This window comes from Zonotrichia leucophrys, chromosome 8 (genome assembly GCF_028769735.1).
Source record: "Zonotrichia leucophrys gambelii isolate GWCS_2022_RI chromosome 8, RI_Zleu_2.0, whole genome shotgun sequence".
Lineage (NCBI taxonomy): Eukaryota > Metazoa > Chordata > Aves > Passeriformes > Passerellidae > Zonotrichia > Zonotrichia leucophrys.
Window position 1 is genome coordinate 19690161 of NC_088178.1, and position 102897 is coordinate 19793057.

Here is a 102897-nt window from a genome sequence, read left to right on the forward strand (position 1 = left end):
TCCATCACTGACAATGTATCCACAATATTTCACATAGATTTAATACTAAATGAAATATTAGCCTTTTCATCTTTAAGTTCTGTTTAGCATTTTATCTCAAATTGGCACCAACCCACCCCTGCCATACAACTGCGTAGATTTCAGTCCCTAAGTCCATGAAAGCTGTAGTTAAGTGAGTCACTGCACAAGATCATAATTAAAAGTTTATTTGCATTGCACATAATCACCAGTCTTACACTGAATTGTTTTGCAATTACAGAGGTACAGGAATTTTTTAAGAGTTATTAAAGGATTTGAACCTGCCTTATTGCTCTTACATAATCCATCAATAAATCAATTTATTGTCAATGACTGGACTTGCCTGGCATATTCTTCATAGCTGCCTATCCCAATAGTAAAACTCACTTTAGCATTCTGGGCATTTCAGGTCCCACACTTTAAAGTCCAATGCAACATAAATCCCTGATTATACTGCAGCATCTCATCTTTAAAAATCTACAAGAGTGCCAACTGAAACCAGCCCCCTGGCCAAGCACAAGCTTTGGGATTTGCTTCCATGTGCTCCAGCTCCACCTCCAGGTACTTCCATCCACTCCCCATCAAACTTCTTTGAAGAAACAATGTGCTGATACATTAAGGACCTCTCTGAATAATAGTCACACTTCTATCTTATACTACTGCTTCCTCCAAGACTCTACCTTCTGAAGCCCAGAAAAAAAAATCAAAACAAACAAAGAAACCCAAAAGAAAACAAAAAAATTACTTAAAAAATACATCTTGAAATCCTATTGAAGTCTGTTTTCTGTTATGTTAACCACTGGCTAGCCAACATCCTTTCCTGGCCTTAAGGAGAGCAGCTGCCAAGAAATGGCCTTCAATTTGTTTACACTGCAAAGGCTTTTTTAGAGAATTCCCCTGCAAGAGACAAGTTCCAGATGGATGTTATTTCACGCTATTCCCATATGTAAAACATTTTTAGAAATGCAAGTTACTTTGTATTTTAGCACTTTGCTTAAAGCTAAAGACCAAAGCTTCTCCTTTATTAAGAAGACAGTACATTAGTTCTGCTAATCTCTGCTTCTGCTGAAACTAGTGAAGTTACAGCACACTTCACCATTAGCCATTCCTCTATTGCACACTCAAGTTCCACCTTATTAGTCAGACATTTTTTCCAGGAGAAACTCCCATCTGAATGGGCCTCATGTGTTTAAACAAGAGGAGTCCCACCAGCGCTCATCTCCTCTGACCCCCTTCTTGCTCATGGGGTAATGAATCTTCACAGTTCTTATAGTTCCATAATTATGGGTATAAGATGTAGGACTTCCTCCTATTTTTAAATAGTGCCAGCTCATCTCAAAAGGTTAAGAAGAAAAATCACCTCATTGTATGCAACAGACTAATAAAAATGCTATTATCAGCATAACAGGCAATGTGCAACTCTTGACAGTTCTGCTTGTGGAAGAAGTTATGCAGACTCCTGGTGTCAGGCAGCAAGAACAGCTCTTCTCTTGCAGGCAAATCAAGTATTCCAGCTATTTAGCACTGCTTTCCCTTGTGTCAGCAGCTCCTGTGAGCAATCCATCCAAGCAAAGAGGACACACTTTCTGTCTCTCAACAGTGGTATACTTGAATAAAGGCACACAGGCCTCAGTCTATATGTGCAGATAATAAAATACAATTAGCAGGCAGGAGAGAATGGTAGGCGGGTCCCTCAGACAGGCTAAAACCGTAGAAATGTCCCTCAGGCACGTCCTTGTTCAGTCATTTTGTTTGCTGGAGTTGCATTTGTGACACAGGAGTACTCAGGGCTGGGGGCTCGGAGGAGTCTGCAGAAGCCTTCCAAATTCCAGAGATGTGAGACGGGGATAGTTCTACATATCCAGAGTCAGCTGAATGAACATCCAAAAAATCTCCTTTGACTTTGTGTTATCAAATATACACAGCAAGATTGCTGCATCTCAGCAGGCTGAGCTGACACCTCACAGAAACTAGAAGAGCATTCTCAGTTGTATTTCCAGTTCTCCTTCTCATCAGTATCTGAATAGGTGTGTAATGAATGCTTTGAGGAGAAAGAAAAAAAATACCAGAAATTTATTTTGTGCCCACTTCTCCTTAATTCCTTACTGCAAGAGGAGGATCAAAGGATCCCAACCCATCCTTTCACCCAAAGGACCAGGTAGTGTTACACAACCCCAACACTACAGGGGTATTTTGCCACCAAGAGCTGCCCTGCTACATGCCCTCCCTGCAGTTCCATCTCTCCTGTGAAGATGTTGATCTGGCTTAGGAAGAAAAACAAACATCTTGGTGCCCACCTCTCTCATCCTGGTGGCACAGGGCAGCTTTGCTGTGTGGGATTTTCCTTTACCTGGGCTGGAAGCTGGTGGTGCCTCAGGTGCCTGTAGAAGTGCAGCACAGCAGGGTCAGCTCTCACTGCTTTGGGGTCGAAATCCAGGACTCGGAGCCCCGCGAGGCTCCGGGCGCGGGACAGGGCCACGTAGGCCTGGCCGCTCTCAAAGACACGGGACAGGGAGATCTCCACACAGTCCAGAGACATGCCCTGCCAAAGGCACAGAGGGCTGGCTTACACAGCAAACAAGCAGCATTGGGATGCAGCAGCACTAACCTAACCTGGGAGTCTGTCCAAGGTATCGTCTTTGGGAAAAGGTTTTGATTTTAAAAAAAGAGTATCAGCAGAAAGCAAAGGCATTTTTCCACTGTCAGGAAATTTCTAGTAGACAGTAGGATCCATTAACTAACTCCAGTGAGTCTCTTGCTGTGTGAAACTCCATATATCTCATCTAATCAACATAGCAGGGACAGAAATCCTGCTGGTTTCACTCTTAGTAGTTGTCCCACGTGCAGCAGAATTCACAGCATGGCCTAGCTTAAACTGTGGCACAGGAATAAACTCAGGTCACAAGTCTCCAAGACCAGTCTTTATCAAGTATGAAGTCTTATGGAAAGAAACGAACTTTTAAAATATTACACTGTTACATTGAAAGTTATATTGAAAAAAATCCCCACTGCACACCACCAAAGGGTGAGTCCAGCCCAAAGAGCGCAGCTGTGGCTCCAGCAGCCTCCTCGGTGACACTGCAGAGCTCAGGTCCCCAGTGCTTTCAGGGGAGCACTATTCCCATCAGCCCACAGTGATAAATAATGCTGCTGTATAGCCCAGCTCCAATTCTGCAGATGGCAATGCCCTTAGGGAAACCCCAGCAGCACTGACAGCCCCACTTTCTGCAGCTAGACACATATTCTGGAGTTCCCCCCAGCAAGGGCCTTTCAGCTTTCCCTCCTGTTTCACCAGCAATACAAGCTCACCCAGGAAATAAGGTTTGTAATGGTGTAAAGGTCTATAGACAGCTGTACAACCACACCCACCTGACTCTTGTGAATGGAAATGGCCCATGCCAATTTTAAAGGTAATTGCTGACGACTCAGATGAACTCCTGATGGTCCTTTGATGACCCATTTCTCCATCTTTATGAGCTGTGTGACCCCACAGAGAAACCTCACCTTAGGCAGCCCTGTGGGAATGGGAGCAGGAAAAAAAACAGGGATGTATTCCTGACACTCAATAGCCAGGATGTCAGCACCTAAAGAACGCCTTTTTTTCTGCCTAAACCAAACCTAAATCCACAGACAGTTAACAGCATGTCCTGAAATGATGTTTGACATCTACTTAAGCAGATGAATTAAAGGCAGGTATTTTACCAGTTGAGGTGCAGAGAAAAATACATTTTGCAGGTAGCAGAACATTATTCTTTGAGAAAAACAAACAAAAATTAATAAAAACTTGCTTCAGCAGAACAAACAGGAAATTCAAATGAGCACACACATTTACATACAGAATACAGAACACAAGAGGCCTACAGATAGCTGTAGCTGATGCAGTGCATGACATCACAGCTTGTGAGAGACCCAAGCTTGCAGAGATCTCTCTGCTTTCCCTCAAATTATTACCAAGCTGTAAACAAATTAAGAAGTCATCAGCCACCAATTACACACTGTTTTGTTATTTTCCCACGTCCTTCAACAAAAGATCAAAAGGCTTACTCACCCCTCTGTTCACTTTCAAACCCTACAACAACACCTCGTGCCCCATTCACCAGCCCTTGAGACACATCAAGGTTCTTTGCTAACATCACCTACAGAGAAAAAGAAATATCTTCAATGCACTGCTTCTACAGACTGTTCAGCTACCTGCAGCTAAACCTCTTGCCAGGAAGCAGAAGCACATCAGGCTGATTTGGCCAAATCGTCCTATCCTGCCTATTGCAGCACCATCTCCCATTTGATTGGAATTATTTCATAGCCTTTCCTTCCTAGGATTCCTAACTACATCGTTTTACAGCACTGAACACTTTACTTGAGCTATTTCTATCCACAGCTGTGAGCTCAGATCCAGGGAACAGTTTCCCCTTCACCAGGCATTACCAGCCTATGCATGTAGAGATTCTGGGAACAGCAAAGGAACAAGTTTTCAAAGCCAACAGTGCTACTAAGTACAATCCCACATCCTTTCCATTCTGACAGCCCCAGCTCAGAGCTAGATGCCCAGTCCAGCAAATGTGGCCAGCTGTGCCCTACCTTTACAGGTGGGGAGGGCTGCTGTACCTGGAGCTGAGACTGCAGGCAAGGACTGCTTATGCTCTCTGTTACTGGAAAGCTTCTAAATTTGACTGGACCAAGTCACAGCATGTCATGTCTGTCCAAGTCACAGCAATCACCACTGTCCTCAGGACATGGACCTGAACTCATCTTCTGTCTGGATAAGACTCTAAGCAGAAAAGATACAGAGACTGGGACAGAGTCTTCTGTTGGCTTGGCATAGTCATTCTAGACTGAATTGCATTCTATATATTAATCTACTCTGTACATTTCTCTGATATTCCTCCATTTTTCTTATGCCATTTGTTCTGTTCTATCGCACATGTATGCACACACACTTACCTGAGCTCCAAGCTTTAGCTCAACTCTACCACCCACAGGACACTGAGCATCAATTAACTTCACCAGCATTGGGTCACTGTCCAAAGCCTCAAACACATGCACTTCTCCTGTTAAGGAAAGAAAGACAGAACTTACAACTGTTGAACATACTCTACACAGCATTTCAGGAGGTTCAGCATTTATTTCTAACAGCAATTCCTTTTTTAACATCCATTCTGCTCTGCTGCTAGGACATCCTCACACAAACCTAGCCACATCTAACAACAGAGAGATCACTATTGCCTCTCTTCCCTATCTAACTTCCAGAGCATGAAAAGGCACAGGAATGAAAGGTCAGCAGTGACTAAGAACTGAGAAGACAGCATTTTGAGCAGTCTCCCTCACTACAACAGCAGATCTCCAAAGCAGACTAAGGAAGAATCCAAGGGCCAGCAAGGGAGACAAAATTTAAATAGACTTTAATTCAAGCCATGGCTGGATAGAGCATGGCCTTTCTAAGATGCTATAGAAAGAAAAAGTAGGGGTGTGGAGGCAAGCAATGAGCTTGCTGTTTCTTACAAACCAGTGACATTGTGGCTTTTTAAACAAAAAACTGAATTTTTTTCCCTCAGACACCTCAACTCCAACACACAGAGCTTGGACTGGTGCTGCTGTGATGACAGAACACTGGTCCCACCCCAGTACCTCCACTGCAACCACACAGAGCTCAGCCCCAGAGCCAGCAGTTTCCTCCACCGAGTTCACCTGGGAGCTGTTGCAAGCGTCTCTCATTGGTTATTTCTACATCATCTTTATGGGTGCACAGCCTCGTAGCCAGGATTCCATCACGCTCAGACTTGTGAGCAGCTGTCTGCATCAGCTGTCTGGTAACCTCCTCTGTGCACCTGGTAGCCAGGAAAAGGGAATTCTTCTTTAAAGTGATCAGGGACAGGTTTGAGCAGCAGTAACCTCACACAGCTAGATCAGTCTGTGCAAGCCACAGGCCTCCAGAGAGGACAGAGAAGGACACCTGCATAAAGTGAGAGAGCAGAGCCAGTGTGTGCCCCAGCCCTGCCAGCTCAGGAGCCTTTGAATTAATTCACAGAAATTGCACAGGGACCCCAGGAAGTGTCCTTCCTTACTAGAGCAGCATATATGAAACCTATCTATGTTAACTAAAGCATTTATAGCTTTTGTCCACAGCCACACATTCCTGACAGGGTACAGAAAAGTGAAAAACTGCTTTTTCCTTTTTCTCCATCAGTGGGGAGCAAGGATTACAAAGAGAGATGAGTTTCTCCTCACCTGCCTAAACGGATTGCACTCAGGATTGAGACAAAGGTCTTGTCAGTCTGTCTCCGCACTTCAGTCAGCTCCATGTTTATGTGGATGCATTTCCTCCAACTTTTTGCCTGGAAAAATCATTCTCTTGTTAAGAAAGAGGCAGACTTGAAGTATGAGAATCAGTTTAGGAACAGTTTTGCACCTGGAAGCAGAACTTGGTTTCTTCATTTGCCTTGCGGACTGGGGGTAGCTGTAAGAAATCCCCACAGATAATTAGCTGAATTCCTCCAAAAGGCTCATCCCGTTTTCTGACGGCCCTAAAAGGGATAGAAGAGAAGTTTTGAATGTCCCTCAGAATCTGGATACAGTCAGTCCCAAAAACTACTTCTTAATCTGTCAGTATATTCAAACCTAGACAACCTGCAGTGAAAGATGTTTATCCCCAGCTGCCTCAGAAGAGCTCAAATAATTAAGCAGTGCTAGTACAAGACATTAAATTTTCTTTGCTTACCTAGCCCAGAGGTCAATACTGGTCTTGGTTCTTTAGTGGCTGTTATACTACAGCTACTTCTCTCTGCCAAGAGAGACCTTTTGGGACGGAGCTGTATATTCTGGACTCAGCTCAGGAGATGGAGAGAACAACCCAAACAGCCACAGCTATGAGTGAGGAGCGGACATGACCAAAACCTATCTCATGGTAAAGATCGACCCAGATGCTATGATTTCATGACTCCTTACAGTCCTGTACCAGCAGCTGCCTTGTGTCCATTCACAAAATGAAAGAATGGTAGCAGGCTGGAAGTTTAGAGAAATTAATTTCTGCTAGTTTGACCTGACAATTGCTCACCTTGCTACTGCTTCCAGCTTGTCAAAGAACTTGCCATCCACCATTGAGATCTCATCAATAATTAAGTGCTGGCAGGCCAGCCAGTGCTGGCGCACCCCTGGCCTCTCTGCCAGCTGAATGCACTGTTCCAGCGGTGCCTTCCCAGAGCCGATCCCTGCCACAGGACAAAAAAGCAAAGCTTTAGGATGCTCCCGATTCTTTGGGAAGGCAGTAAGAGCTCCCAGCCCCTCGCTGTCGGGCAGGCCATCACCTGCAAAGGCGTGTAGAGTAGTGCCACCGATGTGACAAGCCGCCACTCCCGTGCTGGCTGTAGCGTAGGTGATGTTGGGAGGGAGGGAGCCCAAGATCCTCTTCAGCAGGAACGATTTCCCAGTCCCTTCGAGAGAAAAGCAACAGGTCAATGGGCAGGACTTTCCCCGGGGAGCCGACGAGAGTGGCCGGGACGCTCACCTGCAGAGCCGGTGAAGAAGATGCTCTTGCCGCTCCGCACGGCGCCCAGCACCGCCTCCTGCTCCGCCGAGAGCCTCGCCGGGGGCCGCCTCTCCGCGCGGGGCACCTGCGGGACAGGGGGGGCGCGCTGTGAGGCTGGGCAGGCCCGCTCCCCGGGGCTGGCCCCGAGCCCCGGCACTCACCTCCGCCGGGCGCTGCCCCCGCTCTTGGCCGCGGCCGTGGCCGCCCAGCAGGTCCCGCTCCTGCACCGGGCTGATCACGGAGAAGGACGGCGGCGGCCGCTCCAGCAGGCGGGGGCGGCGCGGCGCGTCCCGCGGCCCGGCGGACACCTTGAGGCGCAGGAGGCGGAGGAAGCGGCGCAGCGCGTCCGGGGGGCAGTCGGACAGCAGCACCTGGGCGCCGTCCGGCCCCACCCGCACCGCCGCCCGCCCCTCGCCCGCGAACCGCGTGAAGAGCCTCACGGCGTCCCCGGCCAGCACGAAGCTCAGCACGGCCGCCGCCGCGCCGCTGCCGCCGGCCACGCGCAGCACGGGCTGGCGCAGCTCGTTGCGGCCCAGCAGCACGGTCGCGTTCCGCATCAGGCGGCGGCGCGGGGCGAGGCCCCCCGGCAGCGGCTGCTCCACGGCCGCCGTGCAGCGCAGCTCCGCCGCCTCCATCAGCCCCGCCGGCCGTTCAAACGCGCCGCGTGCACCGCCGCCAATCAGCGCCGGGGGCTTTAACTCGGCGGCCAATAGGAGGCGGGAAGGGCGGGGCGCGAGGCGGGGCGCCGCGCGGGCCAATCGGCGGCCTCGGCGGCAGCACGCGGCGTTGCCGGGGCAGCGGCGCGGGCATGGCCGCTCGCCGCGGAGAGCGGGACCCGCCGGACGCGCGGCAGAACCTCCTCCGGGCGGAGCGGGCCAAGAAGGAGCGCCGCTGGCAGCTGCTCTTTACCCAGTACACTGTGAACCCCGCGCATCCCGGTGAGGCCTCCCGGCCAGCCACAGGGAATCGGAGTAAAGCCCCGGGGGCAAAACAAGCGGTGAGGGGAGTGGGGAGCCGGGCAGGCCCGCAGCGCTCAGCTGCGCTCAGGGACAGGCAGCCACAGCCAGGCTGGCAGAGCGGCCAGCGAGAGGGTAAAGCTGGCAAGGGCAACTGGAGCACTTCCCTTTTGCACACTCAGAGACAGAACAGAGACATGACCCCCTTGCCTAAATGTTGCCTTCAGTAACCACGTACAAGTGAGGCAACTATTTAGGGTGTGGAATTTACAAATTCGGTGTAAATACAGAGCCAAGATGGGGTAGAGGGCCCCAACACTACACCCTGTTCCTTCAGGTCCTGATCACTTTCTACCTGCTAATTCACAGTCTATGCTAGCACAGGCAGGTGACGTAAGTAGATTCTTTCAGGTCCAAGTTTTTCAATAAATCAACAAAGAAAAATGATTTCCTGAAACTTGGCACTCTGCAGGCCATCTCTTGGCTGGGGTGGGACTCCGATATGGTAAGCATCCTATTGAAACTCCTTTAGTACAGTTAATGCTCTTCCCTTCCTAGAAGTTGCCATTAATCAGTATTTCTAACTCATTTTCTTCTATGCACAAGCAGTTCAATCATACATATTCTATACTTGGCTGTGATGCCAAATTCACATTAAAGTCATTCACCTGTCTCATTTCTCTGCAGTCCACATGGTCTCTAGGAAGCCAATGTCTTGGCACGAGAACATACAGGAGCCCATAGACGGTAAGAAGTCTCTGAAAAGCTTGTGGTAACTACATAAGAAAATTATTAACACATAAGATTTAGTAATTGTAACCAGTCTAAAATAGCATGTGTGTGGAAACACCTCTGTGACCATATAAGTTAAACTCATTTATAATTTTTGTTTGTAAAGCAGGTTTTTTTTCCACTTTAAGGCTCTTTCTCATTACTTTCCATTTTCAGCACATTTGCAATTATACTCTTATTTTTGTTTTTAATTAAAATATATATTAACTATAAAATAGATAAAATTCCTTATAGTCATACTATAAAATTTTGGTTGAGAATCTAAACCTCTCAGGAAAACAAAGAGACCTAGAAGCATGTTGCCTGCCATTGCAGATTCTACCCAACCACCATGCAAGTTAAACTGCTGAAATGACTGCCCAGTCTTACTTTAGAGTACTGGTAAGAGCCCTTATAGCAGCTGCTCCCTTATTTCCAACATGCTAATTGTGTCTAAAAACCTTAATGGTCAGGTAAGGTTGGCTGCTCTATTGAAGGACTGGGGAGGCTGGCCAACCAAACCAAAGAAAGGCTGTAGGTCTCAGGCAACTGAGAAAGTCAAGAGCTGTCATGCAGCACTCGTTTGTACAAGATGTGGTGTAGGAAAAGCAAGATGCTGCAGTACAGTAGGCAGGGATACAGAATTACAGGATAGTACTGTCAGGCAAATCTTGAAACTTCCTTGGGAAATATTTGAGTAAAAATGTCACCCTGCATTCTGACAGTATCATTCACAGAAGCACAGGGGCTGTTTTTAAACACACTTTCATTTGTATTTGTGTCTCGTTCTTTGAAACAACAGATGAATTCCTGAAACTTCTTCACCGTGCAGCAGTGGTGCCAAGAGAGAAATACTCAGAGCCACAAACTGAAAGCCAAGTAATTGGCTGGAATACAAAACCTTTGGTGAGTAGGATGCTTTAAAGACTCAGCCCTTTACAGAATTCAGAGATGTTAAGCCTGCCACACTGAAAAATACTCAAGCAGGAAAACAATTTGTGACAAACAAGGAAAACAAGAATTACAGGGAATGAGCAGAGCTGTTCACAAAAAATAACTTTTTAAAATTTACACCTAAGAGGACTCTTCACATTGGCAGCAACTCGTGAACAGAGAAGCAGTACACTTCCCCTGAGAAACCTGGCTGCAAAACATCTACAGAGACAGTGGCAGCACACTGCCAAGTGCCACAGGTGTACTCAGGGCTGTTTATTAAAGCACTCAGCCATGAGAAATGGCATAGTGAGCAATGCAGTGTGATGTACTGAAGTACTGTGAAATGAAACGTGCTGCTGCACAGCATCTTTCAAAGTAATTGCAAGCAGAACCAGAAAATTAATAATCATGTAAGTATACCCAAAGCAGATACACCAGTGAGGATTCATCTGGGGAAGTGTGAATAAACAGAAGGAGAAGAAATATGATTAACAAGCTGAGACATCAATCATATCTGGCAAACAGCTGTGATGATGACTGACTTTGCAATTAGCGTTTTGGGAAAGGCAAATTTTGGCCTGTTATAAAGAAAACTAAGATAAATAAGAAAATAAGACAGTCTTCATTGACTTTTCATATTATATATCAAGTAAAGTAGTTAGTAATGACAAGAGTGGAGACAGACATCCCAGCTGGGCTCTGTGGTATTAAGGAACTGCTGGTAGGATTAGTCTGGCAGGGTGGAGGCAACTAAACTTGTGTGTAGGGAAGCAAGTTTGATTCTTAGAGTCAGAACTGATGATGTTGTTTAATTTGTTGAGTTTTCCTTATTCGGCAGGTCTGACCATAACAAAGCAGAGAACAGTACAGTGGTACCCTGCTCTTCTGTCATTTGGACACTTCTCAGCAGTGGAACACCACACATCACTCGCCCAGGAGGGACTCCTACTACTGATTTTAGTAAAAGCCCATGACTGTTTGTGATTCTTGTTTGCCAGGTTCCTTTTGACCGCAGTGATACCAGATTCTACTTCCCACGCCAGACAACTGAGATTACCATCAATGGCTACCCTGCACCGCGGGGACAGATGCCTAAAGGCCAGGAGGAAAGCCAAAGATAGATGTTAACAACATCTAATGTCTTAGGTCCTGTTTGTTATCTAGCAAGTCTGGCAGATTTCTAGTGAGAGACAATAGAAAAGAGAACTTCAATCTGTCCAGATTTACAACCTGACAACAGTGTCACAAATAAACCTATCTGTAAGGCTCTGTATTTGTCTCATTGCTGTTCCAATACCCATCTACACAGATAATCTAAAAAACCACTCTAACATCTCAAAAAACTTCAGACTTCTTATTTTGACATTGGCAACATGAACCAGAACTCAAGGTCACCAACAGAATGAAGGGAACAAAGGGCAGACTTCAGCCACCATTCATTGAACAGCTAAACATGAGTTACATAGTTCTGTGCAAACCACTTAATGCATTCACACAAAACAGGTTTAAGTAGAAAACAATCCTTCAACAAAACAGACAATAAGAAAAAAATTAAGTGATAAGGCACTGTTTCCCCTGGCTTTTTTTCCTTGCCACTGCAAAGCATCCAGCTTGCTCCACAGTTAACTGCTAGATGACAGCAGAAACACATCTTGCAACACAAAGAAACACAGGAACCCCTCTGGGGAGCACAGTTCTCTTAGCGGGCTCGGTTCTTCATTTTCTGCCTTGCTCTCTTTCCAGGTCTCTTCTGCAAAAAAAAAAAGACAGATTCGGATTTTTTTTTTTATGTTCTCCATCTCTGTTTTAGGTCTATAGCTTGGGGAGGATACCAAAGAGAGGGTATTTGTCAGAACGTCTGGAGAGGAAGGTTTTGGCACACAGGTAGCAAATAACACTTTTTAACTCCCTTCCTGATTTTCCTGCTGATACCAAACCACTGTCCCCAACTCTGTTAGTAACTGAATTATGCTTAGCTCCCAAAGACAGGCATCACTTCCTGATGCTGGAGGCACATATCATGCACTCATCTCTCCCTGCCAGACATGGCCTGGCTTCCAAGCCAACCAGGATCGTTTTCATGCAACATTTTACTTACATTAAGAGCTTTTTTCCCTCCTTTTCCTCCTCTTCCTCCTTTTCCTGGGCCTTTGTTGTGAGCCACTTTTGCCTGGAAGCTGGATACGTCATTAAAACTCTCCTTTGTGTTCCACTTGGAGCCCTTCTTCTTCCCACCAAAACCAAACTTCTGATTTTTGTATCGTCTTTTGGCATTTGGCCTGAAAAACAAACAACCAGCATCACTGCCTACACTCCTTGTTCCAGAAAGCTCTCAAGACACACATATATATGCTCATGGTATCCCATCAACCATCATAAACCTTTCCCCTCTTAACAAAGATTGCAGAAATCACATTTCACTCTCTGCTCCATTTTGGCCATGGTTTTCTTCTCTTTAGAGACAGAAAACCACCTTGGACTTACTTTAACACTAAATAGAACAGTTTTGTTGTTCCCCAAAATTATCCCCTAAGAAATCAGACATTCTGTGTTTAACTCTCTCGTTTCTGGTCTCACCCCTTCTTTGGCCGTTGACTTGCAGTGCCTTTTTTATTCCCTTGAGATGATGTCTGCTCTTCATCCAGAAAGTCCAGCTTGTCAGACAGACCTGCAAGAGTGAAGACATCACAGCTGCATCTCAGGAAAGACAAATTTTCAGTCTAAGCATGTGATAGCAACAGGTCACCCTCACTGAAGAACAGCTGCTTGGGAGGTTTTTCACTGCCACAGGCACACAATTCTGCACAGCAGCAGCTTTCCAACCTCAAGGCCCAGAACTACAGACACAGTGACCACATCACACTGCCCTACACTGCTCACACACCACTATTGATTGCCCCTACACATTAGTGCTCTTAGACAGGTTGACTTTACCTTTCTGGTATTTCTTGACTGCATTCAACATATTTTTCTTCTCCTTCTGTCTCCTCTGCAGAACCTCAACTTGCACCTGAGATTAGAAGCAGAATGTTAGTGTTGTTCCTTGCAGTGTCCCATACTTTTTTTTAAGGTATCCTATCTTTTGTTCTTTTTCCTTCAGAGCAGCTAGACAGGAGACTAGACAGCTTCTGTGTGTTTTAGCCAGACTCTTGTGGCTGCATTTTTCCAGCCCCCCAGTCAGGTTCCAAATTCTTGTCCCAAATCCTTTTGCACATGTCCCTTTTGTAGCTACTCACCTTCTTGCCATATTTTCTCATTGCACGAAGTTGTTTGGCTTTCTCAGACCTTTCCATTGCTTCCTGTTTACTCTTAAGTTTCTGTCGAATCTAATTAGGGAATAGAAAAACAGAATTTATCAGTAACACAAAAGAAAAAAAAAGAATTTTATCATTTCTGTACTGATCTATAGCCAAATTCTGACTAAAAAAGACAAAACTCACACAAGAGAAAAGAAAAAGCCTTGCAATGGGCTCTAATGGAACTGAGGGTATCATGTGGGTGTATGAAAAAGACTTAATAGTTTCTTTCTTGTCATTATGAAAAGCAAAGCACTGAAGAGAAGACAACAATCCTGTAGAAAACATTTTTTCTGTTGCCTCCTTGTTCACAAACATTTTTATAAGGATGCTGCCTTATGAAGAATTACAGATTTCAACACAGATCTTAGTGATTCAGTCTAGTGACTCCAGTAGGAGATAAAAACTGTTCTTCAAATGAAGTCAGCAATAGAAGAGAACAGTAATGTGCAGGACTGACTTAAGCCTTAGTACCAGCTAATTATCATTCTTCAGCTTATCCAGAAAGGTTCCATCAGAAAGCAGAACAGTGACCCAATGATACATTAAATGTTCAACTAGACTCCAGCCCATGTTTCTTTAACTTATACAATGCAGACTTTTTTCCAAATCTAAACCAAAATACAGAGTTGAATTTTGAACAAAGGCTACAGTCAAAAGGGAAATGTGTGAAAGACTTATTTCCTACATCTATCTAATTTCCTATCCAAAACAGATTCATTCAATAACATACAATTTAAAATCATAGAAAACCAGAACACACTGACAATAAACAAAAGTTGATACTTAAATAGGAAAAAAAGGATTGCATTAAAGCCACAGTCAACTGCAAATTTTATGACAAAGTGGAAAAACACAGGTAACTTTACATCCACTAATACACATACTAAGAAAAATTCTCCCTTTTTAATATTGAACACATTCAGGACAAAGTATAAATCATGTTTTTCTACTTCATCATCCAACCTGTTATAAAAATCCCCACCTAAACAAAAAGAAATCTCCTGTCACAAAGTTTCATCTACCCTACCCCATGCTAAAACACGCATTACACTGGAAAGAAAACAATTCCCTGCACGTACCTTCTGCATCTGTTGGTCTGATTTGGCCATCTCTGCAAAGTAATCATCCGGCCTCCTTGTGGGAACTTGGAGCTTACGGAGCCGAGGGAGGGCCTCCAGGACAGCCGCCTGTGCCTGCCGGTAGCTGGGAGAGAGCACAGCACCACTCACTGCACCAGCTGTCACTGCCCCAGCTGCCACAGCACCAGCTGTCACTGCAGCAGCCCTGTCACTGCACTGGCTGTCACTGCCCCAGCCCTGTCACTGCCCCAGCCCTGCCACTGCACTGGCTCTGTCACTGCACCAGCTGTCACTGCCCAGCCCTCTCACTGCCCCAGCCCTGTCACTGCCTGTTGGGCACCTCACAGTGCTGACACAAACTGCTCACACAAGCAGGCTGACACTGGGATCTAGCAAGCATTGGTCTGGTCTAGCAAAACATTCAGTGCTACTGAAAGCAGCTTAGGTACAGTACAGCATTAACATTTATGTCTTGCGCATATACATTTATCTTATTTCCAGTTATAGGTTTTATGTTGGAATATAAAAGGCAAAGCAAAACAAGAGAACTGTAGGAGCACCAAAACAAACCCACAAAGAAAAATCAGTATCTTGTGTTAAAGCGTTAGTCCTGCCGTCAAGGAGCTTTTGAAACAAACTCAGCAAAGGATGAGGTCTGCTATGAAGAGAGAAATTATTCATTTTAAGTCACACAGGAGTTGAATATACTAGCACTAATTTGTAGTTGTTTTGGAAAACATTCAGAGCCATCGAATGTAAAATAACATGGCCGAGAGTATCACAGTGACAGCCAGTGTAGCAGTCTGCAGCAGTCTGTAGCACACTGGTGAAAGAAACATAACTCCAAAAACGCAGCAACACAATGAAATGTCTTTTTGACACTTACAAACTCATCTCTCTCTGAAAATCATTCTCAGGGTCAACAGCATCAGACGTAGAAGCATTCTGAGAAACGGGGTCTGCGACCGGGCCCAGAGTCACGTCCAGCCTTTCCACCCATGCGAGCTGCTGCCTGAATTCGGCCAGGCACTGCTTCAGGCCGTCCTGCGAAAGGAGCCCAGCTCAGCACAACCGCGCACCGACCGATCCGCACGGCTGGCCCGGCTCAGCTGCCGAGAGACACCGCGGGCTGCTCCTGGGGCCGCCGGGCACACCCGCAGCCCGCGCCGCAGCGCGGAGCGCCGGAACCCGCCCGGCCCCGGCCGCGGCCCCGCCGAGCCCCCCGCGCCCCGCTCCCGATGCCGAGGCCGCGGCCCTGGCCGGGCTTTTCCCGGTCCCCGCGTTCCCGCTCACCGTGTCATTGCGCCGCTTCGGCTGCTCCTCCAGCACAACGTTGAGCCCCGGCTTCAGCGCGCCCTTCGCGAAGGCCTCCTGGAGCTGTGAGAGGGTTCGGTCAGTCCGCGCCGCCGGCACCGGGCGGCCCTTCCCCACCGGGCTCGCCACGGCGGCCACGGGCTCACCTCTGAGTCCGAGAGCGAGGAATCCTCCGAGTCCGAGCCGGAGTCCGAGAAGGAGCCACGCCGCGCCACCGCCGCCGCCATCGCTGCCGTCCCCGCGCGCCGCTTCCGGCCGCGTGCGCCGCCGCTTCCGGGGCCGCCGGGGCCGCGGTCACCACGGCGACGGCGGCCGCGGCAGCATGGCGGAGGCGGAGGCGACGGCGGCGGCGGCGGCGGCGGCGGCGGCGGCCGTGCTGCCCGTGGCCGTGTTCGGCTGCCGGCCGCGGGTGGCCGGCGGTGTCTGCTTCCTGGAGGAGCGGGTGGTGCTGCACGCCGCGGGGGCGGGCTGCCTGCGGCTGCACATCGATCACAAGTGGCACAACTTCATCCCAGGTGGTCCCGACCCTAACCCCGGTGCCCGTCCCTACTGCGGCCCGCCCTGACCGCTCTGTTCCCCGCAGGCACGAAGAAGAGCCGGGGCGTGCAGGCGCTGGCCGTGAGCCCCGACCGGCGTTTCCTGGCGCTGTCGGAGGCGGCGGGGGAGCGGCCGGTGCTGACGGTCTATGAGCTGTCGGCGGAGCGGGCGCGGCGGCGCAAGGCGCTGGCCGCCGAGGAGCAGCCGGCGCGGCAGGTGGTGTCCCTCGCCTTCTCCCCCGACAGCCAGCTCCTGGCGGCCGCCACGGCCCCACCCGAGGGCCACCTCGCCTGCTGGCTCTGGGAGAAGCAGCAGCTGGTGGCGACTGTCCGCGTCCCGGCCGCGGGTGACGGCCCCTGCCAGGTAAGGGAGCGCTCCAGCCCCGCCGGCTCCCAGAGCTGCCGAGCCCGAGCTGTGCCAGCGGCCCTGCCCATCGCTATTAACACTCCCGTTCAGCTGACTGGTTCTTCGGGACCATACTCCACTTTTCAAAACTTTGGATAAAACGATCAAACTTTTGGACATGCGATCATCCTTCAGGACGTGTGCACAGTGCATTTTCCCGTGGCCACGTGGCTTTTTATCCATGGCAAGAGGAGAGGGCTCCACACTGTAGATTTCATACAGGTTCTCTGACCTTTCTTGACGTCTGCTGTTGACCTTACTCAGCAATAGGACACTAGGCTAAATAAAGTTTTGCACTGTGCCATAATAGACATTCCCATGTCTGTAGCTGTTGTATCACATGAGATTCTCTTACATCACATGAGATCTATGTTGCAGGGCCAGTACAACAGGCACTGAGTGTGCAATGTGTCCCTTGTGTCCCTGCAAAAGCGCACACTAAATAGATGGGCTGTGCCCAATAGTAGTAACACACTTTTGGGAAGCTCTCAGTGCACCTTTTCCTTCCTGCAGTTTTTTGTGTTCAGAGCGGAGGAGAAGAGTGGCTAGGAGCAGGCTGATGGCACACAAATGATTTCTGCATCCAGGTTTGGGTGCCCCTTTTTAGATTCATTCATGTAGGGAGGTCTGACACTTTCAGTCCATGTGTTGGTTGAACTTCAGCTGACATTTTTCCTGGGGTACAGCTACAAACAGAGGTTGGCTCAACTACTGAATTCCTGAGCTCAATTCCTAAAGAGAGGGGAGTGTAAAGACTCTGGCTGTGTAAAGTCCCATAAAGCATAAAAAACTCAAACTACCCTTCCTATCCAAGTTGAATATTGAGATGGCTATTCCATCATTTTCACAAATAAACACTTAATTATGTGAATTCATGTACATACTGTTAGCTTGAAACACAGAAATACAGAACTTATTTCTGGCCTTTTGAGAACAAATGGTCCCACTTTTCAGGAAGCTTACTACTGGAAAAATTTGTTCATCAGTAGTAAAGAGGTATTTTGGCCTTACTTTTGTAATTTAATTTTAATAGACACACTTTTGAAAGGCAGAAAACTGCAGTATGTAGTTATGGTGGCTAATTCTTACTCTCTTTGGTATTCCTGTATGTTTCTATGAACCATCTTCCCTTGTTTGTTTTCCTGTATCTGGTATAGAAGGTCTTCAGAACAGGTATAATAATTACTTATTTGTGAACATAGTTGGAAAAAATATTTCCTCTCTTTTTTGTTCCATAGGTGAGCTTTAATCCTCAAGACAGTACCCAGGTTTGTATCACTGGAAATGGCTATTTTAAACTTTTCAAGTACAGTGAAGGATATTTAAAGCAGATGAATTTACAAAGGGGAGAGCCAGAAAACTACTTGTGCCATGCCTGGCTGTCTGCAGAGGAAGTTATATGTGGCACTGACACAGGCAAACTTAGCTTGTTTGAGACTGGAGACCTGCACTGGGAGAAAAGTTTGGAGTACAGGAAACCACCCAGGAAACAAAAAGGAACAACAGAAGAATATGAGAGGTAAATCTCTTCAGTGTTATTAATAATAGTTCCATGCTTTTGCAGGCAGATTAGTTCCCTTCTTCCTGTCCAGTTCATGTTGTCAGTTGCTGCTAAGCATTTTTTGATTTGTGCGTCTTTATTTTTAAATCTTTATGCATTTCCTAATTGCATTTCTGGTGTTTCTAGTGGAGCGGCCTTTGAAGATACCAGTTTACAACAGCATTCTTTGCCTCAAATATCTGCAGTTGCAGCCTATTCCAAAGGCTTTGCATGTTCTCCTAGCCCAGGAGTTGTTCTTCTGTTTGAGAAGCCCTCTGAAGAGGAGGCCTACGAGGAGAGACAAGAAGTCTGGGTAAGGAGGGAAAAAGCTTTTGTAAGCAATTATGCAGCAGAACCCTGTTTAGAGAACTGTGAGTGTTTCTGATTTAGTTATTAATAATAATTTTTAGCACACTGCTAAACTGTATTGTAAGGATTAACTAACTACCCTGGTGATGTCAAATGGAGTTGCTAAAGGTCACACTGATAGTGCCTGATGACCTTCTGCATGGTAGTTCTGTATGTTTCCTTCCCACATATAAAATGTGCTTTGCAGCTGCTAAACTTCAGGAAACCTTTAAGAAACTTTTATTTGGGGAGACTTTCAGGACTAAGAGATAGTTTACATCAGTTTTGAAGAACTTGGCTGCTTGTTTTTTTCCAAGGAGAAGCTTTTCTCCCTTAGGTATTTATTAGAGCTGTCATGAGACCTATGCACTCTTAAATAATCCTTCTAAATGTTCTATAGCAAACTGTATGCATTGACCTACTGAAATGTCTGGATAAGAACATTTAACTCTAACGAACTGGTCAAGACTTCATACTCTCATTCTAAAAGGTTGGATCTTCCCTGTGCATGAGATCCTCTAATAAGACTTATCTACCTTAATCATACATTACAAAGAATTGTTATTCTAATCACAATTTTTAGGCAGTTCTCATTCTGACATTTGCTAGGGTTTTTTTTCTTGATATTTTTCTACTACCATTTTAATTCTTGTTTAGTGCAGTACTTCATATTACTGCTGAGATGTCCCCTGATACTTTATTTCAGCTGTAATGTTATGAATACCATTAGATTGTCCTCTGTTCCGTGCCTCGCCGTATTTATATGCCATTAAATATCCAGATTGTCTTGCTGATATTATGTATGTGCTTATTAGAGGAGCATTACAGCAAAAGTTTGTGTGTGCATGGCTACTACCAAAATATGGAAACCTGGCACATCCCACAGGATGCCTTTCTTGTGCAGCTGCCTCAGGACCTGTTCAGCACTGACCCAAAAAAGTCAAGCAGACAGGACATTACATGGATATGCTTCAGCCCCTCTGAGGAAGTGATGGTTGTTAGCACAAATAAAAATCAGCTCTACATGTTTACTATGTTCTCCAACAAACTTATAAGGGTAAGTGCAGTTCAGTCACATTGCACAGCTTTCATGTCCAGTATTGTAATGATACAGGCTAGTCGGTGTTGTTTTCTGTGATGCATTCTCATTAAATCCTTCAAATGAACCCCTAAAGCTCAAGATGTGAAGTGCTCACTGTGCTTCTCTGAGGGCAGTATTTCTGTAGCCCCTTGCTCAAGGCTCCCTCCCTGTGAGTACCTGATGCTATTCAGGAGAAGGATAAAGAACACTTAAGACCATTGAGGAGTGCCTGTTACTGCTGAACCACTTCACTAAGGCTTTAACTGAGATATCCTCCATGTAACTCTGTGGCCCATGCTCCACTGTAATAGGCAGAAACTTTATTGCCATGATAAAGCTGGAAGAGCCATGGGAATCTCATTCTACTCTAAAATGATAGTTGGTGAACCCTTAGCTAGAAGTGGAACCTCTCTGTGAAATAAAAACATAATGAAAAACCTTCCCTACTCTAAAGGAATTAAATAATACAAGGATAAGTGGAAAATGTATTATCATTAAATAGACTTTTATGGAATTGAGTACCTAACCTGTGTGCAGACATAAGGAAAGATCTTTACAGGAAGAGGGGTTGTAGTTAGGGGATCTGTTTCCACATGCAGCCTAACATTTTATTGGTGCTTCATTTCCAGCATGTGGTAGCTAGACATCCTAGTGAAGTTTTCTATCACTCAGCACTTGACTTTTTTTTTAGCATCTGCCTGACCAGAAGGTATTAACTGAATTCTTACAGGTCCGGTTTTATTTATTTATCTAACTTGCCTTTTTTTATATACTTACAATTATGTTCTATTCTCACAGCTCTGCCCTGCATCACTTTTCTTGATTATTAATTATGAACTTAAAACTAACAATGTCAGGCTTTTAGCATTTTTATGTTCAGACCAGGGCAGTGAAAGGATGAAGTGGTTCCCTGAAATCTATTCTACAACTGTTTGCAAAGACCTATTATAGATAAGTGAAAAATGTATAAATGTAAAAATGAACTCTGCCTTACTGCCTGCAATGAAATATTTGTGATTTCTTAATGTTCTCATTCCTTCTCAGGAGAAGATATCTTATTTTTCATATATGAATTTCCCATTGCATTCTAATTCAATCACTGGTCTGGACATGTGTACTTGGAAACCCATCCTTGCTACGTGTTCCCTGGATCGATCTGTCCGCATCTGGAATTACAAGAAAAAGTAAAGAGTTGTTTGTATTTGTTATTACCTCTTGCTTTTTTGTATATTGTATTTAGGAGGCAACAGCAGCAATCTCATATGAATGAGAGTGTTGTTCTGGTAAAATTCTTGTGTGGTGTGGGATGTAAATGGTATTACTGACATGATTTGGGGAGTGTGAATATGCAGTGCCTTTAAAACTGGTGCCAAAAGAATACAAAGCCTTTTCTATTAAGCTATTTCTGTGTCAGACTCCTTGTGTTTTGGAAAAAACTCTTTCATTCAGCTTTGTCTTCAGATACTGTTGCCCCATATCCTGCTACTTAGGCATAGATCATAAGCAAAATGACTCCAGCTCTTGAGGTTCCCTGGAGGGAAAAACAAATCTCAAGAGATGCTTGTGTAGGTTTGCAATCAGCAGTTCATTTACCTTCTTCATTATATTACAGTACACAAAGTTTTGCTCTTGCACCTCTCACACCTTCTCTGTGAACCAGAAAGTCAAATTTGCTTTTGTTTTCTGTAACATCTCTGTGATCATTACTTACCCGAACAACAACACACTTCCTCAAGGACAAGGCAGAGTCAGATTTTAGCTGCAGGCATCCTTGCTGGGCCAGATAATATCCTGTCAAGTGTGCACTGGGGAGTTTGTGCTATTCCATACTGCTCAATGTTTTTCTCTTTCAGCACTTTGGAGCTGTGTAAGGAATATCAGGAGGAAGCACACACAGTATCCCTTCATCCCACTGGCTTTTTCTGTTTGGTTGGGTTTTCTGACAAACTACGATTTATAAGTCTCCTGTATGAGGACATGCATGTTTTCAAGGAGTTTGCTGTGAAAAAGTGTAGAGAGGTAAGGAGTGGTGCAAAAATGAAATTGGAGAGTTATGTGGAGCAGAGTGCTGAAGAACATGACAGAAAATAAAAACTTCTCCAATACATCCTAGTACTATATATGATGTCCTATATCAAAGCTTAGAGAAATTGATTCTGACTATTGGAGAACAGTCCCAGAGGCTGATGTGTAAGTGTGGGAAGCAGCAGAAGGGATAATTTGCTCAGAAATACTCCAGAACTGAATTTTACAGGGGAAAGCATTGATTAAGAAAACTGTAAGTGGCTAGTTCTGTAATAGAGTTTTCTTTTCATGCAACAATTTGATATTAAAGGATGTAATTGAAATTCAATGCATGAGTGTTTTTATCCATTCCATCTACAGTAATGGGTGGTTATGTTCTTTTTGTAGTGCTCATTCAGTAATGGAGGCCATCTTTTTGCTATAGTTAATGGAAACGTGATTCAAATTTATTCCGGCATCACCTTTGAGAATGTTACTAATCTGAAAGGACATACTGGGATGGTAAGTAAACAAATCTTACACAGTACCACTTATTAACATAACTAGTTGATAAGATGCATTTTGAAGAGGTAAAGTACAATTTTGGATCTTGAGATGGCCCCAAAAAGTTAAAACAGAAATAGAAAACCTAGTTTTCATTGGTCAGAAGGCAAAATGTTCATGCACTAGATACACCTGAAAAGTCTGCCCTTAAATTGAAAATGAACAGTTGGCAGCTGGCTGAACAAAGTAAAATATCCCAGTAATACACTGTAAAAATAAAATCTACTACTCCATATTGAAGTTAACTTTTTCCTGATAGCATGTTCACAAAGTAGTTCTTACTGGTTTTGGTTTTTTCTAATGCTAAAATAGGATTGGTTGAGAAACATTTAGAGGCTTTTCAGTAAGACTTTGAAGTATGATTCTGAAGTTGTCATGGCTTTAGCAGTACAATGACTCCATGCTGTATGTCTGTAATCTAACATCAAGCTCCTTGGTGTGTTTTACTTTTGCCAGGTACATGCTATTAAATGGAGTTCAGATGACACTAAACTTGTCTCCTGTGACACACATGGTGCTGTGTATAAGTGGAATTTGTTGACAGGTCAAAAGGAGTCAGAGTGTGTGCTCAAGACCTGCATCTACAGCAGCATTTCCCTTACTTATGATGCCAAAATTATCTTTGCTGTTGGATCTGACCAAACTCTCAAAGAAATTTCCGAGTCTTCGGTGAGCTAAGAAACACTCCTGGATTTTGCTACATTCTCTGGGGAGGGTACTGGTGCTTTGCTTTCCTTAGCATCCATTTGGTAAATAGGAATCAGTCTGGTTTTGAAAGCTGTGGTATTTACTGACACTTTTGTGTTCTTATGTCTTTTACAATGAAACCTGAGATTTTGTTGTAGTTTTATGTTTTTGTCATTTTACTTGCATTCACCTAGAAATCTGCTAATCCAAGTAACAAACTAGCTAGGCAATATTGCATCAACTATTCTGCTGAAATACAAGTGTATCTCATCTACCACTGTATCTACCTGCATTTTTTTTCCAGAAAAGTAGTAAATTGTGTGTGAAAACCATTACATCTTTTAGAATCACACATCAGCTTGGCGTGAAATTTTAATACTGGTAACTATAACAAATATAGAGATTTTATATCTAAATATTTATCTTAAATATAAACTTTTTTCAATGTATAAAACTTAGTACTAATTACTGTTGAGACTATACTTCTATAGACATATAGATTCTTTTAACTGCACTATGTGCTGCAGGCAGAGGTATAACAATTGCTCATGCAGTATGTAATCAAATATGTGCTGTAATGTGAGGTTTGTGTGATGGTTTGTGCTGTTGGTTGATGTGTAGATCAAGCACGAAGTGCCTGCCCGTGACGTTGTTTACACCACTGTCGCTGTCTCGCGTTCCGGGTGCCTGGTTTTTGTTGGCACCTCCCTGGGGACAATTCGAGCTATGAAGTACCCATTAACTCAGAAGAAGAATGTCAGCGAGTACCAGGCCCATGCAGGTGCTGTTACAAAGGTAGCATAGAGTTCTTTCTTTTCCCTGTAATGCCAGCTGCACACAGCTCCTTTTTTAGGGATGATTTTCCTTCGCAATTTGCAGTATAGTATGTTAAAATTAAGGCTGAGTCTGCACATGGAGAATGAATAGCACAGCATTCATAGGAGTCCTGTCTCTAGATATGTCAGGGAATAAGCTGTTGACTGAAAAGTGGCTTACACCAGATTACAAAACATGGCATATTGGATGGAAAACTTTGATACAGCTCCTTCTGGAAGGAGGAAGGTAATTTTGTCATAGAATCTTTTAGGTTGGAAAAGAGCTTTTAGGTCATCAAGTGCAACTGTTAACCCAGCACTGCCGAGTCTACAGTAAACCATCCTCAAGCACCACATCTACACATCTCTTAAATGTCTCCAGAGATGGTTCCTGTGCCACTTTCTCTTGTAGAGGGGAATCACATTCACCCATTTCCAGAGGGCTGAGACTTCTCTAGTGAGCCAGTACTGCTGCCAAATGACTGAAAGGTCTCAGTGAGCACTTGTGCCAGCTCCCTCAGTGTGCTTTGGTAGGTCCCCATTCTCCAGGAAGCCACATGTTCTGTGTTGTTAAAGCTGGTCATAAATTTGGTATTTTAAGTACCACTGTCAACTACAGCACCTTGACTTATCCCCACACAGTCCAACATTAGAATATGAACTTCAATTACTGTAACTCTCACCTCAGCTGTAAGCTGTATCAGCTCCCAGGTACTCTATGCAAGATCAGGCAGCCACAGGAGGTCTGGAGGATGTGGCAGCAGTTATTACTACATAGTTCTTGGTGAGCTTAGTTGTAGTTTCAAAAGAAAACATTTAGCCATCTTTTGCTCACACAACTTCTCAAAGAAAAACACTAGAGACCTTTGGAGTTGTCATATAAATGGCTTGTCTGTGCTATAATAGTCTAGAAGATCTTTTCTGTTTCAGGTCTTCAAAAATCTTGCTATGGCTTTGAGACCAGAAGCAGATCCAGTATCTACACATATTCTTTCCCTTCCCTTTGTTATTTCAACCAGAGTGGAATAGGAGTAGGAAACATAATAAAAATGTTGGTGGTGGGACTGTGTTATTATTTCCACTGTTGAATTTCTGGGGTAGAAATGAAGAGAGTATGGGGGTGGGGAGAAAAATGTGGTGTAAAATAAAATTGTATCTCCATTCTTCCATGTCTCTTCTATTATTTTGTTGTCTCTTCCTTTTAAGATGACAGTAACAAGCGATGACCAATTTCTACTGACTGCCTCAGAGGATGGCTGTGTATTTATCTGGAGAGTGCATGATAAAGAACCTGGGGAAGTGAAAGAAGAGCAGAAACTCGAGTGTGCTGAGGAAGTGTTGATCATGAGATCAGATATAGATGAGAAGGTAGGAGGAGCGAGTTGTGAACATAAACCATAGGATTTCTGTCAATTGCACTTGCATAATGCTTGTTACCAGCCAGTCTTGTATGGCTTTGGTCAAAGAGGTTACAGCCAGTTGCTGCAGTGGCTTGTCAATATGCAAACAGCATTGTACAAACAGCAAGTGTGGATTAGATTTTTCTCTAATACGTTCCCCAATCTCTTGAAAGCACTTCTAATGGAATAGAGAAGTCAGAAGATGCATTGCTATAAACTATCTTCTAAGACAGCAAAGGAACTTTAGTTCTATGACTTCCTGGTCATCTGTGTGAAGATTCTCTGTGAAGGCTGTTGTTCATAAATATGTGCATGTAAATAAAACATCCTTAACAAGTTGTTGTTAACAGCAAATATTCCCTCCCTTAAAACTGTTTTCTCATCCATGTCCTAACAGACTCAGGCAATACTAGACCTGCAGAATTGTGTGAGAGATCTACAGACAGAAAGTGAGTACGAGCTACGTCTCAAGGACATATACTGTGAAGAAAAAATAAAATCATTGGAAGAGAATTTCACTCAGGAAATAGACTTCCTTAAAACTAAACACCAGGTATGATTTATGTTGCAGAACCAAATACTAAGAAATCTTTCACTGAAGAGTTGAATTCAAGCTTGCATTACATATGTAGAAATGCCATACAGCATCTGAAATCATTCCTTTCCAGTTTAAGATGTTCTTGATATTTATAAAGCATGAAACTATCTTTGAGTTAAGTATCCTACACGTACAAGGGGATGCAAGAGTTCTCCTAGGTACCCTGTAAGTATTTTCCACATAAAACCAGCACAAAAAATACTGCCTGAGCCTGAGGATCAGTAGTAGAATGGCACTGTGCCTTAAAGGCTCCTTTCCATATAAGACTGCAGCTGCTGCAGGATCTAACAGTTATTTTCCTTAATGCTGCCTTCTTTATGTCCTGTCTGCTTGGATTTTTAAGAACATCTGCTGAGGTTTCTTGTATGTTTTTGAAAACAAAAGTAAAATTTATTCCCTGCATGTCTTCTCTTTGCGCGCTTATTGATTTCTTTGTGGTCATGAAGCAGGACTCCCCTGAAAAGCAAAGGCTATGATAATTCTTCCCAGTGTCTTGTTTATGTGTGTCTGATAAGGCTATTCTGTCCATCTGACTGGTGCACACACTGGATTTCTGACCTGTAATTTGTTATATTTCTGGACTTCTTTTAGATGTAGAAGGCAAGGGATCCAGTAATAATTTCTTTGGCAGTACTCAAAGTAAGGGATTATATATCACATGATTCAATCCTGTCAACCTCATGTCCTTTTTGAGTTTTTAGGTGAACATTGTCCTGTTCTGGTGATTTGTTACTGCTGATTTTGTTGAGTTGTGCATAGTATCTTCAGGCAGTATTTCTGTTTGACTCCACATAAAGGAGTTCAGTATGAAAGCTTGCCAAGTGACTTATTAGTTGTAGTATTTTACAGGCTGTAATTTCCAAGTGCTCTCTTTATACCTCTCTTGTCTTTTAGCCCTACAATTGTTCCAGTAGGTTTTTGATATTCACTTTTTGAGGAGGTTTAATTATTAATTTTAATGTTTTCTTCAAGTGTTTTTTCAGATTCTTTGGCTTGTGTCATTGTGGGTTTTTTTGTCTAAATCACTTGAGTTTAAACCTTTCTATTTTTCTCTCTTTTGTAGAACCTAGCCTTGTACAAGAAAACCATTTAAATTCCTCTGTGGATTCCTCTACCTCTGTTTTATCTCTGCTGGGTGTTTTTCTGTGGTTCTTCAGGTCTTTTGATAAGTAGTGCTTGGCTATATATTTATAATAATCTCAGCTACACTGGAAATTCTCTAGATTTGTTGATTATAGGCTTGTAAACAAATACCTTTGAAGGTGAATATGATTCTCTAGGCAGGCAAGTTGTACTTCCTGTCCATGTATCAGTACATGTTAAGATTAAACTGAATGACAGCTTTAGACTGAAAGGGCTAAATTTTCTAGTTGTATCCATCAGACAAATGGAATATTTTTGTTTATGAAAGACCCATGAAGTTGTTGCAAGAAAAAGGTGAAAATATTGTAACTATGGTACAATTCCTAGCATCTCTGGGAAATTTTTCAGCTATTTTCTTGCTCCAGTTCTTTGTGCTTTTATAGAAGATTAAGTAATTTACAGTGGCAGGCTGACATTTCAAGCAAATGGCATTTAAAATTCACTCTTGCTTAGGTTTATGTCATAGTATGCAAATGTCAGCATTTTAGGACCTCAAAGTTGCTTCAAGTGAGACAGGAAGCAGCTTGAACTTTAATATGTGGACAATAATTTATGGAACTGCAAATTCTCCTCAGGCAGGCGCACATAAAGGAGTGGAGGCTTTTGTAGCTCACAAACTTTTCTTTTTAGATTAGGATCATATATGTGTTCATATAACACATATAACTTGTGTTATATGAACACTGTTTGCTGCTTTTCCTTAGCTTAACTTGTCAAAGCAAACTAATACGGGGGAAAACTTGTTTTAGTGACACATGGCATCTCAGTTTTGGTGAGAGATTTCAAAGATATTTCTGCTTTGTATGCATTCCTCACCAGGGGCAATAGCACAAACAATTTGGACATTGCTTTGTCTAGTTTCAACTTAAAATGTATTTTTCTTATTTTTTATCCCAGATTTTACAGGAAGAGAAAGAAAAACAGAAGCTACAACACGAGGTTCAACTGTCTGAGCTGATAGAGAAACAGGCCAAGGAGGTGAAACAGCTAGGTTAGACTGTAACAAATGATTGTAACTGGAAACTGGGGGAAATGCTGTATTGACAGCAAGTGACAGGGAGGGATTACTAGAGCAGAGGTGTGAAGAAAAATGGATGTTTATCATGTAGGTATTTGGTGCAGACCAAATGTGTGTCTAAACTGCACCATACATGTGCCTATGATGAGAACATGCACATGGACCCTGTGTCTTTGAGGTTTAGTACTTGAGATTAGTAATTTCTTCATTAATTTTATGCACAGCTCATTGTGCAAGAACAATGCAGTCATTCAGTTGAGCAATGAGGTGCACACAGCCTGGAAATACCTGGACTCCAGATTTGTAGTCAAGATAAAAATACTGCAAATGAGTACCAAGGAGTCCCCCCATAAATAACTCCATTGCCTACTCATACTTTGTAGCAGTTGAGCTCATACAGCTTTGCCATGGTTCTCATCCCAAGGAAGTGCCTAAATTAGTTGTCAATTTTGCATGGCTACAGAGTCTAAAGCCCCTGTATATCTGATGAAGAAAGTGATTAAATACTTCTACTTGTAATTTATTGCAACAGGCTGCCAAAAAGACTGTAAATAATAAGGCAGTGATAGCTGCAGAAGGATAGGATTCAGTTTTCTTTTCTATTAGTTTTATCCATTCCATATGTTTCCTGTTAACAGAATCTGACAGTAGTCAGAAACTCTCAATGGAAAATGAGAAATACCAGGAGCTTCAGGTGAAATCCCAGAAGATGGAGGAGGAATACGAGAAACAATTGCACAGTTTGGAGGAAAGCAAAACCAAGGCTGTGGCAGAGCTAAAAGAACAGTATGAGAAAAAACTGAAACATAAATCTGTTCTGCTGGAAGAGGTAGGAAGCTTGATTTGCACACAGCCTGGAAGAAACAGCAATTCTAATTGCATCAAAACCAGCAATTTTAAAAGATCCTAAGTGATACTGGTTTGTGATTTCTTGCAGAACAAGTTTGCTGATGTTAGTATTTGGGCCAGATTCCTAACTTGAAGCTTTCAAGTCTTAAGAATTATTAAATTAAAAAACAAAAACAAAAAACTCAATGTGTATGTTATCAGTTTCTAAAGTTGCTTTAATCCACTAAAAAGTTATCTTAGATTATATTGCTGCAACTGAATATTTCGCTAAACATAGATTCTCCCAGGAGAAGCACAGTAACAAATAACTTTTTATTTCTCTCCTTTATTGGTCTCTTACACCTCTCTAATGTTTGTTTTCCTTAACTGCAGACAAAGGAGAGTATGAGGAAGCAGATTAAAGCACATGAAGAAATGGAGAAACAAATTTATGAAGATGGAGACAAAGAAATCTTCGAGCTCAAAGACAAGTATGAGAAACAGCTCTTGGAGGAAAAGGAGTCCAACATCCAACTGAAAGGAGAAATAGGAGTCATGAATAAAAGGGTATCTTTTATTATGTGCTAGTATCAGAGCTTCACAAGACCTAGAACTGAGGACTGAATGTGATTAATGGCATGTCAGTTTAGTCCATTTATCTAGTCTGTAAATATGTGGCATTTCATATGAGAACAGTAGGTTAGTGTGAATGTTTAGAGTATTTGGACAGAAGAAGAAGCTGTCTGCTGATTGTATTGCTGATATGATTAGAGATAGACGATAAAGGAGGTGTGTTTTTATTAGTACACTTTCTCTGATCTGCATAGTTTTGAACTATAAATAATATTGTTCGTCCTATGACAGGAAAGAAACAAGCTCTTAATTCTTCTATCATTGAATACTTTGCTTTATTAGTAAAATACTTCTACTGCTTCATTCGATGCAATAATCCCTGTGTTTTGTTTGCATCATCATTTTTTATTGGCTTTACTGGAATTTTTAAGGAGACATAAAGTATTTTACCTCTTTTATGGTCTGGGTATTACATTTGCCTAAGGATGTTCGAGAGACATTTTTTTGGTTTTTGTTTTCTCCAGTATCTATCTGGAGACAGAGAGGTTCTTTTCATACCCTCTACTATCATGGTACTGTCTTTTTAATTTCTTTGTCTTTTAGACCTCAAGGTTTTCTTCATGTGTCCTTACAGTTTGTCCAGTGCCATTCATTGGTTCCAACTTTCTTGGTTTTGCAGATCTTAGTACTGAGGCAGGGATTTTGAGGGTACCCAAGAGCTATGAACAGGGTACCCTTCCAGTCTTCCATCTTTAGAGATGTATTGCCTTCACCTTAGGAGAATATTCCATGGATTGAGTGTTAGCTGCAGCTGATGCTTAGGTATAATATCCATACCCTTCTTGCTGCTGCATGCAATTTCCTTCCTTCCTGTGCAGCAGGTATTCTTGTCAGAATATACAGAAAAAGCAGAATGGATATTCAACCCCCTTTTGAGTTAGAGGCATTTAACTGATGAGCTGCTCCTCCCTCATATCTTAATTTGATATCCTTTATCCACACTGTCTACAAGGTATCCTACAGAATAGGAGGACCAAGCTGTGCACAGCTTTTGGAGACTGGTAAGTTCTCACTAGTTTGCCTCTCTAGTTGAACAGCCTACAGAAAGAGCTCAAGGACCGAAACAGGGATATTGAGGAAATGAGACTGGAACAGCAGAAGCTGCAAGACATCATTAAATCACTGGAAAAGGATATCTTGGCACTAAAGACAGATGTTAAAGAGAGAACTGAAACTATCCTAGAGAAGGTGAGAAAGTGGACAATTGGATGAGGTCAAAATCACCTCCCTTAATTAGAGATACTTATTAGTTGTGATAATATCACATGACTGAAGAGTCAGCTTCAACTTAATGAATTTGCAATCTCCAGTTTGGGGGTTTGGTTTTTAGTTGGCCTTCTAGCTTTTTTGGGGGAGCTCAAGTTCAGGATGTTGACCTTCTCATTCCCTGTTTTGGGATCTGTAGATGGCTCAGTATTATTTGCCCCTTCCCATCTAACCTGTAGATTTGCAACTGGAGTTCAATCTTCCACAAGATCTGTGACTGCTGGTTTTGTCTCTTCCATATTTGTATCTTGTCCTAGGGATCTGTGTGAGAGTGCTGGCTCTGATTCAGATCTCTGTACCCATTTCTTCCAGGAGAAGTATGTATATGAGCTAAAAATGAAAAATCAGGAACTGCAAAATTTCAAGTTTGTACTGAGTTACAAAATAGAGGAGTCTAAGAAGCAAATAGAGTCACGTGAAAATGATATTGAGACAATGAAGAAACAGATCAGTGAGGTGAGTAACACTCTCATTTGGCCTCTGCTACTAAGCCCATTGCCTAAATACAAACATGACCCAACAAGTCTATGAAAGATTCCACCCTGGTTGTTCTTTGACTTCTTTCAAGGATACATAGCACTGATTCAATATCTGTGCAGCTAATAAAAAATATCTGTAGAAAATAGCTAATTAATTTTCTATCACATGCTACCAGTGATCCACATAGTTATTTCAGTTCCTGTATGTAATTCTAAATTTTGCTTAAAAATAGATCTTATCCTTATGTGGTTGCCCTCCATGTGCCTTATAGCATTTGCAAGACACTGCTTTTACTGATCTGGCAGAAAATAGTACATTTCTTCTCTCAGGAAATGTTGCAGATTTATGCAAACATAATTCTGCTAGTGGTTAGGTATATGGACAAATTGTATTCATCAGGTGATACATGAGAAATTTGAATGTGTTCATACTTAGCATGCAGCAAATTCATTGAGGGAACTTATTTATGATAGAAGCTTACTATGATCTCTGCATAGATGTATCCTTAGCTCAACCAAACTAGGACTATGGAGACATAGTCTTTTAAATAAAATGCAAACTAATCAACAATTTGTATGTACTTCAGATTAACAAATTCCTGTTGTCTTTTCTGGTCACCATCTTGTGCCATAAGTAAATGCTGTAGCACCTTTATTGTTTTTTCCTGTGTGTTCTGCATATGTACCCACAGTTTTCAATCTATTTGTTTCTTTTCAGTATCAGCGTCTAGTTATTGTTGCCCTTAATCTTTCCAGTACTGACTGTCCCTTTCCCTCTCATCCATTTTTTGTTCAGATGGAACAGTAGAGCTCCCATTCAGCTCAAGGAATGTAAGGAGTATCACATAATTTAAATTAATGTGACTCAGCAGGGAATTGCACATTCATTTGTGTGGTTTCTGTATATTCTGACAGAGGGCAGTGTTGTTACAAAATTGACGTTTCTCGTGTTGCCGTTCAACCTGAAGGGGGACCTATTCCCTCAAGTCTGTATTTCCAGCCTCTGGTTTTCCTGTTATGTGTTATTTTTTCACGTCTCCTTCTAGCCCTGATTTCCTCCTCCCGCTTCCTTTCAGATGGAGGAGGAGCTGGAACAATTCCGCAAGGAGAGCGTAGAGCTGAAGCTGAACATCACCCAGCTGCAGCAGAAACAGAAGGCAACTGCTGGAGAGGTGCACAGAGAGATGGAAAAGGTATGGGGTACCCCCACCAAGCAGGTCCCCCAGAATGGCATTGGTGGGGACACAACACTGGTGAAACATTAATCTGAGCAAACAGTTCCTGCAGGGGTGCTGTGTCCAAGGACCAGGAGAGTCTCTGCTCAGGGGGGACAAAGACACAAAACTTCCAAGCCTGCAACCAGCTTAGAGCATTCATATTTTTTAAAAATCCAGTTATTTATGAGTCATATTGTCCTGAGTTTAAGAAAACAGTGAGGTGAATGCTGAACTACGTGTTCCTGCCCAAGCCTGAAATCTGGGGACACTTGGCCTAAACAGGAGCAGCATGTAGGACACCACCTAGGCATTAGTAGGATAACAGGAAGGAAGATTTCATTAATGGAGGAGTCCAGGACCCCTTGTTTGACAGAGTATCAGACATGAGGGAGGAAAAGGGACTGCAGGAGAAGGTGGAGGAGCTTAGCAAGCATGAGAGCATGGGTGAGGAAGCAGGTAGGGAGGCCTGGCAGACACCAAGAGAGAATGAGAAGGCAGTCTTGATGTGAAATCAGCAAGCTGTGCATGTGTCTGATATGTTTTGTCCCTTGCCTTCTCTCCTTAACTGTTGGTGTGTTGTTTCTAAATAAGAAGGTAGGACAGCATTTGGACAATGCTCTCAGGCACATGATGTGGCTCCTGGGGATGTCCTGTGCAGGGCTGAGTTCAACTCAATGATCCTGGTGGGTCTCTCCCAACTCAGCATATTCTGTGATTCTGGGTTTAGGAAAGGACAGTGGGCAATAGCATAATGAGCCACTGTTTTTCAGTTGTCATCTTTGCAGGTTGTCACTGATGTTACCTAATAAAAGTATTTTGGCTTATTATTATTCCTAAAATCTATGACTGCTGTTCAACACATAATGCTTACATTCCCAGTGAGTTGTTAATTAATTTTTTTTAATGAAGTGGAAGAAAGTATATGAGAGTTTTCACAAGTTCCACTAGACTTTCTAGAAAATTACACAATGGAGTGTTCTGAACCAAATAAGAATGTGACTACATTGTTGTTGCAGAGGCAAAATATGGAAACCCTCATCAAACGATTTAAGGCAGATCTTCATAATTGTGTGAGATTCATCAACGATTCCAAAAAAATGAAAGATGGTATCCGTGAGCTCTACACCAAGTATATGCATCAGCCAGACGTGGTGAGTCAGGACCTTTGCCTTCTCCCTGCCCATGACTGTGTCTAGTAGTGTCATTACTGAAGCAACATGCTGTGCCCTCTCAGGTGGAAGGTCAAGCAGAAGATACAGATTTGCAGCAGCAGTACAAGAAACAGCAAGAGTACAACGAGAGGAATTTGGCAGTTTTGAGGAAGAAGGTGATGAAGGATAAGGAAATACAGCACACTGCTTACATGCGCATCGTGCAGGTAATCAGCCTTTTCCTTGTGCTGTGGAGTGGGAACGAAGGAAATGCCTGCACATAAGAGACTTTATTAACCTGTCTGCTATGGTTTCTTAGGACTTTGAAATAGTTTTGGTTGACTTTCTTGCCAGAAATTCCTACATTTTTCAAGTGCTTCCATTACCTTTTCTGAACAAAAAGAGTAAGATCTCGGAAGCCAGAATTGGCTTTTGTTTATCTCCCACTCCCTAAAAGAAGATAGGGAACTTCTGTTGCATGGATGTTTTAAAGGAAATTAATGTACCTACTTTTTATTTCAAACAGTATTTATAATTGCCATTATAGTCAATTTGCCCTTGCTTGGATGCCAAGCTATATCTGCTATGTAGCAATGTTTGGGAAGTAATTTTGGAGGAAGAAAAGGAAAGAAAAAAAAAAGCCTGCGTTGTCCACATAGTCCATCCCTACTGGTGTAAATTGAGAAGAACTTTTTGCTTTTCACATCCAAAATTTTCAAGGAAGTTCAGAAAAAGATGGGTAATATGTCTATTTGTACTAAGATCTCTTGCTCAGAATCCTTGTTTCTTATAAGGCAAAGTAAACTCGTGACTGCTGGGGTCAAAGATCCAATTTGTTTTTATCTGGAGTGGGAGGACTTAGAGCTCCACACCAGACATCCTAGGAGGACAGCTTTCTAGTCTCTTCTTAACATGCTCTCCTTCTGCTCAGTCAGCATTTCCTTTTCCCCTCAGTAGCCCTTTCTACACTGTTGCTTTATTGTGCTTCCTCAGGATCATTAAATCTCATCCCCTCCTAAGTCATCTGTTGTTTGCTATTTATTCATAATTTGCTTCTTCAGGGCTAGACAGCAGCAATCTTCTTCCCTGACACTATTTTAATTTTTTTTTTACTCTTTCTGTGAGATAAATGTTTCCCTTGGCACAAAAGGAGATGGGTTCAGAAAATAACCTGAAGAATTTCCTTACTGGAATAGGGTGACAGATGGTGTTCATAATGATAATACTTGATGTCTTGGATCAGTAAGCCTAAAATGAAATGATGATTAAAACCAAATTAATAAAACATCTGGAAGATGAAGATATCAAAGATTCTAACCAGCCTGGTTTCTTCAAAGAAAAAGCAGTTCTCTGAAGTCCAGTAGATTAATGAGATTTTATAACCAGCAGGAATTATCATGGCCTTCCAGTCTTTCACAGGGGCTTTTAAGACTAGTTTTGACAAACTTCTGTGAGGATTTGCTTTGAAAAAGCAAATGACATCTTGACAGTCTTCTAGCTCTGTATTTCTATTATTCCTCAGTTGCAGTTACATTTTCAGAGCTATGTCCTCCTCTCTGAGAGATTATTCATAGGTACACTCCACTAGTGACTGCTGCAACAGATGATTAGAACTGTCAAGATAATTTTAGTTATTCTTACCAGTTGACAAGTTGCCTGTTATTCAGCTATTAGTTTTTCCTCCAGCCTTCTGTATTTGCAATGGTTTCTTTGGATACATAAAAACAGAGACACTGAATAACCTTGAAGTAGTGCTGCTTAAACTGAAGCCCATATAGGATGAAATTTTCTATGTGTCTACCTGTCTCTGACAGTCAGCACTGTAGGGACTTCCTAGACTGTAGATTGCATCCATATGACATGTCATTGTACCTGATGGCCTCATTATCCATGCATTTGATCAGTCCCTTTTCTGAAACAATTGGTTCTTTGACACAACCTCCCATGACAATGAGTTTTCCCATGAATATTTGTTTTATATATCCATTCTGTGACGTTGCATTGCAGTGCAAGCATTCTGTCAGAATGTAAATATTGAATTAAAGGCTAATCTCTCTGGAGAAAAGGCCTCTTCAGGAAAATATTAGCAGTGTCAACCAACAGTCTTTTAGCATCAAGCAAACCAAACAAGACATTTTTACATAACCCAGATTGCTTCATCAAAAGACTCTGTATTATATTTTCTGATAGACCAAAAAGCAAGATCTTAGTTTGACAGCAGCAGGCAATTGCTTGGAACGAACATATGAAGGTGCTCATGACTAAAGTACACCTAAAGGCAAATGTTATGACCCAACCCTGAAAGCTGGTCAAAAGAAAATTACCTTGACTGATTATTGGAAGTTACCCTCCTCATGTTCTCTTTCAGGATCAAGCTCTGGAATAAATGCACAGAGTCAAATTTCATCTGTATTTAAAGGCTTGCATTAGACAGGTCAGACTCAGCAAAATACTACAGTTCTAGAGCTGCCTGAGCACACCAACTCCTGCTGCATTTATAGTCCAGCATAAGCACTGCAAGAGCAACTCTTCTTGCCCAACAAGTTCAGAACTTAATGAATCCCACACTCTTCCTCCAGTCAGTGATTCTCAGCTGAGGAGAAGCTAAAGCGCAGCTGCTCTACTTGTCTTAGTTTGAACTCTTGATAATCTTGCCACACACATGGCCTGAGCTGCTGCTGCCAACCTGAAGTCCTTGAGTGCAGGCGCAGACTGAGAGGTGCAGTGGGCTTTGTACTTCACTTCTGACCAGCCTGCAGCTGTGTGGTGCCAACACTTTATAAGGATACTCAAAGGAACTGAGTCGTATGCTTTGCACAATCTTTTGTGGCAACATAATTATCTCTATCAACCAAAATTATCATTAAGACAAAAGTAGAAAATAAGATTTGAAGACACTATTTTCATGGAAAATTTTCATTTATCCTTGTTCTTATCTCCTGCTGTTTTAGTGTGTTCCCTACTGATTAAGACTGGTATTGTGAGGTAGCCTAAACATGCCTTTTTGCCATCTATCTTTTTAAAATATTGCCATTGTGTTCCAAAAGTTCTAAAAAACACACCTCAGGTAGCTGAAATAGTTGCTATTCTTGGTTCAAGTATGATGGCAGCTGTTTAACATTTGCCCTAGTTACTGATGTGTTATTTCAATGTCCTTGTAAGAGGCAAATATACAATTGTACTTCACTCTCTTGAATGCAGAAGAGAAATATTTAGTTAATGGTGCTCCTGTTTCTAAATCATGAGCAGCAGTGTTATCATCCTTAAACAGTATTAACCATACTGGTTTTGCTAAGTCTTTGAATCTGTTGCAACAATAGGTAAATTATATTTACTGGCACTTTCACAGCTCCTTCAGGGAGATGCTTCATGGTAGGCTACTAAAGAATTAGAGGATTGAACTCTTATGGGCTAAAAATGGACTTTAAAAAAAGAATAAGAGATTAATACATTGTTAACTTTTCCTTATAACAGCTTGTTAGCAGTAGGTACCTCAAGTCTCCACATGCTTTATTGATTTCCTAATAATCTGGAAGGTGTGTGGAAAAGTAATGTCTGTCAGAACTAATGAAGAGGGCTTTGACTAATTCCAAAGAGATAAATATTATTTAAGTGAACAAATACATAGTGACAAATGAAAATTATTTTGCAAATAATACACACTGGAGGGAGAGATGGGAATTCTTTGCATTAATTCTGAATTAATTGGATGTATTTAGGAAGGCCCTGAGCTTCCCTTTGGAATTGGCAAGGAAGATGATACCTTGGAGTGCAGCTGCAGTCAGAAAAGCAAAACAAATATTGGTTTTTTGAGCTAACATGGTTTGAATACTGTCATGTACTGAGTCACATCTACTGTGATCTTACCTGAAATGTTGTGTACTCTCCTGATTGCCCAGCACCTGCTTGTGATACTGATTCTATACTTCCCAGTGTCTTTCTCAAAGATATGAAGATACATCTTGCTCAGCCAGATAGTACCTGTGCCTTTCCTTATAGAGCATATTGTTTTTGCAGGAAAATATGAGTCTGATTAAGGAAATTAATGACTTGAGGCAAGAACTGAGGGTGGCCAACGCGCAGGTGCACAGCCTCGAGTCGGCACTGAGATTAAACAAGAGCAAAAAGGCAATTCAAGACACAGGTGAACAGCTCTTGTATATTTTCCATATTGTCAGTACTCATGGCAGAAGCTCTTTTGGTCCTTGGTGAACAATTTTATTACTGTCTGTGTTTCATTCTAACTTGTCTGCCTGGTGGTACCTGGTACATTTTAATGTTAATTGTAGAAGCTGCTAAATCCTGCAGATTCTTACTATTTAGATCTACTCCTTCAGCCATGAAAGATTCTTTCTTTTGTTCATGCCCAAGAACTGTATGAGCTGGACCTTTGTTACTGTACTATGTCCTCTCTGTTTTATCTTCTAGCTCCCTCCACTGAACTTCCATCCGGCCCAGCTGTCCTGAGGTTGAATCCAGAGATGGAAAGTGAAAAAATCATAGAAATGCAGCAGCTAGAAATTCAATATCTGCGAGATCAAGTCCAGGAGATGGGGAAAGCCCTGAACTCTCCGGGTACAGTCTCTTTCAGTTAGAAATCTTCCTGACCTGAATCTGGGAAGAAGCCACCAGACACAGCAACACTGATGTGGTTCAAGGATGCCTTATGTTATTATATCCTCCTGGCAAGATCAGAAATGCAGCAGCATAGACTTACATCATCCTATACTCTTCCTCTAGGAGCATTTATTAAACAATCAGTGCTCTGAACACTTCTACTTTCCTGAAATCTGCCATTTTCATGAGACTTAGAAGCCTAAAGAAAAAAAATAAATTCATGCTAGTGTTAGACTAACCTTTGTGTCTTCATACTAGGTATTCATCTTTCTCTTGAAAACTAATGTGTCCTAATTCAGAAGAGCTGGTCAAACTGTAAGCCTTTTCTGCTAGAATTCTAATTTGGTGTCATTGTGCTGCAAAATTCAACATCAGCCTTTTATTTTCCAATATTAAATTGCCTATGTCCATACAAAGGACTGCTGCTCTTAAGACCGATGTCATTGTTATTCCAAGCAGGTATCCAGTCACAGATTAACAATCAATTACCTTGTGAGGACAACCTTTGACTCAAGCACACACAAGCTAGAGCCCTTGGTAAAGCCTCTGCTTTCTGTCTAGAGATGTGTTGCCTCATCTGCTACAATTATTTCAGCAGGACAAAAAAGGCAGCCCAGTTTCAAACCCAAATCTGGAATAAAGTCCAAACTTTATGCCATAACTCCTATAACTTTGATAAACTGATTTTTGTTTGTCTTTTTTTCAACATCTGCAATCCCTTTAGTTCAGTTTTTCAGTGAAATTCTCCTAATAAGTCACTCTGCAAAGTACTCATACACAGAAAAAGACAGGGAGTAATTTCTTTAATAATAAGGGGGGAAAAAACCGCCAAATTTTTCATCCTTTGTTGTCACTGCATGACACACTGTCCCACTGAGGACTATTTCACATCTATCAGAAGTTTGAGCTACTGGTTGAGCATGGAACTATATGGCATTACAACAGCCAGTATATTTCTGTTTCATTTCCTATCCTGAGTTGTGGAAAAGTGATAAGTACTTTTAATATACTCCTAATATTATACAGAAGAAGGTGGTGCCAGGACTGGGTAACATGTAAGCTGCGATACCATCAGGAATACCAGACTCATTTCCAGGGCAATACCATGGCAAAATAGATGGTTCCATGAGCTCCAGTGATTTTGGAGACTTCAGCTGAGTGCTTTGTCCATGAATGTGGAATTAACTTTCTTTGGTCTATTTTTTTTTTCCATTTTGCATCTTTAACCTGTATGGAGCATAGGTTTCACAGGAGCAAAAGGAAGAAGTTAATGGTCTGTTAATGGGCTAGCTTAACACATTTTCTTCCTCCTCCCCTCCCCATATAATCATCTTGATACATTCTGTACAGAAAGAGGATGTAATTAATGTAATTAGTAAATATTTTAGAACCTAGTTCCCTCTAAAATTTTCAGGACACACCCATTTTAATTTGCTAGGCTCTCGTGTGGTATAATTTTCTCCTCTCTCTGTCAGGACAAATTGAGTGCTAGAATCATACACCACACTCTTTTAATAGTTGTGGTTTAGAGAAATGAAATCAACTTGTCTAAATAAGAAGAATCTTTTCCTAATATCCCTATACAGATAGTGAATAATTTCTAAATGATGACTGATATGCTTAAAAATATATCCCTATGTCACCCTTGTTAGCAAATTTTAAAGGCAATACTCAGCCTGCCAGATGAAGCCTAGGTAGCTTCAGCTGCCAGACTTAGGCTGAGGAGGATTTTGAACTTAGTGGCCAAGGGGCAGCTAAAACATTGCTTGTACAGAGGAGCATTAAACATCAGGCACAGCAGTGTTGCAACTAATCTTCAACAGACCTGCTGGAAGCAAAGTGATGTACAAGCCCCTTCTAGACTGGGAAAAGCAGACCAAGGTCAAACTCCCACACACAAACTCTATAAATGTTTTAGAATTAATCTGTAACTGGATTATGGTTTTGTGTGCTAATGGTCTTCTGAATTCTCTCAGGGTGCAAAATCATTTTCTGCTTTCATCCTCTCTTGACCTTCATTGTTCTGTTTCTCCTACTGGTATCTCCCTAAAGGAGCTGGTAAGCATTTCATGCTCTTATAAAGCTACAGCCCACTTTTTAAAATGACTACATGGCTATCTGAATAAGGTTTCCCCTTAGATTACATTTTTGCTAAAAAAACCCAGGTTCTTCTGGATAGGGTCAAGCTCATTGTTCAAAGGTGTTTGTATAGGAAAACCTATCACAAACCATTTGTTTTTTTATGTGTAGGACAACATCCTTTGGACTGATGATATTTCACAAGTCTCCAAAGACATATCAGATTTTTCTCATACAAATTCCTGAACCTGTCACACTACTTGGTTTCTATTTGATTAGCATGTCCTAAGCTTCCCTTCTCACAGCCTGATAAAAAAGTAGCATGTGACTTAATAACCAAGCCTCCCTTTCCATTAGCCAGGCAAGAGCTTTTGTTCAGTCCTGTACTCTTATTCCTGCATTACCCTGGAGATTTTCTAGCTGCTCAGAATAACAGTAATGATCCCTTCTGCTATCATGAAACCTAGCCAGGAAGGAGGGGACATTGATCAGTCTGGGAATCCCATTCCCCTACTGAATTCAACATTCCTGCTACTTCCTTTTGTTATTCCTCAGCTCTTAAATGAATGTTTTTCTGTTTCCCTGATTCCTCTCAAAATAGTTACCCTTTTTTCCCCACTGGATGACCAGGAAATCAGCTCTTCTGCAGCTTGGTAAACTCTGCTGGTGCTGATGTCTCCCAGGGAGGGGGTTGTGCAGCTGCCTTTTGTTGGAAGGATGTGACAGTAACATCTTGCCTGACTTGAGTGCTTGCCTGAACTTCTGCCACAGGAAGAAGCAGTCCTGATGTGACTGGATGGCCCTAACCTATAAAGTAGAGCAGGAGCTATTTTATTTAACACCAAATACTTGCTGAGTGTGTCAAATGTCCCCTAGCACTGCCCCGTGCTGCCTGGGAGCTGCTCTGGCACCCGTTCACCTCCAGCTGGGAGGAAATGAGCCACCTTCCAGGATCGGTGTGTGGCCAGAGGCCAGATCCTGCCCGGGGAGGGAGGGGTAGCACCTGCACACCGGCGCGGCTCTGGAGCGTCTCCAAGAGCAGCAGCAGGTTTGCTGAGACGCCACCCAGCTGGGGAATGCACCTGCCCGGGCGGGAGGCGAGGGCTCCGCCGGACCGCGGGGCTGCCGCGCACCGGCAACGGGAGCCTCGCCCGGCTCCTGGCAGGCACTGGCAAGAGGAAGGGAAGAGATTTTCCCTGTGGGCTCCCTCTTCAGCTGGATCCAGTGGAAGGAAAGCCAGGAAAAGCCATTGCTGCCAGGCTGGAGCAGGGAAGTGTGCCGGGGTGTCGCATGTGGGCAGTGTCTGCTGCAGGTGAGTGATCCCTTCCTCCCTGGGAGCTGGGCAGTAGCTGCTGGCAGGTTCGAGGCTGCTTCAGACTCACTTCTTAAGAGACCCTGCTTCTTGTCTCCAATTCATTTCCTCCTTGTGCTATTGTTTCCTCTCAGCACGTCGGGCTTGGGAGTTTCTTGTTCCCCTGGAACTCCCAGGCCACCCTTGGCAGAGGTGTATCAGGACAGGCTTTGCGGGGTCAGGATAATGGATGCCTGTTGAGTGTACAAAGAGGAAGGGGAACGTGACATTTCACAATGGAGTGTGCCAAAGCTGTCTAGATCTGTGTAAAAGGCAGCTGTGCACTGACCCTGTTACAAGAAGCCTTCCACCACCCCTAAGGCCAGAACCCCTAGGCTTGGGAAAAGGAAGGGACAATCCACCATCACCCAGGGCTTCCCAAATGGGGTCTCATGGCAGGAGCACTGCTGGGACAGATGCTCACTTGTGGGACAGCATTATCCATCTGTCAGGGCAGAGAGGGTGGGCTCTCCCAGAGGTGCAGATCAAACTGCACAGGTTTGCATGGGTCCCAAGCAGCCCAGGAAAGGAGGAGCATTGGGAATTGGAGGTTGGTGTGGCAGGCAAAGGAGTGTGGATCTCTAGCTAGGATTTTCGGCAAGACAGATGGATGCCACATAAAAGCCCCACTACTCCCATTCCTTGCATGTTCCTCTATTCCCAGTCCTGAGTTCTCAGAGAGGGATCCTTCCACATGCTCCCAGGTGCACAGACAGGCCTCAAGCACCATGACACTCAGAGCTTCTGGTTTGTGCACTAACAGTAATTCAGTCATAAAAAAAGATACATGAGCTGCATTCTCTTTGAGCCTATAGGGAGTTAGAACAGAATCAAATATGCTTAGGAAGCATTTCTTTACTGGAAAGGTGGTCAAACACTGGAACACACTTCCTAGAGAATTGATTGATACCCCAAACCTGTCAGAATTGAAGAGGCTTCTGGCCAATGCCCTAAAACACATTCTTGAATTTGGTCAGCCCTGAACTGGTCAGGCAGTTGGACTAGATGATCATTGTAGGTCCTTTTCCATTGAAATACAATAAATAGACAACACAATAGGCTAGAATAGACAAACTAGAACACAATAGACAGAAGAGAATGTACTGTTTCAGTTGGAAGGGACACACAACAATTCAGGGCTGACTTGCTAAAGAAATTCTTCCTAAAGCATTGGAGGTTGAAAAAATTACATGGAAATTATGGGAAAATGTTTATGCCTATTCTGGACTAAAGATTTTTGTGAGGCACTGAGTGGTGGCAGGTCCATCCCAAACAGGCTATGGACAGATCAGGAGAAGAAGCAAACAAGCTGTGACGGACTGGGAAAACAGAGGGCGGAGATGGCTTGGATTCGCTTGAGATTGTGAAGCTCTGCTGGCTCTCATCCACACTGCTCAGGTAAATAATTTTATGTATTGTTATTTTATAGGAAATCTTGTTGGACTCTCCCAGTCTCCATGATGCTTACGAAGTCCACATAAAAGCTGCATGAAACCCTTCCAAGGCTGGAAGTACAAGGAAGTACTGCAGGAGCCTGTCTCATCCCCAGACTTCCCCTTCTACACCCTGTGGGTAAGCATTGATTCGAGGGGTACCCTGGGTTTGAGAAGAGAGGGAAGTGAGAAACATTTCAAGAGCTGAATTGCATGTGGTTCTGAAATTGAATTGTTAATTAATGTACAGTCTGTGGCCTGTCTGCCAGTTATCAGTCTGTCAGGCACAAAAAGTTTAAAAGTTACTAAATATATGCATGTATCACTCTGAGGCGTTCAGCCAGGGTACATCTCCCACACCTGCAGCCAGGAGTGGCCAGGAGCACATTGATGATGACCCTCAATTTCCACTGAAATGTTGTCAGAGCAGAGAAAGAAAAAAACAACCAACACAATGGAAAAGGAAAACCATGAATACTTTTGTTTTCCTGCATTCCTAGTGCTTTCCTGCTCTTCCTCCACAGCTGCCAGCCAGCAGTGGGGAAGGACAGCATGTCACTTTTTTCCTGAAATGTGCTGTTTGGACTTAAAGCATTGTGTGGCTGGGCTGGCCCTCTCCTGCTTTTTCTCTTGCACACAGAGATGGAAGCACAGAAGGTGCTGGCTTCAGTAGTGAGTAAATGTAGAGATTAATGACCCGTGATCCACACTATCAAATACACCAGTCTGATGGGCCACTGGCTTGTTATGGTCTGTCCCAGACCAGTGAGACCAGCTAGCCCAAAGAACACCAAAAGAAGGGGCAACAGCATTGGGGGGCTGTCCTCCCTCATGGCAGAGCAGGCATCTATATTCCTTCCTTCCTTCCTTCCTTCCTCTCAGTCTGATCTGGGCAAAGTGATGTGCTGCACAGTGCCAAGAAAGCAATCAGCAAAGCTGCTGTGAGAGCAAAGTTTATCCCTTCTTCAAGGAGTGGTGGGTGACAGTCCAGGATAGCTTTGGTTTAACATAGAAAGAGCTTTCTGAAGAGGGTGGGAGGCAATGCACCCAGCCTGAGGAATGAGAAACTGTGGCTGGATTTAAGGAGGAATGTTTTCATGGTGAGGGTGATTTAACTCTGGAATGATCCCTGAGGGGCTATAGATTCTCCTTCCTTGACATGTAAATGAATGGGGCCCTGACCTGCTCAGTCTGACTTTTAGGTGAACTCTGCTTTAAGCAGGTGACTTCACAAGGTCCCATCCCACCTTAATTATTCTGTGATTCTAGGAGTAAAAATACTGTTATTAGCAGCACAAGCCCTCAGGGTCTAGAGGGATGATTTTAGCATCTAGCAAGTGTAGATGGTTTTAGAGCAAAAGATTATATTCCCAGAACATTTTCAAACAGACGCAAGGAAACATGAAAGCACACTTCAGTGGAAGCCTCTGCCTCTCCAAATCATTTGTTTAATAGAGGTTAATGCAACACTGGGAAACTCTCCAAATAATCTGCTTAATAGAGGTTAATATAACACTGGGAAATACATGCTTGTAGAGGTGATACCTAATTTTGTTTCTCAGCCAGATGCTCCTATGGTTTTATTTTGCTCTCTTGTCCTTCTTCTGAGCAAATAAAAAACTAAAACGGTTAAATTTTAAAAAGTAACATGAGAATGCAGTGCTGTAGCCTGATTTTTGATCACATTTTCCCTCATTGTGGTTCATGCTGTTGTGGTTTCCTTGTTTACTGTTTGACTCGTGTAACTTGGGTCAAGCAGCAGAAGGACACAGACTTTGCACTTCTCCAAGCTTTATGTTCTCTTCAAATCTCAATCTAATCTATAAACATGCTACCTACTAGACTCACCCATTCACTGCTAACGAGGAGATAAGGCACAAGAGAGAGCAATGTTTAGAACCAAGCTGATTTGCATCGGCTAAGGGAACAACTCCAGACTCAATGTCTCCTCGCCTCTCTCTACTTTAATAGTGCCTCGTGACATCCTCACCTTCCTGGGGACTTGTGTCCCGGGCGCACACAAGGTATCTGCTGTCTCATGCAAAATCAGAGTGCAAGCCAGCAGGCACAAACCACGCTCAGCCACAGCTCTTTTCTCTCTCTAGCTGCTGCTTTCTGATGGCTCTGGCTCCAGCCAGGAGCTGTAGGACTCCCACGGTTCTCCCTGTCCCCTCTGAGTCCTGGGTGTCTATGCCCCAGCCATCGCTGCCCGGCTCCCCGAGCTGGACCAGCCCCGTGCGGGACCCGCCGTGCCCCCAGGCTGCCCATACCCGCACCCGGGCTGCCCGCACCGCTCTCGGGCTGCCCATACCCGCACCCGGGCTGCCCGCACCGCACACGCACAAGGGCTGCCGGCACCCGTGCAGAGCTGGCAGCGGGCCCGGAGCCAGGCCACAGTGACCTCATGCTCCATCGCAGCCGGGGAGTGACTCAGGAGGAGCCCGGCCTGACACTGTCAGGCGGTGTCTGGTTCGGGCACTCCCAGCACAATTGTGCTCCCTCTCCCCCCGGCCGTGTTGGCTGCGCCCCGGCAGAGGGTTTGAGGTGTTTGCTGCCCTGGTGCGTGCAGAGCTGCCACGTGTGGAGGTCATAAATTGTCCCTGCCTGTGTGCAATGAGCCTGAGCCCAGTGCCGAGCAGAGCAGGGTACAGAGTGTGTTTGACGTGGCCTGATGGGCTGCTGAGAGCCATTTCTAGCAGGCAGGGTGGCTGTCCCCCCGCCCACAAGTGACACAGCTCTGACACAAGGGACCCGAGTCAGTTCCTGTCCCTGCCATGGGCTCCTGTAGGACTCAGAGCAGTTCATGTGTGTGCCTGTGGTGGTCAAGAGTGCATTATCCTGTCTAGGAGGTGACTAGAGAGGCCGTCCTTGGGTCTCCAGGGCTTGCCCCGTGTCTCCCAAGCTCCGCCATTGCTGACATGCTCCCGTGCTGTCCTCCCCAACACCTCTCCATGGTTTGGGTACCAGCTGTTCCAGAGGGTCCCTGTGGTGCTGTGGGACCAGCTGGAGCGCTCACGTGCCAGGGAGGAACATTATGTAAGAGAAATGCAAATGGTTTCCACTCTTGGTCTAAAACTGTACCCAAAGAAGTATTAAGGGGAGCCAGGACAGCAGGGACACAAGCCTGGGAACCAGGAGTGCTGGGCTGGGACAAGGTGCTGTGACTGGGGAGCCCAGCTAAGCACAGCACCTCGGAGCCAGTGCTGCCCTTCCTCTGCTCCTCTCCAGGGGCAAAGTGCTTCACAGACCAGTAGCAAGGAGAGCAAAATCTCAGGGTGCCAGGCCACAGCTAAGGGCTCTTCCCAGGGAAGTGCTGAGATCACTGGACATGTAGCTACCATATTTCTGTAGGGAATTTCTGAGGGGTAACCACCGGCAGTGCAGGGATGAGGACAGGGCTGAGAACATGCAGCTATGGCAGATCTCACTCTTCCAGCCACTGGAGTGGAAGGGTTAAACCCTGGTCCTGACCCCCACCTCCCCTTCTGGGCAGCAGAGCCAGTTGGTGACAAGAGGCTGATGCTGATGAGGGAGCATGTGAAGCCAGAGCTGTGAATGGGGCTTTATCCCAGAAGGGACCTGCCTCTGCTCCGTCCCTGCCCTGCTGCCAGCACCAGCTGCAGGCAGAGTCCTTCGGGCAGCAATGTGCCAGCAGCCTCTGAGCAGGGCACACAGCACTGGGGAGGCAGGAGACTCGCCCTCGGGGCAGCCTGGGGTTCCCCCACAGCACACAGAGGTCTCCCATGAAGACATGCAGCTGAAGCGCACAGGGCTCCTGTGAGGGAAGCACAGCAAGGTCTGCAGGCCAGCCTGAGCAACCAAGGCCCCAGGTTTGGCACAGGATTATTTGGTACAGGGAAGCAGGGTCTCTGGTTAATGATATCTTCTCTTCTTGACTTTTTCAGATGAAAGACACAGCAAAGGAAGGAGAGAGCCCTGGCAGTTCCCCTATGGTGCTGCTCCAGGAATGCTCCATCATGTTTCACAGCCCTGCCTTGGTGGTGGGCTCAACCCCAGCACGTCAACCATAGCTCTCCAGGTGGCACCTCTGCAAAAGGAAATTCCCTTAGGATCCAAAGAATGAGACTGAGACATCACTGCTAGAGAAATGCAGCTGCCTTCACCGCTGCTGCTGCATTGACCCTCCATTTGCTCTAAGGGTGCAAATTCATCTGCGCCACCTCTGTGCCCTCTTCACCCAACTGCCCACCATGCCAGAGCTGGCAGAGCTGAGCAGCCCCCGCACCCCTGCGGATGCAGACCACATCCAGAGGAATATCTTGGAAGAGCATGTGGAGCTCTGGTGGTTCCAGGACCCCAAGAAGTCCATCCTGTGCTACGGGATGGCCGTGGTGCTGATCCTGGCCTGCGGGATTGGGGGCATCATCCTGCTGTACAGCACCAGCAGCCGGTCCGGAGAGTGGCGGCTCGCCGTGGGCACCACGCTCTGCCTGCTGGCCCTGCTCGTGCTGCTGAAGCAGCTGCTGAGCTCTGCGATCCAGGACATGAACTGCATCCGCAGCCGCGATCAGATCGAGCTCCTCAAGAGCGGAGGCTTCTCGGACTGCCTGGTGCTGCTGCTGAGCGCCCTGGTGCTGCTGGTCTGCGGGGTGGTGCTCACCATCCTGTCCACCACCAGCATGCAGCTCAGCCCTGCACGGCCGCTGGCCAGCATGTTCACCAGCGGGGTCATCCTCCTGACCGCCGGCAGCGCCATCCTCCTCTGCCTGCTGCTGTACCTGCTGTGCACCTCCTGCCGCCGGGCGGCTCCGCGGAGCCTGGAGGCCGGCGACATCCGCGTCTTCACCATCTCCGGCCGCCTCGCTGGAAACAGGCGGCTCCCCCCCACCTCCAGCATGGCCAACCTGATCTGACCCAGGACACTGTGTGAGCCTTAGCGGATACAACCTGTCAGTGGTGGTCTTTTCCAAGGAAGGGCGAGAGCTGCCCTGTGTTTCTGTTGGAGATGACCGGCATGTGCTTTGCCCCAGGCTGGTGGCACAGCACAGACTCAGGGCACCTGGATGGGCTCTGACCTGCCTGGCATTTTATCTCCACAAAGCCTCCTGTGTCAGCTGCTGCTTGCCTGGCTGTGACCATGTTACAGAGTGAAGGTGAGCCTGTCTTGTACCCCGGGAACCCCAGAACTTGTTTGGTTCCTGCAGTTCCTGGAACTGTGTCATACACTCTCCTGGCAGGAGAGGCTGTAATTGTGGGTGGTATAAAACCAACCCGTGCTCTGGGCAGAGCCTCCAGCTCCTGAGCGAAGTAGAGCCTCTAGCAGCTGGTGAATGGCAGGAGACACTTTGCGTGTCAGCAGGCACGAGGGAGCCTGGTGGGAGGTATGGCTGCAGGGGCTGCTCCCAAAAGTCACCGGTGTCTGTGGGAGTGAGTGTGGGATTTGCATAGGATTGTGTGTGCCAGAGCCACAGCATGGCTGGACCTCACATGAAATGCTGTTTGTATTTGCAAAGCCAGGATCTGTTCCAGTGTTACATTTCTGCAGCCCACCATCACCTGTGGTTTATCAAAGGGGTGATCAAGCAGTGCTGGTGTCAAGGCCCTGATGGGTTATCTGTGCTGGACTCAGTGTTGGGGCTCTGTTATCATGCCAGGATGCTCCAGCTACAAACAGCAAGGTGCAGTCACTGAGGAATGGTGATGAGATGCCCAAATCCTGGGGCTGAGGCCGCCCTCTGCAAAAGCTGTGCGAGGGGAGTGTGCTGTGCCCTCCCACAGGAGTTTCCCAGGCAGAGGCACCTCTGCTGCCAGGAGCCCTGCAGCTCATCCCAGTCCCTGCTTGTTCCCATGCTGTTTCTGTCTCCCAAGTGCTGCAGATGCTGAAGGGCAGAAAAGTTCCTCTACTGTCACTTGGGCCTTACCTGGAGTTTTTTTGGTGTTTTATCTCTACAAGGTGTCTTGTTTTATCACCAAGGTCTCTCTACCAGAGGCAGACTAACAATTCACCCCAGGAACTTTTCCTGTGACTTAAGTCTAATTTACCTGACAAAATTCTCATTTTCCTCATAGACTCACTAACCATTTCACTGCCCTTTCCATAGACATAGATCCAACCTCCTGCTGAGAGATGCTCCTGCATGACCTTCTCTTCCTCTGAGCCAGTTGGTCAGAGCATGGTGCTAATAACACCAAGGTCATGGGTTTGAACCCCATATGGGCCATTCTCTTAAGAGTTGGACTCTGTGATCCTTCTGGACCCCTTCCAGCTCAGACTGTTTTGTGATTCTTCATCTTGTCTGCTCCCATCTTTCCTTCACCTGAGTTGCTCTGCCCCAGATGTTGGTTTTGCTCATTATTTGCCAAATGTCCTCTCCAATGAAACAAGACTGAGCTATTGTTTTTTGGTGCCTGGTAGCAAATTTTTTGGAAAAGGAAGGTAGCTGATTCCCTTGCTAACAGCACAAATCACTGTTCATGTTACACCTGGAGGCAGTGTCAGAGCTCACCACCAGCTGGTCAGTGAGGGCTTCACCCCTTCACAGCTCCAGACCAACCATTCCCAATGCAGTGAGATCTCATGAAACCACATCTGTATTCACCTGCTCCTGTCCTGCTCCTGCTGACTTTCCTCTGCCTGAAGCCTTGGATTGTTTTCCCCAATGTAAAGGTACATAATCTGAGCTTTTCTGTCTGTATCTCTGTTATTGCTACATTTTCCTCTGCCACTTTCACATCATCTGTAGATGTTATTAAACTGCTGTTTTCTCTTCTCTCTGCATCTCCTCCCTTAATCTGCCCAGGAGCTCAGAAGGTGGTGGTGAGCTCAGATCCTCCTGTGCTAAATCTCTTGAAAGCTGAGCTTTCCCTCTGGGCTGTTTGGCCTTAGGCCCACCAGGGACCTCTGTGGTTACACAGGAGGGAACAGGTCAGAGCTGAATGGTCTTGCACCACCATCACCATTGCTGCTGCTCTGCAGGTCTGTGTCAGGGCATGTGCAGTTATGCCAGGCTGCCCCCCCTCTGCCAGCACCAGAGGTCCAGCAGTGACTGCCAGCTCCACAGCCTGCACGTGCTGGCAGGCCGCAGCTGCCTGCACACCAGCTGTTTTGCACATCTGGGCATTTCTGTGAAGAGGCGTGACCATGCCCAGCTCGCAGCTCCGTGCTGCCTGCATGTCAATGTGAATCCTGTCCCCTCCACAGCCCCTTCAGAATGTGCCCCACGTGCCTGTGACTTATGCCAGGAAAGGGTGATTGACTGTGAGCCAGTAGCCCAAGGAGAAAATGGCTAAGAACAGGCTGTGCCTGAAGATGGTGGCTGGCTGTCCAGCTGCCCAGAGGGACAGCCTGTGCAGCCCAATCACTGACTCCCCTCTGCAGCACAGGTGTGGTTTGTTTTGGGTTCCTGTGTTGTGTGTGGACATACATAATAAAGTGTTACAGAAGTTGATTGTGTTGAAGGCTGATATTTGAGTGCAGACCTCTCTGCAGAGCAGAGGTGTCAGGGCTGGCCTCAGCCCAGGGCAGTAATCACAACAGCCCCGGATTCCTCGTGTGGCTGTGGTTCTGGATCACCAGCTAGTGTGGCAATGCCACCACAGCCCCAAAAATGCATGTACTTCTTTCATGATACACAATTCCCACTTCCAGATCCATATTAATCTCTCTCTGCTTAAAAACCCAGACGTATCCAGATCCCTTTACCACCACTCTGTGAACCTGAGACCTTGCTATGCCCCTGAAAGATACTCACATGGAGCACTCAAAGCCTCTGAATATGTCAGTGCAGGCTAGCCTGTTTACAGAGAAGCTGTTTGACCCTGTGGCAGGGCTGAGCCTCACACCTGGAACCAGTCTGCCTGCATACCTGCCCCTGCTCCCAGCCAGCCTCAGCCAGGCCCTCATGACAGCTTCCTGGGTGGACCCCTGGAGAAGGATCCTCCTTTTCATGCTCTGACCCTTTGTATTCCCAGCTCTGCATGCCAGATGTATTTCCCCTCAAACATGAGTTGCCAGGTTCCTGCACTGCAGCTGCCTGAGGGCAGAAAATGCACACAAACACACACACACACACACACACACGCGCAAAAGAAAACCTGCCATGTCTGCTTGGCTAAAAAAATAAATTATGGACTTATGAGGGTCAAAGTAGACAAGCCATCCAACCACTAATGCTGAGGGACTGGTAAGATCCTGGACAAGTAAGCCTAGGTGCTTGTATTTTTAACTTCTTTTAAGACATCGCTGAGACTAAAAAGAAAAGACTGCATCCAGCATAAATTCATGTGATTGAAAAGGATGTTGAAAAGCCCAGTAAATACCCTCCAAAAGATAACTGAAATGCTTTTTCCCAGCCTCAGATTTAAATCTCTTACCCAAAAGGTATTAGAAATTTCCAAAAATACTGTGTAGAGTGTATTTTCACAGGTAGCTGATGAGCCCAGAAGACAAATTATGAGACAGTAACTGAAAAAGTAAAGCTCACTTTAGAAATATGGCACTTAAGAGCAAAAGTTGGCTGACCACTGAAAGAAGCCAGCAGGTTTTCCTCCTGCTCAAGGCTTCAAGTGGCACATTTGCTCTCTACCCTGTCTCATCCATCCAATGCCTGACCCATTTTTCCCCTTGGGTTTGCATACTCTGAGGTGTATTAATTACCTTTTTTATACATTAAATGTTTTAATGAGTGGAGAAATAGAAAGTCAGCTAGCAGTGAAATAGAGATTTAAAGGAGGTGGGGGAATTAGCTGTGTGGCAGAGCTTTGAGAAATGCTGTCCTGTGTTATCTCATGCTCTGGAGCATGACAGAGACTCCTGAACTATCAGGGATGGTAATGACTGGGCTGTGCCCTGGGCAACCTTCCCAATCGGTTGGTACCAGCCTTATGAATCACTTTCTAAAGGTGAATGCCACTGCTGTTCCCTGCTTTTAACTCCAGAGTAACCCAAGAAGGCACGACCAACTCCAGCAGAAATAGCTTGCAGTTACCTGTGTCTCATGTGCTGTTCATCATACCACAAAGATGACAGGAATGTAAAAATTATTGCATTTGTACAACTCCGCAGCTGAAGAGACACATGGAACTCTGTAATGGGTGCTGGGGGACAGGGTCACCTCGCCCCAGTGCATGGGCCTGGCACTGCAACTGGCAGCACTGATGAGTTTGCTCAGCTCTGCGGAGCTGACAGAAGAAAGGTGTCTTTTAGCTTGTCTTCCTGGAGAGGAAAGAGAGAAAAGAAAGAAGGGCTATGGCTGGAGAGACATGCACAGAAACCCTGTGATGGTGCTCTAGGGCTGCCTACACCACAGCAGGTGAAATATTTGTTTGGACAAGAGCACTCATTGTGCCACAGATGTGGTCTCTCATCAGCACAGTTAGAGCAATGTATTTATGGCCCTTGAAAGCACTTGCAAAAAAAACTGCACCCCAGCTGTGGGGCTGGGGGTCTCCTCCCAGCACTGCCACTGGGAGAGTTCCACCAAACCACTGCAGGCAGAGGCAGGGCTAAATCATGCTTTAATCACACCTCAGAGTAACAATGCATTGAGGGACAGAGCAGGGCTGAGTCTGGCACCATGGGGCAGTGGGGCCAGTGCCTAAGACCCCATGGCAGCACCTGGGCAGGATCCTCTTCCCACTTCACCTGGCTCTTCCCACTTCACCTAGGCACCACCTCCTTTATCCTCAGCATCCGAGCAAGGCTGGGAAAGCAGCACCTGGTTTGGTGTCCCTGTGACAGTGCAGCCTACTGGTGTCATGCTGGGACACTCTGGGACCAGCTGCTTTCAGTCTCCATCATCATTCCTAGTCCATCCCTCTCTCCTCTCCTCTCTGCTCCCTTCCTCCTGCCCCAAACACGTGGGGCCCAAAGCCAAGGACAGGTAGGAAAGGGGTGGAGCTAGGGAGACAGCAAGAGCCCGCAGCAGTGGTGGCTAAGCTGTAAGCTTGTAAGCTCAGATGGAGCGATGCAACTCCCGCTCCTCTTTTGTTGGCAGCTGCTCACTGGGCTGGATGTAGTTGTCCTCGATGAAGCCATCATCATCCTCAGCTTGCAGGTCAGCAGCATCAGTTATGGAATGGCTCCCACAGGAGCCCCTGTCCCAGCTGCTGCTATCCTCCATGGGGCTGCGTCCGATGGAGCTGATTTCAGGCAGCGGCCGGTGGCGGTAGCTGGCAAAGTTCTTGTGGGCAAGCTTGCACTTGGCAGCCAGTGCAATGAGGATGGAGATGCCAATTGCTGTCACCAGGAATCCCACCAGGTATGGCCAGCTCCTTCCCCCCTTCCCGGCAGGCAGTGCAGTGCCTGTGACACAGGAAAAGCACAAGGTCAGCCTGTGGCACACCCAGGGGGTGTGAACACTGGGAGCAAAACTGCCTGGCAGCGGGCTGGTACTGCTGCCCATCACTGTGGAGTCTGTGCTCCATGTGGCTTTGTGGCACCCGTTAACTTCCCTGTCACAAACCCAGCAAACACCTCCAGGAGTTGGCCACCCTCCCACCAAGCCACTGCACCAGTGTGGCCCAGCAGCCTGGGCCTCTGGGACTGTGGGGCAGAGCAGGAGGTCTCCACCTGCAGCACAACCCAGTATGACAGAGGACAGGAAGGTGCTAAACCTTATGGACACCTCTGAATCCACACAACTTACTGTTGTTCTCAGTCACTGTGATATTCTGTGGTGTGGTGAACTCACGAGCAAACCGCTGCTTAACCTGGCAGCCCAGGTCCTGAGAATCCAGAGCTGCGATCTCCTGGCCCCTCAGCCCCGGGGGGGACACGCAGGTCACCTGCACAGCTGGGAGACAAATGGGCTAAGGTGGGATGGGGGTCTGCACCCATCCCCTCTCCAGTTTAGAGAAGATGATCCCCACTTGTTCCTGGGTTGATGGGCTGCATTGCAAGGTGCTCCTGGCTCTGCCTTACAGACTCGCTGACCCTCAGCATATTGTAGGAAACAACCAAAGGGAAAATCCCCTGACCAAGGAACTGTGTGTGACTCTGATTAGCAGATCCTTTAAACTGGATACAGACAAATTCATGGATACCCACAGAAACCCCACTGTTCTTACTTGGAGCTGAGCTCAGATACTCTGACCTGACTCCAGAGAGGGAGCTGCCAACCCCTCAACAATGAAAATGTGGTCACTTCACAAAGTCACATAAAGATGGATTTAGAGGCCAAAGTGTACACGCAACCTATTTCCCAGAAGAGTAGCCAAATTATCCTGCTGATATTCTTAGAAATCCTTGGTATCCTGCCTAACTGCAAGCAAGGAACAGACACATCACCTTTTGGTTTGCTGTCCATCAGCAGGGTAGCACAGAGAGCCATCTCAGACCTTGCCCAGGGGTTGAAGCAAATAGATCAAGCAAGACTCCTACACTTGGGTTCTGCCTGCCTGACACACTCCCTGCCACCCACGCCCTCCACTCACCTCTCCTGCGCCGCAGCCACTGCTGCAGAGGATGCGCGCTGCAGTCGCAGGCCCAGGGGTTCCCTTCCAGAAGGACCTGTGGGACTGTCTCCAACAGCTGCAGGCTCCAAGGGTCCACAGAGACCAGCATGTTGTGCTGCAGGTCCAGGTGGAAAAGAGCCTTCAGCGGCAAAAGGAAAGGGACATCAAGCTCTTGTAAGCTGTTGTTTCTTAGAAGCAGGGTGTGCAAGTTGCCCAGGCCCTTGAAAGTGTCCATGTGGATGTGGGTGATGCTGCAGCTGCTCAGGTCCAGCAGACGCAGCGCCCCGAGGTTGGAGAAGACTGCTGGGCTCAGCGTGAGCTTGGCATTGCTGGACAGGTTGAGAGACTGCAGGGAAGGGAAGTGCTTCAAAAGAGTCCTGTGATGGGGCATGACCAAGGAGTTGAAGGAGAGGTCCAAACTGGTGATGTTTCTTGGAAGGGAACTTGGAGCATGCTGAAGGTTCTTCCCACTGCAGTTGGCCCACCCCTGGGAAAAGAGATGCTGTTTGAGATGGGCTATCCATGATGGGGAGTGTCTCCATAGAGAGACTGCTCAAAGGTTCAAATGTCTTAATTACCCTTGCAGAGTTTAAAAAAGCAAAGACACACACACGTTTAAAAAACACATGAGCTACCAGACTGGAGTGGGCCTAGATAAATGGAGAAAGATGAGCAGGACAGCCCAGGACTGAGAGCAGCTGACTGAAACAGTAAAGGAGGAGCACGCAGGGCTGGAGGAAAAACCCAAACGGATGAGTGCAAAGGCAGCAGGTTGTCACCTCCCTGTCCTTCTATACAGGGCAGTTGTCATACAGGGTCAGTTTGCAGAGGGCCTTCCTTTTCCTCCCCTGGATCCCCACCTCCAGCCCCCTGGGAGCTCTTGTGTGACACAGGGGCATCTTCCCAGCTGGAGCAGGGAAGCAGGTGAGCCTTGCCTGTTGCAAGGGCAGGCAGGAAGCTGACCAGGCTGCAGAGCTATAGGCACTAGGCACCTGTACTAGTTACCTGTGCCTGGAGCAGTTCCCAGGGGCCTGTGCAGGACAGAGCACCAATGCTTCCATCTATGCCACATTCCTGAGGATGCACAGTGGGTAGCCGTGGCTTACTGCTGGCTGGCTGTGACAGTATTGGGAAACAAAACCTTAGGCCAAAGACCACTCACTGTCCCAAAAGACCAGCAGAGCAGGATGGAAGGATGTCAACCCACATGGATGGATTTATTTTTTTTACCAGTAAAACAGGGTGCCCCAACTCAAACAGTTCTGGGGAGCAGACTGCAGCATGGGTTACTCTTGCCTGGGCTTTTAGTGGGAAGGGGTCAAGTTTCCAAACTAAAGCTGCCAGACAGGAGGTCACCAATTTAAGTTTGGTTTGGCAGGCGCAAGCTCCTGCTAAGTACTGTGTTTGGACTTTGCAAACAGAGATGCTGTGCTTTAAGTTTACTGTGGTCCATAGTCCTGGGTTTCTGTGTTGGCTGCATTCCAGACAGCTGAGCTTTCCATTTCCTTCACCTGTCTTTTTATCCTCCTAAATCTCCTATCAGACTCTGCTGTTCCTGCTTGGCAGGGGAACAGATATGCCCTAAAAAACCTCAGGTGCTGAGGACTGGGTTATAATTGGGACAAGCCACAGGGGCACCACATGGGCCCTGTTTGCAGCTCAAACACAGCTGGGCTCAGGGAGGCTTTGGAAAACAGTGCAAACCTTTGGGTGGAATAACTGAGAGCTCAGTGGAAAGGTCAGTGGCCCATGACAGCCACTTTCCTTCATTCTCTCAGCTCCTGCCTGCTGCAGCCAAGCTGCTGGCTGCAGTGCTTGGCCCAGTGGCTGAGCAGTGTTTCCTGCTCCTTGCTGGGTGCTCAGAGATCCTGGCCCCAATCACCCTGGCTCCAGTCACTGCATCACCATGCACTGGGGAAGGGAGTGAGGGGTTGGGATCTCCTCAGGGATGTGACTCATGGCTGCTTGCCATGCACCCCTCATGGGCAGCTGTGATACACCTGCAGCCAAGAGACCCCCACAGTCAGAAATGCCATGACTCAGACAAGGCTCTCCCAGGCCGTGCTCTGAGAACAGGCTGGACAACATGACACGTGGGAGCAGGACAGCCAGGCTTTGGGCATGAGCAAACCACCCCTGTGGCTGGTGGCCACTGGCACAGCACATCTCCCAATTAACTCCGCTGCCTCCCGTGGGTTTTCATCACTCATCTCCTCCTGAGCCGTGCAGAGCAGGAGCTGCCTGCCAGGCCCTGCCGCCCCATGGCACCCCAGCTGTGCTGGCAGGCCCAGGAGCCGGCCCTGCCCACCCCCCTGCTGCCCGCACCGCAGCCCCCACGGCCCCCCTACCTGGTGGTCAAGGCTGCAGGGTTGTCCCGTCACCACTGACCAGGCGCAGAGGAGGCTGCAGACCCAGCAGAGCAGGCAGGTAGGAGCCATTTGGCTCCAGGAAACTTCCGGCCAGAAAAACAAGTCTCGGGGAAAGCTGGGAAGCCGGCAGAGCCGGCCCTGCCGGGCGAGGTGTGGCCGCGGCCGCTCGGCTCAGGGCTGCCACCGAGTCCCCACAGGCCGGCCCCGCACTCAGCAGCGCCCGGGACCCGGCCTGGCTGCCGCCCCGGCCCCGCTCCTCCCGAGCTGGTGAAAGGTGGCGGTGCCAGTTACACATTAACAGCCGCGCCCCATCACCTCCCAGCCGTGTGGCCGCCCGTGATCGGTGATCAGGACTGCGTGCTGAGCTGTGGGTGCCGTGGGGGCTGCCGAGGTGGCAGCAGGACCCTGGGAGGGCTGGGGAGCCTCCAGAGGGAGGAGGGGGCACGGCTGTGGCATCTGCCCTGAGACGCTGCACTGGAGGAGAGCAGCCTGAGCCTGGTCCACGCACCTGGGACAGGGGCACACAGCCAGCCCCGTCGGGGGAAGCTGGGGCTGAGGCAGCAGGGAAGTATCCTACAGGAAAATAAAGGTCTTGCTGGAATTCCAGCAGAAAGGTGTTTAAAGCATGCAGCAAACTGGCAGGTCTCTGGGCCCAGCAGCAGCAGCTCAGTGAACAACACCTGTTCATGAAGGTCCCAGAGGATGGGAGTGCCCCACCACCTTCGGCACCCTCCATGCAGACCTGCCACTTAACAGTAGTTCTCCCTTCCAATCTTGCCATGCAGTCAGTGAAAGTCTGAGAAATCCTGTCAAAGCAGCATCTCATGGGTGTTTGCTGGCATGCCAGACCTGCTCCTGTGCCCATGGGTGATGGGGTAGGTGAGTGGGCAAGGCCGGCAGAGCCACAGGCCAGGCAGGGAAAGAACTGCTACACCTGCTCCTGGCTTTGCCTCTGAAGCAGGAGGGAGCCCCAAGCTCTCTTCCCTGCTCCCCATTCCCTGGTCCCATGCCTGCTCATCGACAGGAAGCCGATTGCCAGCAAGAGCACTTCAGAACTGTCGGCAGCTGGGACAGGATGGCCCCTCCTCCCCCAGCTGCCAAAGGGCCCCTTCACAGCCGCACATCCACCCTTTCCTCAGGGAAAGGGCTTCCCAGCAGCCCGTCCCTCATCCTGTGGGCATGTGCTGGATGCCAAGGCAGCAGGCAGCTCCTGCTTCCCAGCTGCCTAGGCAGGCTGGGGATGCTCAAATACCCTGCTTCCCAAATGTTCCTATGCCTGGTGCGATCAGTCCTTACCCCAACTTTGCAGGGCCTCCCCAGGACCCACTAAGCACATAAAACAAGTATCCAGAGAAGCAGGGCTAGAAAGTGTTGCTGAGGCAGGCCAGTCCACTGGTGGATCTGGAGGGTGGTTGCATTTCCTATCAGGAAATGTATCTGAGCATTATGGTTTCTGGCATGTGGTGCCATGCATTAGAATGTGCAAATGAAAACAAAAAGTGGTATTTTTGTCAGTGTTTGGGGGGCTTTTTGTTTTGTTTTGGTTTTTTATTTTTTAGTATGTTGTGATTCAGCAAAAAAGCTGAGGATCATGAAATTAGCAGATATGCAGGGGCTTGGAGTGTCCTATGGATTGGGCAACTGGAGCTTTCCATGTTGCAGGAGAGCAAGTGCGGAGAGCTGCTTTGGCTGTGCTCAGCTGTGCCTATTTCTCTGGTGCCTCCCCTGGAGACAGATAAACTTAAACTGGAGCTGTAAGGTCCTGGCTGGCCACAAAACTCCCCAGAAAGGTTTCCTACCCTACCTCCAGCCAAAGGAATCTGCACATAGCACAGCTCTTATCCAGGTGCCTCTAGAAAAAAACACAAGCAAACAAATCACATTGGGTCAGATTCCTCAATGGATCACTGAGATCTCCTGGGTATGGCCTGGTGCAGAGACTGACCCCATATGGCTCCCGTTCCACAAAAATTCTGCGCAAATAATCCCATCCTCAAATGGATCCTCCTGAAAGAGGGCATTTCACTGAGTGCACTCCAACTCAGGCTCTGTGTGATGCGCTCCCCCACAGCTGCCAGGGAAGCACAGAATGAGTTGCGCATGTAAGCACACAGCTCTGCGCCTGACTGGCCCCTACAGCCAGTTTCATTTCCCAGGCAAATGGGGGCAGCTGCACCTGGTATCCACCTTTTTCAGATTCTCTCCCCCCTCCCTGGCATGGGGTGGCCAGGCATCTGCACTGTGAGAGCCCCTGCTCACTGCCATCCCTCCCTCAGCATGCCATGGGCACTGCGCGGCCCCAGAGCACTCTGTAAATAGTCGGAAGCGATGAATGGATTTCCCTTTCCTCTCCATGTGTGCTTTAGATTTTTGGCCGGATACAGCATGGGCCCAGGACACATCAAAACATGAGACTCACTCCCTGGCAGCCCTGGCTTTTCACATGGGAACAGTTTGATTTGTGAAGCAGTGTGAGGTTTGGTGTGTGAAGCTTAGGGAGATTTCATGGGGAACGTTTTTTGTTTGCCAGGCAAAGAGCATGGAGCCTGCTGGTGGCTGGCACAGCCTCCATGCTGGGAGTGAGACACTGGGCCTGGGCTATAGCAAGGCCATGCTCTGCTGTGCCCATGCCACCACTGTGCATGGGAAAGCACTTAAGGAAAGCCAGGCTTTCTCTTTCTTCCCTTCCCCCCAGACATGTTTACCACAAACCACAGGGTTTTCTCCTCAGGCAGTGGCCACCCTACCGTGTGAACTGGGCAGCTCGTTGGCGCCCTGCCCGTGCTTCCACTCAGCCCCTTTGAAGCCGGACAGTGTCCCCCGATGGGCCCCGCAGGATGAGTCAAGCCCTGGCACCGCAGGGAGCTCGGCTGGGCCCTCCCTCGCACACCGGAGCCCGGGCGACCGTGCCTTGCACCCCGGAGCTCGACTGGGCCGTGCCTCGCACCCCGAGCCCGGGTGGACCATGACTCGCACTCCGAGCCCGGGTGACCCTGCCTCGCACCCCGGGGTCCGGGCGGGCCGTGCCTTGCACCCCGGAGCCCAGCGGGGCCGTGCCTCGCACCCCGGAGCCCGGCTGGGCCGCGCCTCGCGCCCCGGCTCGTGGCGATGGGAGGCTGAGGCGCCCCGAGGTGTGCGCGGCCTCAGCCTCGCCGCACGCCGCTCCCCGGGGGACAGCCTGTGCAGGGCTGCTCCCGACGGCTCCTGGAGTCAGGGCCGTCTCCAAACAATGGGTGGAGAGCAGGAAACGCCGCATGGGAAACAGGATTTGGCTCCGCCGCCGCCGCCAGCCACGGCCCCTTGGCCCCTTTCCTTTCCCTGCTCCAGAGAGCCCTTCCCACAGCCATCGGCCACGGGGCTGCACCGCGGGGATGGGGATGCCACTGCCCGGGCGGGCTGGGGCATGAGGCGCTCTGAACATTGGACGAAAAGCGGAGTCGTCCTCCTGCCCGGGCTAGGGGCTCAGCATGACTCAGGGAACCCTGAGCACGCAGCCCTAACCCTGGAGGGGTGGGTGGCTGCCTTTCCCTGGAAGAGCTGCCACCAGGCAGGGGATCCCAGCGGTCCCTTGGCCAGCAAGCCCTGCTCCTGAGCATCTGGCTGGCCACAGAGCCAGAGAAACGGGGACATCTCTCAGTCCGTGTCCAGGCTATGCACCACAGGAGGTGGTCCCAGCTCCCCTGGAAGTCAACCAACAGCACGGAGAAGAGATGGGGGACATGGGCAGGGAGCAGCGGACCTGAGCTGCTGCTCACGTGGAGCTCCTAGGAAGCCACAGCCTCCAGCTCTGAGCCCCGTAGCCAGGAAATGCTGGGGATTTTCTGACCTCTGCCAGATTTGGAACAAGCTCCAAGGACATGGGACTCCAGCTTTATCTTCTACTTCTCTTCCCACATCTGGCAGGTAAATTGCTCCTTTTCATATCACTTAAGTGAGCAGCCCCTGCCTCAGGGTGACTTGGTGGGAAGAGGCAGCTGTGGAAGCTCAGTGGCGCCATCGGAGCAGGGTTGGGAGGGAGGAAATGTCCCTTTGTGATCAGCCATTTGGAGCTCTCAGAGGCTCCTGGCTCTCTCTCTCTGACATGGGAGGAGAGACACCCCCAGAATCCCATTCTGATGTATGCTTGGCTCATGCTGGGGAGCTGATCCAGCTGGGGTCTCCAAAAGGAGAGCAGAAATGTGAACCATGTCATCCCAATATGTCTGCAAGGCACCTTGCTTTGCCTTGGCTGTGCCTTCAGGGCTGGGGATGGCAAAAATGTTCTGGAAAGGGGGAGACATCTGGGTGACAGGATCTGGCCCCGAGGCAGGGCTAGTGTGGCCTTGCTGGTGCCCAGCTGTGATGTGCCTGTGTGCTGCCTCACCCCAGGGGCCATCCTGGACATCACCCTGGTTGCCAACGTGCAGAGCCTGTCCCACTCAGACTTCTTCCTCTCCTGCGTGGTGGGGGAGCACGACGTGAGCTACCTGCAGATCGAGCGGGAGAACAAGATCGTGATGACTCACCCCAAAATGAACTTCCAAAACTACCGCAACCGCAGCAACCAAGTCCAGGCCAGGGGCTTCTCCAAGGCTGACCTGGTGGGGATCCTCTACTGCCTGGGGCGCACCCCGAGCGAGCAGGCCCAGGTGGTCTATGTGCACAACAGCCACAATGGTGAGTGCCTTCTGGGGGCAGCAGGAGGCCCCTGCCTGCCAGTCGGGTGCACAGGGGACCTGCCTGCCCTGTGCTGCGCAATCCCAGCACCAGGCCGGGACGTGGGGGGGACAGTGGTGACCCATAAGCTGGGTTTGAGGTCGACCAGCCCTGGTGGCAGGGAGATGGAAGGGAGGTGGAAGGGATGTTCAGCTGGAGGAACATGGTCAAGCCCCATGGAGGAGCCCTCTGTGTTTATAATGAGGCTTGGGAGAAGGGCAAGGTCCAAGAGGAAGCTGAGTGCCCTTGGAGGAGGTTGTGGGGTCTGGAAATCATTAACCAGAGCAGGGGGTAGCCCTTTGGAGCTCTGCCAGCCCATTCCCTCACGACAGGCTCAAGGGGAGGAGGTAGTGCTGGGGCAGATCTTTGGCAGCCTCCCAGGTGCTGGACAAACACCATCCCGGGGCAGCACATCACCGTTCCAGCAGTGGGGCTTGCTGAGAGGCACTGCGAGACTGCACTGTAGCCAAGGGCAGTGCTGGCCTCATCTCCTGCTCCTATTTTGGGCCATAAGAATCCAAAGGGCCTCCCTGGACTGACCAGCAGCAGGGACACCACCTGGGGCAGCATGCTCCCACACTGCCCCTCTGACCTTCCCTCCCTGTGTTTGAGACTTTGCAAAACTGAAATTTTCTGTGATATTTGCCTCAGGATGCTTTCTAGCTCTTTTTTAGAAAGTCTAGCTTAGACAGTGCCCTTTTGCTCAGAATAAGAGGAGGGGATACAAATTTCCCTGCCCATGTTAAGACAGAGCTTCAGCAAGGATATTGAGTGTCTCCAAGCTGGGGCACAGAGGCTGCTGGTGTGACCTAAGCATTCCCCAGGGAGCAGGACTCAGCTTTTGTCCTTGTAAAGAGGCTCAAGCTGAAAAATGGCAGTGGTGCTGTTGGAAATAGAGCTGGATTGTCTGAGCAAGCAGGGTGGCACTGAGGAATGGAGCAGAGGCCAATGGAGACAGTGTGGGAGACATGACCAGCAGCATGGGGTGAGGAGCACAGAGGGATTTCTGCACCCCCAGATGTCTTTGTTTATAAATCATGGATGGAGGTGATGGCTCTGGGGCTCCATGCCTGGGACAATGCTTCCCATGGTGGGGTGTTCTCAGTCAGCCCCCACTCCTGGGTCCACTTAGCCAAAAAATAAAATAGTGCTTTGGAGGAGCCCCTGTGGGAGTTGCAAGTGTCAAAAAGGTGTCTCTTTCACAAGTTTCTAAGAACCTTCTATTGCTCTGTTTAGAGGAGAAGGTAAAAAAATAAAGGAATTAGTAAGCAAAAAATTGACATGTTTGCAGGAGAGCTGGATACAGAACCCACTGAAGTGGCTTGGTGTGTGCCATCTCTCCTGTTTAGCCTGAGAGAACACCAAAGCAAGCCAGGGTGATTAAACAGTGGGTGGGGAATGCTGTTAGAGGAAAGCTGGCAGCTCCCAAAAGGTCATGCATGGAGAAGAACTTAGGAAGTTTGATAAATTTTGGAAGGATTACTGAAAAAACAAAGTAAAGCTAACCAAAGAGATCCTGAGAAGCAATTTCAGAAGTGTTTAAATCTGTCAATAAACTATCTTTTACACTTTCCAGAGCAGAAAGACACCCAGAAAAACAACTGCAGAAAACCAACATTTTAAAAATTTTTGTATCTGTGTGTACAACAGAAAGGTTGGGAAAATTTGCTGGAGGATCTGTCTGAAATGCCACTGTTGTTGGCAGGAGACAGGTGATAAATCACAGAACAGAGTAGCACGACATTGCCAGGCTGGGTGTGCGGTGAGCAAGGCTGTCCTTGGGAAACCAGACCTTCCTAAAACTTCTGGGTAGGGAGTTACAGGCCTGAAAACTCAAGTCAGAACCTGGAAAAATAGCAAAACTGTAATAAAGAGCAGAATATGTGGTGGCATGGTCCCTGAGAAAGAGTTTGCAGTGGTAGGGTCGCTGGGGTGGCAGCAATGACGATGCTGTGAAAAATTGATACTGTCTGCTCAAATTCCTGGAGTAAACTGGGAAAAATCCCTCTCAGAGAGAAACTTTGCACCCAGGGGGTGGCAGGAGTGACCTTTGCATGGGTAAATAACTGACTAAAAAAAGGGAGAGTAGGAATAGGAGCAGTTCTTGTCACACGAGGGAGTTCGAACTGGCATGGCACGAGGTCTTTGCATGGACCTGTGTCACCAGCTGTGGGTGCAGAGCTGAGCAAGCAGCCATGCTGCCTGCTGTGCCTGAGCTGCCTGGGGAGATGATGAATGCACTATGTAGTGACAGAGAGGGGAGAGATGCAGTCTGGGAGGGCTTCAGTGATAGGGGGACAGGCAAATCGGTGTGCACAAATGCAAAGCGTTGCATTTGGGGGTCCCCAGGGAACTGTTGCCTTTTGTTCCAGGGAGTGAGGTGGATTGAAACAGAGTGAGGGCCATATCTGTGAGCCCACCACTGAGGGCTTCAAAGTCCATGGAAGAAAGATGCCAGCTAGAGGGGTAGATGGGGAGGCGATTCTGGGAAATGACTGCCAAGTGTGACCTGTGGTGCCCTTCCCTGGGCGTCTGCAGCGTGTGCTGCTTCCTCCTGGTCCTTGGCCTCAGAGGGGCAGGACACAGGGCTGGATGTGTTTTAGCTCCAGCCTGGCGTGGCTCCTTTTAGTGTGTGCAAGCTGGAGTGCTGCCAGGCTCCAAAAGCCAGCAGCTGCCTGTGTCCTCCTTTGTGTCTGTCCTGGCACGCCCAGGGCTTGGTTTCCCAGGCCTTAAGGTATTTATAGCCCTGTTTGTGCTCAGGCTGGGGTCTGGTTGACTCATGTTAATACTCCAGGAGTTCATTGCTGCTGCACACCCCAGCACCTGGGGAATCAGGAAAACAGCCATGACACGGCTGCTGCTCCTGGGGGCTGGAGTGCAGCCTTCTGCACACTTAATTCCCCTTACCAGCCCTGCTTTCTCTGCCTGCAGCACTCCACACCTCACCAGCAGGCAGGGTGAACCATGCACACTTGTTCAGATGTCACCTCCCCAGACTGCTGCCACCAGCATCCTGTGCAGATGGTGGGCTGGTCAGAGGGCAGAGTGCCAAATCACATTCCTTAGTGTCTGCCTGAAGGGGCTCAAGGGGCCAGGAAGGGAGCCCTGTTCCTGCAGAGCCTTGGGGGTCCTGGGTCCAACACGGAGCAGACAGGGAGATGTGTCATGACATTCCAGCAGAAACATGCCAGGGTGTGTCCTGGTGTGACCAGGTGTCAGCATTGCCCTCGGGTGTGAGTGCCCTCAGGGGGTGACTGCTGTGCAATCTGTGCCTCCTCCTCCTCTGCAGCCCACCTCTTCCCAGTGAAGGCCACACAGTCTGTGAATGTGGCCGAGGCGGCCACCTTCTCTGCCAGGATCCTCAAGAGGAAGGAGACAGATGTTATGTGGAAAAGAAATGGCAAGTAGTTCCAAGAGCAGACACAGGGCTGGAGCTGCTCCCAGCTGGTGCCTGGCACCGGCCCCAGGGCACAGGAGGTCAGATAACCCTCTGTCCCCTTGCAGGCACCTACTACCAAACCACGGACCGGGGCGAGGTGCAGGATGACCACGTTGTCCTGACACTCCCCAATGTCAGTGTCAATGAAAATGGTGTCTACAGTGCCACGTTCATGGGGGACAGCCCTCTGAGGAGTGCCTTCTACCGCCTCATCGTGAGAGGTGAGCAGGGCCCTGGCTGCCTGGGACTGGGGACAGCCGTACCCTGCCCTGTGCCAGGTGGCACTCTGGCCTTCTCTGCTCTCTCTGCAGCCTGCCCTGCGAAGAAATGGGGACCATCCTGTGACAAGGACTGTCCTGACTGTCTGAACGGCGGCATCTGCCACGACCACGTTGGTGAATGCATCTGCCCTCCAGGGTTCATGGGCACCCGCTGTGAGAGAGGTGGGTTCCACCTGCCCAGCACTGGGTGCTGTGCCCAGGGCCTATGTGGGGGCTCTCTTGCACCCCTAGACCTGAGCACTGTGTCTAGAAATGCCATGTTCATCCCCAGTGCCTCCCCACCCTCAGTGCCCTCTGTTTCTGGGCTGGGGCTGGACCAGCCACATGGGTCCCATGTTTCCTCCAGGTGGTGATATGGGGCTTGGGGCACCTGAGCCAGCTCTGTGACATGCACAAACGGTAAGTGCATGGATGAATGGTAAGTGAGACCAGACCATGCTTCTTTTTCCAGCCTGCCAGGAAGGCCAGTTTGGCCGCAACTGCCAGGAGACGTGCCAGAGAGCCCAGGGCTGCCGGGGGCTGAGCTTCTGCCTTCTCGACCCCTATGGCTGCTCCTGTGCCTCGGGCTGGAGCGGCTCCCACTGCGACCAAGGTACAGGGACACGGGTGTCCATCAGCTCTCACCCAGCTGGGCTTCCTCCAGGGCCTGGCTGCTCTCCAGCAGCACCTCTGCAACCCTCTCCTCATCTGAGAGTCAGCACAGGTTGAGCAGTACAGCTGCCTGCATCAGCTGCTTGCTGTCTCTGTGGTCCTGTGCCATGGCCAGGGGTAGCAGTGAGCTCTTCTCTTCCCACAGCCTGTCCCTCAGGATTCTACGGCCCTGACTGTGCCCTGGAGTGCACCTGCCAAAATGGAGGCAGCTGTAACCGCTTCAGTGGCTGTGTCTGCCCTGCAGGCTGGCATGGGCAGCACTGTGAGAAGTCAGGTGAGATTGGCATAGGGCTGTGGCAGGTTTCCATCCCCCACCCTCTAGTGGGTGCTGTCTCCTTCCTCATCAGTGGCTGGGAGGGCCATTGGCTATCGGTCTCGCCAGCTAGTTCAGCAGGACCCCTTGGCTATGGAATTAGGCTCCAAGTCTGTAGAAACCAGGACATAGCAAGGGCAACATCTGGTTTGGATCCCAGCATTATCTGTGCTGAGAGTGTTGCTGAGCCCAGCATGTGGGGTGGGGATCAGGGCTAGACTACAGCATCCATCACCTTTCCCTTGGCACCATCTAGGTCCAAGAAAAGGTGCCAGGCTTTCTTGTAGGGGAGGAGCAGGGTCAGCCCTAATGTTGATTTCTGTGTACCAGACCGGTTCCCCCAGATCATCCAGCTGGCCTCAGAGCTGGAGTTCAACCTGGGCTCAGAGCCCATCATCAGCTGCGTGGCCATTGGCAACCCACTGCCCACCAGGGACAGCGTGGAGCTGCGCAAGGCTGACGGCACTGTGCTCAAGGTACTGCCCCGTGCCCTTGCCCCACCACCATCTCCATGCTGACTATTCCCTCAAGAGTACCTGCAGCTGCTAGGCAGCCTCACACTCATGGGGGCTGAGCCAGGGGCAGCGTGGAGGGGCTGACAGCACCCTCTGTGCCACAGGTCATCAAAACCATCATCGAGCCGAAGCAGATCACCTGCGAGTTTGAGGTGCGGCACCTGACAAAGGCGGACACGGGGCTCTGGGAGTGCCGGGTCTCCACCACCGGGGGCCAGGACAGCCGGAAAGTCAAGGTCAATATCCGAGGTGAGGAAAGTGTGGTGGCATGAGCAGGACAAGCCAGGGTTGCTGGGGGAGGCTGTCAGCATGGTGTGGCAATACCGCCGCTGCGCCTGACTGGGTGCCTCCCATCGTTGGCTACAATGCCAGCAGACAGGTTTGGGTGATTATAAAAGACTCTCCTGACAAAGCTGGAAGGAGCCAAGAGGTGGCAGATGTATTCATGCTCTCTCTACTCCTCGTTGCTCCCAGTCCCACCAGTGTCATTCCCTTCTTCTCCCCAAGTGCCACCAGTGCCCTTGAGCGCCCCCCGGCTGTTGGCCAAGCAGAGTCGCCAGCTCGTGGTGTCGCCTGTGGACAGCTTCTCTGGTGATGGACCCATCACCTCCATCAAGCTCTTCTACAAGCCCAAGGATGACAATTCAGCATGGTCATCCATTGTGGGTATGTGCCTGCAGGGCTGAGGGACACAGATAGAACCTGTGTGTGGGTGGGTGAGGTCTGGGGTGGGCAGATGTCTCCATACCAGGCCCCCTGTGGTGATGCTGAGGAGGATGCTGGTGGCAGGGCAGGCTGTGGATGATGGGCATGGTTTTGACATGTTTTCTTGGCCAACAGTCGACAACAGCGAGAACATCACCCTCATGAACCTCCGGCCAGTGACCGCCTACATCGTCAAGGCGCAGCTTAGCCGGCCAGGGGCTGGTGGGGAGGGCAGCAAGGGTCCCGAAGCCATCATGGTGACTGACTGCCTTGGTGAGCCTCCATCTCCTTGCCCCTGACCCTGACCCTGACCCTGCACAGCACAGAGCCTGAAAGGTCTCACAGCTGATGTGCTGTGAGATTTTGCTGCCTTTTTGTTTGCAGAGCCCACAGTCAAACCTGTGATCGAAGGTTGGTCCGTAGAAGAGAAAAATATGCTTCATGTCACCTGGAAGTTGCCAGGCAACCATGAGCCAGCACATGGGTTCATTGTCCACCTCTTTGACTCTGCAAGGCGGTTGGTCTCTGAGAAAAACATCACGTCCATCTCTGTGCTCTCTGCCCGCATTGGGGGCTTGGAGTTTAACAAGGAGTACAGGCTGGAGGTGCTGGTGTACCACTGCACCAGCCTGGGGCCACCCTCTGACTCTTACAAGGTCATGATCAACAGTAAAGGTGGGTCCAGCAGAATGCTGGGAACTGTAACAGGGAATTACAATGATAAATCAGTTATAATTGTAACAGCAACCATCCCCAGGTCTGTCTGCTCCTTCTCCCATCTCTGATAGAACATGAACAGCTGTTTGGGTAAAATGGGCCCTCCTTTCCCCACTAGATCCTGCAGTCTCCAGCACCAAGGAGCTGAGAAACATCCTAAGCTGAATGTGACATTCGGATCATCCAGAGTGATGGTCACAAACAAATCTGTTCTCTACACCCTTGCTCAAACCCTAATGGACCTATCTATACTTGCAGCCTTTACAATACCCTGTAGCAACTAGTTCCTCTATATCATTATACTTTGCATGAAAAAATACTTCCCTTTTGGTTTGCTTTAACCTTGCTGCCAGATAATTTTGCTGTGGTCACTAGGGCCTGGGGAGACCTGCAGTCCCACCTGTGGGCACACACACACAGCCCCTGGAGTAGGTAGAAGACCATGCAGAGATGGAGCACCAGCGTGACCAAGCTTTCAGGCAACCAAGGGAAAGGCATGCACGAGGCCTTTGGGGGGACCCAAAGTACAGTACAGTACACATTGAGAGGACTGATTGACATCAGGCTTGAGGGATGACAGGTTTCCTCTGCTCTCTGCTTCTAAGAGCTTTGTATGATTTGGAAATATAGGGTTAGGGATGTGGGCAGGCAGGAGAGGTCTCAGAGGAGGTGGTGGGCAGGCAGGATGTGACGGAGGCCTGAAGGAATAAAAAGTCACAAGAGCTAGTCAATACACAGGCATTTAGAGCTCAGATGGTGTGGCTGGAACATTTGGGAGTACAGTCCTGCTTCACTGTGGTACATGGAGAGCACCTCCACCTCCTCCAAGCAGGGGCCAGGGGTCCCTGAAGATCCCTCAAAGCTGACCTGGCTCTGGTTGCCATTGCCATCCACAGGGTCCAATCCCAACAGCAGCACTGAGCCCGGGCAGCACGAGGAGCCCCGTTCTGGGCCTGACACTCTTCTCTCTTGGTCCCAGGGCCCTCCTCCCCGCAGCTGCTCTCAGCAGAGCCCGTGTCCGACACTGCGGTCAGGCTCTCCTGGCAGGTGCCCGAGTACCCCAACGGGGGCATCACCAAGTACATCGTGGAGCTGCAGCAGGTGGGGGGCACCAGTGAACCCCAGTGGATTGACACCGACAGCGGCGCCGAGACCACCAAGATCGTTGGGGGCCTCAATGCCAGCACCAGCTACCAGTTTCGTGTCCGTGCCAACTCCCATGTGCCAGGGGAATGGAGCCTGCCCGTGAAAGCCAAGACCCTCGGGGACGGTGAGAGGGGTGTCCCAGCAGGCAGGGGGCTCACAGCTCTGCTGCAGCTTGGGCTCAGATTCTGATCAGCAAAGAATGATTGGGATGCTTGTGGCAATCTCTAAGCATGGCTCTGAAGCAGCAGCCCAAGACCAAAACTCTTGGTGTCTTAAGAAAACCTGCTCCTCCTAGTCCTACAGGGGCAGGGGTGGCATGATGACATCATGGCACCTACAGAGTGACTCTGCCTTGGGCAGCAGGGGATGTGAATCAAGGGGCTGGGGGAGCAGAGCAGAGCAAGCATGGGAGGAGATCATGGCTTGACCCAAAGCTGGTTGGAGGTCCAGAAACCAGTGGTTCAGTGTCAGGAGCTGGGCTGTGACACTCTCCCCTCTGTGCCACTGTGGCACCAGGAGCTCAGCATGTGGTTATGGTATCTTCATTAGGGATCTTGGTGCTGGGAGAGGGCTGCTGCCACGGTGGTTGGCCACTAGTGCAGGCCAGGCAGGGTTTGACGATGGACCACAACCCTCCATCCCTCCTTTTGGCAGGAGTGCTGAGCGTGCCGCCCAGCCTGGGCAGCCAGGGCACTGAGCAGGCGGGAACAGACCAGCAGCTGCTCTTGGCCATTGTTGGCTCTGTGTCCGTCACTTGCTTCACCATCCTCTTTGCTCTCCTGGCACTTTTCCTCATCAAGAAGAATTTTTTCCACCGGCGCCGCACCTTTACGTACCAGTCTGGCTCGGTGAGTGCCGCCTGCCCCGCCAGGACCGTGTCCCCTGCTCCCCAGGTCCCAGCCCGATCCAGGTCACGTTCCGTAGCCTCCAGCCCGGATGCAGCCAGACCTCACTTCCACATGGAGAGGGTGCGGAGCCCACCCTTGCCCATGACTCCTGTCCTGCTGGGACTGCCGCATGGGCGGGCAGGTGCCTGGTGCCTCTAACCTCACCCGCTTCCATCTGCCAGGGGGAAGAGACCATCCTGCAGTTCAACTCGGGGACCCTGACCCTCACACGCCGGCCCAAGCCGCAGCCTGAGCCCCTCAGCTACCCCATCCTGGAGTGGGAAGACATCAAGTTTGAGGACATGATCGGGGAGGGCAATTTTGGGCAGGTAATCAGGGCCATGATCAAAAAGGACGGCCTGAAAATGAATGCAGCCATCAAGATGCTGAAAGGTGAGTGCTGGGGGAGGCAGGCAGGGTGGGCTGACTGCTGCAGCTGCATCCTGAGCCATGCTTGTGCTGGGGAGCATCAGGAGACATTTTCAGAGAAGTAGAGGAAAGGCCCCTGTTGTTGCCTGAGGTGTTCATCCCTTCTTTGCTTCCAGAGTTTGCTTCAGAGAATGACCATCGGGACTTTGCTGGGGAGCTGGAGGTGCTGTGCAAACTGGGCCATCACCCCAACATCATCAACTTGCTGGGTGCCTGTGAGAACAAGGGTGAGGGCTGTCCCATTCTACCCTGCCCCACAACCTCTGCCCTTGACTCCTCTATTCCTTTCTGCTGGGGAGATCCCCAGTAGCCCAACCTCCTCCTGCGCCCCAGGCTACCTGTACATCGCCATTGAGTACGCTCCATATGGAAACCTCCTTGACTTCCTCCGCAAAAGCCGAGTCTTGGAGACAGACCCAGCCTTTGCCAAGGAGCACGGCACTGCCTCCACCCTCACATCCCAGCAGCTCCTCCAGTTTGCTTCAGATGTGGCCAAGGGGATGCAGTACCTGAGTGAGAAGCAGGTACATCCCAGCAAGCCCCTCAGATCACCCTCTTCCTGAGGCCTGGGAGTTCCCCATCAAGGAATGAGGTCCCTGGGGCCAGCAGGAGGGAGCATGTAGCTCCTGCTAACTGCTCTTCCCTTTCAGTTCATTCACAGGGACCTGGCAGCAAGAAACATTCTGGTGGGAGAAAACCTGGCCTCCAAAATTGCTGACTTTGGCCTCTCCAGAGGGGAGGAGGTCTATGTGAAGAAGACAATGGTGAGGCAGGAGTGAAACATCCCCATAGGGTCTGCACCAGTGTGGTGGGCAGGATGCCCACCATCGGTGTGACCAACCCACCATGGCAGGACTGGCTGGATCACAGCTGTCTTCCCCCCAGGAGGCACCCCTCCAGCCCTGATGGTGGCTCTCTCTTTCCCCAGGGCCGTTTGCCAGTTCGCTGGATGGCCATCGAGTCCCTCAACTACAGTGTGTACACCACCAAGAGTGATGTGTAAGTGCTGCAGGCCAGGGCACCGGGCTGGGGCATGGCTGTGTTACCTCCACCCCTCTCTGGTGCAGTCAGAGAGGCAAGGCTATTGCTCTGGGTGCTGAAAGGGCAGGAGGTGATGCTGGTGCATCTTCCTGAGGAGCTGCTGGCTCAGCCCAAGCCCTGGCTGCCTGTTCCACCCTGGGCTTTGCCCTGTGCCCATCAGCGGGGCACAGCTGGGCGCTCTGTCACAGCCTCGGCTCCTCCCCTTTCAGGTGGTCATTCGGTGTCCTGCTCTGGGAGATTGTCAGCTTGGGTAAGGCTCTTCCCTGTCCCCTGCCTTCACTCAGGTCCCTGTAGGTCTGGTTATCCTGGGGCCCTGGGGGCAACACCCTAGGGACTGTCACCTCCTCAGCCCCGGGTGTCTCTGGCTGCAGGGGGGACACCGTACTGCGGGATGACGTGTGCCGAGCTCTATGAGAAGCTGCCGCAGGGATACCGCATGGAGAAGCCGCGTAACTGCGACGACGAGGTGTAAGTGGACAGAGCCTGGGCTGGTGGTGGCATCACGTAACCCCACTGCCCTACAGGGCTCGCACCAACTTCCAGTACCTTCTGCCTGTTGCCTCTGCATTGTGGCTGAGGAATGGGCCGGGGTCCCGCACCCAAACACCTTTCCTCGGCTTTAGTTTCCTGCCTGCTTCCCCCATCTCCAACAAGGAGCTTTTCTGTCCCCTCTCCTCCCGTGCTCACTGAGCCGCCCACGACTCTCCGCCCCCAGGTACGAGCTGATGCGGCAGTGCTGGCGGGACCGCCCCTATGAGCGCCCTCCCTTCGCCCAGATCTCCATGCAGCTCATCCGCATGCTGGAGGCCAGGAAGGTGAGTGGTGGCAGCAGAACCATGCGTGGGGGTTAACCCCGCCATGACCTTTGGAATGCAGGGACACAACAGGGCATAGTGCCCGTGAGCATGCTAGTGGGGACAGGAGGTAGATGTGGACATGCTCACAACTGGCTCCTAACTGGGGTTCCCCCACAGGCCTACGTGAACATGGCCCTGTTCGAGAACTTCACCTACGCGGGGATTGATGCCACCGCCGAAGAGGCGTGAGGCTGCGCTGGCCCCAGCCTGCTGGAACAGTGCTGTGGGGACAAGGGCCTGCTCGTCCTCTCCAGGCCCAAGCAGCCAAATGGCAGTGCCCCTTTTCAAGAGTGCCTTTCCTGCAGCAGGACTGTGCCGTCCCCTCCCTGGCATGGTGCCAGCCACTAAGAGCCCCACACTGTTGGGACACGCTGGGGTGGCCCCCAAGGACAAGCAGCAGCAGGGTCCTGGCAGCAGAGCAGGCAGGAGAGGGCCTCCCTCAGGAGCCAAGGCACTGCCTAAGCCCACGGACACAAAAGCTTAAACTTTGGTGCAAGAGGAGGAAGCAGCAATACAGCTGCAGCCCTCAGCATGCTCTGGGCCTGAAGTGGTGCCAGGGGTTGTGAGCAACGCTGCTGACATGGGATGGGGCCACCCTGGTGAGTGCAAAAGGACAATGTTGGCCGTGCACAGCCTCCCACTCTGCAGTGACCCTTTGGAGATGTCAGCTCTGCCTTATGGACAATAAAGATCATGCAACAGCCGGGTCCAGAGGAGTGTTGGTGGGTACCCGCCTCTGCCCCACTGACAGCACTGGGGAACAGGATCCGCTGCTGTGGTGGGCACTCCTCATAATCCTGTTCCCACTGGGGTCCTGTGATAATCCCCAGGAATGTCCCAGCATTCCCAGACAAGACCTGGGTCTCATCATGACATGGAGATGGGTTTTCTTAGGATCCAACTGGGATCTTTTCCCACACACACAATTAAGACTTGGTCTTGTCCCCAAACGGATATGGAGAACAGACTATGTCCTTCCTATGCACAGCTGCCACTTGCATGCTTAAAAATTGTTCCTGCAGCTTCCCCTCAGCTGGCTGGTCTTTAAAGGGATGGCCCTGTTCCTCCAGCTGGGTCCTGTGCTCTTTGGTGTGACCTGCAGCTCTGCCCCATCTCTGAGATCCCCAGTGAATCAGTGATGGGGACTGACCCTCACAAACAGCCTGACATGTGCCACTTCTTCTGCACCCCTTCTGCTCCCAGCTGGGGACAGTGTCTGGGGCAGTGTCACCAGTCCTGCTCACACCTAGGTCTTCTTTTTCTGACAAAATTTGTCTGTGGCAAGTTGGGGCTGGCACTGCTCTTCCCTCAATGCCTCTAGTGCTGTCCTCAGCTGCTGGGCTTGAAGAAGCAAACCTGGCCTTGGTGCCCAGGGGACACATGTGCAAGTGGCTCCTTGTGTCCTGGCTGGTGCTCCCTGGGCTGTGCAATAGAGCTGTGCCCTGGCAGGGTGGGAGACCCTCCAGCACCAGAAGTGATGGACTGGTTGAGCATGACTGTGGGACCTCACTGTGCTGGCCCTGCTCCTGCACCACCAGCACGGGCACCTCTGAGGGCTTTGCTCCCTGTGCCTGCAGCTCTGCTCCCAGCACTGCCACAGACACAGTGCTGCTGGCAGAGCTCACCTGGAGTACCCCACTCCTGGGCAGCACAGGACACCACCATGGAGGCAGATCAGCTGTGCCACATCCCGTGCTCCTGTGTGGCAGCAGCCCCAACAGCCTGCCCTGCCCCACACAGGGGCCTCCCTAGTTCCTCGGGGGTTGTTTTTCTTCCTACCCCATCCTCCCACATGCCAGCAGCCACAAGGGCAGGAACATGCCGCCTATCTGATAGGAGCAGTCTCTCTTGGCGCTGTGGCCGGCGGCAGGGGGGCTGTGGCCTTGTGGTTTCAGGCACAGGGAAGTGCTGGTGATGGGGTGGGGGGAGCCCCCAGCCAGGCTTCCTGAGCTGCACAGCCTCCACTTCCCAGATAAAGGTATCGCCTGGAGAGCCGCAGCAGCTCCCAGGACACCGGGAAGGGACGAGTGCGGCACGCGTGGCTCCGGCACACAGGTTGCAGGATGGCAGCCTGCCTGTGCCAGGGCTGGCAGCTCTCACTGCTCCCTGCCATCCTGCTCAGCCTCCGCAGCCCACCGTCAGCCCCTGAGCCAGTGACATCCCAAGGTAGGTCCTTGGGGCTATTTTCTCCCTCAAAGGATGGGCCAGAGAGCAGCTAGAATGCCAGGTGTGGGCAGCGAGCACCTCACAGCAGCCAAAATCTATGGGATTGGGAAGGGGCCATTCCAGGAGGGTGTGCAGGGAGTGTTCAGGGTGAGCAATGGAGTGTGCTTCTCACCTGTGGGACACCCTGAGAGGTTTGGAGTAAATGAATATCCATGCTCTCTGCAAGCAGAGCTTGGCTGCCCATGGGCTGCCCCTGAGGATGGCAGCCTGGTGCTCCCAGTCCTGCTGAGGTAGCAGAGGGGCTCCTCACTCATCAGAAGTTCTCAGAGTTATGAAGTGATGAGGGTTTGAACAAGACTCAAGTTAACATCTGATGGCACAGCTCTGCACCACGGGCAATGCAGTGGCACTGCCAGGCTAACCCCAGAGCTCCTGGAGCCTTGCTGTCATGATCTTATTGTCCTGCTGGACATGCTCATCTTAGCTGATAGCTGGCCCCAGTCTGGCACACTGCACCTGCCAGAGCCACTCCCCAACTTTGTCTCATTTCAGAATGAAATCATGCATTCTTTAAGCGCCTCTTTAGCCCCTTTAGAACCTTCTGTAACACCATAAAAAACATGATTGAATAAAACCCTGTTGATCTCCTGCTTGTCTCTCCAGCCCCACCCCAGGTTTCTGGCCAGGATAGACTTGGGAGCACATTTTGAGTCACCCCCATAGGGGCAGTGGGACGAGGGTCAGGGTTGGACTCTGCCCACAGCCTCTGCAAAAGGGCTCTGTGCCTTGAGCCCTCCACTGGCTTGGCAGCACTGCCCAAGCATGGCTGGTGGGGGCTGCAGATCTGGGCAGCTGCCCTTCCTAAGAAATGGGCTGTACTCAGAGATGCTCTGATAGCCCACAGGACCAGGGTGGGCTCCCACTGATGCCGTGGGTCCCTGTGCCACCAAGCTGCTGGGACCTGGGCACTTCATCTCCTGGTGCTCGGAGCTGGGTGAGGCCATGGAGCCAGCATGAGGCCTGGGGTGGGGTAATGGAGGAAAAAAGAGAAAAACGCGTGGGGGGCCTGTGGCAGAAATGGGACAACGGGAATGGGGAAGAAGGCAACACAGGGCTGGGAAATGAGGAACAGGGCTGGGGGGGATCAGGGCAAGAGAAGGGACAGGGTGAGCAGAAGGACATCAAGAAGGTGGCAAGAATACTGGGAACTGTGACTTATTCTTTGCCCAGGGTGGGCTCAGCTGGCAGTGTTAGCAGAGAATGGATTTACTCAGCAAATGCAGCGGACATTGGCAGTGGGATTGTGGGGTCCCAAAGCTGGGGGCAACCTGTGGGGAAGGCAGCAAATGCCGGTAGGAAGAGGAGGAGGAAGAGGGCTGGAGCAGGTCACAGGGCAGAGGGAGGGGGGGAGAAGAGACTGCTGAAGCAATGCTGGGGACAGCAAGACCACCCCTGTGCATCACACATCTGCACCTTGGGGTTGTCCCTCCTTTCACAACAACAAGGGCAGACACCCATATGGCAGCAGAGTTACCAGTGCTTCAGACAGAGATCCTGCAGGGTGTGATGCTCCAGTTTGTCTGTGTAATGACAGGGAGCACAGCTTACTGAGGGGGACAGCCATGCCCCCAGGGCAGGGGTTTGGGCATCCCCCCTGCTCTGGACCACATGCCCCCACACCAGCCCCCAGGCCCTTTCCCTTTCCCTGGGGTGCTGGTCCTCCTTATCTCACTTCCGTGCACCTTCCGGCATGAGCAGGGCAGGGGTGCTTCCCCCTGATCGCTGGGCCCTGAGCTCCCCTCCGACCGCAGGGCTATTTCGGGATGTTTGTTTGTCCTCAAGGACCTCGTGTACTGAGGAGGGGGCGTGGTGGGGCGGGCCGGAGCCCTGCACCAGCCAGCACCCCGGTGCCAGCCAGCATGGGTGCCATGTCCCTCCCCAGTGTGCCAAGCTGGTGGAGAGCACCCGTGCCACGGCCATGCCCAGGCTGCCCCGCATGCCTGAGGTGGAAGCAGGTGAGATGGGGATGGGTTTGTGCCCAGGGGCTCCTTCATGGCCACACTCCTCCCAGACGCTGCACTGCTAGCAGGCGTGTCCGAGGGCATCCTCTGTTTCTCCCGCTGCTTCGAGGATCTCACCTGCTTCTGGGACGAGGAGGAGACAACAACTGGGATGTGCTACTTCTACTACTGGTACAGCAGGTAGGAGATGGTGGGGGCACAGCCCAGCCTCCTCCTTGCTGCACAGAGAGCAGAGCATCAGTGTGTCACAGCAATCTGGGCCATCCCAGTGGCTCCAAGCTGCAAGGAGAGATGGAGAGCCCACAGAAGGTATACAGCAGCCACTGCACACCCTGCAGCAGGGCTGGGGCCTGGCTGTCCCTCAGTCCCATGAGGACGGTGCCCTGCAGTGGATTATGGCACGGGAAAGGAGCTGGTGACACCGAGGTCTCTGTGCTGTGCCCCACATTTCCTCTCCTCAAGCTTGGCCCGAGGCAGGAGGTGTGAGGTGCTGTAAGATCCCGCTCTCCGCTCCTCAGGGATGTGCCCACAGCGTGCATGGTCTCCACGTGGCCCCGTGGGGCTGGCGGGAAGCGACATGTCTGCGTCTTCCCCAGCCAGGACGTGCGGCTCTTCACCCAGCTCCACCTCCGCGTCCTGGATGCCACCACAAACCACACCAAGTACTGGCGGGAACTCAGTGTGGACGCAGTGGGTGAGTCCCCTTCACTGGGCAATGCCCTGTGACAACAGGACAGTCCCCAGGTCTGGGTCCCCTGACCTGCCTGCCACGGGGGCTGGCAACACCGTGAGTGGTGGAGCCTGGGAAGGGACTTCCACGTGTCCCCCAGCAGGAGCAGGCATTGCCCGGACTGAGGCTGCTGCAGGAGGACAAACACCCTGGTATGTTCTCTGCAGGTCTCATTGCTCCCCCAGTGAACATCACTGCCCACTGGGCCGGGGCTGCAGGGCAGCTCTGCGTGTTGTGGCAGCCACCCCTCGCTGACTTCCCGAACTTCTTCCTCTACGAGGTGCAGTGCTGCCCTGCCAGCTCCCCAGGGGTGCCCTGCAGCACCCCATTGAACCCCGGGGGGCAGCACCCTGGGGACCCCTCCATGCAGTCAACTCTCAGCACCCACACACCCAGGGCAGCCTCCCCAGCATTGGGACAGGTACATAGAGGTGTCAGGGATGGGCAGCGGGGTTTGGAGCCTGCAGTTGCTCCTCAGCATGGCCCCTCTCTTGCAGAGGCTGGTGCAGGCCAACACTTGGGTGGTGCTCCGGGACCTGGAGCCAGGGGTGAGGTACCACATCCAGGTGCGCAGCAAGCCCGACGGCACCTCCATGGATGGTGTCTGGGGGCCCTGGTCGCAGGCTCTAGCTGCAGAGACACCACACTCCTCCGGTGAGCAGCCATCCCCTCTGCAGGGGTGCTGACAGAACAGCAGGGAGACACCCCTGGGGCTGCAGGGGTTGGGGGTCCTGCTGTAGGCAAGGTGTGACTCTCAAGTTCTGGGGGCCAAGGGGAAGCAGCCCCCTCCCTGTCCTGGCTCTCCCTGCCCAGGAGACATCGGGCTGTCCTGCAGTACCCCTGACCTGCGGCACATGCGCTGCGAGTGGAGCTGGGACCCTGCAGAGCCCCACAGCGCCCACCAGCTCTTCTACCGGCCACCTCCGAGCGGGGCTGGCACAAGGTAAGGGGCATGGCAGGCAGGTGGCACTCAGGCAGGCACATCCCAGGGAAAACTGTGTCCCAATATCCCACACTGGGCCCCATACCCTGCTCTGTCCTGCCCTTCCACCACTAATCTCATATCCCCTCACCACATTGCACCTCCAACTACAAGCAGTAGCTTTCCTGGGGAAGAGCAGGAGGAATGCTGGCTGTGGGTATGCTTTGGTGGGACTGACTGGCTCCCCACTCCTCCCACAGGGAAGATGCATGGCAACAGTGCGAGGAGGTGAGCAGGGGGGCACAGGGCACCTATGCCTGCACCTTCCAGCCCAAGGCTGGCAGTGCCGTCTCTGTCCTGGTGAATGTCACCAGGACCCACATGCTGCCCACACTCAGCTACTTCAAGGAGCCCTTTTGGCTGCACCAGGCTGGTGAGTCCCAGTGCCACCACAGCCCCTGTCTGCCTCACAGGGGACACAGTGTCCCATGTCCCGTTTCACAGGAGCGACAAATGCCTATCCCCAACACCAACAGTGCTCACAGATGCCCCACAGCTTGTGCAGGCAACAGTGTCGCAGGGCCGGCTGAGCCTGCAGTGGCTGCCGCCCCTGGAGCTGCTGGCAGAGCAGCTGGACTACCAGGTCCGCTATGCCACGGAGAACAGCCATGACTGGAAGGTAAGGCCTGCCCAGGGTACCCCGAGCAGCGCTGCTGACACATGGCAGGCGCGGGGTCGGGCCAAGCGGGACCCGCCCCTTGGTGCCAGCCCACAGCAGCCGTGCCTCCAGCTCGGCTCTGCCCCGCAGGTCCTGCAGGTTCCCCGAGCAGCGAGGAAAGAGGTCCTGGACCTGCGGCCAGGCTCCCGCTACCACGCGCAGGTGCGGGCCCGGCCCAGCGGGCCGTGGTACCGGGGCAGCTGGAGCGCCTGGTCCAAACCCGTTGTGGTTGATGCCGTGGCCGATGCGGGTAAGGGGCAGGGCTGGAGGCCCTGCCGAGTGCAGGAGCCACTCGGCTGACGGCAAGAGGCGGAGAGTGCTGCAAATGGGGTGGGGAGCACGGGGCAGGGGGCTGCGAGGGGCTCAGAGTTGGTGGGTCTGGGAAGGGCTACAGTTCTGGCGTTCCTCCTCTGATGCAGGCTGGCTCATCCCCAGTGTTACGGTGGTGCCGCTGCTCTTCTCAGCAGTGCTCCTGGGGCTGCGCTGCACCTTCCCCTCCTTCTACAGGTAAAGGGCTGTGCCGGGGGCAGGGGGGGGGGGTTTCCAGCACCAAGCCTGGGCACCTTGCACGGGGCATTAGGGCACTTCAAGTCTGAGGGTAATGCGATGCCCCTTCTTCCGTACCCAGCAATGTGAAGCAGAAACTCTGGCCGCCCGTTCCCGACCTGCACCGTGCTCTGGGCAGCTTCCTCCAGGAAAGCAGCAAGCACGGCCAGGTGAGTGGGTGGACAGGGCGGCTCAGCTGCTCCCGGAGGCAGCTCGAAGGGCAGCCCCTACCCCGTCCACTCCGTGTCCCCCCAGGCCAGCGCCTTCGACAAGCAGCCGCCGGAGGAGGCCGTCCTGCCCTGCCTGCTGGAGGTGCTGCCCGGCCCGCGGCGTGAGGCGGGCCCGCCGCCGGAGCACGCTGGGGGCCGCATGTCCAGCACCGACATCGCCAACCAGTCCTACCTGCTCATGAGCGGCTGGGAGCCGCGGGCAGCCACGACCGCCCCCACCCTGCCATAAACTCATGTGTCCCCCGAGCCCCCGCCTGGTCCCTCCTGCGCCGCCCCGCCCCCGGCCCGGATCGCCCCGCCCCAGCAAGAATGCTCCGCCCTCGCCCCGCCCCCGGTCTCGCCCCCTCGCTCCACGCGCGGAGCGCCCCGCCCCGTCCCGTGGCTCAGCCAATCGCGTTGCGTCGCGCGGCCGTCGCCTGGCAGCGCCCGGCCGTTGGGTTTGAAGCGGCCAACCGGGGCCCCGTAGGCGCGCCGTTTAAAATGCTGCGGAGCGGGCGGGGCGGGCGAGCGGCGGTGGCGCGGCCGAGGTGAGCGTGCCCCAGGGCCGGAGAGGCTGTGGTGAGGCGGGCGAGGGGAAGGGAGCATGTCGCTTATCGGAGAGAGCCCCAAAGGGCGGCTGGAAGGGGTGTTGGCTGATAGAAGGGACCCCCGAGGAGCGGAGGGAGGGCGTATCGGCTGATGGAGTGTGTCCCGAGGAGCGGTTGGGGAGAGTGGGGGTGTCCGTTGGTGGGGAGGAGCGGCCGGAGCGCTTGCACGGTCCGGTGGTGGGGAGCCCGGCGGGGCCTGTCGGAGTAGGCTCAGCCCGGACGGTGGGCACGGCTAACGCCGCCCGCCCGCCCGCAGGACCATGGCGCAGTTCCTGTTTGAGGCGGACCTGCACGGGCTGCTGAAGCTAGACACGCCGATCCCGAACGCGCCGCCTGCTCGATGGCAGCGCAAGGCCAAGGAGAGCGGCCCCGGGCCCAGCCCAGTCGGCGTGTCGCCCATGAAACCGGCCAATCGCTCCCACAGCTCCAGCAAGACGCCGTCCAAGACACCCGGTGAGCGCCGGCCACCAGCGGCAGAGGTTGAGTGTGGGAGCCTCGCCCAGGCTGCACGTCTGTAGCCATGGGGCTCTGGGCTCCCTGCCACGCTGCCCTACCGGCTGCTGCTCAGGCAGGAGGAGGTGGGCTGTGCTCCTGACAGCCACTCACCTCCTTGCCAGCATGAGGGGCAGAGCTCTGAGCTCTGGGGCTGGCGAGCTGCTGATCGCCCAGCTGAGCCTTGCTGGCACAACTGCATGCTGGGACAAGTGTGGGCGGGACTGTCAGCTGACAGCTTTACATCCTGTGAGCGTTTTTGTATCTTCCCCTTATCTCTGGACTCTGGAATTGTTGCACTAGACCCAAGGAATTGCACCACACAGTCCCTAACCAACTTGGTGGCAAGGAGGAAAATATGTTAGTTGTCACTGGGTGGCATGAGATCTCAGAGTTCTACTTGTCTGGCGGGTGTGATGTGGAAGAGTGCTGGGTTTGCTCCCATGAATGCTCGAATAAAGGCTGTTAAATAGCTGTAAGACAATATTTTCATATGCGAATGCAGGTAAATCTGGATCCAAAATTCAAAGCACCCCCACAAAGCCTGGGGGGGATCGCTACATTCCCAACCGCAGCACGATGCAGATGGAGATGGCAAATTTCCTCCTAACCAAAGAAAATGACCCTGCTGAGGATTCCCCTACCAAGAAGGTGAGCATGTTGCTAAGTCACAATTACTTCAACAACTACTACTCCTTCCTGCCCCTTTACAGAGCAGTAAACTATAGGTTCTATCGAGTGGACACATGAGACTGACAAGTCCCAGCCATCACTACTTGCAGCTCTGGGCTTCAGGAGCCTAGGATGAGATTGAAGCTGTAGAGACTACCATGGACTCTAAGCCTATGCTGCTTCTGGTAGCAAAATTTAGCTTTTGACTAATGAGATTTTAAAATGTAGCAGGCAACAAAAACACAAAGCTGTGAGCCTATGCAAAGTGAAAGTGCTGGTGGTAGCTATTCTAGGACAATGTCTCCACAGGGAACACTTCTGGAATGTTTTACACTGTGTTCTGAAATCTGTTTATGAAGCATTTGGTCGCTTTGTGGCTGTGGCTTTTCCCACTGGCAATGACACTGAATTTGCCGTTGTGTGAAAATGTGAGCAGGATGATGTATGAAAGTCTGAGGAAAAACTGCTTTGACTTGCCTCTGTGTGACTGACCCTCGCAGCACAGTCAGACATCTTCAGATTCTAAGAGAAGGGGACTTGGGTGTCTGCTTAAATTGCATTGTGGGAGTTGTTTTAAATGCATTGCACTGAAGGTGATTTGCCTCTGTAGGAGCAACAGAAAGCCTGGGCAGTGAATCTGAATGGCTTTGATGTAGAAGAGGCAAAGATCCTCCGCCTCAGTGGAAAACCACAGAATGCTCCAGAAGGTATGATACAGGGTCTGTGTGAGCTGAATCAGCAGGAGAGATCAGGTCAGGGGAACAGCAACACAGAGGCTCTGTGTGTGGTCACAGGAGAAATCAACTGGTTTCTGAGAGCTGTACAGGCTGGAGTCTCCTTTCTTAAGGTTCCTGAGGTGGAGGGAGGGCATAACAGTTACAGTGAATTTATTTAGGAAAGTTGTTATGATTGCCAGTTGGTCACCTGTACTGCAGGTTCCAAACCTTCATGAAGTCTGTAAGAGCATCAAATTCTCTGCTGTGCACTTTCTAGCTTAAACTGCAACTAAGTATAATGTGATTCAAAAACCCAAGTGTTTGTTAAATTTGTTTCCATGAATGAGGAAATTGTAGCTCACCCCTATTCAGCAGTTCATACTGCCAGTGATTTTAGTGCACTGCACACTTGTGTTTCTCTTAGGACTTTATTTTCACTCCAAGTGATTCCTAGTTGGGTGAGCAGCACTCAACTGGGAGGAAACTAACTCAGGTTAACAAACCTGTTCCTCTGCACACAGGCTATCAGAATAACCTGAAGGTGCTTTATAGTCAGAAAATGACACCTGGATCCAGCAGAAAGACTAGCAGATACATTCCTTCAAACCCAGACCGGATATTGGATGCACCAGAGATCCGCAATGACTACTGTAAGTAGGCTACAGGGTTGAGTGCTGGGCATCCAGAACATTCTGCACTGGATTGCTGTTCCTAGGACAGCGTAACCGGGCTGTCTGTATTATTTTGTGTACTCAGGCTAGCACAGACCACTTCTGCAGTGTCCCTGTGTGGCCTTACAGGGACAGTGGTCTAGGGCACTGTGTAGATGCCTGGGAGCAGGGTACCTGGCCCCAGCAGCTGGGCATAGTGACACTCAAAAGGCTGCCCCTCACCTGTACGTGTGTGTGTGCACATGTGCACCCACACCTGCTGCATCAGCACGAGTGAAGGGCAGGGCTCTCTAGCCAAGCATGGTGTGACCTGCATTGCTCTTTCAAATTGTAGATCTGAATCTCATAGACTGGAGCTCCCAGAACTTCCTGGCAGTGGCTCTGGACAACTCTGTTTATCTGTGGAATCACGCTACTGGGGAGATTATCCAGCTGCTGCAGATGGATCATCCAGATGTGTACATTTCTTCTGTGTCATGGATTAAAGAAGGAAACTACCTTGCTGTCGGCACAAGTAGTGCTGAGGTTCAGGTGAATGCAAGAGTAAAACTAGAGGTGTTTTCTAGGGATTGACAGAACTGTGGGGCCTTGGAATATAACCTTGGCTGGCAGAGGAAGGATGCCATGCACCTGACTTGTCTTCCCTGGTGTGGGGTGGAACTGCCCAGTGTGCAAGGCAGGGTTTGGTTTGGGGGCTTTCTGATAAGTAGCGTTACCTTCTGTGCTATAGTCATGAGATACACAATTTCTCTGTTCCCTTACTGAGAAAGCTGAATGCCAGAGCCTGTGCAGTGAGGTTCCTAGGGCGTAGAAACAGGATTGGGTTTCTTCTGAAGAACTTTTTGCTTTACCTCTCTAGCTATGGGACGTTCAGCAGCAGAAACGTCTCCGAAACATGACCAGCCATTGTGCCCGTGTGGGAACCCTCAGCTGGAACAGCTACATCCTCTCCAGGTAAAGCAGTGGGTCAAGGGCAGTTCCCTGTTGTTGCAAACTCCTATCCCTCAATCTATGTGTGGCATGGGTTAGGGATGGCAGAGAGAAGTTTGTCCTGGCTTGGGATTCTTACTCAGCCGTATCTGTTGGAGCCTCTTTCCTGTATTGCAATCTGTGCTGAAGTTGTGAAGAGCTTGTGTGGGTGTTTCACTCACACCAACAGACCTGTGTTGCTGGTAGCACTGGTTGAAACCCAGTGGCAGGTATAGCAGTCTTGCAACAACAAAAATGGATTTGGGTGAAAATGTGCAGCCTGACCCTGCAAGCCTTCTCTTCTCTCTGCAGTGGTGCACGGAATGGGCACATCCATCACCATGATGTCAGAGTGGCTGAACATCACGTGGCCACCCTTGCTGGCCACACACAGGAGGTGTGTGGACTCAAATGGTCTTTAGATGGGCGCTACCTGGCCAGTGGTGGCAACGACAATCTGGTGAACGTCTGGCCGTGCACCCAAGGTGGGGGTGGAGACTTTGCTCCTATACAGACCTTCACTCAGCACCAGGGTGCTGTCAAGGTGAGCACAGAGCTGCCACGGGCAGATATGTGTGTGCAAGGCAGGCATGCAGCACTGGCTGGGTGCAGGTTGCCTCTTGTATGTTTTAAAATGAACTCTCCTCTCTCAGGCTGTGGCGTGGTGCCCGTGGCAGATGAATGTTCTAGCCACTGGAGGTGGCACTAGTGACAGACATATCCGCATCTGGAACGTCTGTTCTGGTGCCTGCCTCAGTACTGTTGATACCCATTCCCAGGTGAGATATGAACATCAGCTTGGACACAAACACCTTCTGGCAGCACTCCTACACAGAGCTTCTGGCTCCTCAGACCCAGAGGCATGGGGAAGGAGGGGATCATGCTCACCTCTGAATAGTGAGCATCAGCACAAGCACCCTGTCTCACCTGTGTTACTGCCTCTTTGCAGGTCTGTTCTATCTTATGGTCGACTAACTACAAGGAGCTCATTTCAGGCCATGGATTTGCACAAAATCAGCTAGTTATATGGAAATATCCAACAATGGCCAAGGTTGCAGAGCTGCAAGGTAGGTGGACAGGGCCTGGGTGGGGGGCTGTTAGAGGTTGAAGACAGCTGCACTCCTTGGTTTGAGCCTGCAGCATCACTGATGCAGGACAGTATCCGGGGCCATGCTGCTAGGAGTAAAGCATGCCCACGGGCTGTGGAAGAGATACCATTGCTCCAAGTGTATGCTTGGGGTCTGAAATCATGCTGCCACAGCCAGTGGGGGGACAGCTATGCAAGCTGGCAGGGCTCATGGGAGTATACAGGAGTAAATGTGCATGTGCTGATCAGCTCAGCCCTGATTGCACACTCCTCCTCCTCCTCAGGTCATACTGCTAGAATCCTGAACCTGACCATGAGCCCGGATGGTACAACAGTGGCATCAGCAGCTGCTGATGAAACGCTGCGGCTCTGGCGCTGTTTCGAGATGGACCCCATCAAGAAGAAGGAGAAAGAGAAAGCAAACTGTGCCAAAAGCAGTATTATTCACCAGAGCATCCGCTGACAGCACGGGATTGTTGTGGGGAGGGGGATATTTTTGGTTTACATGCTGTACAGTATTTTAAATGTTAATAAACTGCTTAACTTGACTTTTCCTTAATGGAGTCTGATGGAAGAAAAAGCCATGGCTCCTAAACCCAAGTTCTTCTCCCCGAGGCTGGGGATCTAGGCAAGGAGTGGAGACCTAGGGCCAGTTTACAGGCTCCTGAGCTTAGCACAGCCTAACAGAAGGATGCTGTGCAAGGGCTGTACTTCTGTTTCTGTCCTAGTGGAGACAGATATGTCACCTGCCCCATCTAGGTGCTGACTACAAGCACAGCGGTTCCACCATGGGCTCAGCTGAAAGCACAGCATGGCTGTAGCCTCAGTTAGTGTTGTCCTGGCCTATCTCACAACCACAGGGACCTTACTGTGGCTCTGCAGGCAGATCTCAGTTTGTCTTGTTAGCTACAGGCAGCCATCACTGCCTGCGTATGGTGCTGGAGTAGAATAGCTTTTGGAAAAAAAAGGAGGGGGGAACATAGAGCAACAGCTGTAATCACCCCAAAGGCTGGAAAGGGGCTGGCACTGGCATAAAGCCTGATGCAAAACAAAAGGTTAGCTTACACTGCCACAGCCAGCCTGGATGTCATGCAAGAGCCACGCAAAGCACCACAAACCCTGTGCTCAGCCTTCAGTCACGTATTCTTCCAACAACTCTGATCTCTCTTCCCCTCCTGCTGACAGGAAGCCCTGGTGCCTCGCTGAGGCTAAATGCAGGGGAGCAGGCACCAGGGCTCAGCTCACATTTATTGGAGCTTGACTCCCCTACACTTGGAAAAATGTCTTTTTTCCAGGCTGAACTGTGCTGGAGCAAGTTGCAGAAATCATATTTGAGCCCTTAGCTGACCCAACAACCAGCTCAGCCCTGCTGCTTTGCATGGTGGAGCCACAGTGTCTGAGGTTGTGGGGCTGCACCAGACCCATCAAGCCTGTCCTTCAGCTGCACCAGCATTGCCAGGGTCTGCTGGGGACACTGCACAGCTGATAAGCACCTTGGCCTGTGCAAAGCAGCTCCACCAAGCCTGTGCCTCCCATCAGCCCTCAGTGATTAACTGAGGGTGGATTATTAACTGTTTTCACCTTTCCCTCAGCACAGTACCACACTGTGCCTAGCACCAGCTCTGCCTCCTGAGCCTTACAGCAGTGGGAGCCTTCAAAGGTTCCAACTTGTGATCTACCAAGTGAGTGTGTAACCACACCCACCAGAGCACATCCCCCCCACACACACCAAAGCTGATATGGGGGGCACAGTCTCAAAAAAAAAAACAACTGAGCCAGCAGCTTCGCAGCAGTGCTGCTGGTGCATCCCCATCAGGCCACTTGGGGACACAAATCCTTGGGCCACAGCTGTCTCTAAAGGGGAAGCAGGCAGGAACCCAAGATGCAAGGCTGGGCTCTTCCACAGAGCTGTGCTGCTGTTGTAGGAGCCCTGCCCCACACCCCTGCACTTGGTGCTGGGAGTTAGCACAGACTTGCCCTGTAGGGCCGCAGATGATTAGGCCTTCCATGGTCCCTGACCTGGAAGGAAAGCTTTATATGCCAAAAAGTTGCTGTCATTTTTTCAGTCCCATGTAAAAGCAGCTCAGCTTTCCCACAGACTCTTTCTTTCTCCTTAGCACATGCCCCACACCCAGATGCTGTGCATTACACAGCCCTTAGAGGACATCTGAGCATTACTAGAGGGTAATGAGACTGCAGGGTCTTTGACCCCATACTGGTCTCTTACAGTCCTGGAGTGAGGAGGAGCTGAGGAAGGAAGTGGGCACTGATCCAGCAGGCCCAGTAAACACAGCCCTATAAGGTGTGAATTCAGTTCACAGCATGACAGCATATTAATTACTAAGTGCCATGGCCAGCCCATAGAAGAGCACAGCTAACAGGAACAATTGGAGGAAGGGAGAGCAGAGCACATGCAGGGAACAGCCCATTCTAAAATACCAAGCATAAGTAGTTTAAAGCATTGTTACTATTTTGGGCAAAAGCAAAGACAATCCTGTCTTTAGCCAGAGCCAGCGGGAGGGGAGAAGAAGGCTTGACAGGAAAAGGTCCATGTCAGCTGGACCATCACCTACAGCTCCTGAAGTGGTGACTTCTGAGCACTGACCTAACATTACCCACCACTTCAGCACAGACAAGAACAAATTCTCATCCAAGTCTTTACTTCCAGAGAAGCATCAGCAACTGGGAGAACACTGCATGACTTCTTACATACAAGGACACTGAGTGCTGTAGAAGCGGGTGATGGCTGTGTGCAGCTTAGCCATATTAGTCACACCAGTTCAGGGCACTTGGAAGATGTTTTCCTACATTTCAGAGCATGGCCTTGAGGTGTACAGCAGCCCAGGTCAGATCAGCAGAGCTCTCCCACACCAGGCTCTGCTCCAGGGCTTTAGCTGGACATCCACCAAAGCCCTCCCACCCCACAACCCAACCCAGCATCTGGAGGCTGCTGATCTAACACATTCCTCCCAGCCACATGCTGCCCAGCTGGCTCCCCACTCTTCTTCCCAGGCTTGAGTCAGCACCCAGGCTGCCCTCTGCTCAAGAGGGCCCCAGTCATGGGGGGATGGGAAGGCAGCCCTTACACCCCAACAGCACCGAAGGAACCCCAGAATGAGACAGTTGGAAAAATAACAAAGCCCAGCCAGGCAAAGACGTACTTCTGCAGCAAAAACAAGACAGCAACATTAAAACCTTCCTCTGACCAACCTGAGCTACATTGTGCATAGATCCATGCTGCCGGGGCATTCACAGATAGCAGCAGTTTTTGCTTTGGCAGATTCAGAAAGTAACAAACTGCTGTTTCTCAAGCACTCAAGATTCCAAAGTCTCTATTCCCTGCTCTGCCATGCCTCAAATCCCCATAATTTCTGAAAAGCAGCAGTTCCTCCTGGGCAGGTGGCCCAGGACCCAGCCCACACCCACACTCCACCCCAGCCATTTTTTGACAGGGTGGAGTCACTTTCACAACAGAAGCCTTGACACACATCCAGCCCTGAGCACTGCTCTACCAAAACAGTTGGAAACAATCTGCCATCTGCTTCATCAGCACACAACCATCACCCTCTTCCCCCAGCACAAACCTGCTACACCAGCTGCTTCTCCCAGCCCTGCCTTCAACCACTCTGGGCAGGACCAAGCACCTGGAGCTTTTGCTTATATTGAGCCAAGAAAACAAGACAACAGAGACATTTCTCCTTCTGTTTGTTTATTTGTGATAGAAGAGCAGCCCAATCTGACAGGGCCTGGCTCCTTCACCTCGTCCTCGAGGCCATCAGCATGTTTTGGTTACAATCAGAGCAGGTGTTGGGCACCAGGCCAGGAGAACTGCTGCACTGCCTTGCTGAAGGACAGAGCACATCTTCACACAGGCCCAGCCAGATCCACAAAGGCAAGAGGTGCTCACTTAAAACTGCCCTCGACTGTGCTCAGGCTAGGCCAGAGTAGGGCTGGACCCAAGCAGGAGAGCCCAGGAGCTGATTTTAGGGGCACTTATTGCTCAAGTCTTGAATTTACAAGAATGGAAGTGGTCCAAGACTTGGCTGAGCTTGGCCTCCCCCACTATGGAGTAAGCCACCAGCTGCCTTAGAGGATCAGGTAAGTGTGGCTTAAGCCCACACTGAGCACCCAGCCCAGGCACAAGGACAGCAAGGCAACCTGGGCTTATCACAAGGGGGAAGCCTTTCAGGCTGTCACAGCCCCTGCTATGTACTAGGCACAGGGCATGGGTACCGTACTGGGCAGGTCTGGGCCCTTAAGTCCCACAGGTACTGCCCCTACGTTCTCCACTGACACCTGAGCACAGATATGCCAGGGCAGGGCTCCCAAGCTGGGCACACAGGGACCAGAAGGGACATGCAGCACTGTGGCATGGAACAAAGTGGCACAAGGCATCGTAGAGCAGGAGCACTCACATGAGCTGGCAGTAACGAGCAGCCAGGGATGAATCTGCTCATCCATACAAGCTCTTGTGAGACAGGGAAGAGGAGAGGGCACCAGGACAGGAAGCGGTCTCTTCTTTTGGTCCTACTCAGAAGGAAATGGCCCCTAGGCAGAAGAGCCAGATGTAGGCACTTGGGGAAAGTTCCTTTGGAAACACTGGAATGGGACTGCAGCCCCACAGCTGTGATGCAGGCAGCTGCCTCTCTGCTCAGCAACACTGAGAAACAGCACAAGCCCTCCCAGGAGCAGAAGTGGCCCATGGCTGCTCAGAGCAGAGGGGCTGAGCATGCAGACAGGGGGCAGCAGGACTGGGCACAGGGGTACAACAGTCTGTAGGCACTTGACTTGGCTAGTGGCACCCAGGAGCAGAGGACAGGTCCCAGCTGCCTCTGCCCCGGGGCTCTCATTGGCTCTGGGAGCACTTTACCCTCTAGTTGGCTTTGACCTTGCCATTGGTGACAGTGCCATTTTCATGGATGCTGCTACCGTTGTGCTGGGCTGCTTGTTGAGCCACCCTGGGCAACCGCTTGCCCTTGGTGTAGGACTGGTACCAAAAATTGGAGAAGAGGATGAAGAAGATGGTCCCATAAATCCAGATAAGGTGGATGAAGATGGGGAACTGGTATTGGCAGTTGGGCATGAAGTAATACTGGGAGATGTGGACGGAGACAATCACAAACTGTGCCTGGGAGCAAGGCAGAGTAAGAACAAGTTATTAATGGGAGCAGGGTCAGGGAACCCACTAAAGACCTTATTTTTAAAGGCAGCACCTAGACTCCTTTCCCAGTCTAAAGCAGAGTTCCTTATGGTGAGGCATGCAGCAGCAGCTGGAAGAGGCAGGCACAAGTCTCAGAGCAGCATGTGCCTCTCACCCTCCCAGCACAGCTACAGCTCAGGAGCTGAACAGCACCCACACCCCAACTAGGCTGGTAGGGCTATCAGAGCCCACAGTGGGGCAGAGCTGCTAAAAACTCAGAGCAATATGCTACAGAGGAGACTACTGCTTCTGGGGCTGCACCTTTCAAAGGTACAAGGGCTGGCCTGCCCTTCACATCAGGCACGTGCTCTGCTCTACCACACAGACTCACCAGCTGGATGGCTGTGATGTGCTTCTTCCACCACAGGTACTTCTGAAAGGCAGGTCCTGCTGCTGAGAGCCCGTAGTAGAAATACATGACAACATGCACCATGGAATTGATCATGGCATGGAATGAGCCCATTCCCCCTGTTAAGATAGATTTTCTTAGTGTAAGTCAATACTCCACAGCAATCAGCACTACGCAGAGCTGCTAAGAGCCCAAGAGGGCCAAAACCCCTTCTCAGCATGCTGGGGTAACCCTACCCAATCCCTGCACCCAGACAGTTGCCATCTTACCTGGACCAAACTTGGCTCCCCACCACCAGCTCCATGGCAGAACAGAGTGGTGGAAAAGGTGCAGGAATGTGACCTGCTCATTCTTCTTCCGCAGGACAAAGATGACCTGCAATGAAAGCCCAACAGCATTAAGAACCTGCAGCCTGGGAGCAGCTAGAGAAGGCTGGGCCACTAATCCAGTGTGTGCTCTCCATGATGCTTCCCTCCTTCCCCACTCATTGTTATCACCCATTAGGTCACCCCACAGCTTCTTGAGCTGAAGCATGTAAAGAGTGGCCTCAGCACCAACATTCCAGAGTGACCTCCTTGGCAGTGATGCCAGACAGAAGCACTACCAGGTCAGACTGGAAGGTCTGCAAAAGCACCTACCCCAAATACACTGGGCTCAGCTCCCTGCCCAGCAAGTGGTGAAAAGGCCTTGTCAGTAACTCACCGTGTCTGTCAGTTCGATGAACTTGGAGAAAACAAAGAGCCAAGCAACACTGACCATCTGTAACAGAAGAGGTTAACATCAGAGACCTGCCTCAGCCTGAACAAGGCCAGTGAGTGAAGGGCTTCGTAGTTATCCTGGCATGAAACCAAGGCCCAGAGACTACACATCCTCTGCCTCAGGAACAGCAGGAGCTGTGATCCTGCCATCCAAACAGAAGCACTAAAGGCCCCCCACTTATCAGGAGAGGGATGAGAACTCACCCTGAGGGCCTTGGGGTCCTGTGAGAAGTCCACAGGGTCACATCGCCAGGTGTACCCAGTGAGCCACCCTGCCATAAGGAACTGCAACAAGAGCATCGTCAGGGTGAGGCCTAACACATCACCCACTGCACACCAAGTTCTGCACAGAAGGGCAGGGAACAGCCAGGAAAGGGCTCCCCATCACCCACACAGCCTGCACACGCTGCTTTACACATGCCCGACCAAGCTACTGATAACTCACCTCATAGACTATGTAAAGGGAGAGTCCCACCAGAAAGAAGTTGTATAGCACCATGAACTTCTTCAGGTTTAGAGGCTTCCTGTTGGCCATTAGCCGGGGACCCAGGGATAGGACAAAGTAGACATATCCCAGAAGGATGCCCATCACAAGGAACGGGGACTGCATCAGTGGATAGTCAGCGATGCGGGGGTCTGCAGAGAGAGCCACAGTGCACAGCAGTCAGCATCCTCAGCCCAGCCTGCTGTCAGCACTGCTACTGCCACAGGGGAGGCAAGGGCATGGCAGTCCTGCTCCAGGACACGAGTGCAAGTAGGGAAGCAGTCTGGGAGCAGAGGCTGGTGAAGGTATACTCAGCACAGTATAGCCTGAAGCCATGCTGCAGGGCAGCCTGGAGATCATCTGCCCAGGAGAACACAAGTGCCCCAAAACAATTGACACAGGCACTGATGCAAGACAGCCTCATAACAGGCACTGCAAAATCCCCAGAGTTGCATCTGTGTAAGGGCAAAGGAAGGATGCAGTTACACCAAGGGATGCTTCAGGGATGACAGACCACCCCCCAGTGCCTCCGGCACTGAAGCATGTAGTGCATGCTGCCTGATAGCTGGGCAGAGCCAAACACTGACCTGCTTTCTTCATGAAGTCCTGGTACATAGTCACAATCCCCTCCATGGTGGTGGCAGTGTCTCTGTGGAAAGAGGCAGGGAAGATCAAGCAGATGTTTTTCCAGGACAGCAGCCTACGGAGCACAGCCCTGCAGATCAGTAAACCCCAAGCCCAATTTCAGAGAAACAGTCATGCATCTGCCCTGTGTTGCTTTCAGCTGATCACACACCAGAATCCACTTTCCAGCTGAGCTACAGGCCACCTCACTTCTCACAGGGCCTGACTCTGTTTCTCCCCAGCTCTGCTGGGAACCCCATCATCAAATGCCAGCAGTCCTTCCCTTCACTCAAGGCAAGAGCACAACATTTCAAGCCAGCTAGGAAAGCTTCCAACCTCAGCACTCTATCTCCAGGCCCTTAATCTTGCTCCTGCTGTACAAGCTCAAGCATTATCACCCACAAGCACCATGACATTGCCAGCAGCATTGGCAGCCATATCATTCAGCACACTTGTCTGTCTGATCCTGGAGCAGAGATGCAGGGCTGGCCCACACTCTCCACAGCACAGTGCCTTTATGGTCAGCTTTGGGCTCCTGCCAACTGATTGCCACCACAGAAGCAGCACACCATCACTGGCAGCCCCATTACATGAGGAAGGAAATCCATAGGTTCAGAAACAAACATCAGTTTCTGATGTCAAAGTTCCTGGTTTCACATCCTTGCACAAAACCCTCTGGACAAGAAACTACTACCACATAACCTAGTACCTCTGGGCAGATGCTCTCCAGAAAAGCAGGAAGGGCTCTTACTGCAGCAGGCAAGTTTTAAAGACCCTCACCCCTTCCCTGTGCTCCCCAACCTCTCCCCAGCCCACAGGACACCAGAGCAGCAGGAAGGGAGGCAGAGCATAGGCCCAGCCTCACCTGACTCATCCATCTGCAAGGGAGGCATTCCCCACAGCTGCTACCAGACACTCCACCTACCCCTTCCCTCCAAGAAGGTGCACTGGAGTCACAGCCCACACATGGCCTGGGGAAATGGGTCCCCAGCCCAGTCTTCCCAGGAGGTATATTGCTGCCACCACCAGGAAGCACATGGCCTCTTCCAGACCAGCAGCCAGCAAGCTGAAGCCAGAGTACCCCTCTTCCCAGTAAGGTCCCTGAGTACTCAGCAGCCACTGCCACCTCAAGCCCTCGCCAGCCAACACCAGCACTGCTCCTTCAGTTTCACAGCAAGAGGAAGAACTCACTGCCATCTTTGCTGTAGGCAGGCTGGCAGCAGACACTTCCTGTGCAGAGCTACCAGGCACCTCCATGGCAGGCTTTGCCAGCAGTAATCTTCAGGGAGGCCTGGCACACACCATTCTGGCTCACCACTGCAAATCAGTTTGGTGCAGCAGTGGTGCTGGCTCTGTGCCTGCCCAGTCATCCCCTCTGCATTCCTCCAGACTGGGGAGTGCCACCTAACCTTTGCAAGGGCAGCAGGCAGGAAGAGGTCTCCTCCTTCAACTCCATCCTCCAAAACACCCATTCCCCCAAGCAAGGCTCCAGAGCAGCCTGCACAGCCATGCAGCCCAAGCACAGAGCCCAAGAAGTTTTGCTGTGTTTCAGAAAGCACAAAAGGTGGCTCCTTGTGCCATCTTGGAGGCAGATAGAGCAATAGGGCAAAGCCCATTTAGGGATGATCCCCCCACATATCGGGGGCACCTCAGCAGCACAATACCTGTTCACCCTCCCAAGCAAGGTTTCAAAGGGTATTATAGCAAGTAGTACTCACTTGTAGTATCACTGTGATGCAAGTAATATTTAAAGTTCTGGGTGCTGCCAAGATAATCCACTCACCATGTGCAGCAAAGGCCAGCTGGAAGTGTAGCAGGAACTATTACATCCTTAAGAGACACTCAAGGCTCAGCTGTGGGAAACACAGTAAGCACAAGTCTGGAAAGCTGCTGAGCTTTATGTTGCTCTAATGGCTAAGAGCAAGCTCCAAACTTGTCTGTCTAGTTTCAGCTTTCAACCACTACATCCAGCTACACCTTTATTTGCTAGATTGAGGAGCCCTCAAGAGTCAGTTCCCAGCAGAGGCACCTGACTATTCAAGGTCTGTGTTTATCTTATCAAGGTGAATGAGTCAGCCTTACTACAGGTCCAGGGCAGAGACAAAAATCCTGCCGAGTTCTTGCCTATTTTGAGCAGGCCAGGATGAGAAGAGAGTGTCAGCTGTCTTTGAGCTCAGAGCTGCATCTCACACTGCAGGAACACACTTCAGTCTGCACTATGGATCACTCCCCTGACCCTGGGCCAAAGCCTCCAGTACCACTGGCCAGCTAGGACCCAGCTCAAAACAATGCACGGGCCATGACAACTATGCCCCCAAGCAGGGGGAGGTGCCCATTTCAAACCAGGACTGGCACAGAAGTGCCCACCAACATGAACAGTAACAAGTCTGCCTTATTGCTGTTTTGTGAAGCACCTCTGACACTCCTACAGCCACACATGCCACAGGAAGTTGGGAGGCATTGGACTTGTCCTGAACACAGGCTCTGGGCAAGCACCAGGATTTCTACCAAGACAAAAATAATAGAATTATGCTACTAGTAGAATTATAGGCCCTTATGGAAAGGACCTAGAAGTTTTCCTTGGTTTCTCCAGGCAGAACAACATCCTGCTAAATTAAGCTAACAGAGCAACCACATCTCCAGAGAAACCCCTGAGGTGTTCAGGTCTTTGGGAGACCTGGCATCTGTCCCCACTGGCATGCTACATCATCCTACATCAAAGTGGCCAAAGTATGCCTTGCTCAGTGAGCAGATGCAGCTATGTCTGTCCCTCAAGGGGCAGCCACTGACCTTGGGGAGTTGACAGCTGAGCAAAGTGGGAGTTGCAGGGCACACCCAAGAGTTACCTTCACTAGGCAGGGGGGTGTGAAGTGCACTTACCTGCCTAAGCCATGCCTGCTCCATGCCAGCCTTTCTGCTGCAAGCAGGGGTTTTCCAGCACAGAGCACCAACTGTCCAGGAACCTGAGCTCTCCTCTGTGCACAGCACCCTTCAACACTTTGAGAGGGCTTCATCATCCAGACAGGCATCAGCTCTTACTGCACTCCACATCACACACTGCACATCACACACTGCAGGTGTTCACAGCTCAGTGGTTGGATCTGTCCTCTCTGCACCTGGAGGACACTTTAACTGCTCCTAAATCCTGACCTTCTTAAGCAAGGAGTTGGGAAGAGATGCAGAGCCCAAAACTGAGCCTTGATCATCTGAAGAGAAATCAAGCAAATAGGTCCAAGCATCCCAAATGAGCAGGAGCCCTAGGGGCCCAAACACACCCTAGATGATAGAGAGAAACCTTGCAACACATCTCCTATCTCTCAGCAACAGGGAGTCGCTTCCCCATGTCACACAAAAAGTTCCCACTATTTGCAAACTAGGGTATCAGGCCACAATCTGCTCCAGTAACCAACATCAAGGATTAAATACTTGCTTACACCAAGCAATGTGTAGACTGCATATTTCCAGCAAGCTATACAGCTAATTAGTGCAACTTCAGCAGCAACAGCAAGGCCTTTTATGACCAGCCCCAGTGAGGCCACAGCACTGTCAGAACCACGACACTGACAGAGACCTGAGTTAGTTTTGTTAACAGCCTTGCAGGGCACACATCTCCCCACACAACTATCTGCAAGCAACAGACTCTGCCCCAGACATGGAACACTCCTACTCCTCAGCATTCAGGTCAGAAATCAGTCCTGTAATAAGTGCAAAAGCAAACACCCCCATCTCCCCACTAGTTTAATTAAAGGCAGCACCAAAACCATCTGGTAGGTGGCCACAGAGCTGCCACCCCAGGGAGAGCTGGCAAAGGGCCCTTGCTGAACTGGTTGAAGCAGGCCTGGCCCTGTAGGACTCCCCAGGGAGTAGCAGCCCTCAAAGGTCAGGAGATAATCAGTTGGCCAGATGTGAAACTAACTCACATCCCTGACCTACAGGCTGGCAACAAGGCTTGCTGCCTGATGCAGCTTTGAGCTCCACCACCTCTCAGGAAGAGGCATCTTCCTCCCCCAGCTCCCCACCACAGCACCTACCCAATTGCCTGGCATTCCAGAAAGTCACCATGGGGTTCAGCAAAGACTGCACACAGCCCCATGTGCCCATGGACTATATTCCCCTGCACAAGAGAGGAACTGATCAAGCCAGCCACAGACAGGGGTGTGTACTGCACACACAAGGCTGGCACCACAAAACATCACCACCAAGAGCTGACAGCCACAGCTCCAGCAGCTTTCCTGAGCTCATGCACAAGTGAATCCAGCAAGATGAGCAACATGCACATTTATCTGCCCCAAACAACACACAGGCAGCAAGGCAGTCAGAGCCAGACAAGAGAGAGAAGGAGCCCAGCCAGCAATAAGCTGCAAACCCTTGTTTTCTATCAACTCTGTAGTGGGATCACTCTAAGACTCAAGTGTACAGTGAAGCACAGAAAACTGAATTTGGATCCCCACTGCCTGCTGCTCTGTGCTCAGTGAAAGGGAGAGGGGCTTGTAACCAGGCAGTACACACTTATTTCACACACAGCATCTCCTAACACCAGCTCAAACACATGCAGCAGAGGCCACTCAACAGGAGAGCTGTATTCAAGTACACTTGCATTCCTGCTAATAATTTCAGCCATTCACTGAAGACTCAAGTTAAGATAGCATTGTCCACATGCTTCCAAAGTAATGATTTTTCTCAAAAGAAATCAATATAAAGACATGCCTGTCACCAGCTCACCAGCCACAGAAGACAAGTCTAGCAGGACAACCAGAGCTTCGATGTTTTAAGTATGGAAAGTCACACCAACAGATATGGGCAGTAAAGCCACTCTGCTAGCCTGGCACCTCAGCTCTGAGGACTTGGGGCAAACTCTGATTGGAATTTGAGAACAACCATTCCCAGAACTCCAGTCACAACTTAACTACAAAGACTGCAAGGAAACTTTATGCTAGCAGCACCAGATAAGTTTTCCTATTTGAACCCTATCCATTAGTCACTTCCTCTGGCTCTCATGCTGAGTGCAGAGGACATGGCCGACAAGCTGGTACCGTGTGCTCTACACCAGCACATTGTGAAGTCAGTACAGGAGCACTGTGAGGCATAAGGGATGCCAACTCTCAAAGCTGTGATATGTAACAGCTCTTGCAAGAGCTGCCATTGCAACCAGTGAGGGAATCACACTGGCTGGGTGCTGCTCCTGGCACATTGGACCCAGGTGGCAGGAAGTGCCCTGCCTGAAGCTGGGCAGTTTCCTCATCCTCACCAAGTGTGTGTTAATACCCTACCACTCTCTCACGCAGTGGCTGTAAAACCCTGAGGCCTTTGGATAGCATCCTACAAACAGATTAAGCTCTCCCCTTCCCATACTCACTGGAAGCAGGGACAGCAAGAGGAGACTCCCAGATTAGCAGGAGAGCTCTGACTGACAGTCAGTGTGGCACCTCACAAGCTTTCAGGGAAAGGGGGACATCCATTGCAATAGGGTTTGGTAACCTTGTACAAAAATCAAGGCAGATAATCAGACTTCAAGGTCCCACATGAGCACACCAAGAGCAGTAAGAGGTTTAATATGCACAGCATATTTTTTGCAGGGGCAGCACCTCCTCAAGCTGTAAAAGAGCAGGTTTACTCCTTATCACATTCAAAGCTGGTGGCTGCATATTCAGAGAACTGATATCAGTAGAGATGAGAGCAGATGAGATGAGAAAAAACCAAACAGAAAAGGCAACATTAGAAAGAAAATCTGACATAGCAAGGAACAAAGGAGTAAAGAAGTGAAGGAAAAAAGAAACAGTACGAGATACCAACAGAAGTGGGAAAAAAGGTATTTCCTTTCTGAATAACCATATTGATCTGTGTCACTCCCTCACACAGCACCAGGTGAAGGGGGAAGGTAGAGGTGGCTGAGCTCCCTCTCTGAAGTGAAAGCACCCAGCAGCCCCCCAGAGTGCACAGAGCATGCTCAGGAAGGACAGAGCTAGGCAGGTGACAGCAGGGCAGGCAGGGCTACATTGAGCTAGGCCAACTTCTAACACCTGCATCCAAAATCAGGTCAGCCTTCTAAAGCCACCTAGCAAAGAAACAGAGTACTCCTATCTGGAGGTGGGACAGGCTGTACCACAGCACTCATCTCTGGTTTTAATCACTATGCAAATGCCTCAATACAAGGTTTCATCTCTGTTCTCACAGCCCTGGCTGTAATCATGACACAGTAATGATTAGTGTGCTCTGCCCCACTCAGGCCTGTGCATTAATTAGACAGGTACAGCAAGACAAGATGGACATTAAAATCTACAAGGCAAGATGCAGAAAGGAAAGACTCACAAACTCCCTCCAACAGCTTTGACTATTCAAGAAGACCAGGTATGAACCCAGAGACATTTCTCAACAGGACAAGGGGCCACTGCCTGGAACTTACCATGGCACCAGCTTTGGGTCCTGCACCCTCCACACCAAGAAGGCAGTGCAGTCACACAATCTTTTAACGAGAGAGCAGGACGTTCTCTGACAGAATGAAGATGTCATAGTCCAGTAGCACAGTACATGCACCTAGAACCCAACATGCCTGGGGCTTAATGGTTACCACCTTCGAGGAGGTTCACAGCCTTCCAAGCACACAGAAAGTGAAGTATGAAGGCTGGCTATCTCACCACAGTTGTAGATTGACCACTCAAAGTCAGTGCACTTGCTTCTATGGCTGTACAGACAGGGAAAGCCTCTTAGGGTTAGACAGAAGCAGCATGAGTTATAAAATCTGTGTGAGCACAGAGCAAATCTTAAACTATGAGAGCAAGCTAGCTGGTCTGATCCACAGGCTAAGAGAGCTCCTTGCCACAAAGCTGGAGAACTTGCTGCCAGTGACAGCTCACCACCCTAACCCATCCCGGAGCGAAGAATCGACCCTATGACACATGACATCAAGAAACATCAGACCCAGTTACCACCTCCACCACCCTCAAGCCACTGAAGGCTCAGAATGCAGACAACAGCCTGATGGTGCGGAATAGGCTGTGGCAGCTGCAACTTGTCATCTCTGAGCAACAGCAGCCCCACAACTCCTGCAGGGAAGAGTCCTGGCTCCTGGGGACCGTCTCCTCCCTATAAGAGCCCAAGCTGCCTCACCTGTTTGACTGGCAAGAACCAGACTTTCCAGCCCAAGTACTCCCACCATCTGACAGCCAGCAGGGCACAACTACCAGAACTCCAACACAAAAGCACAGAAACACAGAGCATCTCTTGGGCCATCACAAGCACCACTCCCAGTGTCCCTCCTAAGCATCTCGGGCTGAGTGTTCACTGTGCTGTAACCCCCAGCAGAAAAGAAGAAAGCATTCACCTGTAACATTCAAGGACAGCAGCCAGGAAAGCACCTGCCCCTGAGACCAGCTTCAGAGGTTCCTCAGAATGCAAAGCTTTTCTCCACCAGGAGAGAAAGGAGACACTACCCAACTTCAATAAGCTCCCTTACATATGGTATGAGACACCTCTAGGTCAGAGTGAGCTTTTACTCCTTAGTCTCAGTTTTAACAGTACTTTCATATTACACTTCTTCCCTGAAGGACCTCATAATCCCCCCCTCCCAAGTGGCTTTCAGGAAATAAAAATAAGAACACAACATAAGGCAGGACCACAGAGGCCCAGGCTGTGTGGGTGGCACAGCTTAATCCCCACAGCAAGATGTAGCAAGTAGATGCTGCAACAACTGGCATCTTGCTGTTTCTCATAGGAACAGGCTATTAGCAGCAGCTCACACCCATGAGCTAGAGGGGCTTCCTAGGAAAGAGATAAGGCACAGCAGCCTCAGCCAAGCCCAAGGACTCAGCCAGCTGTTTGACTCTAAACTACCCTCAAGAAGCTGCCCAGCAGGTCTGGTGGGAAGGTCAGCTCCATCCAGCTAGGAATCTGCCCTGGCTGCATTCTGGTAGAGGAGAAGGTGGTCAGTTTGGGACAACACAGCAGGATGGATGCACTGCTGCACAGGCAATCCTGGCTTCCAGGAGGGGAAGAGATGCTCTGAGGAAATGCACTAGCAGGTAAAGCACCCAGTGTTATTCCACGCTGCCCACTGAGCATAGGAAGGAGTATTCACCTCACTTTTCCCTCCCTGCGTTTAGGACTTCAGAACCGACATGATCAGTCACAGGGAAAGCACCTGACAGCCCCTCTGCAGGCAGCAGCCCAGGCACCGAGGCATAGACTGCCCCCCCCAAAGCTTAGCCTCTTGTTGCAATGCCTATTTATGCTGCCTCATTTAGTCTGTTACAACGTAAAAATAAGTAACTTTCCCAGCTTCCCCTTCGTTACAACAGAGGAACTGGCCCATGTAAAGAGATCTACACACCATGCCCTGAACTGCCAGTGCTTATCGAGCCCACAGTGGTCAAGGAAGCACAGACCGCTGTGAACGACCAACACCAGTGCCAGGTCAGCCCGAGGCCACGCAACTGCTGCTACCAGGGGGGTGACAGTGGCCGCCTCCTGCTGCTGCTGCTACCAGGGGGGTGACAGTGGCCGCCTCCTGCTGCTGCCGCGTTCCAGAGCGAGGGCCAGCGGGAGGCCAAGCACCTACACGAGCCGGCACTCAAAGCTGACATTGTGTCGCAGCAGCGGGGGAGGCCTGGTACTGCCACCCTGCCCGGGGGAGGAGGGAAGAGCCATCTGAATGGTTACATTGATGCCGACGGCTGGGGAAAAGAAAGCTGCCCGGCCGCCGGGGGCTGCTCGCGCCCCGCTGCAGAGAAGCCCCAGGAGACCACAGCCCTCGGCTGCTCGGCGTACCCGCGGCTCAGCCCGGTGCCCACGGCAGGAGCCGGGCAGAGCCTCGCTCAGCCTTGCTGCCACCCCAGCCAGTCCCTCTGGCAAAGGGCCCGGTCCCGCTGCCGCCGGAGGGAGCGCCGGGTCCCCCCGCCCGGGCGGTTCCCGGCCCGGCTCGGGTGTGGCGCGGACGGGCCCGGAAGCGGGGCCTGCGCGGCTGGAAGGGCCGCAGCGGGCCCTCAGAGGCCCCGCGCCGCCGCCGCGATGTGTGCGGGTTCAGCCACCTTCCAGCGAGCCCGCGGGGCTACTCCGCTGCCTGTGGAGCTGGGACGATCCCGCCAAAGTGCCAACAGGGCGATGCCGATCTCGCTCCTGAGGCTGCGCAGCCGGCGGTCCCTGAGCCGGGAAGCAGGCGTACCCCGGGCTCGGGCCACCGGCCAGCAGTAGGGAGGCAGCCCCGTCACGGCCGGGACCCAGCGCGGCCTCTGGCAGAGGCCGGTGTTTGTGCCACGGAACAGAGCGTGGAGGAACAGTCCTTGCCCCCGGCCGGCTGGGAAGGCATCCCAGCCTCGCACGGAGGGGCTGGCTCTGCCCCGAAAGAGAGCGGCCGACTGCTCAGGGAATGGCACCCTTCCCTGGCACCATGGGTGCGTTGAGACAGCGGCACCAGGCTGTGAGCCAAGGAGCACTACAGCTCCTCACAGGACCCTGTTGCTTTTGAGAAAAAAAAAACCACAAACCCAAAAACCATTTCAACACCTCAACTCGGGCTCCACTTGTGTCCCTCCGTCTGACACGGGCAGGTTTGCACACCGGTGGATTTACCACACGGTAGTGCGGGTGCCCCCCTTTCCGGAGAGGTGACAGCCTCTACAGCCGCACCCAGCGTGATCACCCGCCATGGGCACGTCACAGCACCACAACACCCATCCCACCCATCAGGCCACGGCCTCCCCACCCCTGTGCTGAGGAGACACCACACACCCCCTCCCATGACCGTGAGCATCCCAGGTGACGGGAAAATGGACATATACACACACGAACCTCCTCCAGCAGGAGAGCTAACAGGTGCCAAGCAGCACACGGCATCCCCGGGGCAGGACCCACCATTCCCGGCAGCAAAGCTTAACTCCGCAAAGCAGCTAAACCCTGCTAAGGCCTCCTCAGCATCCTCTGGCTCGGCAACCACCTTCCGAAGCCCCCTCAGCACATCCCAACGACCAGCCTCGACCCACCGCTAACCTCGGACACCTCCACCCAAACTCCCCCTCGCAAACACCCCAAATGACCGCTAGAACAGACCAGACACCCCCAACCCGACCCCTGCCAGGCCAGAACGTGCCCCACACCCTCCACCCCACGGCCGCCCGCACTCACCGCCAGCCGCACCCCGTTCTGCCGCCGCCACGGCCGCCCCCGCCATTAAAGCGGGAAGCCCCGCCCCTTCGCCGCTGCCGATTGGCAGAAAGCGCAGAGTCCCACCCCCGGGAGAGCTGCGGCCAATCAGCGCGCCCATCGCGTCCCGCCCGTTCCGTCGCCACGCCCACCGCAGAGGGCTTGAGGGCCCGGGCGGGCTCTGCCTGTGGAGCCGAGCGGTGTGAGGGGAGAGTGGAAAATGGCTGGGAAGGGATGAGGGCTGCGGCAGGGTCAGTGAGCGGTGTGGAGTG

The 102897-nt window shown here is 50.3% G+C and overlaps 10 protein-coding genes across 20 annotated transcripts; 6 read left to right on the forward strand and 4 right to left on the reverse strand.

Annotated features, from left to right (window-relative positions):
* Window positions 1-222: 222 nt before the first annotated feature.
* Window positions 223-8175, reverse strand: PIF1 (PIF1 5'-to-3' DNA helicase). Of its 4 annotated transcripts, none has more exons than XM_064719713.1 (12): window positions 7702-8175; window positions 7520-7625; window positions 7320-7445; window positions 7070-7223; window positions 6425-6539; window positions 6244-6350; window positions 5704-5843; window positions 4960-5066; window positions 4067-4154; window positions 3388-3533; window positions 2369-2399; window positions 223-2059 (listed from the first exon to the last, which is right to left on the reverse strand). In XM_064719713.1, exons 1-12 carry the CDS (start codon window positions 8173-8175, stop codon window positions 2031-2033), a joined length of 1623 nt encoding a protein of 540 aa, XP_064575783.1. In that variant the 3' UTR covers window positions 223-2030. The 4 variants fall into 4 exon arrangements, with proteins under 4 accessions (XP_064575783.1, XP_064575782.1, XP_064575780.1 ...); XM_064719712.1 differs by having other exon boundaries at window positions 2316-2399; XM_064719710.1 differs by having other exon boundaries at window positions 2369-2560.
* Window positions 8176-8324: 149 nt separating this feature from the next.
* Window positions 8325-11472, forward strand: CFAP144 (cilia and flagella associated protein 144). The gene is made up of 4 exons (XM_064720246.1): window positions 8325-8478; window positions 9184-9243; window positions 10070-10173; window positions 11202-11472. The coding sequence occupies exons 1-4, from the start codon at window positions 8349-8351 to the stop codon at window positions 11322-11324; spliced, it is 417 nt and encodes a 138-aa protein (XP_064576316.1). The 5' UTR covers window positions 8325-8348; the 3' UTR covers window positions 11325-11472.
* A 66-nt stretch (window positions 11473-11538) lies between these two features.
* On the reverse strand, window positions 11539-16166 carry EBNA1BP2 (EBNA1 binding protein 2). The gene is made up of 9 exons (XM_064720244.1): window positions 16042-16166; window positions 15875-15958; window positions 15468-15625; window positions 14582-14705; window positions 13440-13529; window positions 13138-13213; window positions 12781-12871; window positions 12302-12482; window positions 11539-11953 (listed from the first exon to the last, which is right to left on the reverse strand). Exons 1-9 carry the CDS (start codon window positions 16120-16122, stop codon window positions 11903-11905), a joined length of 936 nt encoding a protein of 311 aa, XP_064576314.1. The 5' UTR covers window positions 16123-16166; the 3' UTR covers window positions 11539-11902.
* A 51-nt stretch (window positions 16167-16217) lies between these two features.
* Window positions 16218-38845, forward strand: CFAP57 (cilia and flagella associated protein 57). The gene is made up of 22 exons (XM_064719162.1): window positions 16218-16410; window positions 16479-16795; window positions 18076-18356; window positions 18525-18690; window positions 19630-19782; window positions 20851-20990; window positions 21660-21825; window positions 22219-22332; window positions 22831-23043; window positions 23683-23856; window positions 25083-25244; window positions 25674-25829; window positions 27915-28008; window positions 28674-28864; window positions 29257-29430; window positions 30526-30684; window positions 31075-31218; window positions 32318-32434; window positions 33475-33609; window positions 33693-33836; window positions 37627-37753; window positions 38038-38845. Exons 1-22 carry the CDS (start codon window positions 16218-16220, stop codon window positions 38202-38204), a joined length of 3687 nt encoding a protein of 1228 aa, XP_064575232.1. The 3' UTR covers window positions 38205-38845.
* A 2557-nt stretch (window positions 38846-41402) lies between these two features.
* Window positions 41403-50498, forward strand: TMEM125 (transmembrane protein 125). 2 transcript variants are annotated; one of them, XM_064720195.1, is made up of 3 exons: window positions 41403-41617; window positions 43086-43228; window positions 46995-50498. In XM_064720195.1, exon 3 carries the CDS (start codon window positions 47301-47303, stop codon window positions 47961-47963), a length of 663 nt encoding a protein of 220 aa, XP_064576265.1. In that variant the 5' UTR covers window positions 41403-41617; window positions 43086-43228; window positions 46995-47300; the 3' UTR covers window positions 47964-50498. The 2 variants fall into 2 exon arrangements, with proteins under 2 accessions (XP_064576265.1, XP_064576264.1); XM_064720194.1 differs by lacking the exons at window positions 41403-41617; window positions 43086-43228 and adding an exon at window positions 46660-46885.
* Window positions 50499-52506: 2008 nt separating this feature from the next.
* Window positions 52507-88692, reverse strand: C8H1orf210 (chromosome 8 C1orf210 homolog). Of its 3 annotated transcripts, none has more exons than XM_064719406.1 (4): window positions 88661-88692; window positions 54484-54991; window positions 53697-53843; window positions 52507-53353 (listed from the first exon to the last, which is right to left on the reverse strand). In XM_064719406.1, the coding sequence occupies exons 2-4, from the start codon at window positions 54893-54895 to the stop codon at window positions 53004-53006; spliced, it is 909 nt and encodes a 302-aa protein (XP_064575476.1). In that variant the 5' UTR covers window positions 54896-54991; window positions 88661-88692; the 3' UTR covers window positions 52507-53003. The 3 variants fall into 3 exon arrangements, with proteins under 3 accessions (XP_064575476.1, XP_064575474.1, XP_064575475.1); XM_064719404.1 differs by lacking the exon at window positions 88661-88692 and adding an exon at window positions 56853-57319; XM_064719405.1 differs by lacking the exon at window positions 88661-88692 and adding an exon at window positions 55365-55628.
* On the forward strand, window positions 59984-73255 carry TIE1 (tyrosine kinase with immunoglobulin like and EGF like domains 1). Of its 2 annotated transcripts, none has more exons than XM_064719482.1 (23): window positions 59984-60776; window positions 61242-61529; window positions 64858-64968; window positions 65073-65228; window positions 65319-65450; window positions 65740-65880; window positions 66085-66213; window positions 66583-66728; window positions 66872-67016; window positions 67275-67433; window positions 67608-67745; window positions 67857-68147; window positions 69169-69459; window positions 69990-70303; window positions 70405-70615; window positions 70768-70878; window positions 70985-71175; window positions 71302-71415; window positions 71580-71650; window positions 71902-71942; window positions 72064-72160; window positions 72408-72507; window positions 72667-73255. In XM_064719482.1, the coding sequence occupies exons 1-23, from the start codon at window positions 60731-60733 to the stop codon at window positions 72736-72738; spliced, it is 3495 nt and encodes a 1164-aa protein (XP_064575552.1). In that variant the 5' UTR covers window positions 59984-60730; the 3' UTR covers window positions 72739-73255. The 2 variants fall into 2 exon arrangements, with proteins under 2 accessions (XP_064575552.1, XP_064575553.1); XM_064719483.1 differs by having other exon boundaries at window positions 59985-60776; window positions 69990-70183.
* Window positions 73389-80227, forward strand: MPL (MPL proto-oncogene, thrombopoietin receptor). The gene is made up of 12 exons (XM_064719487.1): window positions 73389-74715; window positions 76787-76916; window positions 77255-77430; window positions 77634-77887; window positions 77964-78120; window positions 78280-78409; window positions 78649-78821; window positions 78925-79067; window positions 79197-79356; window positions 79526-79613; window positions 79735-79822; window positions 79908-80227. The coding sequence occupies exons 1-12, from the start codon at window positions 74613-74615 to the stop codon at window positions 80109-80111; spliced, it is 1806 nt and encodes a 601-aa protein (XP_064575557.1). The 5' UTR covers window positions 73389-74612; the 3' UTR covers window positions 80112-80227.
* On the forward strand, window positions 80253-85951 carry CDC20 (cell division cycle 20). 2 transcript variants are annotated; one of them, XM_064719485.1, is made up of 11 exons: window positions 80253-80409; window positions 80726-80922; window positions 81467-81612; window positions 82244-82340; window positions 82871-82999; window positions 83355-83551; window positions 83880-83974; window positions 84302-84533; window positions 84643-84768; window positions 84939-85056; window positions 85361-85950. In XM_064719485.1, exons 1-11 carry the CDS (start codon window positions 80363-80365, stop codon window positions 85537-85539), a joined length of 1563 nt encoding a protein of 520 aa, XP_064575555.1. In that variant the 5' UTR covers window positions 80253-80362; the 3' UTR covers window positions 85540-85950. The 2 variants fall into 2 exon arrangements, with proteins under 2 accessions (XP_064575555.1, XP_064575556.1); XM_064719486.1 differs by lacking the exon at window positions 80253-80409 and adding an exon at window positions 80415-80440 and having other exon boundaries at window positions 85361-85951.
* A 72-nt stretch (window positions 88693-88764) lies between the features above and the next one.
* On the reverse strand, window positions 88765-102663 carry ELOVL1 (ELOVL fatty acid elongase 1). Of its 3 annotated transcripts, none has more exons than XM_064719407.1 (8): window positions 102608-102663; window positions 92455-92516; window positions 91829-92019; window positions 91588-91668; window positions 91328-91384; window positions 90895-91000; window positions 90608-90744; window positions 88765-90204 (listed from the first exon to the last, which is right to left on the reverse strand). In XM_064719407.1, exons 2-8 carry the CDS (start codon window positions 92498-92500, stop codon window positions 89950-89952), a joined length of 873 nt encoding a protein of 290 aa, XP_064575477.1. In that variant the 5' UTR covers window positions 92501-92516; window positions 102608-102663; the 3' UTR covers window positions 88765-89949. The 3 variants fall into 3 exon arrangements, with proteins under 3 accessions (XP_064575477.1, XP_064575479.1, XP_064575478.1); XM_064719409.1 differs by lacking the exon at window positions 102608-102663 and adding an exon at window positions 94210-94345; XM_064719408.1 differs by lacking the exon at window positions 102608-102663 and adding an exon at window positions 94275-94295.
* Window positions 102664-102897: the final 234 nt, after the last annotated feature.

Excerpts from the sequence above, each read along its gene's own strand:
- CDC20 (XM_064719485.1), top strand. The coding sequence starts at position 80,363 with ATGCTGCGGAGCGGGCGGGGCGGGCGAGCGGCGGTGGCGCGGCCGAG. Across the intron at positions 82,341-82,870 it reads ACCACAGAATGCTCCAGAAG|GCTATCAGAATAACCTGAAG; the intron begins GTATGATACAGG and ends CTCTGCACACAG. Across the intron at positions 83,000-83,354 it reads AGAGATCCGCAATGACTACT|ATCTGAATCTCATAGACTGG; the intron begins GTAAGTAGGCTA and ends TTCAAATTGTAG.
- EBNA1BP2 (XM_064720244.1), bottom strand. The coding sequence starts at position 16,122 with ATGGCGGCGGCGGTGGCGCGGCGTGGCTCCTTCTCGGACTCCGGCTCG. Across the intron at positions 15,626-15,874 it reads CGAAGCGGCGCAATGACACG|GACGGCCTGAAGCAGTGCCT; the intron begins GTGAGCGGGAAC and ends CTCCTTTCGCAG. Across the intron at positions 13,530-14,581 it reads CAGACCAACAGATGCAGAAG|ATTCGACAGAAACTTAAGAG; the intron begins GTACGTGCAGGG and ends TTCCCTAATTAG.
- CFAP144 (XM_064720246.1), top strand. The coding sequence starts at position 8,349 with ATGGCCGCTCGCCGCGGAGAGCGGGACCCGCCGGACGCGCGGCAGAAC. Across the intron at positions 8,479-9,183 it reads TGTGAACCCCGCGCATCCCG|TCCACATGGTCTCTAGGAAG; the intron begins GTGAGGCCTCCC and ends ATTTCTCTGCAG. Across the intron at positions 9,244-10,069 it reads CATACAGGAGCCCATAGACG|ATGAATTCCTGAAACTTCTT; the intron begins GTAAGAAGTCTC and ends TTGAAACAACAG.
- CFAP57 (XM_064719162.1), top strand. The coding sequence starts at position 16,218 with ATGGCGGAGGCGGAGGCGACGGCGGCGGCGGCGGCGGCGGCGGCGGCG. Across the intron at positions 33,837-37,626 it reads CTTACATGCGCATCGTGCAG|GAAAATATGAGTCTGATTAA; the intron begins GTAATCAGCCTT and ends TTGTTTTTGCAG. Across the intron at positions 37,754-38,037 it reads AAAGGCAATTCAAGACACAG|CTCCCTCCACTGAACTTCCA; the intron begins GTGAACAGCTCT and ends TTTATCTTCTAG.
- PIF1 (XM_064719710.1), bottom strand. The coding sequence starts at position 8,175 with ATGGAGGCGGCGGAGCTGCGCTGCACGGCGGCCGTGGAGCAGCCGCTG. Across the intron at positions 5,067-5,703 it reads ACGCTTGCAACAGCTCCCAG|GAGAAGTGCATGTGTTTGAG; the intron begins GTGAACTCGGTG and ends TTTCCTTAACAG. Across the intron at positions 2,060-2,368 it reads ACCACCAGCTTCCAGCCCAG|CATTCATTACACACCTATTC; the intron begins GTAAAGGAAAAT and ends TTCTCCTCAAAG.
- TMEM125 (XM_064720195.1), top strand. The coding sequence starts at position 47,301 with ATGCCAGAGCTGGCAGAGCTGAGCAGCCCCCGCACCCCTGCGGATGCA.
- TIE1 (XM_064719482.1), top strand. The coding sequence starts at position 60,731 with ATGGGACTCCAGCTTTATCTTCTACTTCTCTTCCCACATCTGGCAG. Across the intron at positions 71,416-71,579 it reads TCTATGTGAAGAAGACAATG|GGCCGTTTGCCAGTTCGCTG; the intron begins GTGAGGCAGGAG and ends CTCTTTCCCCAG. Across the intron at positions 71,943-72,063 it reads CTGGGAGATTGTCAGCTTGG|GGGGGACACCGTACTGCGGG; the intron begins GTAAGGCTCTTC and ends CTCTGGCTGCAG.
- ELOVL1 (XM_064719407.1), bottom strand. The coding sequence starts at position 92,500 with ATGGAGGGGATTGTGACTATGTACCAGGACTTCATGAAGAAAGCAG. Across the intron at positions 92,020-92,454 it reads GGACTTCATGAAGAAAGCAG|ACCCCCGCATCGCTGACTAT; the intron begins GTCAGTGTTTGG and ends CTCTCTCTGCAG. Across the intron at positions 90,745-90,894 it reads GGGAGCCAAGTTTGGTCCAG|GGGGAATGGGCTCATTCCAT; the intron begins GTAAGATGGCAA and ends CTATCTTAACAG.
- MPL (XM_064719487.1), top strand. The coding sequence starts at position 74,613 with ATGGCAGCCTGCCTGTGCCAGGGCTGGCAGCTCTCACTGCTCCCTGCC. Across the intron at positions 74,716-76,786 it reads TGAGCCAGTGACATCCCAAG|ACGCTGCACTGCTAGCAGGC; the intron begins GTAGGTCCTTGG and ends CACTCCTCCCAG. Across the intron at positions 78,410-78,648 it reads CCGAGCGGGGCTGGCACAAG|GGAAGATGCATGGCAACAGT; the intron begins GTAAGGGGCATG and ends CTCCTCCCACAG.
- C8H1orf210 (XM_064719404.1), bottom strand. The coding sequence starts at position 56,942 with ATGGCTCCTACCTGCCTGCTCTGCTGGGTCTGCAGCCTCCTCTGCGCC. Across the intron at positions 53,844-54,483 it reads GTGGCTGCGGCGCAGGAGAG|CTGTGCAGGTGACCTGCGTG; the intron begins GTGAGTGGAGGG and ends TTTGTCTCCCAG. Across the intron at positions 53,354-53,696 it reads CACAGTGACTGAGAACAACA|GCACTGCACTGCCTGCCGGG; the intron begins GTAAGTTGTGTG and ends CCTGTGTCACAG.